The sequence below is a fragment of the Wyeomyia smithii genome, chromosome 3, assembly GCF_029784165.1.
Source record: "Wyeomyia smithii strain HCP4-BCI-WySm-NY-G18 chromosome 3, ASM2978416v1, whole genome shotgun sequence".
In the NCBI taxonomy this organism is placed as follows: Eukaryota; Metazoa; Arthropoda; class Insecta; order Diptera; family Culicidae; genus Wyeomyia; species Wyeomyia smithii.
This window is the reverse complement of record NC_073696.1, coordinates 99639006-99744069: the sequence shown is the minus strand read 5'-3', so window position 1 is coordinate 99744069 and position 105064 is coordinate 99639006. Positions and strand designations below refer to the sequence as shown.

General features: G+C 38.6%; 2 protein-coding genes and 1 non-coding gene across 8 annotated transcripts; 1 reads left to right on the top strand and 2 right to left on the bottom strand.

Moving 5' to 3' along the window:
- Nucleotides 1–17295: 17295 nt before the first annotated feature.
- On the bottom strand, nt 17296–17369 carry Trnai-aau (transfer RNA isoleucine (anticodon AAU)). Its single transcript has one exon. It is a non-coding gene; the product is annotated as a tRNA-Ile (tRNA).
- A 23533-nt stretch (nt 17370–40902) lies between these two features.
- LOC129728439 (uncharacterized) lies at nt 40903–43993 on the top strand. The gene is made up of 3 exons (XM_055686881.1): nt 40903–41944; nt 42127–42872; nt 42950–43993. Exons 1-3 carry the CDS (start codon nt 40903–40905, stop codon nt 43991–43993), a joined length of 2832 nt encoding a protein of 943 aa, XP_055542856.1.
- Nucleotides 43994–46333: 2340 nt separating this feature from the next.
- LOC129729539 (actin-binding protein WASF3) lies at nt 46334–104545 on the bottom strand. 6 transcript variants are annotated; one of them, XM_055688173.1, is made up of 7 exons: nt 104334–104545; nt 102247–102405; nt 101692–102161; nt 52231–52813; nt 51085–52167; nt 49508–49742; nt 46334–49439 (listed from the first exon to the last, which is right to left on the bottom strand). In XM_055688173.1, exons 4-7 carry the CDS (start codon nt 52609–52611, stop codon nt 49258–49260), a joined length of 1881 nt encoding a protein of 626 aa, XP_055544148.1. In that variant the 5' UTR covers nt 52612–52813; nt 101692–102161; nt 102247–102405; nt 104334–104545; the 3' UTR covers nt 46334–49257. The 6 variants fall into 6 exon arrangements, with proteins under 6 accessions (XP_055544148.1, XP_055544146.1, XP_055544147.1 ...); XM_055688171.1 differs by having other exon boundaries at nt 101692–102405; XM_055688172.1 differs by lacking the exon at nt 102247–102405 and having other exon boundaries at nt 101692–102225.
- Nucleotides 104546–105064: the final 519 nt, after the last annotated feature.

Here is a 105064-nt window from a genome sequence, read left to right as displayed (position 1 = left end):
GACAATTAAATTTGAAAAAATCTGTTGTTTGCCAATTCTCCCGAAAATAAACCCAAGAGAATTTTCTCGATTTGCTTGAATATCTTTTACTTCATGAAGTCATAACTATGTAATAACCGAACATCGTAAAATCACGATGCGTAATTGCAGCTAAATTGGTATATTCTGAGTTTCCGAAAAACGATTACCGATGCATGAAAATCCGAATTTATAATCGTTTTGTGATAAATTTTCAAGATGTACTTTTTGTGTTCTCTAATAACACCCACAATTAGCGACAGGTCACATTTATTTGTATAAGAACAACAAAAATTGCCTTTTGCTTGTACGTTATATTATTTAAAATAAACTAGAAATCGGGACATATTAAAAATACAAATACAAATTTTGAATAGTTTTTTTTGTCCACGGTTATCCAAGTTAGTCAAGGGGAGGGCAAAAAATAAATAACACTGAGGAGAAGGAATAGCTTTCATAAAAAAAATTGCGTGCAAGTTACGACGTTTGTAACTTGCATGCAAAAGTGTGTTGAAAAATATCACATTTTTATCATTATTAATCATTTGGCTTACCTTTTGATGACAATATCACTGTCACTGGACTTGTTTGTTGCTAAATTAAGCATATACGCTGTCGAAGAGTTAATAATATTAACAAAACGGCTTGAACTTTTTTTTCTTCCTCCTCCAATTTTCAACAGTTTTGAAGGGGGGGGGGGGGGGGGGGGTGATATTATATCGACCTAATTTGATAAAAAATGGTTCAAATTTCAATCTTTATAGATAGTTTTTCACTTTCACTGTCCGAGTAAATATCATTTAATGGCTTGGAAATGAAATCGCTTCTGTTGCATGGAGAGTAAAAGTACTCATCAATTGTTGTGCGAATGCCCGCACTATTCACCAAACGGCACAAATGCCTTGATAAGGGACTTCTAGAATTTTGGGAAATATGGGCTAGCTCTCCGAACAATGTTATTTTAGGGGCTGCATAATACCACATTGGGGCAATTCCATCACGAATGATTCAAGCACGTAATGTGTTGTTGGTTGTATAGAAAAAGGCTTAAGGCAAAAGTTGATACATTATAATTATGTCGCAGTGGAAAAGCTGCGTTTTTTTTTTTCATTTCGAATCGATATCTGACAACACATTTATGTAATAACTATAATTATACAATATATTGGTTAAGAGTTACAAATAGAAAAAAAAAAAACAAAAAAACAGCAACATGCGAGATGTTTGACGTTATAAATCTGGTCTTCGAAACACTAATCGTTTATTCGCCAAATTTGTAGGAGACCGCCAAACATCAAATTCCTGTTGAATAACTAAAAGTTAATTGCTTGTTTAGAAAAAAAAGTTTGACTTTAGATTTCTATTTTAGTTTTTGATGATAATTTAAAAAAAAAACAATGAAAAATATTAATTAGAACTCTCAATTGCTGTTGAAAATTTGAATTGTGAATTTCTTGTTTGACAAGAAAAGCCTGATTTTAGATTTCTATAATAAAATTTAAATACCTCACCAAACGATGGCTGCTGTTCGTCAGCTCCGCAGTCTGCGTACTGCGTAGGGTTTGTAGGTCGCCTTATCTTCTCGTCCCTGACGAATTGGTTTTAGGAACTATCTTTACCGGGCTGTCGTCCGACATTCTTACTACAGGTCCAGCTCACCACAATCTGCCAATTTTAGCGGTTTCTAAAGTTAGATCCACTTAATATTGGTCGCAAATTTCTATTTGCTGTGACGCATTTAGTGGCGGTTACAGGAAACCAATGATAGCGCAGTGATGAGGAAGGTTTGTTTACATAGTGGTTAAAATTTCATCGCGCACTCACGTTGAAAATCCGACGTGATCAGGTGCAAAAATTGCGAAGTGCCTCAAATTCCCTAAATCAACCGTAAGCAGTGTGCTGAAACGATTCAATAAAACTCTAACGCTAGATCGGGCTGATTATAGCAACCGCATAAGTGGAACGATTGACAAGCAGCTACGATTGAAAGTCTGCAGAGCAGTTCGGACGAACTCTAGGATGACCGAGCGAGATTTGGCTAAGAAGTTCTCGGCACCGTTCAGCACTGTTCGACGAATCTGTCGGCGTGAAGGCCTGCGGTTGCAAAACGCCGCGCTAGGATGCTGTATGAAAAAGTGTTGAAAAAATTCGACGGCTGCGTCTAAATTGATGATGCGAATGAGATATGGTCGGCGTGCGACCAGACCGAACCAAGCGCCAAAAACATTATTTCTAGTAATCGGCGATCAAAGTTTAACCACCCCGTATGTTTCCTGCAAGCTGCTGCAGAGAGTTTATGTTATAATACCATTATAAACTGTTCAAACGAATTCATTTTTTTCATGAAAGATAGATTATCAATTTTGACATCCACTGGCGTTAAAAACTCAATTTTCAAAAAAGTGGCGCTTGGTTCGATCTGGTCGCACGCCTACCATATGTAAAAATGGATTTCGCGCAGCTTCCAGGACAAAAATTCTACATGTCCAAGCGATATAAATTCGTGTTTACCTACGCGGAAGCTGGTGGAGTGGCAGGGGATCTGCAGCTGTGGCAAAAAACCAAGGTTTTCATCACCGGATCAACCATGAATGGCCAAGTGTACAAAGGAAAGTGCCACTACAAGCGAATTTCCGCCGTTCATTCAATCACATAACGGTCCGGTGAAGTTCTTGCCTGACTTGGCCAGCTGCCACTACAGCCGGGAAGTCGTGGATTGGTACAAGGAGAATGGAATTGATATCATCGAAATTATTTTTCCTTCAAAGATCTCAAGATTTTTTCTACGTGTTTTTTGACGAAGATATATGTCCCATTTTGAGCGAGCAAATATTATATTGGGTCAAGCTTTGCGTTAGATGGCTCTCAAAGCAGCTCCTGCAGTTCGTGGTTCATTCAACTTCTTCTTGATCCGTACTTCATCTACAGTCCACCGATGGTACGCAACACCTTTCGTTCGAAGACCGCTAACGCGTCGGTCCTTTACAAGCATAGTTTATGTCATAGTAAACCAGTAAAAAATTGTGGAATATGATTCCACGTTACTGGCATTAGCGTCACTAAGTTGTGTGGGGGAACATAGATCGCTGAAGGTTGTGTTGGCTGCAGAGTATTATTAGGGATGAGCAAGTCGTTCGGCGCACGAAAATGAATTGGGGCAAAATCGACATGTTGCTGACATTTTACGTAGAACAGGCATCTACCAATCGATTTCTGAGACTTTTCTACTCAATATGAGATATAGTTTGACTACCACTTTTAGATATTAGCGCATTACCATTAATGCTCTACATACTCGATATTATTTTGCTTTGTGAAAAATACTAAAACCATGCCAAAACTGGTTTCGTAGAATCACCGTTTTAAGCTCAGTTTTTGTCTGATTGAAGATCTGTTTTTTTAAAGAAGGGTAAGAAGATGCTAATATGTGGACAAACTCTTAGAATTTTGATATTTGGCCTTAAAACGAAATAGCGTCGAAAAAACATCGAAAATTTCCGATTTCTCAAAAATTCAAAATGGCGTCATTACTGCCCCTTAAGTTGAAATATCCTCGAACTCAAGCTTATGGAAAAGACTGCATGTCCATGACAGCAAGTTTTCAACTGATTCGGTTGTCATTGCATTGCACAGCTCTCCTTGCTCCCCGTACATTTGGTACATAACCCGACAGTAACTGCTGACAGCACACACATGCAATGCCAGACGGGCTGTTATTTTTCATCTTCCTATGTCTGTTGGCTCTTCCAAGCTGTCGCATATGACAGCCTATAATCTTCGACATCCTTCGTCACGAATCCAAGCGGCATGTCAGGTGATTATGATTTCCGACATAAGGCCGATGAAAGAATGAAAGAGAGATGTTTTTTTCTTACGTGGGGAATAATATCAACAATGGAAACACATATGAAACCGAGGGAATGTGCTATGAGTTATAACATCGAGTACAACATAGAAACGTCAAATCTGATGTTTTTGCTCTTTTCTGTTTTCTTACTTGTGTTTGCAAGAGTTTTTCACTTAGATTACATCACTTTTTTGGATAATAACCAGATCCACTGTGTCTACTTAAGAAGCGCAAGGGCTAAGCCCCAACCGAAACAGCAAAATAATGAAAATAATCCGACCAACATTGACGTTTTTGTATCAGGTTTGACGTTTTCGTATCAGGTTTGACGTTTTCGTATCTTCGATGTTATACTCTGTCAAATGTACAGCGAGGGATAGGAAATGGCATTCCCTCGTATGAAACAGTTTGCCACCGGCCTATGAAAAAGGAGTAACGAAAAAGTGCGATTAGATGGCAGGTGGCGTTCAACACAGTGATTGCTCGACACTGAAAACACTTCGTTGCTCTTTGTGTAGATGGGGCACCCGATATCTTCCCTCCACTTCTCCGGTAATTGTTCTACACTGGATTCTTTTTTTACGCGATTGATGCCTCCTCGTCGGTGTTTCTTCATCGTATTTCAAGTTTCCTGGGAAGTTGGTCCATTCCAGCAGCGTTTTTGTTTTTCAGTCGGGTAATCTCCTCCACCACCTCTGGAAGATCATGGGCTGGAATCCTGATGCCTGCTGCTTGTGCACCGGTTGAGGTGTGCTTGTGTTTCGGTTTCCTCACACTCGTCCATTAGGAGGTTGCCGTCTAAGCTCCTGCACATATCGGCATGCGATACGTACCCAATCAGTCAAAAATATCAGGATTATTACAAATCTTGATATTTTGTCACGAACTTTTTGTATCAAGTTGTGTTCTAAACTTGGTCTCGTTAATAGTTAAAATATCAAAACTACTAACTGATTATTACGAATTATAGCATGTTTTGTAAGGGGTTTGGCAGAAAAAGATCAGAAAACTAATAAAGAATGTTATTGTTATGTTATGTTATTTTGAATGTTATGTTATTTTGTTATAAATATGCTCAAAAATGGAACAAATTTTGTTATAAATATGCTTAAAAAATACAATTTTCAACATTCAAGTGTATGATAACGATATTTGATATAATACTGTACTTTTTATTATTCTAGCGTATCAAGAATATTACAGGCTATGTTATTTCTATCAAGTTCAGATATATTTTGATCGGGTAGCCTTTGCAGGAGCTTTTCAGCTTGTCGTAGAACTTCCGAGTGTGGTTAGTTTCTTACAGTTCTTTACTCGCTATGGGATCTCAGTCCTATCGTTCCATGTTCGGTCTCGTACGGTGTTATAGCATTTTGCTTGTGCTGCGTTCTTTTCCTCGACTACCTGTTTGCATGGGAGCTCTGCAGCTATCCAAAATTAGAAAAAGTGAAATATTCACTTCAGGGAATTCTGGGCTGATTCGGGTTAACATGGGTTCCATGGAAAGCGCTGTCTTCAGTTTCTACGCATGTTCAAAGCTATATTTATATTTTATTATTTTATAGTTTTATTTTTAAATAGTGAAAACAGAATGACTTGCGTTTTTTTCGCGAATATGAATGTCGTTACATCCCCAAACTGTGATTTTTAAAATGTGTACCTAGTTGAACAGGTAGATTTAAAAGTCACGAGTCGCCCCTGAGTTGAAGAACTTACACATCCTCGTGTTGATCAGCTGCCGTTAATCAGGCGTAGGCGTATCTTACCTGGTACTATGAAACCGGTTCCCAGCTGCCCCGATTCTGGTAGTAGGTAGCCGTCTAGAACCCGCTTTTACTTCTGTTCTATACAACAAAGTTTCGTGCTACTAGGACGTTAATCAGCCGCTTCTAACATACAGATCAGACGCTGGATGAAGCCGCCCCATCTTGATGAACGACGCACAGAGAAGTAACTCGAGTGAAAACCTGGGCAAAATTATTTTCGCTGCTATTTAGCAATATTTTGGGAAATATTTAAGTGAGAAGTGGAAGTGGCTGGTTGGAGTATTATATCAAAAAGTAACTCTAAATATCACACAACTTTTTTTTCATAGGGGGGGAGTTTGTAATGATTTATTTATGTACTAAAATATCTATTCAGAATTAGTATTGTGTGTTCTGCCACAAATGGTGACATTTCAACACTATTATATATATATTTGTACGCTTTTTAGTATTATTGAATGTTATTAGCTTTCGCAGTTAAGATAATGTTATTGTAGGAAAATTATTAAACCTACTTGTCAAGAAAAAAAAAGAAATAAAAGGAATAAAACGAAACTTAAAATAAACTTAAAACTATCTTACTGACTATAAAGTGAGCTTATCGTTGCAATTGAGGATTGCAACGATTTTTGTCGGAATTTGTTGATAATTTGGCTTGACATATTTTCTAATGTTTCTACATTAGTGAGTCTATGTAGCTCGTTCGTGCTAAACCAGGGAGGACGCTTCAAAATCATTTTCAAAAGTTTATTCTGAATCCTTTGAAGTGTCTTCTTCCTGGTTGCACAACAACTTGTCCAGATGGGAACTGCATATAACATTGCTGGTCTAAATATTTGTTTGTAAATTAACAGTTTATTCTTGAGACAAAGTCTAGAATTCCTGTTGATAAGAGGATATAAACATTTGATATACTTATTGCACTTTGACTGGATATTTTCAATGTGCTCCTTGAAAGTAAGATTTTTATCATAAATTAGCCCTAAGTATTTAACTTGATCAGACCAATTTAAGACCACACCGTTCATCTTAATAACGTGGTTATGGGTGGGTTTGAGAAATGAAACTCTTGGCTTATGAGGAAAAATAATTAACTGTGTTTTTGAAGCATTAGGGGAAATCTACCATTTTTGTAAGTATGAAGAAAATATATCTAAACTTTTTTGAAGCCGACTGCATATAACACGAAGGCTTTTTCCTTTTGCGGAAATGCTTGTATTGTCACAAAACAGAGATTTCTCACAACCTGGTGGCAAATCAGGAAGATCAGAAGTAAAAATGTTATATAAGATTGGGCCCAAGATACTCCCCTGAGGCACACCAGCTCTAACAGGCAATCTATTAGATTTACCATTTAGATAGTTAACCTGGAGAGTGCGGTCAGTTAAATCACTTTGTATCATTTTTGTGAGGTAAAGCGGAAAACTGAAATTTGACATTTTAGCTATTAAACCTTTATGCCAAACACTGTCGAATGCCTTTTCTATATCTAGAAGAGCAGCTCCAGTCGAATAGCCTTCAGATTTATTAGTTCGAATCATATTTGTTACTCTAAGTAACTGATGAGTAGTGGAATGCCCATGGCGAAAACCAAACTGCTCATTTGCAAAAATTGAGTTCTCATTAATATGTGTTATCATTCTATTAAGAATTATTCTTTCAAAAAGTTTGCTAATAGAGGAAAGTAAACTAATTGGTCGATAACTTGATGCCTCAGCTGGATTTTTTTTTAAAATTGGAGTGACTTTGGCATTTTTCCATTTCGTAGGAAAATGTGCTAGTGCAAAGCATCTGTTAAAAATTTTTACCAAGAAATTTAAAGAGTTTTCGGGAAGTCTTTTGATGAGGATATAGAAAATCCCATCATCTCCTGGTGCTTTCATGTTTTTGAATTTTTTGAGAATGGTTCGCACCTCATTCAAGTTTGTCTCCAATACCTCTTCGGAAAGAAATTCTTGGGTGGTGATCTGAACATACTTTTGGTTTACTTCATTTTCAATAGGACTTACTACGTTCAAATTGAAGTTATGAACACTCTCAAACTGCTGAGCAAGTTTTTGAGATTTTTGTTCATTCGTTAGAAAAATGCAATCACCATCTTTAAGGACTGGAATGGGCTTCGAGGGTTTCTTAAGAACCTTCGAAAGCTTCCATAAAGGTTTTGAATAAGGTTTTAGTTGTTCAACTTCTCTCATGAAATTCTCATTTCGCAAGAGAGTGAATCTATGTTTAATTTCCTTTTGTAATTCTTGAAAAACAATTTTCAAAGCGGGATCACGAGATCTTTGGTATTGACGTCTCCGTATGTTCTTCAAACGTATAAGAAGTTGAAGTTCACTGTCAATAATTGGTGCATTAAATTTCACGCTTGTCTTAGGAACTGATAAATTCCGGGCATTGAGTATTAAGCTGCTAAAATTTTCTAATGCTCTGTCAATGTCAGCACTATTTTGTAAAATAATATCATCATTCAAATTTTCCTCGATCGTAGAACGATATCTATCCCAATTAGTCTTGTGATAATTTAACACAGATCTAGTGGGATTTAAAATAGTTTCATGAGAAAAAGAAAATGTTATGGGAAGATGATCAGAATCAAAGTCAGCATGAGTTAATAAATCACTGCATGAATGGCTTTGATTTGTTAGTACCAAATCAATTGTAGATGGGTTCCTAATAGAAGAATAAAATGTAGGACCATTAGGAAATAAAACTGAATAAAATCCAGCCGAGCAATCATTAAACAATATTTTTCCATTGGAATTGCTTTGAGCATTATTCCAAGATCGATGTTTCGCATTAAAATCACCGATGATTAAAAATTTAGATTTATTCCTTGTGAGTATTTGCAAATCTCCCTTGAAATAATTTTTTCGCTCACCAGTGCATTGAAAAGGCAAATACACTGCGGCTATAAATAAAATGCCAATACTTGTTTCAATTTCAATTCCCAAACTCTCGATAACTTTGGTTTCAAGATGGGGTAAAACACGATGTTTTATTTGAACTATTTCTATTTATTTCTTTATTTCTATTTGCAACTCCACCACCGGCAACATCAATTCTATCAAACCTATGAACTATAAAATTTGGGTTCTTTTTTAGTTTAATATTTGGCTTTAAAAGCGTTTCAGTCACAACTGCAATATGCACATCGTGGACTGTTAAAAAATTGAAAAATTCATCTTCTTTCGCTTTTAAAGAGCGAGCATTCCAATTTAGAAAATTTACAGCATTATTTAAAATCATTGCTGAATTTCAATTTCTTAACAATATTAGTTGTAAATTTTATACCTTCTTGTACAGCCTCGTACATCGAGTTACAGTTCAACAAAACGGACATTAGCTGCAGCATGGATTGTTGTAGGTATTCAATCTTTTCGGGAGTTGGATTACCTAAATCAATACTGGCTGACTTTTCAGCACCAAACACGAATGGTTTGTTACTGTTTGAATTTGAAATATTACCTGAAAGGACACTGGCATATGAACAGCCTGGTGTTGCCTGAACAGGATTATTTTTCTGAAATTTGTTATCTGAATTTAAATTATTACCTACAGACACACCTGCTAATGAAAGTGCTGGTGATGCCTGAACAGTACTGAAAGTCTTTTGATTACCCACATTGACAACAGGTTGTTTAGAATTCCTACGTTGTCTAGAAGCAATAATTTTTGACCTTACAGGACAATTAAAGAAATTAGATGTGTGATTTCCCCCACAATTTACACATTTGAAACTATTAGTGATCTCTTTCACGGGGCAGATATCTTTCGTGTGACTAGTGTCACCACAAATCATACATTTTGCAGCCATATGGCAGTTTCGAGTTCCATGACCATAGGCTTGACAATTCCGACATTGCGTAAGATTATGGATTCCTCCATGTCTCTTGAAATTTTCCCACTTTATTCGCATGTTGAATAAAACACGTGCTTTTCCTAAACATTTTAAATTATGTACTTTGGCACGATCAAAATGTACTAAGTAATTTTCCTGGTGTATTCCAGTTTGAGAAATTTTGGCATTTGCCTTTCGTTTCATCAAAATTACTTGGTTGGGGGCAAAACCAAGTGATTCTGACAAACAATCTTTGATTTCATCAATACTTTGATCATTTGAGAGACCTTTCAACACAGCCTTAAACGGTCTCTCGTTTTTGGCATCAAAAGAGTAAAATTTATACATCTTTTCAGTCAAATACTGTAAAAGATGTTTATGGCCATCAAAAGATTCGGCCAAAATACGAATTTCGCCTTGGCGACCAATTTGAAAATTAACTTTCACATTCGATAGAAATGATGAAAGTTCTGATCGAAATGCTAACACACACAACTCAATGTTAACATTTACATAGCCTACGTGTCTTCATTAATGTTAGTGAGCAGATGAAGTAATTCGCTCGAATGGTTTGTTACCGCAAAACGGGCAGCGAAACAAATTGAAGAATTTACTAGAAAAATTATGTAGCAAAATATCTTCATTAAGACCTATCAATTTGATGCCCACAAATTATATGATGCCTCGTGGAACCTACGTAGGTTGGAAAAAGCCTTTTGTACGGAGTGTTATTTACCTGGATTATTGATTCTGTGCATCAAGTTATTTTTAAGTTAACTTAAATTAGTTGAAATTCATTCACTAAACTAATCTCATTTCATCTTTGTTGAGCTGAAACACTGTTTTAAGCGTGAGGCAGGCACCCATCAGGGTACCAATCAGTTTTTTTTAATTTCCCGTGTACGCGTGAACACTTAACGTCAAAATTCGTCATAAACAACATTTTTCAAACGAGTCGCAAATGCCAATCCGGACGTTACCGGATGAGATGTTTGCGAGGATGTGTTCGTGATGTTATGAACTTCCATTTCTCCGATGATTATATGATCGGATTCCGCGAGATTTGATAACTTTTTTAATATTGAAAATGCTCGAAAATACGTAAAAATCACTAATTTCTAAAACTTCTTAAGAGTAACTATAATTTTGAAATTTCGGAATTTCTGTCAACCGGTTTATTAGCATCGATCATAAAGAACTCATTTGCTGCAAAATATTGATCAATTGTCATTTTTTTGATGCCTGGCACAACTTGTTACTATAAATGGTTCGATTCCCAAAAAAAATGCTTGAAAATTTGTCAATGTTTACAGCGCTCCCAGCATATGATAAAACCGTTTAACGTTCATCGAGTGATGGCATTTTGTGGAGCATTTATTTAAGCTGCAGGAAAAAATATAGCGGTACCAAAAAGCGACAAAAAATTTTTTTCTTATTTTGGCCAGCTTTTTGTTCTAGGTACTCCTCTGTGCGACGCTTCTCCACTGCACCTAAAAGATTGCCATACAAGCAAGCGGACAAAAATATGTTCATCTTTTTTCCAGCAGCTATGGTCTTTTTTCTACTTGGTCTAATCGAAACAAGTTCTTTAAGATTATTTGATCGGTGTGCGACCAGACCGAACCAAGCGCCATTTTATTGAAAATTGAGTTTTTAACACTAGTGGTTTTTGGCGCTTGGTTCGGTCTGGTCGCACGCCGACCATTTCTGACTATATTACGGTCAAATTTTTATAGAAGTGTGTATTATTTTTTCTTATAAATAGAGAAAATTATGCATGAATTTGTTCGGAACTCAGGCTCTCCTCGTTCAGTTGCTGCACTCCCAGTTCTAATACGCTTTTTGAATATGTGTAAGGAACATCTAAGTCAAGTTTGGTAAATATTGATCAAGGCGTTCCAGAGATATGGTGGAATATATTTAAACATACAGGGTGTTAGCGACTTAAAACCCTTTAAGGGGTGATAGAAGACCCTATTTGATGAAAAAAAATCCTTCTACGCATATGGCCAAAATTTAACTACTGCAGAGTTATTCACTTTTTTCAGTTTTCGGTTATGTTTGCCTTTAACGAGGCCTAGCACAAGTAGTATGATAGCTAGCTGAAACCTTAACTGAAATTTTCTCTATGAAATGTGTGATAAACATGGATTTTGTTCTTAACTAAATTAAACATTGAAGTCTACTCTACAAGTTGTTCCTTGACACCAAACATCCAACTCTTTTAGTTTAGCTGCTATTTCACTTTAAAAGCAATAAGCTGCGCCTAAGTCGTTCAAAGACAGTTTTGAGATGAAACTTGAAATAAAAAAGTTAGAGCGCAAAATGTGTTTTTTCAATATAAATCGGTTGTTTTCAAAGATAGAGAAAAACTTTTTTTTACAAAGTTACTTAAAATTAATGGAGCTATAACATTGTAGAACAAATTTTTCTTCTATCTGCAAAGTTAAAAAAGTTAGATACTTGATTGCATCGAAAATGTTGGTCACCCTAATTTTTGATAATTTTTCAATAAACGATTTATCATATATAACAACTTTGTAGAAGAAAGTTTTTCTCTAAAATGTTGCTATGGAGCTCTAGACCCAAATTTCCCCCTAAATTCGGTTTCTGGACCATTGTGCATTGTGCATTGGTTTCTCGTTACCGTCACTATAGGTGCCACAGTAAATAGAGAACTGCGACTAAATATTAAGTGATCTAACCTTAGGGTGACAAAAAAGTGAAGATTTGACCTTTTTTATTTTGAAACATTTTAGGTAGCAAGTAAGAAAAAGAATTTAAAATTGGAAGGGGTCGTTAGAGTAGGGGGAAAGGAGAGGGTGGTGCAGCCTTCGAATCAAAGTCTGGCAAATTCAGTTAGTACTATAAAAAAGATAAACCCTCTACTAATATCAGTTAGTCGTGAAATAACCAAGCTTCAACCATATCAAAAAGAAAAACTTGAAAACTTTTTTGTTATGTATAACCGTTGAGAATATTTTTGATTTTGCAAATTTCCTATAGGGAATATCTTCTTTTTCTTATGCTTTCTTCTTTCATCTTCACCTTTAAAGTAACTTAACCGTTTTTCGAGAAGCCCAACCAATAACATTTATGAAAATATTATGTACTCTAAAGTTATTCTGTTATAGTGATTGAAATTTTTTTCCAGGAATTACTTTTCCACAAAACAGAATGCTTTTTTTGCCATTTTTCATCTTCGTTTCTCGATATCTTAAGTATAGTATCTGCTACAGTTCTAAAATGTTGAGCTTTTTTCAGTTAATGTGTCTACTTTATATAGAAAATATAGGAAAACAGATTGGCGATAATCACATTGCTGTTTTTGTCCGCCAGAAATCCTTTAGTGCACTGTGGTCCCAAAATGCAAAAGATGGAACTTAATTTCGTAGCAGCTATTGCAAAGACACCATTAAGCTAGAATAAATACGAAGTCGCTAGGAATTGAATTTCAATTTTTTGCCTTTTTCGACCACAGTGCGCTCGGGCTGGCGAAACATTCCTCCTACTGCCGAAAGATAGTCAACGCGTCAATAATCTACACTAAATTTTAACTGCATAGATTTTTTTTTTCCAAATACGAAACGGTAAGTTGCATTGACAGCTGTTTTCTATCTATCTAGTTAAAACGTGAATTGCAGGGCTAATGCGATTTTTTTAAGTGAAACAATGATTAGTCATTCAGCTAAAATGCTTTCAAATATTTCTACATATTCGTGCTGTCGATTTCAACCAATCACGATAAACCGATGTAAATGTTGTGAAACCGAGAAGTATTTACTCAAACATTCATATCTCGCTGTTTACCAAATGATTTCTCTGGAATGAGTTATCAAATTATCCAGTTATCAATTTAATGTCATAATAATACAATGTTCCCAGGCAGAAATTTATGGCCATTCAACTGTACCGTCTGTTATCGTTATCGACGATGACGCTTACAGTACTGGACAAAAAAAGTACGCACCTGTGATATGTTCAAACTTTCTTGATTTAGGTAGAATCTAAGGCAGATGGATAATCAAAGTGTTCTAACAAAAGACAGTACTGGAGGTGTACTTTCGAAAAATGTTAGATAAAGCGACATGAGAACAACATATAAACATAAAAAAAGCTTATATTTGGAAATTGTCATTTTTCTTGTGGACAAAATAAAGTACGCATTACAGTGATTCAACGTTCAAACTGATTTTTCTTTATTTTAGTATTTAGTTTGGCCACCTTTAGCTTCAATCACGGATTGCAGGCGTCGAGGCATACTTTCAACGAGGTTTTTAATATGTTGGGAGTCGATATTTGTCCAAGCTTTTTCCAAAGCTTCAAACAGTTTGTCGCGGTTGGTGACATCTCCCTTGTCGACATTTTGATCCAAAATCAACCACAAATTTTCTATCGGATTTAAGTCCGGGCTTTGTGATGGCCATTCCAATAGCTTGATACGTGAAGCACGGAAATACGCAGTGGTTTTGTGGGCGGTATGCTTAGGATCATTGTCTTGTTGAAAAGTGAACTTCTTCTCTAAGCCAACCTTTCGCGCCTACTCTGTAAGATTTCTCTTTAAAATGCTGCTGTAATAGTCTGTCGTCATTATGCCATCAATTTTCTCAATATTACCAACACCCGATCAAGCAAAGCACCCCCACACCATGATACTGCCACCTCCGTGCTTGACCGTCTTCTGAATATTTTTATCGGCAAGTTTCTCACCAGGTTTCGTCCGAACTCGTGCTCGTTGTTTGTGGCCAAAGAGTTCAAATTTACTTTCATTGCTCCAGATAACCTGTTTCCAGAACTCTATCGGCTTTTCGATGTATTTTTGAGCGAATTTGAGGCGTTTGATCCTGCAGAAATAAACCTCAGCCAAAAATGTATGCTGAATACGAAGTAAACAAACCTGTTACCCTTTCGAATCAAAGGTCGTCGTTGGGCAAATCCACTCTTATAACCCATTTCCTGTAGTTTTCTGCGCACAGTTCGTTCAGAGATATTCAAATCAGCATTTTCACGAATCACTCGGCTGGTAGCGAAAGGATTTTTTGCCACTTCTCGAGAAATTCGGCGATCATCGCTAGTTGTAGTTTTCCGCTTCCTTCCTCTACCGGTCCGATCGGCTACGCTTCCCAGTTCTTCATGATTTTTGCATATATTTCGTGCTCCTGCTTCACTTAAATCGTATTTTCGAGCAATTTCTCTATAAGAAAGACCTTCCTGACGGTTGTTAACTATAAGTTTACGAATATCTACGGAAATTTGCTTTTTCCCCATCTTATCCGATTGTACCGCGCACTAATAATGATAAACAAATAATCAAACACATTGTTTCGACGTTTCTCTGCAGCAATAGGAATCTTATTGGACTTACGAGGAGTAGGACACAATGAAAAATAAATTATCTGAGCTGAGAAATAGTAAACTGATGATGATATAAAGAATGCGTACTTTATTTTGACCAAGCGAAAATAGAGCTTAATTACAATTATGCTGAAGTGTGAATTTATTATGCAATTCTTTGACAAAATTATTATACCAATCGTTAGTATATTACAAATACTACAACTTATCCGAATTCGTCGAGTTCAAAGATACAGGGAGTTCAACATTAGGATAGTGGGTGCGTACTTATTTTTGTCCAGTACTGTACGTCTTCAGACATTATCGTCACTGTCAATGACGATAGCTACTGGACGGTATCGAATCAATAACGTTTGTTTATTACCAACCACTGCAATACCATCTTTTGCTTTATTAAATATATCATTCAGATGCATTTTAAATGCAAATATGACAATGCTACATACTTTACTATTCAAATTTGTGCTTCAAAAAGCGCCTCATAAGTTAAAACAATCAAAACTGAGAAATTTATTTTCCTGGTGAGAAGCGAAACATAAACAAATGAGGAAAAGTTTCTTCCTGTTGCCTAGTGATGTTTCGTCTCCAACCCTCCGAAGTGAAAAAACGTTTCCTCACCCCGTGCCTGCTTTTTGTCAAAACTGGCATAAGGCGTTAGTGAGCTGATAACGTCTAGTGACTATCGTTATCGCCGATGTCGTTAATGTTTGAAGACGCTATCGTCATCGTCAATAACGATACCATACGTTATCGGTAACGGCGATGACGATTATCGACGATAATCTATCGTATTAACAACCTTGAAACAAACCGTAAACCATTTCCTATTCTATCGGCAGGCGACATGACCTGTTGGCAAACAATAATTAAGTTATTATCATTCCCTGCAGAGGAAATTTCCTCGATTCGATTCTCGAAAACAACCATTCCGCAGTCGGTAACAATAAGTGAGATAAAATTTTCTGATGCAACAGTTGCAGCATAAACTATCATACAAGTATTAATACGTACGAACTTATGTTACCAACCTCTCTCAAGGGTTTAGTTTCTTTTCTGTCGCGTCACCCGAGCATGCAATCCAGCCCACTCTAGTGCAGTTGCACCGTACAGAGTAATTATGATGAACCTAAACTGATTGATGATGCAATCTCGACTGGAGTTAATATCACCTCGCACCATTGCAATGCGATCACGCATGGCCTGTGCAGAGTTAACATGCTAAAATGCCTGGCGAGAGGATAGTTGTATGCAATTTATCTATGGTAGGTCTACTTCTCGCCTTCTATTTACCGGTTCATGGTGCCGAACTATCTATCAGCCAGTGGACATTGGACACCTGATCGATGTTCGCACGGCAGGGCGGCATTTTTTTCTTTATTTACCTTTCAGTTTCCGCTTGTCGTTCAACTTGGTGTTGTCGTTGTCGATTGGTGCCATAATGGTTGGTTACTCGTGCAGCCGATACCAATGGACTGGCCGGATTCCCCAGCTGATGCGTAACAGACAAAGGTGTCGATGTGCGCCACACCGGGGTACCCTGCTTAATTCATATGCATCACAATCACAAAGTGCATTAACATCAGGCGCGCAAGCGTGTTTTTGATGCGACCAAGGGATCGCATCGTGCCGCAGAACAAAAGAGCAATAGGGAAAAGGTGAGAATGATAATCTAACGCCATCAATCAGGTGTAATGGGTATGCCGTGCTGGGGAAACATTACCGAGGGAACCGTTTGTGGTAATTTTCCTACTGTTTGCGTACGATTTGCGCAGATAGAAATCAATCGGCATTACTAACTGGGAAGTTAAATTTTTCTAGATAATTTTCATTGATTGGATGAAAAATTATGAAAACTACTTCTCACAGCATACCAAATAACGATCACATTTTCAATATGAATTCCTTGTGGTAGGATACGAAAATATAATGTCGGTTTTGATCTGTGAAAAAAAACTTGCCTCTCAAATGTGAACGAACGTTTCGAAGTTCCGAAGTTTTCCTACTCTCGTTATAGTTCAACAGAAACCAAAACACACTCCTAGATTGTGCTACTTGTTCCGCATTTTGGTGCTAAGTCATCGCATAGTATGAGCTAGTGAATATTGCACTTGTAACCCGCGCCTTGTTTTCCAAACAGTGTAGGTCAAGGTTTCACATCAAACGTTGCGCATGCTGTGCAAAATCCAAACAAAATAAATTGCGCGATCGTTCCAGTGAGCAATAATATTTACTCTCTATTTTTACCGTAATCTTCTGTTCTAGAAATTTTACTACAGATACTACAGATCACGTTTAAGGCAGAAGTGATTTATTCTAAAGCGCCATAGCTTTATCATGCTGATAAGGCGGTGCGAGTGAAGGACGACAGCACGCGTCTACAATTTGCGATAACCCAGATCCATGCTTCTAGTTCAGTGTTTCTCATCACAACGCATTTCTCAGCAAATAATAATATTGCAAAAAAAAACTGGCTCCAGAGAGGATCGAACTCACGACCTTCGCGTTATTAGCACGACGCTCTAACCAACTGAGCTATGGAGCCACCTGAAGACATACGTCGCGAAGTGCAGACCCACTCACTGTGCACTTTCCACCTTAAGCTGGAAACGGTTTGACTTATCAACCGCTTCGTAGATTAAACTGCATTTCCTGAATGACAATTATCTTCGATGTGATTATGTTTAGCGGGACTAAGCGACAGGCATCCATTCTAGTCACAATCACCAAAGGAAAGGCGAGCAACAAAACAACACTAAAAATAAACATCCCATCACGTGTGACGAGTATGAAATCAGCAAAGTCGCTTTTACTGGTGGTGGCTGCCCTTCGGAGATGGGGAAAAAGGTGCGCATAAGGCAACAATGTGGAAAGTAGTAGTCGGACTGTTATTATTTTTAATTTTCCTTTGCTTCGAACCTGATCAATCCGAACTAGATATAGACACTTCTTGGACGCGGGTAATTATGGCTTTAAGCGGTCATCGGCCGATCGTCGGCCTTCTGACTTAAATAGATTGGAAAGTACCGTACAGGGTGTACCGAGCGTTAATTCTGATCGATCTCAACCGGGGTGGCTTTTCTTGTAAAGGGTCTGCCTTCGCTGTATCGGTTGGTCTGGCCGCAAAAGAAACCTGGTAAAACTGAGGCGCATGGTTATCACTTGTTGTAAGTAGTAGAAACGGTCTGTTTTTAGATGTTACCAGGAAGTTTTATGGTTCTGTCATTCGATGCAGCACAAAACATGGTCAAAATTTCAAATTTTTCAAATTAAGTCACTAATAGTTTGAAATGCATGAAAATTCTTTGGTTCAAACCTGTTTTCTGATCGTTTGTAGAGAACAAACAACACCAGGATTCGTTCAGAAATCAAAGAAGCGTTCTGGTTCGAAGTCCTACCAAGTCAAGAAAGTCCCTAACCGCGACGATAAGCAGAATTCGACGGCAGAAACACGTGCTCGAAAATTGTATTGCGAATTTTTGGCAAAATTTGCATGCGTCGCAATGAACGATGAAACATACGTCGTGAAAGACTTCGAAAAACTTCCAGGATTGACTTAGTATACCGCAATAGTCAGAAATGATACAGAAGAGTATATCAGGAAAAAAGATAGCTAATTCCCCAAGAAATAGCTTGTTTGGCAAGCAGCTTGCACCTGGGTCATTCCATACGAAGTGTACATGCCACTTGTACACGACTATCACGGATTTGGTTCAAAGCTGGGGGAATTATTCATCTAGGTTCACTATGAAAAAATCCCAATTTTGGTGTCGATTGGAATACCCCCGCTCTGTGGGACTCCCTCTTTTTGACAAAGTCAGGCAATTTTTGTTCAAAATTCCGTTTTTTTTTCTTACAATTCATAGATGTAGGACGTCCGCAAAATACTGATAGATGATTTTTTAAGAAAATAAACCAAGGAATCCAAAAAATATATAATTTTTGACTGGAAGTGTTGCCAGATAGATTATTTTTGTATTTAAAAACTAAATATATACTTTTCGGCAAATGCAGCCATTTTTATTTTAAATTTGATAATTTCATCGTGTTCCTTGGAAAATTTCACGTAAGAAACAACTATCATCCCGAGGTAATATGAGCCAATCTCGAGATATAACATTTTTACGAAAATAGTTGTAAATTTCGTAATTTATTTATTTTATAGTTTATAGCCGTAAGACACCCGAAAAATAGTGATGAGTGAATTTTGAAGATAATAAACCAAGGAATCCAGAAAAAAATATTATTTTTGACCGGAAGTGTTGCCAGATAGATTATCTCGAAATATAGCATTTTTACAAAAATGGTTTTGAATTTCGTAATTGGTTTTTCGTAAAAATGCTATATCTCGAGATTGGCTCATATTACCACGGGGTGATAAGTGTTTCTTATGTAAAATTTTCCGCATTCCAGAAAGAAGCAGGATGTCAAAGATGACAAACATTTTCTTTAAATTTGGACTAGAGCTGTCATTAGGATCACCGAGGAGACTGTACAAAACCTAGCAGATGGAGTAAAGCGCAAAGTACGATCAATGGAGAATAATGATGCTTTGATTTCCCCATCTCATCCATCACTTCTTGCTTTTTCTACCCACTTCATCAACTCCACCCATCTGCTTAGTGTACTCCACAATTGCTTTTGAGTATGTAATAGTTTTCCTGGTTCCGTCAAGCAGTTTTCTTTCACATGTAGTTTTTTTTCATTTCCATGATGAAATGCTGTTGTTAAAAATGTTATCGGTTGTGGAACTTGACATATAATAAAAACAACGTTTTTTTTGAACGCCACTTATATTGTCCTTTCAAAAGGCAATTAAGTTCCTTCGGCTTAGCCTTACTTTTATAGTTCTTCAATAATATTGGTAGATCTGATTTAATACTATTTACGGTAACTGTATCATAAATTCCGTGATCAAATAAATATTGCATCATACTAAACGATGTGAAGAAACTGTCAAAAGTCACTCTTCACTTCACTCTTAACTTTCGGGTAAGGTTCTTAACAACACTGGCCCCTAAGCTATTGTTGGTAGTATAAATATCGCATTCGAATACGTATCCCGTTTCACTATCGGCTCTTGTCCACGCCCTTTGAAAAGAAACATGGATTTATCAATAGATTGTGATGATGTGGACTTAGCTCCTTTTTGACACACAGAACTTAACATATCAAGAAGTGGTCGGACGTTGAACAGCTTGTTCTAGTTCTTAGAATTCCCCGGAGGCATCATTCAGTTGTCGGTCAGATGCACGTTTTCTAGATTTTTTTTTTTTTTTTGAATCTCTTACATGTCATAATTGACGCAATCTCATCAGTATGAAAGAATGGTTCGGTTGACCAGTGCAAATCAAAACTTGGCTGTGGTTTAAGTCCCATCAGAATCATAATCCCCAGAAGTTCTAGGACATTATCGTCAAAAAAATTCGTGAAATAATCAATAGTACGTGCGTTGCTTGGAAAACACCCTGAGGCTTTTAAATGAACATCATCAAATTTGGATGCAATGGGTTCTTGTGACCAATCGGCCTTTTTCCAGTCAACTTCATCGTTGCCCCATTGGTCTATTTCGGAATCATCTTCATCAGATCGACTCTCATCTGATGTATACAAATCTGAACAAGATTTCTCGGATGTTGTCACTATTTGGGTACTAATCGGTATGCATATCAATCGGTATGCATACCGGACTAGGCGATTAGATACATACCGATATTTGTAGGTATTAGAAGATACTTGTATGTATACTTGTTGGACCTGAGGAAAATGGTTATGAATCAGTGCAAAATGTGTTGCTTGCCGTTTCATTCCCATCGTCCTTATAAGCATCATTTGAATCGTCACTTCCAGCAAGGATGTCGATTAAAAAACAAGTTCGTTTCCGGTGGAAAAATCCGAATCAGTTTCCATATCATCTTCAGACACATCCAGATCTTCAGGTAGTCCACAAAGTTTCTCCAGCTCCCTTTCAATCTCGTCATCTGATTTCGTATAGGGGATTTTCAACATTGCTTTAGCTAAAACGTAGATCAGAATCACGAGCATTCTTCAGAAAAAAAATTAAAATTTTTCGTCCAATACAACATGTATTTAGACGAAAAAACTGCATAATTTAGCACATTAGGTCCTAAATAGGAGGTTTCTTGAAAAAATCACAGGAAGGTTGTATGCAAAGCCACGACCGCAAGGTTGAAGTAGAATACTTTTACAAGAAAGATAACCCGGCTGCTTGCGTGTCAGTCATTTTTTCTAGTAAATAAACGTTGACCGTTCATTGGCAGTATTGTAATTTCTTTTTGTTTGATATTTTGAATGAAGTTCATTGAATATTTTTAAATTTTGTGCAAATGAGAAGTTGAAGTGCTGCCGAATTGTAATATGCACATTTAATACGACATCATTAAACAGGAACGGAAAAAAGGCTACGGTTGTGCAGAACGCGAATGCCGGCGCGATGCGATTCGCCTTACCGTGGTGAAATGTACAGCTCTTTCTAAGGCGAAGTAGAGCTATACATTTCAACACATTTCGTCTTGCCGAATCGCATCGCGCCGTTGTTTGCGTTCTGCATGACCGTAGCCAAACACTAAGCGACGCAAACACGTAATAATAGTCAGAGTAAGTATGTAGATGAAGATAATTAACTTTGGATTATAGGGCAAAACGAGAAAATATTAACTCTTCAAATATTCATTTGTGTTCTTCAAATTTCAGTTGTTCGATTTAATATCCGATGAAATGTCTGTTTATTATCTGATGAAGCTCTTATATAGGCCAAATGATGCATTCCCAATTTACTAGGACCGTAACTCTGCCGACCGTGCTTGGGAAAGCGCGGTATAACGACCAATCAGAGGTCGAATTTTGTGTTTTGACAAGGCTTAAGAATTTTCAATAGTACAATAGTTCGAATGATAAAATTGCAATTTCATGCATTTGGTAGGAATCTTAGAAGATTTTCTAATCGATTGCTGCAAAAACGAAGGAAATCCATCGAAAACTAACCGATTTATTAGCATTTGAAATTGGACATATTTCTCACTTTTTTCAGTTTTAGATTTTCATTTCACATCCCTATGTAGCCGAACTTCCTGAGAGAAGTATTCTACTTCAAAACTTACCAATTTGAGGTATTTTAAACAAACTAAAACAGATTTTTCTAGAGACGTTCAAAATGGGCGGTTTGTTTACATGAAATGAGTTTCAAATGGATATTGTTCACATTTTACAGCCCTCGTTACAGCTTAAGTCGCCATTTTGATGTCCAATAATATGACCAATATTTTTTTCATCAGGCTGGTAAATGGCTGGATAATGCGTACCATCGGTGCCAAGTGCACTTACAGAAATAAAATAGACCACACTTGGTATTTAGCCTCTTATCCAGCCAACTCTATACCGACCTCCACGTGGTGCCAGCTGGAATACGAGCAACCAAGGGAAGCCCGGGTAACCAACCTAGGTAGGAACTTGGTCGTATGCTATGGTTGAGAGCGGTTAAAAACGGCATTTTTCCACCATGTGATCGGCCGATTAGCGTACTCGTGCCAACGTGGGACTCTGAATTACTCACAGGTAATGAACGAGGAACAAGGAAATTCGAAATGGAACAATCGGCACAGCCCTCACCTTGGAAGCACCGAAGACGACATGGATGAATTCTGCGTGCAGTTGGAGCGTGAGTACGACCACTGACCAAAACATGATATGAAGATCGTCATCGGGGATTTCAACGCTCAGTTCGGCCAGAAGGAGGAATACAGACCGGTGATTGGAAGGTTCAGTACGCACCAGCTTGCCGCCTTCAAAAACATGGCAGGGCGTATTACTTGCTTCCAGTGCAGCCTTCTACACAAGTACACCTGAAGGTCACCAAATCAAACAGAAACACAGATCGACCACGTTCTGATTGATTGTCGGCACTGCTGAGACATCATCGACGTCAGATCCTATAGAAGCGCTAACGTTGACTCGGAACACTACCTAGTGATGGTTAGGAAGCGCCCAAATTTCTCCGTTGTTAACAACATTCGTGCGGTTAAAGGAGCCTAACGTCGCCGAAAACTACGTGCATTCGCTCGAAGCTGCGCTACCGGTAGAGGACCTGCTAGAGGAAGCTCCTTTTAAGGACTGTTGAAACACCATCAAAACAATCATCAACAGCGTAGCGGAGAACGTCATCGCGCATGTGGGACGAACCCAACGAAACGAGTAGTTCGACGACGAAAGTAGGAGGGTGATGGATGAGTAGAACGTTGCGCGGGCGATAAGATGTGCAGTGCTACTCGTCAGAACGTAGGAAAACACAGACAGAAGAAAATGCAGCGAACCCAAATCATTCGGGAGAAAAAGCGCCGCCTGGAGGAGGAGGAGTATGCAGAGCATTATTCTCAGGAAACGCGAAAGTTCTACTAGAAACTCAACGCATCCCGCAGAGGTTTTGTGCCGCGAGCCGAAATGTGCAGGTATAAACTTGGACGAAGGTGACCAAATGGTGGAAGAAGCACTTCGTTCAACTCCTGAATGACGCCCAGGTAGAGGACCATGGCGGCGCAGAAAGCGATCCCGTCGGTGCTACAAACATAGAAGACGTGCCAGCCTCAACGATAGGCTAAGTTAGGGACGCCATCAAGCAACTGAAAAACAATAAATCGGCTGGAAAGGATGGCCTCGGAGCGGAGCTTATAAAGATGGGCCCGGAAAAGCTGGCCACCTATTTGCACCAGCCAATTGCAAAAAATGTGATACAGAACAGCTACCGGAGGAGCGAAAAGATGGAGTTATCTATAAGAAAGGCGACAAATTGGGCTGTGAGAACTATCGTGTGATCACCAGTGCTCTGATCAATCCTTTTTTCTCTCATTGCTTATTCGGCAGCCGAAGAGGAAAGTTCATTTTCTTGTGCGCTCCGCAGTTCGCTTAAATTAATTTACCGTTTTTTCTAGCGCTCGCTGGTGAAGAACAGTGTGTGGTAGTGGTGAAGTGCTTGCTTTTGGCGCGTGTGCTGGAAGGTGCGGCGCTTGTTTTTTGGTTTGCTTCTTGTCCCAGAAGAACAGGGCGATTCGATCGAAGCTCCGGCGAGGTAAAGGAGGCGGTGACGCCGTTTCTCAGACGGTGCAACATCGCAACTGTGCTGGAAGGTGTCGTGCTAGTTTTTGGCGCGTACGCTGACAGAGGAAAAAATCGGCGGCGCCGTTTTGCAGTCGATGCAACTCGAACCGCTAGTGCTGATTACAACTACATACAAAGATAAGTGACACTTTTTATTTATTCTCTCTCCCACTTGTGTATATACATAACTGATCCATCTTTCATTCTTTTTATACATACATATATTCACTTTTTTTTACCTTGTTAGCATTAGTATATTACATATTCTTATATTTGATACATTGCGCAGCCGTTGAATGGCGGTTGGGGGTCTGGCTACCCCACCGGACCTTTCATCCTCCTCAGAGGCTGAAGAGTCCGGCATGGACTTTGCCGGAATTCCCATAAATGACAACAACGCTTTCTTTGACGTAGTAAAGAAGCGTAAAAGGCTCCGTAAAACTGCCCCGATTGTCCCATCCACTGATGATGTGCCAATACGGGTCAAAAAGTACCAGGTGAACCAACCCGGTCTTCGTTGGGTCGTGTTTTTCCGACCCAAAAATAAACCTCTCAGAGTTATGCAGATATGCAAAACTCTGAAGAAAGATTACACCAGCTTGACTGAGATTTTTAAAGTCAAAACGGACAAGCTGAAGGCAACTTTTTCCGATCCTCGACAAGCAAATGCTGTCGTCCAGGATCCAAATTTCAACATCGAGTACCGCGTTTATATACCGGCACGCGTTGTTGAAATAGAAGGGGTTATTACCGAGGCTGACCTCACTGAAGAAGATGTCATGAAAGGTGTTGGATGTTTTAAAAATCCATCCCTTCCTGAAATAAAGATCCTTGAATGCAGGAGAATGTATTCCAAGGATAATACGGGCAAATATTCCCCAAATGACTCGTTTAGAGTCACTTTTGAGGGAAAAGTACTCCCGGATTTTGTCGAGCTCCACAAGCTTCGACTACCCGTAAGACTTTTTTTTCCGAAAGTCATGACGTGTACGAACTGTTTGCAGTTAGGGCACACGAAAACCCCCCCCCCTCTTATTGCAGTCAATAAGAAATCTAAATGCTCCAAGTGTGGTGAAATCTCCGAGATTAACCACACTTGTAGCGAACGGGACGTAAAATGCTGTCTATGCGGAGGTGAACCACATGAAACAGAAGCGTGCCCAACATATAAATCACGCTCAGAAGCGTTGAAAAAGGCAACCAAGCAACGCTGTAAGCAGTCATTTGCACAGATGCTAAAGACTGCCTTACAGCAACAGGAAAATCCATACTCCAGCTTGGAAAATGACGAATCCAATGATGATGAAGAGACATATCAACCGCTTCCGTCAAGCGGAGCAGTGTGAAAACGGCCCAACGCGTCCTCTCCTAAACTTCCTAGAAAGGAGCAGAAAAAGACGCTTACAGACACTCCAAGAGGAACCCCTCCTAAGCAAAACAACGCAAAATCGTCACCTCCAGGATTCAAACTTAATGCTGAGGCTAACAATTTCGATAAAGAGTTTCCCAAATTACCAGGAAAACAATCTGCTTCCGCCAAAACACAGTCATCGGAACCTGAAATACAGACCACTGATGGACGTATCTCATTCAAAATGATCGTTGAATGGATATTTACCACTTTTGGTCTATCTGATTCCCTCAAGAGTATGATTTCGGCTTGGCTTCCAACAATTTGCATGTTGGGTAAGCAACTAAGCACCAAATGGCCCCTCCTCGCGTTCGTATCCTTCGATGTCTGATTCAGACAGCCGAAGTGACGAATCGACAACAAGGATCATACAATGGAACTGTAGAAGTTTGATCCCCAAATTAGATAAATTTAAACTCCTACTTCACGATAGCAAATGCGATATTTTCGCGCTATCTGAAACATGGTTGTCAACTGATACGACCATAGCCGTTCAAGACTTCAATATAATCCGTTTAGACCGAGGAAACTCTTATGGCGGAGTGCTCCTTGGTATCAAAAAATGCTACCCATTCTTCCGTATTCCTCTCCCAGCAATTGATGCAATAGAAATTGTTGCTTGCCATATAACAATTGCTGGGAAGGGCCTCACTGTCGCATCAGTCTACATTCCGCCTAGAGCGGTTATTAACCGGTTGCAGCTGTCGCGAATAACGGAACTTCTTCCGACTCCACGCCTCATCCTGGGAGATTTCAATTCTCACGGTACGGCGTGGGGCGCATCCAGGGATGATAGCCGCGCTGTTCTTATTGAAAGCTTTCTCGATGACTTCGATATGACCTTATTGAACATACCTGGATTAGCTTCGACTGCAAATGGGAGATTATTATGCTTTGGACTGCAAATGGGAGATTATTCATGATCCCCACGGTAGCGACCATTTGCCAATCAGTATTTCGATTATGAGCAGGCTCCATTCTGCTACCACAGTCGAAGTAGAGTATGATCTTACCCGGAATATTGATTGGGAAAAATTCTCGTACACAATATCCCAGGGTCTCGAAACAACGGATGAGCTTTCTCCATCCGACGAATACAACTTCCTTGCAACATTAGTGCTAGATAGCGCGTTGCAATCTCAGAAGAGACCTGCCCCTGAGAACAAGTTGAAAATTCGTCCCAACAAGCAATGGTGGGACAAAGAATGCACCGAGATGAAAAAAGCTCTAAAAGCATCATACATAGCATTCAGGGATGGTGGTTCAATTTAGCTTCATGATCAGTTTAGGGAGCTGGAAATAAAACAGTCTAAGCTGCACAAACTGAAAAAAAGATCATACTGGCAAAGTTTCATAAGCACGTTACCCAGAGATGCTTCTATGAGCTATCTCTGGAATACGGCTCGAAAAATGCGCAATAGGTTCGACAGTAATGAGGCAAATGAATACTCTGAACGTTGGATCTATGATTTCGCAAAAAAGGTATGCCCAGACGCTGTCCCATCACAGCAAAAATTCAGCGATACAACGGCTTTTGAAGAACCAGAATTTACCATGTTGGAGTTTTCAATTGCCCTCGCGTCTTGCAAGAACAAGGCTCCAGGACCGGACAGGATCAAATTTAATTTGATGAAAAACCTGCCGGACTCGGCCAAGATACGATTTCTTAAACTGTTTAATAAGCTTATCAGGAACAATATGATCCCGAAAGCTTGGAGACAGGTTAAGATTATCGCAATCAAAAAGCCAGATAAACCTGCCGCAGATCACCGCTCGTATAGGCCGATTGCGATGCTCTCATGCATACGCAAATTGCTTGAAAAAATGATCCTTCGTAGACTTGACAACTGGGCAGAGTCAACTAACCAACTATCAGAGACCCAGTTCGGCTTTCGTAGGGGCAAGGGCCCTAACGATTGCCTGGCAATGCTAGCCACAGAAGCGGAAATGGCTCTTGGTAGCAAACAACAAATGACCTCGGTTTTCCTGGATATCACAGGCGCATTTGATTCAGTTTCAATCGAAATTCTCTCCGAGAAACTGCGTCAAAGAGGATTCTCCCCTATATTGAGAAATTTTTTGATCAACCTGCTGTCTGAAAAGCATTCACTTTTCAACCACGGTTCTTCAACAATAACACGAACAAGCTACATGGGTCTCCCCCAAGGCTCTTGTCTGAGTCCACTGTTGTACAACTTCTACATCAGTGACATCGACACATGCTTGACGGACGGCTGCACGATGCGCCAGTTATCTGACGACTGTGTAGTTTCAGTCACGGCGTCTCTAGCCGCAGACATGAAGAACAGCCTGCAAAACACGCTCGACAATCTGACCGTTTGGGCCAGTTGTCTTGGAATCGAGTTCTCGCTTGAAAAAACGGAGATGGTAGTCTTTTCAAAAAAGCGACCACCACCTCGTTTTGAGCTAGTTCTGTCCGGAAGACCCATCACTCAGTCACCTAGCTTCAAATATCTCGGAGTATGGTAGAACTCTAAGTGCACATGGGAAAAACATGTCAATTACCTGAAGCAAAGATGCCAACCAAGGATCAATTTCCTTCGAATGGTAACAGGAACATCATGGGGAGCCCATCCAGAGGATTTGATACGACTCTATCAAACCACGATTCTGCCCGTAATAGAATACGGCAGCATATGCTTCAGAGGTGTCGCAGCTTCACACATGCTGAAACTCGAGAGGATACAATACCGTTGTTTGCGTATCGCTCTAGGCTGCATGCAGTCGACACATACCATGTCCCTAGAGGTCATAGCTGGAATACTACCACTCAAAGAGAGGCTGTTTGAGTTGGCTTTTCGTTTTCTCATTAGATCGGAAATAGCAAATCCAATGCTTATTGCGAACTATGAGAAATGTTTGGAAGTTGTTCAGAAACCCTGTATGTCAGTATACCAGCGGTTCATGTCCATGGAGATAAACCCTTCGGTTGTTGCTCCATCCCATGAGATTTCAACATCGCTCAACAATTCTTCTGTTGTATTTGATTTGACGATGAAACAAGAAATCCATGGAATTCCCGATCACCTCAAACCAACAGTTGTGCCATCAATATTTTCGGCAAAATTTGGCCACCTCCCAAAACAGAATTCCTTTCTCACGGACGGATCTGTGATGGATGGACAATCCGGATATGGCGTTTTCAACACAGATCATCGCATATCTCGCAAACTGGCACAGCCCTGCTCCATATACGTAGCTGAATTAGCTGCCATACACAATTCGCTGCGAATTATCGAGCTCAAGACACCAGACAATTACTTCATCTTCTCGGACAGCCTCAGTTCTATCGAAGCTCTCCGATCGATTAAACCGGTCAAGCACCCGTCCTATTTCCTTCCGGAAATTAGACGGATATTAGAAGTGCTGGCTGATCGGTCTTTCATTATCTGCTTTGTGTGGGTCCCCTCTCATTGCTCAATCCCAGGGAATGAAGAAGCTGATTTATTAGCAAAAAGGGGTGCCATAGAAGGAGAGATATTTGATAGACCGATCACCTATACCGAGTATTTTCATCTGCCCCGACAACTGGCTCTGGAAAACTGGCAGGAAAAGTGGGATAAAGACGACCTTGGGCGATGGATGCACTCGATCTCGCCCAAAGTGTCTACAAAAGCTTGGTTCAAAGGGTCAGATTTAACTCGTGATTTCATTCGAGTTATTTCGCGCCTAATGTCCAATCACTATGTTGCAAACGCACACCTCTATCGAATAAACTTAGTCGATAGTAATCTGTGCGAATGTGGAGGGTACGAACATATTGACCACATAGTCTTCGTATGCCCTAAGTACCACAGAGCAAGGGCCAAGCTTATAGATTCTCTCCGGAAACAGAAAGTGACGTTTACAATGCAAGTACGGGATGTGCTTGCTAGCCGCAACCCCGCGCTTGTAATACCCATTTACGACTTTTTAAGAGATATCAAGTATCGAATTTGATTATCTCTATGCTTTCTCTCCTAATTTCTCCAAACACAACAATCTTAAAAAGTTTCACACTAATTCTGTTTTTTTTTCTTCTTTCTTTCGTTCATCTTTTTTATAGAAACATGAATCATCGCTTCTTTTTGAGAGACATGATCCACCGAACTTAGATATAAGTTTTGATTTCAAAGAGATAAGGAACCATCACACCTCAACGAATAGTAGTAAGGATTAGTATTTAGTTATAAAGAGAAAAACTTTGATGTTAAGGTTAGTCGTAGGCTTAAATGACATGTATTTTTAAATTGTATTTTTGAAAGAGAAAAGATGAGAGGGTTTTTATGCCTGTTTGAGGAGGAGCAGTCGGGATACAGGCTCTACTCAAGCTGGCTTTTCCCTACTACAAAAGATATTCGGCCCCGTTATGCTTCGCGGTTGGGCCTAAATAAATATTAGTGATGGGAAACTTATCGATACTTATCGATAATATCGATAAATGCTCGTCATTGATATTATCGTTAATTTTTTGACGTTAACGATAATTATCGATGTTATAAGGGTGAGCACAAGTCAGTGCGGCTGGTTACTGGAGGAGACCCAAAAGAAGGAGACCTCACTTACCCTACCCCAGGAGTTGCTTTTGCCGCTAGGTATTTGTTGGGCGCTGCTATTCGACAAGACTTAGCATTGTTGGGGGTGGTGTAACGGTTCGCCCCGGGTGTCACTGAGTTTCTGAGAAATAATGGTAACTAAAAAGGTATTTATAGTTTTTCGTTTCCTAAGAACAGATGAATTCGACAACTTAGTACTGGTGAACTTTATAACAATATCCAAACTTTTTGCACCATCTCATAAAAAGCAATGATACTAAATTGTAATAAAATGCATTTTCTTTGGCTTGCCAACTCTTATAATATGATGGACATGCATAGCGGCAGTCTATTGGTAATTCTTTGGTAATTGTTTAGTTTAACTTGGAACTGTTTAAGTTTAAAGTATCTGTTACCCAACAAACAATTTTTAGTTCCACTAAAAATCCAAATCAACGAAATTGTTGCGCCAAAAAAGTATCCTGATTTATTCAGGGGTAAGACAAAATAATTGAGATAAATAAAATTCTCTCGAATTTTAAATGGCCAGAACTTTACGAAAAATGAATCAATTTTGAAAACCGGTTTCATTTCACTAGAAAACAGTATTATATTATAAGTTTAGTAAAGCGGGCAATGTATGCAGTTTGCGAGGATGCGAAAATGAACGGGAATAGAAGGTGTGACTTTTAGGCTTAGAAAAAAATTCCCTCGTCCAGACGTCTGGGTCTCGGAGCTGCAGGCAACGACGCAGCGACAGCGGTTGAACAAGACGGTCAAGTCGATTTTCCCTGCGAATCGCGACGCGGCAGTGGTATTGGACGACTAGACCTATCTCACCCTGGATGGCAACGACTAGCAGGGCTCTTCGAATTTTACCTCCCCCACGAAGGAAGCGAGCACCGAGCAGTAGCGTAGCGTGACCGGGTGACACCCGGGCGGAAAATTTAGGTTTCACCCCTTTCCCTCTGGGTGTCACCCCCACCAGATTGCAGTTAAATCATCTTGTTACTAAAAATGGCGAGTTAGTCCGCTCGTTTTCAAATGCACTAAATCTACCTGTTTTCGAAAAATTTATAAATTTTCGAGAATTTCAGCTCGACCTCCACTTAAATGGTAATTAATCTCACCCTTTCGAAGGCGACACGCATAAAAAATTTTCTCCTAAGGGGTGACACCCGGGGCGGAACGCCCCCCTCACGCTACGCCAGTGGCACCGAGGTAAAGTTTATTTCACAGACCAAGTTTCCCAAGAAGGTGCGGCTGTGGATGACAATCAGCGAGAAAGGGATGTCAAAGTTGCTCTCCTTTCGCTCCGGGCTGGCCGTGAACGGGGAAATTTATAGTACGAAATGCCTGACAGAAGTTGCGTCGTTCATCAGGAAATACCATAAGAGCGAAGACACGGTGTTTTGGCCAGATTTGACGTCGGACAACTACTCGAAGCGATCGTTGGAGGAGATGGAGCGGCTCAATATCGATGTGGTACCGAAGTCAGCGAATCCGCCCAATGTCCCCCACCTGCTTCTCATCGAGAATTTCTGGGCAAACTTGAAGCGCAAGATCTATTCCAACAATTTTATCGTGAAAACGGAGGAGGAATTAATAAAAAAAACGAAGAAAGAGCTTAAAAACATAGCTACACGCATGTTTTCGTCCGCCATAGCGAATGTTCCGGTAACGCAAGGACGTAATATTTTTTTGTGAGGAAGCTAACATGATAACCTTCCATGGGAAATTTATCCAACTCAATTATATGTCATAGTATTTTTTCATCGCCATCTGAAATAGTTTTTTTTTCATCACCATCTGAAAAATTTTTTTTACTCCAAACGTTGGCTGTCAAATTATCGATTCTTATCGATAATATCGATAAAAGCCCCGGAATTATCGATTGTTATCGATGTCCGTTTTGGGCGATATTTCCCACCACTAATAAATATTAGAGTTTAAAAGAAAAAATCCTTTTTTCTACCGAACACAAGAATATCAGTCATTCAATTTCATCTTATCCGTTTTGTGCGAGACTTCGTACACCGTTCGTCTCTCCGAACAGTCGCGTTCAATTTCGTTTTCCGATTGCAAAATAAAACGAACGGGCATTACGATCATCTCTTTTCCTCTCTAGTGTAGAATCCTCGCAATCCTGTTCGCACTAATTTATGACGATTTTTTTCGCATTTTCCTTTTGTTCAATATCCATTGATTTTTAGTGGCAATGAACGACCGGAAAAAAATCATTTGACCGGCAGTCGCTGTATGCTTCTGATGCGTATATTCTGTTACAGCGTTTTGGTGGCTGGAGGCGCTTGTTTTTGTTGTTGTTGTTGTTAATGTTTAGCGATTATGGAAAAGTAGGGTGTTGAAGCTGTTTGATTAATTCTTCATACATCTCTCAAAGCATCCATGGAAATCAAAGCATCGCGTTTGGACATGAATGAGTAGTGTAGTTACATCTGCCAACGCGGCTAGCACTTTATGTTGCGCAGCTCGCGTCGCGGCGGTGCACATTGGGGCGGCTCCATACAAATGCTGGCCAAGCGAAAAATTATCTTCAAATCATGGAAAATACATGGTTTTTATATAATTTTGGGACACTGAGTACGAATTTGATATTATTTTTGCATGAAAATGCGTATTTTTGACGCCAGGGAAAATTTCATGTTTTTTATATATATTATATGAGGAAAATTTTACGTCGGCTTCAGTCTTTTGGAAAATAAAATGCATGATGCTTGAAAGACTTTCATATGCCATAAAAAACATTAAATATTAATCAGTTATCAAGAAAAAGAAAAAAAAATTGAAAAATATGCTACGTGTTGAAAATTACTTATGACTTGTTTTTTTTTCAAAGTGACTTGATTCTTTTTATCGCATTCGCATTTTTTTCCATTTGCATTTTTTTTCATTCACTTTCACCTTCATCTTTATTTTTGTGTTCATTTTCAATACAGTTTTAATATCTTCAAGAAGGGTTTTCGAAATGCAGTTTCTAACGTCAAAATAACTATTCACTATTTGCTCTGTAGAAATTAGCAGGTGATGTATTATGTCATGGTTTATGTTTACACGATTGTTTTTACATGTGACTGGTATGATATAAACTTAAAACATGATTTTGGTAGTCAGTGCTGGTGATCCAAAACATAAACAATGACTAGTTTTCGATACTTCGTAAATTATCGAAATATAGATCAGTTAAACTTGTAAATATGCGAATAGTGTGATCAATTATACTGAAACTTGTTCGAAAACGTTGTTATTATCAGACTAATATGAGCCATTTGTTATTATGTAGACGGTTTGCAGTGTACAATTCAAATTTACATTTTTGAAATCCGACATGTGCCGAACACTCGTTGTTTCTCTTCGAAAGAAAGGTACTCTGTGCAACTCTGCGCAAGATCGGACTAGATGCATTTTAAGGCAGTTTTTCCAAGCTATCTTTTAAAACTAGTGCCAATAGTGCCAAACCCTGCCGTTTAAACTTTAAACGCTGTTTTATGCAAAAAATACGTAATTTTTTGATTCCGTCAATTTATGCATATATACATTATCCAATGATGAGGATTATACATTATCCAATGATTAGAATTTATTCTCCACTATTTTATAGACAACTTTTACTTAGACGTCATGGAGATTCAAGTTACTCTTGGGGCTCCAGCAAATTTCGCAACATTGCATTTTTTTTTCAAGAAAAACGCTAAAAAACGCTGACTCAGTACACTTTGAAAAATCATAGAAAATTCAAATTTTGTCGTAATGCTCTAAAAAATTGGATCCTGTCACTTCAATAGTATACAACTATAGGATGAATATAATTGAAATGAAATTCACATTTTCAATTTTGGGTCGATGGCCAGCGATTCCCCACTGTGCGGTGGTGTACTTTGTCCGAAGCTAATGTAGATTTTCGCATCGCTAAGTACAGGTCACACTCGATTATATATAGTCTCTGATTTTTTTCCACTATACATAATCGAATTTTATATATAATCTAATCAGAGAAAAAATGTATTTTATTCATTTTACATGAATGTTGTATTATTTTCGAATAAATAGGAAGAATTTTATTTTTGACTCATCCCCCTAAAAGTCAGCAAACACAGTTATTATGAAAATTATACATATATCTTGTAGTTATTCTTGTAGTTATTCCTGGTGTCAAATGGAAAGAAAAAGTTAGATCAGTATATATTGATTTGTCAACTCGTTTGTTTTTAATTTCTCAAATTTTTGAAAATTTTCAAATTATTCGTTTGTTTCTAAATTTTTTTAATTTCTTTTTTTTTATTTTTGAATTTTTTTTTTATTAAGGTATTTCAATTTCTTTTAATTTTTAAATTCTTTAAAAAAACCAAAATTTTGCATTGTTTTTAATTATTTTTTTATTTTTTTCCCTTTCTATCAAGCGTAACGTATTTTCTGGATGTTCTCTTACGAAATGTTCGCTCTAGATCACATTTGAAATTTAAAAAAAATTTTTTGCTACTATATATACTGCCGTTCTTATGCACGCTGGGACAACTATGCTTGGAACGGCAGTATAATCGAGTTTGAAATTATATATAATAGAATCATATACATATAATCGAGTCAATATAAAATCGAGTCTCTATATAATCGAATCCGACCTTTATATCATCGGCCTAACAGATAGATACTTTTGAATTCGATAGTTATCAGGAGGCTAATTTTTCAAGTCAATTTGTATGTGGGAAATTCTTTTTCGTTATACATTAATAGTGTTCTCCATACATTGTTGATGATCCTATTCATGCATCAAACATCAATTTTGAAGTCCGCCTGCTTCGCCTTCGCCTTAATCCGCTCCTGGGTACCAGAAACAACTAACAACTCACAACTAAAATTGAGCTAGTTTCAACAATTCAATTTAGGTGGCCTCTAATGTTTCTGCTGATTTGCAATCTACCTTTAATTTTTTGCATCTAAAAAAACACAGTTTGTAAGACGGTTATCAACCAATACATCACAAAACTATCAACTCAATTGTAGAACATGATTTGTCAGGGCATAAGGATTGTCTTTTTCCACTATTTATGCATAACGAATCAGAAAAAAAAATGACTGAAAAATTAGCCTACTGATAACGATGGATATAAAAAGAATAGAGTATATATCGGCTTATCTGTTGGGCCAATGATATAAGCGAAGCAAGAATCTGAATAAGCTTCGGAAAAATATAAATTACAGCCGCGCGCAACGCAACATATGGTATAATGCTAGCCGCGTAGGCAGAAGTAAAAACACTACTTGTGCCTGTCGGTGCTTTGCGACGCATAACAACGACGGACTTCAGCATTTCGCATGAAGAAATATTCAAACTATATCTCCACCTCATTTGTCCTCGAGCAATTATCGCTAAACATCAACAACAACAAACTTCTCCACCAAAAAATAACGTGCATCTGTAAGCAGTGCCCCAATCCCATCCGATGCAGCGAAAAAGCATTCATCGACCGTTTTTTGACCGTTCAGACAGCCAGTCAAGAACCAGTCGAGAACGAGAGAAACGAAAATAAAACACGCCACATGCTGCCGATCATACTCTAGTTTGCTCCGTTCAACATACATTGTAAATGATCGAGCGAGAGAGTTTTAAAATCGACTTCTCCGAAACTGCGGTCGCTATCGTTAGAAAAAAAATCGTCACACGAGAGAAAGAGAAAAACTTTTTTTCGTTCGCCCGATCGTTTTTGCCGTTCAATTCAAACGAAAAAAGCATGTGCATTCATCGCAGTCACAATCAAATTTCGATCCCTTCTCAAGCACTGGTGATCACCGTCCTGAATGCCGCCTACAAAACGCTTTTCCAAATCATTTTCCGTCGACTCTCTCCACTAGCCAACAGATTCGTGGAAAGCTATCAGGCCGGCTTCGTGGAAAGACGGTCCACGACGTACCAAATCTTTACCATATAAAGATCCTCCGGAAATGTCGTGAATACAGACCCTCCACGCACCACCTATTCATCGACTTCAAAGCCGCGTATGACACTGTCGAGCTATGAATGGTCATGATGGGAAAAGCTGATTAGACTGTTTTAAAGCTACGGCGGATGGAACGCAGTGCTGTGTGGGAATTTCGGGTATATTATCGAGTCCATTTTTTAGTGGTCCCCGTGGTCGACAGGGAGATGGTTTTTCCTGCCTGCTGTTAAACATTTCGCTACAGTGTGTAATGAATCGAGCGGACATCAACACGCGCTGGGTATGATTTTCAACAAATCCAGTCAACTCGTTTGCTTTGCTTTGATGATATGGACATTGTCGGCAGAATAACTGAGGCGGTTGTAGAATAGTACACCAAACTAAAACGGGAAGCAGGGAAGATTGAGTTGCAGATAAATATGTCTAAGACCAAGTATATGCTAGCCGACGGAACCAAAGCCGGCCGACAAGGCGTAGGGAGTAGCCTTACGATACGATCGACGGCGATGTGTTCAAGGTAGTCGACGGGTTTGTCTTTCTTGGCTCACTGGTAACTGAGGACTATGATACTAGTCGTGAGATCGGAAAGCGTATTATCAGCAGGAGCCTACTGTGGGCTCCACAAACAGTTGTGGTAGAACAATCTAAGCCCCCCTTCGAAGTGTAACCTGTACAAAACGCTCATAAGACCGGCTGTTCTCTAGGATCATGAAACGTGGACAATGCTTCGAACGACGGGTACTAAGGACGATCTTTGACGACGTGCAGAAGAACGGAATATGAAGGCAGAGGATGAACCATGAGAAGCCCACGCAACTTTACGGCAAACCCAGTATTTAAAAGGTGACTAAAGCTGGACGGATTCGCTGGGTACGGCATGTCGCAAGAATGTCAGACAACTACCCTGCGAATATGGTGTTTGCCTTGAATCCGGTAGGAAGAAGACAACCAGGGGCGTAACGGGCAAGATGGGTAGACCAAGTGGAGCGAGATCTGGCGGAGAGCACACGGTGTCCCAGGGATTGGAGAGCGGCACCCAATAACCGAGTGAATTGGAGAAACTTTGTTAATCATGTTATGAAGGAATACCAAATTTTCTATCACGGAGGGGTAATATTTATTACAACTATCTGAATAAATCCAGATTCACGGAATCCTTTAATAATATTCAAAGCGAACAGCTCAAATTATTAAGAGAGAATATTAGAGTTTACTTTGGCTTCGTTAAATCCGTAAAAATCTTCTTCCGAACTTCCATTTGAATCATTATTATTTAAAAGCGAATCGAATGATACAAATTGATTATTATTATATAAATTGTTGCTGTCGACCGTTTTGAATGCTGTTTAAGGGTTCGAACCAAGTTCAAAATTATTTATTTAGGTTATGAGATTTCAGAATTACGTTAAACTGTGTTACACTTTTCTGTGCTGAATTTTGTCAGGAAAATTAATGCTATATTTCAGGCAAAAAACTGCTTATCGAACTAACTAACAAATTTACTAACTAATCACAAATTTGATTGAGGAGTAAGGATCATGGATTTGCTCAAAAACAGTGAAATGAACGTAGAGGCATAACAAATTGTCATGCCGGAAACATTAGGAACTATTCAGAAAATGAGCTTAGTTTAAAATCATTTGGTTGTAACGAAATTGCTTGTAATATCGTCACCCCCTAATACTGACAAATAATCTACACATTTGATAGAGAAAGAGTGAAAAATGCAGTCACGTTCTATAAAGTGTATGGTTCTGCGGAAGTTTGGTAATCTAAGTCTCTGAGTATCTTGCTCATACACGCGTATTCAATTATTACGCGATATTAAATAAAACCTAATTTATTACTTATTGAGAACTATCAAACTGGTCCACATCGTTTTAACTAATTGTTTTATTGTTTGAATTTCCATTTTCTCTTTAAACCATTCTGTGTCAATTTGCCCTTCACAATCGATTCTTAGCAGATCAACTTCATGCTGCTCGAGGAACTCCTTTTGATGAATTTCCTAGTCCACTGACCCAGGAGTTTCAAAAGTCATCTCTTTAAGCCCGCAATTATAGATTAGATGCGAAAGAAGGAGCTTTTTTGGGGACTAATTCGCCTTTCACTGTGTTCCATCCGTCACGACAGCAACAATAAGAACGCGAATACATAGACAAGGCAAATTGAGTACATACATCCCTCTCTACCTAGCAGCTCGATGGAGTGAGCACCGATTCATCGATGCTATTCCCATTCATTCTATGTACGACCATTGAAGTGTTCAGTTCGTAGTTCGCACGATCAAATTTAAATTTAAAGTTAATAAAGATAGTTTGCTAAGTGTTAATCACGTGTATTCCATCGATCGATCAACCGTATACAGTCCACTCTAAACTAATCCGGCCAGGGAATCGTGAACAACTGTTTAGTGTCACGGGTTTCACGTTTTTAACCCACGTCTTATGGTCCATTGATGTGGAACATAAATTGGTCCTTCGAGCCGAATCATAGCACAGTGAATGAAAAGTGACCCAAAGGATCGGTATCCAGTTCATAAAAGGTTTCCTTCCAAGAAGGAATCATTCCAAGAACACGTGATAAAACAGCAGATCGAAAAGTACAGCCGTCGCGAAGTACAGTCGTCGTGAAGTACAGTCGTCGCGTGCGCGTCGCGAGGTAAAATTGCGAGTCGATACAAGCGAGAACGTGTTCAAGGACGTTTTGCTGCGCGTGTGCTACGTTGCCGTTTTTGTGTGAAAGAGAGTCTCGATACGAACACTGTGTGAGAAAGGATCATCAAACAAAAAAGAAGTGAAGTGAGAAGTTTCGAAATGCCGCTAGAACATTCATCAGTAAGAAATATGCTAGAAAATCAAATCCAAGTGGACCAACTGCAAGAAGGTCAGAATGTTCCACTTCTGAGTCGAAGCCGAGACAGTAATACTCCAACCGGACAACATTCAAGGTCCAATTCGTCCGCTTAATTTCACGGATTCAATTGGGAGGAGGGAATGGAGCTGGAGTCGATGCGAAAATTGAAGGGCTTGTTCCGGCAGAGAGGACAGATCGAACAGAAGCTAGTGAGGATTCAGTAGACTTTGCGAACGCAGAGTAGTATGACGTTAGCCCAGTTGCAGTGCGCGGAGAAGAAACTAGTTGTAATCAACAGCGAGTTCAGCCACTTCCATAGTGAAATCGTGGCCTTGGTTCCTGATGAAGCATCGGATGAGCAAGATGAAATTTACTGCACTTTTGAGGATCGTCATACCGAGTTGTCGAATCACATCCAGGAAATAATCAATGCTGCTACTCAAATGCAAACCGTGAGTTCATCTGTTTCCCCACAGGTTATTATTCAGCAGCAGCCGTTGAAAGCACCTATCCCTACATTTGACGGTAATTATGCTAATTGGCCAAAATTCAAGGCGATTTTCCAAGACCTGATGGCACAGTCCGGGGACTCAGAGGCAATAAAACTGTACCACCTAGACAAAGCATTGATTGGATCCGCAGCAGGTATATTAGATGCAAAAATAATCACACGTGTAATCGTTGAGTCACACATTCAAGGATTGCTTACCCTAAGAAAAATGTCTAAAGCAACATTCAAAGAATTGGATGGCCTGCTAACTGAAGCAACCGGTCATGTTGAAGGCCTACGGTACCAAAAACAACAGTTGACGGGTATCTCCGAGCACATCGTGGTGCATCTTATCGTCAGTGCCTTGGATGATTCGACCCGCATGGCTTGGGAACGTACCCAGCAAAGAGGTGTGCTCCCGAAATACGAACAAACAATTTCCTTTCTCAAAACCAGTTGTCAAGTGCTGGAGCAGTGTGAATCGTCGCAAGCTTTCTCCCAAGAACCGCCGTGAAATCAAAGGTTTCATCAGTCAACAACAAAATGCCATCGCTAAAGACTAACGCAGTTACTTCAAGTTCCAGCAAGTCTTCAGGTTCCTGCCACTTTTGTGGAGGTTCACATCTTAACTTCCAATGTGAGGAATTCAAGCAGCTGACAGCAACTCAAAGGGCAGAAAAGGTTCGAGCAAAAGGTTTGTGCTTTAACTGCCTCCGGAAGGGACATCAGTCCAAACAGTGCACGTCTAACAACACGTGTCGAAAATGTAGCCGCAAACATCACACCATTCTCAACGATGATGCTGAAAGGAACAGCAGTCAGGATTCAAAGGCCGACATTGCCGCGCCAAAGCAACCTGTCGCGAATAATCAACCAACTGTTGTTCAACCTTCTGTTTCGGTGGTGGATAAACCAGTATCCACTACATGCTCAAGCAATCACGTTTCAACATCAAAGACCGTCTTGCTATTGACTGCTGTCGTTCAAGCCATTGATGAACATAACCAGTCCCACCCTTGTCGAGTCCTACTTGACAGTGGGTCTCAAGTTAACTTCGTCACCGAGAAAATGGCAACCCGCCTCGGTTGTTCTAGAATGCCAGCAAATGTATCAATCAATCAATCACTGGAATCAATGCCCTGAGAAGTCTGGCTCGTGATAAGGTGTTCGTTAAATTCCAATCGAGCTACGGAGACTTTCAAGCCAACATCGAGTGTCTGGTTACAACCAAGGTAACTGGAACTATTCCTAACCGAACGATTGATTTCAGCTCCTGGGAACTTCCTGAAGGCATTCAACTCGCCGATCCACATTTCTTCCAGCCAGAAAAGGTTGACATGTTAATCGGGGGAGAATTGTTCTTTGATCTTCTGAAGCCCGATCAAATAAGTCTTGGTGACAATTTACCACAACTTCGAGACACTCATCTTGGATGGCTGGTAGCTGGAGTAATCAACGAGCCGTACATTTCGAATGCGGCTATTCAACACGTCAACCATGCTTCGATCGATTCCATCGAGGATATGATGCATCAATTTTGAAAGGTGGAGGAAGTACCAAACGCATCTCCATTTTCATCCGAACAGCTGTCCTGTGAAGCCCATTTCCTGTCGACATACAAGCGCGATGCAACGGGTAGGTTTGTCGTAAAACTACCGTTTAAAGAAAACCTCAACCGGTTGAATAATTGCCGTTCTTTAGCACTCAAACGATTCCTTATGTTAGAAAAACAATTGGAGCGTAATCCCGAGCTGAGGCAGCAATACAATGATTTCATAAGGGAGTATGAGGACCTCGGCCACTGCAGAGAAGTTAAGGAAGCTGAGGATCCCGGTAATATGGATACGTACTATCTGCCGCATCATGCAGTTTTACGACCGTCAAGCTCAACCACGAAGTGCCGTGTCGTATTCGATGCTAAAATGGACCCATCAAAACTATCGCTCAATGAGGTTCTTCAAGCAGGACCAGTTGTACAGAATGGAATATTCTCTATTACGCTGCGATTCCGTAAGTACGCTTATGCATTTTCAAGCGATATAGAAAAAATGTACCGGCAAGTGTTCGTTGCGCCGGAAGAACGCCGATTCCTCCGATGCTTTTGGAGGTCCGGCCCGTCACATCTATTAAGGGTTCTCGAGCTTAATACCGTTACTTACGGAACAGCTTGTGCGCCATACCAAGCAACAAGGTGTTTGGTACAACTTGTCAAGGAAGAAGGTTCCGAGTTTCCCATCGGCTCTCGAATCTTGACTGAGGACTTTTACGTTGACGATGCGCTTTCTGGCGCTAACACGTTGGAAGAAGCTCTCGAAAGCCAACGTCAATTAAAAGAACTGCTAACCAGAGGTGGTTTCCATATTCACAAATGGTGCTCCAATTCGGCAGAGTTTCTAAAGCACATTCCACCAGCCGACCGAGAAAGGAAGGTTCCTTTTCATGAGTACGGAGCAAATGAAGTAATGAAGGTGCTTGGATTGTTGCGGGATCCTGACGGCGACGTCCTCATGATAGCCAATCCGCCGAAATGTTCTTTTCCGGATGTTAAGCTAGCCACGAAACGAATGATTTATTCCGAGGTGGCAAAATTGTTCGATCCACTCGGACTATTTGCGCCAGTAATTGTCATGGCCAAACTGTTGGTGCAGCAGCTTTGGAAAATATCAGCTGGATGGGACGATCCCATCGACGAAACCATCCGCGAAAACTGGGCTACTCTGCGCGCATCCCTTCCAGACCTTGGACGCATTCACGTTCCAAGTGTGTTATGTTCCCGAATGCGATTGCATATGAGTTGCATGGTTTTTCCGATGCATCGAACGTGGCGTACGGTGCATGCGTCTACTTGAGAAGTATTTTCACCAATGGATCCGCCAACCTACGTCTTCTATGCAGCAAGTCAAAGGTTGCCCCATTAGACGATGTCTCCATTCCTCGTAAAGAGCTCTGTGCCGCTCATCTGCTTTCGAAATTGATCAGCCAGGTCGTTCCCGCGCTTCAAATGAACTTTCGAGAAGTTGTTCTCTGGTCGGACAGCACCATTGTTCTGGCATGGCTGAAGAAACCGTTAGATCAACTTCAGACGTTCGTAAGGAATCGGATTGCTTTGGTACGAAAGGATACCAATGAGTATCGATGGAGTTATGTTTGCTCGGCCAATAATCCCGCCGCTATCGTTTCTCGAGGAAAGCTGCCAGAAGATTTAAAACAAAATATTCTCTGGTGGAGCGGTCCAAGGTTCCTGTGTGAAGTAGAATATGACGTTGAAGACACCGAAGAGATTTTGGAGAATAATCTTCCCGAGCTAAAAGTCCTCGTCATATCCGTGTCAGCTCACGATTCGTTTCCATTCTTCGAAAAATTCAGTTCTTCTCGGAAAATCCAGCGCACCATGTGCTACGTTCTACGGTTTATTCGAAATTGCAAACGGCCAAAGTCTAATCGTGTGAAGCAAGTACATCTTTCCATCGAAGAACTACGTCAAGCATCCGAAGCAATCGTCAAGGCGATTCAACAAGCACATCTTGGGGACGAAATTAAGCGAGTGATTTCCAACCAAACATGCAAGCGTCTTGGTAACCTGCGTCCAGTGTATGAAAACGGTTTACTACGAGTTGGAGGGCGATTAGATCGCTCAGTACTGCCGTTTGCTGCAAAACATCAGTTAATACTTCCCGATAAAGATCCTGTAACGAAAAAACTCATTAGAACTTCGCACGATCGTGCGTTACATGTTTCCGAACAAAACCCGTTGTAACCAAACAGCTAATGGGAAATCTCCCTACCTCGAGAATTGTGCCATCACCACCGTTCGCAGTTACTGGCGTCGATTATGCCGGTCCATTCATGGTGAGGCAAGGTTCTTATCGTCCGAAGCTTGTTAAGTCCTACGTCGCAGTTTACGTATGTATGGCGACAAAGGCTGTACATTTAGAGATCGTGTCCGACTCAACGACGGATGCCTTCTTGGCGTCTTTGAAACGGTTCATTAGTCGGAGAGGAATGGTGCAGCAAATTCACTCTGACAATGCGACCAACTTTCATGGAGCATGCAATCAACTGCACGAGTTGTATCGACAGTTTCAGAATCAACAAGAGGTGAAGAAAATCCAGCAGTTTTGTGAAGTACGCGAGATACAGTGGCATTTCATCCCACCAGACGCACCAGAGTTCGGTGGTCTCTGGGAAGCGGCGGTCAAGGCGACGAAAACTCACCTGAAGCAAGTCGTAGGGAATGCAAATCTCACTTACGAAGAAATGGCAACCATTCTAGCCGAAATAGAAGCCATTTTAAATTCTCGTCCGTTGTTCAGTTTGTCCAACGATCCTGACGATCCACAGGTAATAACATCAGCTCATTACCTCATAGGTCGACCGTTGTCTGCACCAGCTGAGCCATCTTTAGAAGACACCAAGGTGAGCCGACTCGATAGATGGCAACATCTCCAGCTCATGCGTGAGCATTTTTGGCGAGCGTGGTCAAGGGACTACCTTAATTCTCTCCAACCACGTAAGAAGAATACCAGAGCAACGTCGAACGTTCGACCTGGCATGGTCGTTCTTCTCCACGATAAGACGCAACCTCCGCTCAGTTGGAAACTGGGCAGAATCACCGGAGTGTATCCTGGTGACGACGGCTTAGTGCGAGCCATTGACGTGTTTTTCAACGGAGCAACATACCGTCGTCCAATCAACAAGGTCTCGATAATTCCAATCGAGGACAATGTCTGCTCTGCCCCGGTCCTTTCTGTTGATACGAAGTTTCAACCCGGGGGGAGAATGTTCCATCCGTCACGACAGCAACAATAAGAACGCGAATACATAGACAAGGCAAATTGAGTACATACATCCCTCTCTACCTAGCAGCTCGATGGAGTGAGCACCGATTCATCGATGCTATTCCCATTCATTCTATGTACGACCATTGAAGTGTTCAGTTCGTAGTTCTCACGATCAAATTTAAATTTAAAGTTAATAAAGATAGTTTGCTAAGTGTTAATCACGTGTATTCCATCGATCGATCAACCGTATACAGTCCACTCAAACTAATCCGGCCAGGGAATCGTGAACAACTGTTTAGTGTCACGGGTTTCGCGTTTCTAACCCACGTCTTATGGTCCATTGATGTGGAACACACTGGACTGGCTGTACCTTTCTTGTGATATACCGATACGACACGAGAAGTCACCAACAGCATTTGTCTTTAAATTTTCCAGGTCGCGTTGAATATCTTCTTTTCATCGTGTTGCCAAAACCCGTTGGCATGAGGCGAGCATGTGTTGAAAAAAGGAGAAGCAGAACAAAGAAAGAATTATAACATTGCAACATACATTTAGAAAGAGAATCAAAATAATAAAAAATATAAAAGCCTAGAGGTCGTGAGAAAAAAAACAATCTATTTTTTTTCTTCATCTATTAAAAAAAACAATATTAATGAACATATATTTAATTTTATTTTTTAAATATATTTGTAAAAAAATCAGTTAAAATAGAAAAATCTAATAATCAATACTGCAATAATCACGCTGTCAAGAAAACGTCTCCGAGTTAAATATGAATAATGGAACTAATCATGATTTTTGAAGCAGTAAAAAAATCGTTCACTCCTCGTAATCATGTACAAATTTTTTCATACGGTTTTACTTTTGATTGAAGTAAAACACCTTCCGAACAACGCAAGAATCACATTCCATAGAACTGTTCCTAGTTTACCCACATGAAATTTTTAACAATCATGCATATATTTTATAAACCCGCTTTTAGAAGAGAGTGTGACCGGTGTTTGTTTACTGATTTGTTTATGAGACCATGTTTTATTTAGTTGGTTTAATTTTCCATTACGATCCTGTCTTAGAACTTCACAAAATTTCTGTCTTTTTTATTGCTTCCTGGGCAAGAGAATGTTAAACTCCTGCCTTTTACACTCTGCATCATTCGATGGCAACTTCAGGATCCATTTGATAAAGGCCGAATGAGGTTTAGGAAACTTTGCCTTTCTGCTATTCCTGGTTTTCTGTTGACGGTCGGACGGTCTTCAAATTGTTTCAAGACTTCACACTGATAGCTAACTAGCGGATGACCCAGGCTTTCGTTACGAGCGTGCAGGAATAATTAGCGATGTACTTGGCCTGGTGACACCCGTCCTGATAACGAATTTCCACTATGTTCACATCATTATTCACAAATCATCATTGAGTATTTACCAACTTAAAGACTACAAATAAATTGAAAACGAATAATTTTTTAAGTTTTTTAGATTAAATACTGTTGAGCGAATCAGTGAATTATATTTGGATTTTTCTGGGGAAATTGAGAACCATGATTTTTTTTAGTTTGATTTTTAACCCTTAAATGCGCAATGTTGTTTTAAAACAACACTACTAAAAACGTTTTAAAATATAAGTATTTTTGTATTTTTTAAGAAATATAAATCATTAGAACAGTTCTCTAGACTCTAACGAAGAAAACATAACAGCTGGAAGTACTGTATTTGAATGTTTTGTTTTTATTTTTGCTGTCAAAATCTCGGAAACGAAAAAAAACATGGCGAGATTCCCAACTGGTGCTGACTGTCTTTGAAAACAAATTTTAAAATAAGGTTAGTGGTTAGTGAAAATGTCTGAATTATCAGTAATTATACTAACAAAAGGTCAATTTTAAAGTTACTGTTAACAAAAGTAATTTTTTCGACTTTATTTTGCGATAAAGTCACAGTGTTGTTTAAAAACAACATCGTAATATTTGCACATTAAAAAGTAAATCTTCCAATTTTTTATGCATATTGGTTAGTTTTAGAGCAGTAAACCTGATAAACAAAGATTTTATGTTTTAAGAAGATTTTTTAACGTCGTGCGCATTAAAGGGTTAAAGATGAAATAGAGGGGGCGGGGAAGAACAGCCAATATATATCTGGTGGTCCGAAGTCATTTTATAGAATCATTTTCGCAGTGAATGGCAACTCGACACATGCACAAAATAAATTCATAGCCACATGTGAGCTGAACAAAAATCAAACGGCAAGAAAGAGTTATCGTTTTATCGAATTCACTGTGTTTTCAACTAAAATGATTCGTTTCAAAAGGATTAAGAAAACCTACCAATTTCCTCGAACATTTGGAAAATTTCACATTTCAATCAACCTACAATATGTTAAGTTTTTCTTTATTTTAATAAACTTTTAATATTATACTCATTGTTTACTATTCGCAAAGCTTCATATTTCAAGTTACAGTAGTCGAATAGTTTGTTGTTGTTGTTGTTGTTCTATCATACAGCAAAATAAGATCAAGTTCATTAGTAGTTTAAAAAATATAAAACAATTTTCAAGAACGACTGGAATAGTACAGAAAAAAAAAAACCGATATACACTAACCTATATAAACAAAATGTGAATCTCTCTTTACGCTTAAGACTGCGAAACGGAATCTATTTGCATAGTATTTTCAGATACATACTTACTAAACTAGAAACGAACCTAATATTTCACAAAGTGATTTGCATACATCGTTAGTGTTGTTTGACCTTCCACTAGTTACAGCTTAGTATATGACGTTTTTCCTATAAACAATTATCGCCTCAAAGGTTAATGAATATTATGCTTATGCTTTGCTTGGCTCTATACTATATTCCGACAATTTTCGTTTCCCATAATGTTTGTCACAGCATATCGCATACGCGAAAGGCTTATTCTGGATCATTCGTCATAAGCTACACATAACATGTATTTTGTGTGTCGGTTTGTGTCATTTGTCGTACCGTTCTCGCAAAACAGAGCAGACTGAAGTCTGCATCGGATGTAATTTCGAGACGGTTGAGTGAATGGGTTTCTTCTATGGTATCTTTATCTTACTGCATCCCACATCAATAGTTTCAGTTAATGTCTGTTGGTGTGGACTTGGAAGAATGTTTATGTTTTCATTACTGTTGATTAACATATTTATCGTCTAACTATGAATAGCGCCGGAGCGCTAATATACCCTCAAATGTGGTTGCCTGTGTGTGTTGGTTTCTTTCATTTGATTATAATTTTCCCTTTTGTTAGTACTGCACAACTATAGGTGTGTTAATAAGACAGTTCAAAGTTTTCACTATAAATAATTTTGGTATTAAATTGGCTATGGTGTTGCTGAGTACACTATCTGCTTGCTAATGCATCCTTGGATGCCAGTGTCCCAAACATTGTATTGTGTAGTATGAAATCTATGCTGTAGCTAAACGGTTCCAATTTCAGTTTTCGTTTCCTAGTAAGTCTTTTCGAGTGTAAAATGTTAGATAGACTTGCTCTCCGATCCCGGGATTTTCCTATCAAGCATTTGATGCATTTCAACACATATTACCTTTTGACAAGCGTTTTTTTCTATAATTCTGAGTAGGTAAAAGAAGCGAAGCGGCAAACGACTACTTATATTTTACGATGAAGGGGAAAATCGAGTATGAGATTGTGGTTGTTTTGCTTTCCTGGAGTATCAAGAGCATAACTGCACAAAGTAGAATAGATTTTGCATACATGGACATAGCAACAGACAAATAAGAAGGACAATTTTAGATGATTGTGAAGAATAGTTACCGAAAAAGTGCTTGGATATTTCAGTACATATCTTAAAGATTTCTACGACACTAATTAGCAAAGTTTTCGCTATATTTGAGCTTCTGAGTCCATTCCAAATGGCGTAAAATAGTCACTTTTGCTGGCGCAATATCGATTTTATCTGAGTCTTTGACTGATCTAATTTGCTGCTAAATTTTACCTTTATATCCTAGTATTTACTCGCTAGACTGGGCTATTGTTGCTTTCCAAAAAAAAGAGAAATCTTCGTGGTGTTTTATTTGCATTTGCATGTTCTCTAGATTTATAAAGGGGCATGTGGAATGAGAGTAGTTTGCTTCTAATGGTTTGTTTCTTTTTTCAACAGTCTCGTGATTATCGAATGTACGTTGTGGCACATGATCTGTTGCTTTTTGGAAAAGTGGGCATTTCAAAATTTTCAGTTGAATAAATCGCTAGAGGAGGTATCCGGTGTGAAAAAAATTATGAGTAACCGCTCCTATATTCATCTCAGTACCTGTATCATCTGATCACGCCTTTTTGATCAATTTATCGTCAAATTTTACCATATTTTCAACGTAAAATTTTCAGCCGCTTGAGAAAACCGAGAAGCAAATAGATTTACTTTCAAAAATTTGTAGAAATTAGACGGTAAATTGGACAAATGAGAGAAATATGATGAATATAGGTGCACCAAGCTGTTGAGATGAATAATGGAGCGATTACCCTATATCGTTCTTTTAAAAACGAGAATTTTCCTTAACTGAAAAAAATCTAAATGTTATCATAGGCGGCGCTGCAAATAAATACTGGAAAATTGTGCCACACTTTACCATTTTTCTTTTGCTTCAGGGACTCACTTTACTCTGCCGATTTGATTTCTACGAATTTTCGAAAGCCACTACAAATAAGTATAGCAATACGAATTGGTACAGGCTGCAAAAATAATTTTGCGAATATGTGCTTAAGATCTAACCGCTTAAATATTATCAACTTTCATCGTTTTTGATTATTACCCTTTTTCGCGCAATTTCGTTTAAATTAGCATGGGTAAAAATTAAAAAAAGAAACGCTACAGTTGAAACGAAAAAATAAACTCTGCCTAATTAAATCTTTCATCCCATAGTAATAAATAACTTAGTATATTTACAGTAAAATATACATCTTTTGCAATATCACTGATCTCTACTCTCTGCGTGGGCCGAAATAGGCGGTTACTTATGAATTCGTATAATCTCCTTTGACGCCTACAAAAATATTTCACGCCAAAGAAAAATAAGAAAAATAAACCCACTTCCGCATAGTTGGAATCCCTACCAGTTACCACATCCTGACAAAATGGCTCGCTCTGAGGGCAACAGTAATCTGCTGTGTTTCGCTTACTTCCTTTCGTCGATACGACACGCTGACCTTTGCCACCAGACTGTTGTAATCCAGGGCCCAGTAGGTAGTGCACTGTCATTTACTTCTTCTTGCCACCGCCCCCGGCCGCAATGGTAACGGCCGCAGCGGCAGCGTTCTCGTGATGTCATGCGGACGTTTCATTCTCCATCCACCCCTCGCTATCGTCGTCGCTCTCCGAGTCGGACGATTCGCTTAGTTCTATTGCGACGCGCCGTGCCAGAATCGAGGCCACATCATGCAGCCGCTCGATGGTACGATCATTCTCCTTGGCATCGTTCCGCTGTTCTACCTTACGCAGTTTGATTCCTGTAACAATTCAATAAGAGGAATGTTAGCGCATGGAGTTCTCAATTTAAAAAATACAAGTGATTTACCGTCTCGAATGGCTTTCATTAGATCGGACCGAGGATCTTCGTAGGCAATTTTCTCCTGCGGGGGAATCTTCTTCAGTTGGTGCATTTGGCCCATAATCAGATTGCCGTTGGGCATGGGCATAATGTCGCCGTTCGTCATCGGGGGCTTCGAGGGACTTAGCGGGCCGTCCAGTATTGGCGGAGGCGGTGGCGGCGGCGGCGGTGCTACATTCGGTGGCGATTGCTTGGGCGAAAGCTAGAAGAATAAAGTACAATGTTGTAAAATACAATTTTGTAGTGTATATTCATTTAACTGGGAAGTGCTGGTAAAGTATGTAATGATTAATCATAAAGTGAGCACGTTCAACGGCTGAAATGGTTTGTTATTTTCAATCGAAAACTAACTTATTTGGAGCTGATAGATAATTGATTGTCACAGAACTATTGTTGTTTCGAAGCGATCTCCTAACGAAAATTTTGCAAACTTTTTAAAAACGATTGGACTCAATTAGAGAAACATGTGTAGAGAATGTTTACGTTGTAAAGACTGCGTAATGTGCTCTGAGAGGACCTGGGAGTAAGAATCAAGTAATCTACTATCGTATGTCGAACACTGGTGGTTTTCTAAATTTTCATTTTAATTAAGCATAAATAAATATAGTTATAGTAACTTTGGGCAAATATTCTATTTAGTATATTCCCAATTCTCGTATTCAGTTTAATTTCTACGGCATTCCAAACTGTTTCCAATGAAATAAGTTATGTTACATACTCTCTAGAGAAACTTGTCGAGTAAATAGTTTAATTTTACAGTACTAACAAGTGAAAAGAATAATTCATATAAAAAAATCACAAAAAAAAACATTTGTTCATCTGTTGATTGAAGTGCACATTTTCATTTTTTTTTCTTGTTCAGTATTGCTTTGCTAGTCATAACTGTGTCCATACGGCTCATGGAAACTACATTGTGCCCTTCTACAATGAGAGCAAATAATTATAATAGCATTTTTATCATATTATGAGAGCTATTTATCTAAAATATCGTACTTAAGATGCTACATATTACATTATAATTACAAGAAAATTTAACTCGGTCATTTTTTGACTTTATTTTTATCTGTTCGTTGTCTTTTTCGATTATTCGGTTACTAAAGTCATTTTTTTTCAAGTGTACTAAACCTGGAATTTGTTTTCTTTCTGCTAGTGTGACTCAAAAAGGCAGTTCTATTTTCATGTGGTGTTTCCGCTCATTATCAAAAAGATTATTCGTTATCGATAGCTGGCAGAATGGTTGGGAACGAACAAAAACTGCGAGATGGTCTCAAAGGCTGCCACATCACTATCCACACTTAAAAATGCGACAATATCTTCTAAGGACCAACACGATCGACACACAAACACTCGACATTCGTTAGTGACCCACGGTAGGACAAAACAAGCACCACAAGTAACCTGCTTACCGCTTAACTAATAACATACGCAAGCGACGGCAACTCAGCCGAACTAAACTCAGCAAAAAGGAAAATGAAACCTCCGAAGAGCGTTTGCGTTATTGCGGTAATCTCTGGTATCATGAATGGGGAAAGTGCACAACTCACCTGTTCCGGAATCGGTGGCGGCGGTGGAAGATCATTCATGGACAGCTGGTTCAACTGCATGTTGAGGTTGTTCAGATTGTTAATCTGCTGATTCAACTGTGCCAACGCGATCTGGTTCTGGTCGATGATTGCCTGTGGTTGTGGAGCTCCACCGTGCATGCCCATCATTTGATGCTGCGGTTGCGTGGGCTGACCATTGGCCCCGAGCTGAGGAGAGCCCGCTCTCGAGTTGGCTCGGTTCAGAAGCTTCGCGGCTACATTGGCTCCACCATTGGGAATATTTGGCGGTGATTGAAGACCTTCCGGAATCGGTGGTGGAGGCGGCAGATTGTCTCGACCCGTAGACATACTTCGACCACGTGTAGGTGTATTGGCGTTCGATACATTAGGAGTTCCTTGGCCGCTTCCTGTCGATGGTGGCGCTGGTGGTGGCTGGGAGGGTCGCGATTTTGATCGCGAAGGAGTACCAGGGGCATATAAGCTTTCCTGCGATATTTGACTCGAGTTGGTTCCGTACATTGATTGGTTATGGAACTCGTCGTACATTGACTGCTGTTGTTGATAGCTGTTCTGCTGTGCCATTTGCTGTTGTTGCTGCTGGTAGTGTGGCGATGGAGGTGCATAACCACCATCCACAGTTTCCGGCTGGTAACTTCGTCGCAGTTCAATCGAATTTGGTCTTGCCGGTCCCGAGTTCCTGGAATCATAAATAATATTGCCACCCATGGTGCTGTTGTACAGTGCTTCCTCATTGGCTGCTGCAATCGCATTCGGTGTTCGGTAGATCACATTGTTAGGCATTAGGGTTTCACCATGACCAATCGCCCGCTGGCGTTGCTTCTCGCGTGTATTGTGCGGTGCTCTGGGTCGTTTCTTCTGTCGACCACCCTCGACTCCACCGTCAGTTCCACGCGGTTTGTGAACCTTTTTACCGCGATCGTGCATTACTCGTTCTGTGTCCTTTAGCATTTCCTGTCGCCATAGTTCGAAGAAGTAGTTAGGATCTGTGTAGAATTTGAGACCGTCTTTGCCATCGTCTCGATAACAATTTAATTTATCCAGTGGTGGCGGTTTATCGCAAGCCTAGAAATAGAAAATAAATATTTACATTCCATCTGTTTAGTTTTTTCATATAGACAAACTTACCTGATAGACCTCCAACATAGCGGTCGGCATTGTCTGTCGGGAAAAAATCTGCTGATCGAAAACGGTCGCACTTTTGAATGCCTTCTTGAGTTGGATGTCTTGAAGTGAAACTTCCTCCACCGTACTATCCAGTTGGGTTACTTTGATAGCTAACCTATCGATCCGTGCCTGAAGCGAATTGGCCCGCTCGGCTAGATTGCCTGCGTCCCGTGTCAGCTCTCCGAATAGATCCTCTCCATGTTTGGATAGCGACGACAGTTGCCGGACGATGTTGGTGAGGGTGGTATTAGTTACCGTTTCAAGTTCAGCCGGAAGTTCTTCTCTCACATACACTGACCGGGCCACGTACACCGGCTGGATGAGTCGCTTCGGCAGTGGCATTTTGCTGCCGGGTTGCTACTGCTACTATGCTCCTACTGATATTGCTGCTACTGCTGTTGGGTAAATGCTATCCACCAGTTCTGTCGCACGATGCCTAATCACAGCAGGTACGCCCCGTGGCTGGTGGGTTTTGCTCTTCCCTGCTGCCAGCCACTTGCTTAGTTTGCCTGCCGAGGAAGACACATTTTCACGACCTGTGGATCTGCAAAAGCGAAACAGAGAAAGGGAGAAGGGAAATTTAATTATTTTGCCCTGGGAAATAGAACAGTGAAATTTTCAGCTCGGGCAGTTGACATGCTCTCTGCTGGTTTAATAGAGTGGAATGTACAATTGAATTACGAACCGCATCGGGTTTGGCCTTCCTGCTTCCTTCCCACTAACCCAAAAGGTGCTGACAATTAGACAATTGAGAGTGTATTAAGTAGACTGCAAAAAACATTTTGCATACTTATTTTCGAAATGAAAATTAGGACTTTCATCGTGAGTTTAATCTAGTTTTCCACTAAACAGCTTCATTCGAGATTCGGTTACACACACGCTCTAGTAGAGATCTCCGGTACATGTGTGAGGAAGTAGGTGATTATGTTAATTGAAAATTTCCCTCCGGCTAAATCGCTGCGCTCTGAACAAGTTGTGACTGCTGTGAGTTTTATTAGAGCTATCAAACGAGGAACTACTTCGCATATGAATGTCGATGATTTAGTTGCTGGCTGTATCCTGTATATTTGCTTCTAATGTTGCTAATGACGACAGCCGCTTTAATCGATACCAGATAGCATCACACATATGTGGTTCCGAGAAATTTTTTCAGCCAGTTCGTGTTGACCGAGCAGAAGCGATATAACACTATGATACAATCGTTTGCAAAAATTTGGTGTTTAATCAACAGCTGCCTAAAAAAAGCCAGACGGTTCCGAGAAAACTGGATTGGATTATTTATTAGTTGCGGGATGTAATGCAAATATGTTCGCACCAACTTTTGATTTATTTTTTGCCTTTTTTCGAGAATTTTTGAATTGAGAGGTTCAATTATTATTACATTACTATAATCGTATAGTCACAATCATTTAATGCACCTATGCAGAAAATGAGGAATGAGAGTTAGGATGACTTTTTTTTTTATTCTCGCTTATTTTCCGTCGGTCTAGTTCCGCCACTGTTGTGGCCAATCACCGACGCCCAGGGAGGCGACTCCACACCCAGGACCCTAACTCACGACCCGTTTATTAACGGACCGGCGCCAACGGCTTTACTTCCTCATGCGATGGAAGGCGTGATCCCAGAGATTTTTCGCCTCAGAAAATCTCCCGGTGTCGGCTAGGATTGAACCTAGACCAGTTGGGTTGGTTGTGAGTGGATCACGCCACCTCACAACAACCATCGACACCTATGTCGGCGGTGGGATTCGAACCCAGGCGTCGAGCGTGGTTGGCGGAGACGTTACCAACCACACTAGGCCCCCGCTCTAGTTAGGATGACTTGATTCCATAACAATAATTAACTGGCTGCAACAGGCGATAACTCACGGCTGCAATCTAGAGTCACTTACTAAATTTTAGATTTATTTATTTTTTAGTTCCGCAAGTCAAGCATAATAATTCAAACTTTATAAATGACTATGCGGAAATCCTTTTATTAAGATTTTTCTGCAAGTATTTTGCTTGACTCCGGACAGTTTTTGTGAAACTGCTAAGATGGGTAATCAATCTTAAAATCGAAACTGCTTTCATTTACCCTCTCTTTACCATGGTTACTCTAGAGCACCATAGTTTTGGACGCAAAAAACCTTTAGAAATATTTACCAATCTCTCTCAAAATACATTAATATGTACTTGAACAATCAGTATATTGTTCAAGAATATATTTATGCATTTTGAGTAGCATTGGTAAATATTTCGAAAGACTTTTTGCATCCAAACCTGTGGTGCTCTAGAGTAACCATGGTAAAGAGAGGGTTAATATAATTTGAATTCGAATAAAATTATAAGCCTTAAGGCCCGAATACACACACGGCGTGACAACGCCTTCCTGACGAAAATTGTCAGTACCTTCTCGAAACCTTCTAATGTGCCTTCATGCATCTACCAACCAATGTGCCTTCTTGCATCTACCAATCAATCACGCCGTCTCGAACTCTGCCGTGTGCTAACCTTCTTGTCGTCATGCCACCCAATTTATGTTTATTTATGTTTGTTGGAAGAAAAAATAAAGCAACACACTCCTAGAATCTGGAAAATGATACAACACGGCGCTGCCAGCGCCTTCGCCCAAAGAAGGCGACACAAGACCGCGTGGAAGGCACGATGTGTTTACACGGAAGGCAGTCAAGTACGCAGCCGAAGGCGGCGAACGACTACCTTTTTCACTAGAAGGCAAAGCTAGAAGGTTCTGGTTAAAAGGCGTCCCAACGAAAGGCGCGATTACGCCTCCTAATTTGTATGGAGAAGGCGTCATTACGCCGCGTGTGTATTTGAGCCTTTAAGGCCCGAATACACACACGGTGTGACGACGCCTTCCTAACGAAAATTGTCAGTACCTTCTTAAAACCTTCTAATGTGCTTTCTAGCATCTACCACCTTCCACTCGTCTACACGGAAGACGCAATCACGCCGTCTCGAACCTCGCCGTGTGCTAACCTTCTTGTCGTTATGCCACCCAATTGATGTTTGTTTATGTTTGTTGAAAGAAAGGTTCTGGCTGAAAGGCGTCCCAACGGAAGGCGCGATTACGCATTTTAATTTGTATGGAGAAGGCATCATTACGCCGTGTGTGTATTCGGGCCTTTAGTGTGAACAGCAGCTTAGTAGGCACTACGGTAGATTTTAGATTCAAATGTAACAAGTGTGCTCAAAACTACGCTTCTGAACATTTTTCTGGAAAAAAATTTTAGCACTTCAAATTATACCTAATAAAATTTTATGTTTCAAAGTTTCCAACGAATTCTTTAGGATTTCATACTATAAGCAGATGTTTTTCAGAGCAGTTCAGGGTCCCAAGCATGAATCACAATTTTTTAAATTACCGAAAAAGTTTATTTTTTAACATTTCGGCATCCAATCGGTTGAAGTGGGTACCGTACATTGAGCCATATTAGGTTAAATACCAAGAGGATGGGAAATTTCATGGGGAACAACTGTGCTGCAGACAAAATAGTGCTAATTTAATCCCAATGATGTTATTCGTTAATTACGCCGATAAAAAAATGCATTTTTTCTATTTTAATACTTATCAAATCAATTTTAATCATAAATTATTAATTAAGGTAATCAATAACTAACTTTTTCGATGAATTGTTTTACTTTTTACGTTTTTTTCTGCAACTGTCAGTAGTGCATTTTCCTTTTCTTCATCAGACTTTGGACCAAAGCCCTTGCAGTCACCTGCTACTCCGAGTTCCAACTAACAGGATCTTCGTTCAGAAAACCGCACTTTAGCCGCAAATATTTAAAAAAAAAAATCCATTGATTTTTCTGTAACGTAATCGGCCAGACCTTTTTAGGCCGAATACTTTTTAGTTCTGTTTAGAAAACTTTTACTACTTCGGTTTACAAGTTTTCCACCATCTATCGATTTGTTCGATCATCTTATCGATCTGTACATAATGAGAGACTTACATTGATAAATACCAATGGTTCATTTCGAACTTTCTGGACCTGTTTTGGTCAAGCTCTTTATTGTAAATGTTTAGCAAGGACTGTTAAAAAGCGAAATAATATGGATATTCTCTAACCAAGGTTAAGAAAATTCAAGAGTTTTTTCAAATTTTGCGGTTAGAGTACGGTTTTTTTGAAAAAAGATCCTGCGGAATTCACGTAGGGATAAAAACAAAGCGAAGAAATGTAGTTCTTTGAAGGTGATAAACGATTTACCGGAACGAGCACTCGGGACAGCAGGATAATACAATGGTTTTGGATGAAGAAAAGAAAAGTACACTACTAATGGTTGCAAAAAACCGTAAAAAGCAAAATAACACTAGTAAACACACTAGAGCTCAAACTGGAAAAAAATTATAGATTATAGATTTTACCCATTCCTGTGAATTAAGGAGCCTCTAGCGGAGATAACTTTTTCAGAGACCTAAATAAGTTTTCCCGTAAGCAAACGTAGTAGCGACGAACTCGGTGAGTAATTACTCTGCGGTCTTTTGACGTGCTTCTGCATATACTACGGGAACCAAAATTCACAGAAATGGTTAAAAGGCTATAACCTTTTTTTCAGTTTGAGTTTAAGGGCAACTTTTTTCCGTTAATCGGACCTTCCAGTTGGTCTAGACCACTGCACTGTTAGCTTCAGTAGAATCGTAGCGCTAGCCCGTAAGTGTCCTGTACACACAGAAGGTCAAGTTCCGAATCGGAATGTAGCACTAAGGCTTTGCTTTGCCCACTTAAATTTAAATTCAGGTATACGGTTTTTTTTTGGATGAATTTATATACACTTCGATGATCTTTTGAAAAACCGGCGGGTAAGCACTTCCAAGTTATGGTTGGGATTATTATTCAAATATTTAAAGTTAATTCAAGTCATAACTTTTATGTTTTTTAGCCTTACTTTCGAGAATTTTTGTTACTATTGTTCAGTCAGTTCGGAGGAATGATGCGAGCTGGATCAAACCCTTCCACTTTTAATATCTATGTTAAAAATTGTTTTATCTTTGGTTCTCGCCGGAGAAGTAATTGTGCAATATTAATTATATTCTGGTTATTTTTCATTCTGGAAAGCTATACCGTTGCTAATAAAAAATATTCCGAATTCGAAAAGTCAAATTTGTTATGTTTAGTGGATTGTCAACTAGAATCAAAACGTGAGACTAAAGCAGGTATTGGACGAAGCAAATATTTGCTATTTTTTAATACAGATTTTATTTTGTGCAAAAAAAAAATCGTACCAAAAATAGCAAATATTTGCGTCGTCTAATACCTGCTTAAGGAATACTGTGAACATTTTGCCTTCGGAGTTAGTTTGGGTCCAGAAAACGACCAAGAACCAAGAGGATTTTGTTAAGGAGAATCATTTACCTCCAACGTAATTTGTGACAGTACGACGTTTTCCAGGTCAGCTAGTTATTTATAAATACTGAATTGGTTCTATTTCATCGGAAGATCACAGAACTTTCTGTTGTACAAAGGAATTCATGCTGCCCTGAAGTGTATGAGCATACGTTCTTAGCATTATCTGAAAAATGGGGTGAATGTGATGGTATAAGAAAACTACATTGTACCGCTAGGTTGATAAATTCTGGTTTATTTTATTCCTGCTTTTATGTCACACAGTAGAATTATATTGAGCAGCACTTTTTCTACACGTCGCCGTGCTTTATGATCACTTGATTTGACGCGTTAAGAATGTCAGCCGTCAGATACTAGCTTTTCCAATTTACGTTCGATTGTCAAAAACGGTTTAAATTAGGATAGTGAATTGCTTTACACTAAAAGTACACTTGATCATTTATTGCGGTTACAACAGATTATGAAAATTCCAATTACTGAAGTAGCACGAGAATAGTACCAGCTCTCCTCTTTTGACTAATGAAGCAACAAAACTTGAAATGGGATCGGATTTTCAACCGATAAAAATGATCCCACGCGCACCCCAGAAAACCGACACTCGTCGGATAAAATTGTCATAGCCTTTTATAGGGTTAGTTGTATCTGAAAAGTCGCTTATTTTAATAGTTTCTTTATGTCAGGTGTGAATTGGTGAACTTAATTTCGTCCATGGTTATGAATCGACGGCAAAATTTGGAAACCCTAATTTTCATCTGTTGAGAGTGATCCTGATCGTTCTAAGGTTGATAATTCAGAAAAAAAGTTGTTTCAAACAACCAGGGTCATCTATAAGTCAGGCAAATACTTCTGGAAGTATTCTCGTACTGCAATAGGACTTCGGGGTCTAAGTAGATTCAACTTGGTATATATTACTTTAAATAAGAAAACATTATTAGTTTTTGAAAATGCTTAAAGTATCGTTGAGTCTGCAGAACACCGTGATACGAAATACAGGTCCCACACAAAAAAAAACATTCTTTGACCCCCCCCCCCTTTATGTAACAAAACGCAACGCATACACCTACCACCAACCCCCCCCCCCCTCAAATCGGTGAAATTCGGATTGCTGTGAAACTTATGTTTATGAGTTTATTTCTTTACTAAAAAGTTATTTTGTTGTTATTGTTGCTTTAGAATTGCTTGAGATAAAATAAATGGTAAGATTTGTTAAGTTGAAAAGTACAATGTTCGTTAGTCCTATTTTACCGTGCATGTTTGTTTGAAGCGCATTTTCATTCATTTTTTAGTTCCTCTTAGTCCTTCGAAAACCGTGACAAAACGTGAATAAGAATGCTTGCTACAATAACAAAATGTAGAGAAGATTTGGATAGTGGATAGCGAGGAGCTAGATATGGATAATCTTTCAGAAATCGGCACTGATGCTGCGTTTACTGTCTCGGTTTTCTCTGTCGTCGATATGCGACGCCATCAGCAGAATCCTTGGTCTAGAGATTAAAATTTTTTTCCATGTATCTTTTATAACATTTTTTTTCTTTCAGTTAAATTGTGATGTAATTGAGGGGGGGGGATCAAGGACGTTGTGACAGTTTGTGACAAGGGAAGGGGGAAGTCATTCTGAAAAAGATAGTCGATCTGTACGTTTACCTCTGCTCTGCAATGCTTGATAAAAATGCTCGTTTTTTGAGTAAAATTATGGCCTCCCCGGAGAGGTTTTGTTTCGTAACGTAACCTCGTATTATTACGTACCGTAACGCTCGAGGGTATCGTTTGATATTATTGGGTTTGTGGGAATTGAACATCCTCGCTTTTTGGCTATACGTACATCATTTCGATCCTGATAATACTCATATTGGGTGGAATCCAGTCATTTTGAGCTGTTTTCCAGAAACAGCAAGCTGTCATCTTGGATTTTAAAATAGCATGTGGAGTCAATTTCTTGCCTCTGAGCATCAATCTGATTCCGGAAACAACTTTATTGGGAGCTATTCAGTCGTCTTCGGTTGTTTTCCAGAAACCGAAAGTCGCCATTTTAGAATTCGAAATGGCATCTTAGGTCGACTTTTGGCTTCTGTGAATCAATACGATTCTGGAAATACCGGAGATTGGATGGTATTTCGTCTATTTTGGCTGCCGGGAGTCGCCAAATATTTCATTTTTATGAGAGCCTTCCCCTTTCCCATTATAGAAACATTACTAGCTAAAACCCTCCACATACCAAATTTGGGTTTGTTTGCTTGATTAGTTCCCGAATCATACAAAAATTTGTGTTTTAAAGGGTATCGAACCACCATGAAAATGTTTCTTGCTCCCAAAAACCTTTACATGTCAAATTTGGTTCCATTTACTTGATAAGTTCTTGAGTTGTGCTGAAATTCGTGTTTCATTTGTATGAGAACCTCCTTCTAGAAGAGGGAAGGATGTCGAACAGCCATGGACATATTTTTTGCCTCTAAACACTTCCACATGCAAAATTTGGTTCTATTTCCCTGATGAGTTCTGAATTTATGCAGAAATTCGTGTTTCTTTTGCATAGAAGCCTCCCCTTTTGAAAAAGGAGGGGGGAAGGGGTGTCGAACCACCATAAAAACATTCCTTGATCCCAAAAAACTCTACATGTCAAATTTGGTTCCATTTGTTTGATTAGTTCTCGACCTAAGCAAAAATTGTGTTTTATTTGTATAGAAACCCTCCCTTACAGAGAAGGGAGGTGCTTGATTAGTTCGCGAGTTATACATATATCTGTGTTCCGTTTGTATGGGAGCTCTCGCTTCCAGAATATGGAGGGGTGTTAATCTATTACAGAAATATTTATTGCTCCTAGAAACCTGCACATGCACAAGGGAGGGGCTCAAACTATTACAGGAACCTTTCCCGGACCTAAAAACCACGAATTTTCACGTCGATCGGTTCAGTAGTTTCCAAGACTATATGAATCAGACAGACAGACAGGACTGCATTGTTATATTTTCGATTTGTAATTGTGTGATTATTTATCTTTTGAAATATATATATTCAGTGTTATCAGTATGACTTTTTCCAACGGTTGTGGTCGTATGGTCTACAATCTTCGGAAGCTGTTTGTTTGAACCGTTCATTTTGATGATGATATTTCGTCCAACTTTACTTTAGACCGATGAAAGATGAGCTCTAATCGGCGTCCAATTGTAGTCCTGATTCTACATCGGGCATTTTTAGAATTAGTAAAAAATTGTACATTTCTGAAATTTTTGACGATTGTCGATCATAAAATCACTACCGTGTACGGGAGGAGAGCCAGCAGCTCGACACCGCTAACCGCGAAAGTATTCATTTATACTGACTCCATTTTGCAGCAATTAAAAATTACTGTACTGTAATTATGCTGAAATGAATAATTACTTCAGGAAGCGAGCAAACTGTTCTACAAATCTCTTCATACATACGGGCTCGCGGTATTAATTACATTACGTAAATATAGCTCTCCGATCCCAACCACACTTGCTTACCCTTCCGTTCCTTTAGCCAGCGATTGACTAGGGCAACCGATCAAGCCAGGAGCTCCTCAATCCAAGTTTTGATGATGGTCAGTTTACCCCCCATCCCATACACCGGTCGGTATCCAGTTGACTGAACAGCGCCGTTCGTTCCGCTTTGATTGCATGTGCATCGTTCTGCATCGGGAAATTACCTACTGCCGTTCAACAAGGTATTGCCGCTATTTTTGGTTCGTGTGGAAAGACGCAGTATTGCCAAATAAACTCTTATTGATAACAAAAATTATCAGAAAATGTGATGAAATAGAAACTGTCGATTTTCGTTACTATGTTTCTACCTATTGTTCAATCTGCTTTTATTTTATTAACCAACTGTTAGAAAGTATTTCAGCTATACCTGTTGAGTGGATTGAATCGAATGGGGTTTACGTCGGTGTGTCCACACAAGCGTTTGTGACCTTGGTTTTCCCCTCCGTCGAGTGTAGCAGCTCCTGTGTCTGCTCGGGCGGCGAAAGCATGCAAACCTTGCGGAAGCCCTGGTCTGCCCCTAATAGGTTTTCCGAAAGTGTTTTGGCGAAAGCATATCCGATTTGTCGGGAGCACACCTGTTGGATATCTGTCGGCTTGCTGGTTCCGTAAGCAGCAGTCGTTCAACTTACAGATTAGTACTTCTCGGTACGGGCGTTACAGCTTCTTTTTTTCCACGCTGACGCTTTCTCCGAACGTTTTAGTTCGTTTGCGGGTCCAAGTGATTATTGCCTAGCAGCGGAGGCCCGAGAGATCGTTTCTCTCCTCCGCCGTTTAGTCGTTGGGGGGCGCTGTTCATTATGTTCAATTTTTTTCGCATTTTTTTCCTCCTCAAGATAAGGTTTGATGAAGAAGCCTTCACATTACTTGCTACCGCTGAGATTTGTTTTTCATTGTTGTTGTTGTTGTTGCACCGTTGAGATCTTCATCTCAGCACCACCCGCTCGAGTGCACTTTCATAATTCCACTCGTTTCGAAACGGGAAAAAAGCTGGATACCGTATTAAGATGACGCAGTGCCGCCGTGGTGAAGTAATTTTTTGCTTCATTTTTACGCGAATAAGAGATGATTGAACAAGAAGTTCTTGCCATATGGTAATACAAAACCGCTGCCGCTATGACAAAGCCAACAATGACGGCGGTGCTAGCAGTTAGGAGAATGTTACAAAAAGATGGTGCACATATGAATGCACAGGGTGATACGTATCTAAAACATTGTTACATGGAATACTCACAATTTTTATGCATAATAAAAGAGCGTTTCCAGCCTTAATGACCTGAAAGTACGCGAAATTTTACTCGAACTTTTTTGATTCGTATAACATTTTGAAAATGTGGTTTGGTTTCAAAACAGCGTATGTATTTTAACATACACTTTATTCAAAGCATTGTAACTCACATTTTCGGACAGGAAAACTTTTTAAGAACGAATGCGGAAGCAATATTGCCTATAAAAGTTATGATTTGTTTTAACAAACGATGTTTCATTGATTTTTTCCTTCAATTTTTAGATGCGGAAGCTTAAACCTCATATTTAAATTTTCTCAAAGGTACAAAGATTTTTCCAAGAATAAGTGTATTCAGATGATGTTTGACAATTGCAGTGGTCATTCAAACCATAAAGCATTGGTTTTCGAGATATTTAGAATTCGTATGGTATGAAATTGTAACAAGGTGAAAGGAACTTGAGTTTGATATCGATGAGTATCATCATTACATCATCGGAATACGTGTCTCTTGCAACTGAAGAAGTTCAGCAATTTCTTTTTAGGTTAAGTTTTTTTTTAGTTTTAAGCCAAATACGTGCACAAAGTTTAATCTAAGTCGGAACCAGTCGAAATTGGTTGATCGGTCATTTGGCGTACATTTACTCCACTGTCTAGGTACATATGGATGTGTGAACTGATTTCATGCACGTTTTTGTGTTCAATATAGGCACACAAATTTGGTCCGACACCTCTTGGGGAAGCGCTTAGCAAACTATTTATTCAGTAAATATTTGAAAAGATGACGCGTTTGTCATTTCAATTATGTTTATTTTCCACTACAGCGCGCGCGGGAAACACCCTTTGCCTGAAGAAGAACGTTTGCAAGTAAGTGGAATTTCAGTACACAGTTTCATCATTAACCTTACACGGCGCACTCATAATCGGGATGCATTACGTCGAGCTTATGAGTTCGTTGCCTAGTTGGAGCCCGAAAATAGTTCAATCGTGCCTGGGAGAAAAGTTATATCCTAATGCATTAGTAATGACTCGCAAAATAATCTTCTATCAAGTGAGTAAGCGAACAAAAGTATTTATAGTTAGTGAAATAAGATACTGTTCAAATTCAGTTTTGCTCTGTGCACATACATTTTCCGCCTTGCATTTGAAATGAATAAATTACTGTGTCCGCTGTAAGTGGCGTGCCCCAGCCTAGCAAAGTTATGTTTGGCGATCAGCTTACGTGTTGTTTGTTATTTCATCGGATAAATGAAAACGCAAAGAAATGATCCACAGTAACAGTCAGTTATTACTTGTATTCTGCAGAAGCTGGGGATGTTATTCGAAAACATTGGTAGACAACCTGGATTCGATAGCGGCTAATGGTGTTTACGCATCTGTTTCGCCAATTATCATCTTAGTATTGTCAGAAGACTAAGCTCAGATGACCCAATTTAGGTGACTTCTTACGTTGTAAGATCACACTGCCTGGACACGCATATATGTCGGATTAACTATCCAAATAAAAAAAAAACTATAAGAAAAACCACTTGTAACGTGAATTTTTTGACATTTGATCGGAGTTTGGAGTATTTCTTATACATAGGTAGTTTTCGAACAATTATGCTCAAGTCTTATGAGTCAACGTTACACAACGACAGACATTCTCCGTAGATTGTGTTTGTGTTAATTAACTCTCATTGTGATTGGTTCACCAGATATCTTCGCCAGTAAGCCTCGAGTGCATAAGTCATCATTTCGTTGAAAAAAAGAATATTGATTCAATTTACGTTGTTATTTTTAGGTAAATTGGTACCTAAATAAAAATTTCAACAAATTGCTCTTGAATGGATAAATGTCACAAGTTTGAAGACGCGTATCAATTTAACAACAAAATCATGTTCAGACGATCAAAGATAGAAATGTTTCTGAAGTTACAATAACCTTGCAGTGGCGTTTGCTCTAGTCTTTTTCTACCTGATGTCACAGTAATTCGGTTACGCTTGGCAGAGCTATCTGGGAACTGCTCGGTAATGATTAGTTTTCCTTTCTAAACTGTTTTTCTCTCTTCGTTACGGCGAAGAAGAAAGTATGCTTGCCAACCAGTCCGAAACATTCTTGCTTGCTTCGGGCGGTAAGTGGATTCCGGTTTTTTCAATATTTATCTGCATCAATGGGTTATCAACATCGTAGTGATACTTTTGCAAACGTCATTTTTTTTCTCCTGATTTTTACTAAAAAAGGTCACCGTTTTAAATTTTTGCGTCTTAAAGCTTAGAATTCTGGTTATTGCGAGTACAATATAAAGTGTAACGTTGTTTATTTTATTTTGTCTTTATGCAACAAGTCGAAGATAATAAATAATCTTACTGTAAAAATGTTTTGGAATTGAAAAATACACAGCAACAAAACTTTATGTAGAATCGCGTGTAAAGAATTGCCTCCATCGCTTATGATTGAAAATTTCATAATATTTCACGTAAAATTGATTGATATTGCACATAAATTTCAAACAAAATCGTATATTACACCAGAAGTAACTGAAATTTAAATGATGTTGCACATAAATTTCATACAAAACCGTGGTTTACGTCAAGAGCAACTGAAATTTAAATAAGAAAATAGTTTAGGTGACGTGTAATATTCAGAATTTTTTACTGTGTAGGTATAAAAATTTGGAAAACTTGTAAAACAAATTTTATCATATTTAAATCGGATTTTTTATGCTCCTGCCCGAGTACCTACGCGTTTTCAACGCAGATTCCGGAATTTACGCGTTTTTTACGCGATTTCCGCAATTTACGTGGCACGTATCCCCCGCGTAGAAAGCGACTTTAGTGTATACACAAAAAAAAAACACACAGAAATAGATAGAGAAACAGATAGATATGGTTTTTGGATGCTCATTCGATTTGTTTGTTTTGTCGGATAGGGAGCCACTTGACTTGACAGTTGAATGAGGAATTTATTTACATATCAAAACTTATGGCACGCAAGCGTGTGTTCGAGAAGATCAATTAAAAAAAAAACAGGGATTTGAACCCTCAACATTTTGAATTGTAGACGATGTGAAAAATAATTTTTGTTATTGCAATACTTTTCGAACATAACATTACATAACTTGTAGCTACCGAAAACTGATTAATCTAGTAATCCTCAGGTTGCGACATGTTTATCTTCGTCAGTCTTGTAATTCAATGCCAACTTTTGTTATATTACGAGAAGAAATAAAAATAGCGATTTGGGGGTTTGAGTGAACCGATAACAGATTTGAGGTTCAGTAGATTCTTTCTACTTACAAATTATTTTTACTTTATCTCAATGAACGTGCAACATATGTGTCATGAGATGGGTTTTCACCCCTGCTTATTCGAAGTGTACAGTTAAGTATTGCGAGTTTTAGTGGCGTTATCAGAGGATGAATCACGAACATCTTTTTGAGGCGTTGTAATGTTCTTCTAGGGTGAAAAAAAAAACAACTAAAAATATGTAAAAACTATCGAGAATTCGCTGAGCCTTACAAAGAAAATGATAATCGCTCACTTGTGTGTCAGTAATAGAAAACAGCGAAAGAAGCTTTGTAATCTCAAAAAGGGAATGTTCTGCCAACCCGTCAAAAGTGCTTTTTGATAAATGAGCCGTTGAGAGCAAAAGTGGTACAGATGCCATTAAGTTAACTTTTCAGAAGACGCAATAAACAAAATAGAGTGTTTCCATTAGTAAATAATTTCCAACATTGTTCCCAACATAACTGCACTAAATCATTGCTGGAAAAATTTCAAAACACGTTGCATGGTTTAGAGACTTGTGTTCCACATGTACCACTTTTGTTCTATGGGAAAATAATCACAAACATAAAACGTCAGTTTTTGTACCCAGTAGGTTTTCAGTTTAATCATTTGACAGGTAAGAGGTCTTCCATAATGATCCAATTAAACGCGTCTTCGGCCCGGTTGAGTTTTGCTCAACTGCGGATTTTCGGAGTGTAGTGATTTTGTGAGATATATCAAGATATTTATTCATGTCTCAAGATGACAATTTAGCTGGAGACTGCTCAGTCGTTGGTTCTGTCTTGCAAACCGAAGTAGGTTTCATTTGTTCGATAAATGTCGAGATTAATCTAATGGCTACGCGATGTATACATTTCGAAACTTAAGTGCGTTTTCTTCCTCGAAGGTGTTCGGGATTGCCAATAGAAATTGATAGGGGCCATCCACATTCCACATGGACAGATTTCTAACGATTTTGCGAAATGATGATTATGTCAATAACCGAGAATTGTTTTGACAATAACTCTGGTATAAGTTATCAGATCTCGTTTTTTTGGATATTGTGGCACACTATTGCATTCTGCATTAATTTATACAAAAAAAAAAAACAAATAAATGTAGAAATAGCACATGCACGACTTTTGCTCTCAACGGCTCAAATCCAAGTCCACAACTAAATCTGATGCATGAGGAAGTTTGCCTCGATTTGCATCGAATTTTGCTTCCGAGCCTGTTAGTACACAAACTTTGAAAAGGCTGTACACACGATGTCCCGCTTAATTGCGTTAATTTAGACATACTCCCGAAATAATTATCACTGTTGCTAAGAAATTCGAGTCGACTTATTCCGTTGAAACTAATTGGATTCCGATACGCCAAGTCGCTTGCAGAGTTATAAAATATAAAAAATATAAAAAAATATATGAAAAAAATGTATTTGAGATCCTCTACTGAATAAAAAGTTTATATTAACAACAAAAAGTCATTCGTTGTTTTGCTTTCGTCTCGATTAGACGCAAATTGTTTATCTCCGTTTGAGTTCGCAAAATAACAATACACGAGTTATCGTACGGGTGTTTTTTGTCGATTAGTTCTTGTGTTGCGCGATAACAATAGCCTGTTGTATATCGGCAGAAACATCTGCACACTGGTAGGGGCAGGCTACCCCGCCAGTGATTCGATACGCAGCTGATATATCAGCAAGAATAATTCTCCCGCACCGCTGTTACCCCGCTAGCAGCACGGACCACCGAACGATCGAGCGAGTGGAAGTCAACTACAAGTGGCATCTACAAGGTCGCGTGTAAGATACGGTCACTGTGTCACAACACGAAGCTGGATCGTCATTGTTTGTTCTGCGGAGACACTCGATTAATCCAACTATCAGCCGTGAGGTCGTGACTTATTACTATTGTTATTAGTGACTTATTACTATTGTTATTAGTATTAGTATTACTGTTTTTTTTTATTTGATCCATTGTAGATTGAAAAAATGTTTTTAAAATTTAATATCAACTACTTGAACCCCCCCCCCCCATATTCGAATATTTATCGTTTGTGTGCGGTAGAGCGTAACGCTCCCGCAAAATGGACGACATGCAGGTGCAACTTCTCCTGGATGTGAAAACAAACGGGGAAGAAATTGAAATTTCTCCCATCAGCTCACCCCTACCTTCCCCTGTGCCCTCCCTTTTGCCAAGTCCTGTACCAAGAGTAGCGGAAGTACGGGTAAAAGCTTACCCAGATGCCGCTGGCGGTCCCTACGTTGTTTTTTTCCGGCCCATAAAGAAGCCATTGAATATTATTCAAATTGGCAAAGACCTGGCAAAACATTTTTCGGCCGTAACCGAGATTACGAAGGTGAGGCCGAACAAACTGCGAGTTGTCGTGAGTAGCTTGAAGCAAGCAAACGAAATTGCTGGCTACGAGCTCTTCACGAGAGAGTATCGCGTGTACATCCCTGCCAAGGATGTAGAAATCGGCGGTGTGGTTACCGAGGGGAATCTCACTGTCGATGACATTTTGCGTCATGGAGTTGGCTGTTTTAAAAACCCCTTGATGCAAAGTGTAAAGATACTGGATTGCAAGCAATTGCATTCAGTATCCATCGAAGAAGAAAAGAAGAAATTCCTCCCTTCGGATTCCTTCCGAGTAACATTCGCCGGATCCGCGCTGCCGAACTACGTCCGCTTGGACAGGGTTCGTCTACCTGTACGCCTGTTCGTACCGCGGGTCATGCATTGCCAAAACTGTAAGCAGTTAGGTCACACAGCCACCTACTGCTGCAACAAGGCACGCTGTAGCAAGTGCGGAGGCAATCATGCTGAGAACGCTTGCAGTCTTTATTGCGAGGGAACTCGGCATGACCTTCCGGCATGTCCCGCGTACAAACAGCGCGAGGAAAAAAATAAGCGTTCCCTTAAGGAACGATAAAAGCGCTCTTTTGCAGAAATGCTTAAGAGGGCTGAGCCACCCTCGACAGGAAACATCTTTTCCTTCTTGCCAACTGATGAGAGTACATCTGACGATCCCGTCAAAGGGTGTTCCTATGCCTTGCCAGAGGGATCTAGGGAGAGGAGAATGCTCAACTCTCCTAATCTTTCTCGCAAAGGTCGTAAGATAACCCCGAGCGGAATGACCAATAAGACAACACAAAAAGGAAGCGGTGAAGAAAAACCGAAGCAAGTACCCCCCGGTTTTAATTTCAAATCAAACCAGGAGTACCCACCGCTTTCTGGGGCACCAAAAACCCCTCGTGCACCCATTTCTCGATCAGAAGACATAAAAGAAACAGGGTTCATAAAATTCTCTGATATTGTGGACTGGATATTTAAAACATTCAACATACCAGATCCCCTTCAAAACATTCTTCTTGCCCTTCTCCCTACAGTTAAAACCTTTTTGAAGCAACTCACAGCAACTTGGCCCCTCATTTCAGCTATCGTATCTTTCGATGACTAATACGTCGAAAGAGGTTAGGAATTTTGTCACTGTGTTACAGTGGAACTGCAGAAGTATCATCCCCAAATTTGATTTATTTTCACATTTGATAAACACATACAATTGTGATGCGTTCGCGCTCTGTGAAACTTTTCTCAATTCAAATGATCAACTTAATTTCCACGATTTTAACATCATTCGTCGAGATCGAGCCTCACACGGTGGAGGGGTACTTTTAGGGATCAAAAAGTGCTATTCTTTTTTCAGAATCGACCTACCCTCGATCTCGAATATTGAAGTTGTTGCCATTCAAACGAATATGAATGGAAAAGACCTTTGCCTTGTTTCGTTATATATTCCCCCATCCGCGCGGATTGAACAGAAGCAACTCCTTGATATAGCAGAATTGCTTCCCGCACCTTTTTTGATTTTGGGAGATTTTAACTCTCACTGTTCGCTATGGGGGTCGCTGTACGACGACAACCGATCTTCTTTAATTTGTAATTTGATCGACGACTTCAATATGACACTTTTGAATACTGGGGAAGCGACACGTGTACCTAATCCTCCAGCACGTGAAAGCGTGCTTGATCTATCCCTCTGCTCGACATCACTAGCGTTAGATTGCCAGTGGAAAGTAATCAACGATCCCCACGGTAGTGATCATCTTCCAATCGTTATATCAATTGCTAATGGTTCAACTCCCCCGAACCCAATCAATATTTCCTACGACCTTACACGTAATATTGATCGGAAGCGTTATGAGTCTATTATAGCGGAATCTATCGAGACTCACGAGGAACTTCCTCCGGAGGAAGAATACGCGTTCTTAGCTGGCTTGATAATCGACGCCGCGACTCAAGCTCAGACGAAACCGATACCCGGGGTAACGATTAGACAGCGCCCTCCCAACAAATGGTGGGACAAAGAGTGCTCTAAGCTGTACGCGCGAAGGTCCGCGGCGTATAAGGACTACCGGGAGTACGGCACTGTCAACCTACATCGAAAGTAAACGCGGGTACTGGCGGTGGTTCGTAAACGCGTTGTCGAGGGAAACAGCGATGAGCACTCTTTGGGATACCGCCAGGCGCATGCGGAACCGTGACGTTTCGAATGAGAGTGAGGAGTATTCAGATCGCTGGATACTCGATTTTGCCAAAAAGGTCTGTCCGGACTCTGTACCAGAACAGAAAACCTTTCGCGACGCGTTTATAGTAACTACGGAAGAGCCTCCATTTTCGAAGTTGGAATTTTCAATGACTCTCCTGTCGTGCAATAATAAGGCTCCAGGGTTAGATAGAATAAAATTCAACCTGTTGAAGAATCTACCCGACTCTGCAAAAAGACGCTTGTTGAATTTGTTCAACAAGTTTCTTGAGCTAAATATTGTTCCGCATGACTGGAGGGAGGTAAAAGTCATTGCTATTCGGAAACCCGGGAAACCTGCCTCTGATTACAATTCATAGGGGCCGATTGCGATGCTCTCTTGCCTCCGGAAATTAATGGAGAAAATGATCCTCTTACGGTTAGACAAATGGGTCGAAACAAACGGTTTACTTTCAGATACTCAATTTGGCTTTCACCGGGGCAAAGGGACGAACGATTGCCTAGCGTTGCTTTCTACTGAAATTCAACTCGCATTTGCTCGAAAAGAGCAAATGGCTTCTGCGTTCTTGGATATTAAGGGGGCTTTTGACTCTGTCTCTGTAGAAGTTTTAAGCGCGAAACTTCATTCGCAGGGACTTTCACCAAATTTGAATAACTTTTTGCTCAATTTGTTGTCAGAAAAGCATATGTATTTCTCACATGGCGATTCGACAACTTCCCGAATTAGTTACATGGGCCTTCCCCAGGGCTCATGTTTAAGTCCCCTTTTATATAATTTTTATGTCAATGACATCGATGAATGTCTTGCAAATTCATGCACGCTAAGGCAACTTGCAGACGATAGCGTTGTATCCATTACTGGTAGCGAGGCTAGCGATCTGCAAGGACCATTGCAAGATACCTTAGACAATTTGTCTGAATGGGCTCTTAAGCTGGGTATCGAATTCTTTCCGGAGAAAACTGAGTTGGTCGTTTTTTCTAGAAAGCATAACCCAGCTCAGCTGCAGCTCCTACTAACGGGTAAAACGATCTCTCAAGTTTTAGTCGCTAAATATCTCGGGGTCTGGTTCGACTCTAAATGCACCTGGGCTTGTCATATTAGGTATCTGACACAAAAATGCCAACAGAGGATTAATGACTTTATATTTTGACTATATGGCTCAAGATATTAATCCTGCTTCATACGATTCCTCCAATGTCGCACTTTTAGATACTTCTAATAATGCTATATTCTTCGACACCACCATGAAACAAGACATTTCTTGTATCCCGGATCAATTGCGACCCCAAGAGATCCCTAAAATTTTTTCCAATAAGTTTAAACATGTTAGTTATAATAAAAGGTTTTACACTGACGGATCTAATCTAGATGAGTCCACTGGCTTCGGTGTTTTCCACGAAAATTTTACCGCCTCCTACAAACTCGATGCTCCTGCTTCCGTGTACGTCGCAGAACTTGCTGCCATTCAGTACTCTCTTGGGATCATCGAAATCCTGCCCATAGACCACTACTTCATCTTCACAGACAGTCTCAGTGCCATTGAGGCTCTGCGATCGATGAAGACTGTGAAGCACACCCCGTATTTCCTGGGGAAAATACGGCGGTTTTTAAGTGCTTTAACAGATAAAAATTACCGGGTTACCTTAGCGTGGGTCCCTTCTCATTGCTCGATTCCGGGTAATGAAAAGGCTGACTCTTTAGCTAAGGAGGGTGCTATTGATGGCGATATTTATGAAAGACCAATTGCTTATGATGAATTTTATAGCATTTTGCGTCAGAGAACACTCAACAGTTGGCAATCATCATGGAACTCAGATGAACTGGGACGGTGGCTACATTCCATTTTTCCTAAGGTGTCGACGAAAGCATGGTTCAAGGGGTTGGATGATGTCCCTTAAGCTGGAAGTACAAAGTCAGCAGAACAAAGAGTTAATAGCATGAAAATTTAGTGCTCATTCTATGCTCATTTAATGCCATATCGCCGAATTTAATGCTCCATCATTTCTTTGAAAAATGCATTTGTTTGCTAGCTTAAGAAAATAGCTAGCAGACAATATATGAAATTAGCATTTTCAGTCACAAAACAGTTCTATAACGATCAAAAACATTTAATGCTCATTAAATGCTCTTGAAAAAACCTGATTTTCATGATAATTTTATTGATGTTGTATAAATTTTTCAATAATATTATAAAAATATGATAATATATGAACAGCTTCAATTTTTTCGAACATGTTCCTCTGAAAACAATCAGAATCTTTTTGATACGATTAGATACCAAATCAATGCTCCCATCTGCGAGCAGTTCCAATAACTTAGGTGCATTTTTCATTAAATATATTTTTTTCAAAAATATTGTTCTGCTAGCTTAAGAAAAAAGTTAGCAGAACATTGGCCAGAAACAGCATTTTTAAGCAATAAACTGTTGTAGAAAGGTCATAATAATTTGATGCTCATTTAATGCTCTTGAAAAAACCTGATTTTCATGATAATTTCATTGATTTTGTATAAATTTTTCAAAAATATGATATTATTTGTATAGCTTTAATTTTTGACAAACATTTTCCTCTTAAAACAATCAGAATCTTTTCGATACGATTAGATACTAATTAAATGCTTCCATATACGAGCAGTTTCAATAACTTAGGTGCATTTTTCATTAAATGATTTTTTTTTTCAAAAATATTGTTCTGCTAGCTTAAGAAAAAAGTTAGCAGAACATTGGCCAAAAACAGCATTTTCAAGCAATAAACTGTTGTAGAATGGTCATAATAATTTAATGCTCATTAAATGTTCTTGAAAAAACCTGATTTTCATGATAATTTCATTGATTTTGTATAAATTTTCCAAAATTATGATATTATTTGTATAGCATTAATTTTTACAAACATTTTCCTCTGAAAACAATCAGAATCCTTTTGATACGATTAGATACCAATTAAATGATTCCATATACAAGCAGTTTTAATAACTTAAAAAATTTAATTGAATTAAAATTAAAATTAAATTAAAAAAATGTAATTTAATTTATTGAGATTTGTTTGCTGTCTCAATTAGGATTTATCATTCGTAGGGAGTTAAACCTACTTATCAAAAAAGAATATATACTTACAACTAACTTAATTCTAAACTTATTGACTAAAAAGAGTGCTCATCGTAGCAATTTAGAATTGCAACGATTTTTGTCGAAAATTGTTAATAATTTTATTTGACATAGCTTCATGTTTCAACACCAGTAAGTCTATGTTATTCGAGTGTACCAAACCAAGACGCTTCAAAATCATTTTCAGAATTTTATTCCGAACCTGTTATCTGTGCAAAAGAGTAAAAAAAATGGACGGTACAGCGGTACAGCTTGGACAATTTTGTTTTGATTGGGAAATTGAATTTTGTTTAATTTGCCTTGCCTTAACAATTGCTAGACGGACAGGGCATTAATAAAATTTTGACATATGGTTGCCGTTACATTTCGCACAGCGAAAATTTTTACTCTCTTTCACAGGACATATGGCCTTTTTGTGAGAAGAGTCTTCCCAAATGAGGCATTTTTGGTCCAAGTTACAGATTTTTGAACCATGGCCATAACGTTGGCAAATTCGCAATTGGGCTTTTCTCCTCCCCCAAACTTTCTATATAACTCCCACTTTACCTGAACATTAAGGATAGCATGTGGTTTGTCAAAAAATTTCAAATTGTTAACCTCAGTGCGGTTAGCAAAGTAAAGCCTGGGTGCTACATTCCGATTCGGAAATTGACATTCTGCTTACTATACGAAGACTTCGCAGCCGACTGTTTTAGTGTTGCGTGGCTAGCGCTACGATCCTACAGACACTAACAGTCTCTCCCAAACCGAGACTCGAACTTACGACGACTGTCTTGTTAGGCCAGCATCGTACGACGAGACCATCTGGGAGATAAGTCCGGTTAGAATGAATTAAATAATTAACAAGGGAAATTCTAGCTCTCTGACTTTTCTCGCCCGATTTTCGTTTCATTAGATATGCCAATTAATTCTGTTGGGGTAAGTTTGATGATCGGTGGTTGAGCGGTGTTGATGATCTTATCAACGGTTTGATCGTTGGTGAGACCTTTCAAGACAACCTCGACCGGCTTGGCGTTCTTGATGTCATAGGTTAAAAATTTGTATATCTTATCAGTTTAATACTGAACAAGACGATTATGGCCTTCAATTGACTCAGCTAATAAGCATTCGCCGCTAATAAGCATAAGCAGTTGATAAAACAAGTGACCAAATAGTACCCAACAAATCGAAAAAAGGGACCAACAGTTGTTAAAAAATTTTTTTTTCTTCACCTATGCAGTTGTTAGAAAATAGCCAGAGAAGTTATTGTTATTGAAAAGAATACGGAATAAGGCATTGGGCGATCTACAGGGAAAGATCAATCTTCAGGATCGATTCAGCTGAGCGGTCCCAGGATCGATCCATCTGAAAAATCGGAACTGCAGGATCTATCTCTGTTGAATCGATCTTTCTAAGCACTTTTTTTGAGGCGCTGTGAAATTCACTGAACCAAGCGCCATTTTTACCTTTGTTATACTAAACAAAGGTTATAAAATCGGTCGAAAAACGCAAAATAGATCCAAGGTCCGGAGGGCCGAACCGTATATACCATTCGACTCAGCTCGACGAACTGAGCAATGTCTGTTCGTGTGTATGTGTGTGTATGTGTGTGTGTGTGTGTGTGTGTGTGTGTATGTATGTTGTCTGTATGTATGTGCCGCAAAAAACTAACGCACCTTTCTTACAGAACGCAATATCTGATTTTGATGATCTTATACGCAAACGAAAGCTGCTGTGCTCCCCCAGAATGCTACCGAGTGGATTTTTGATTAACGGCTTAGATTTTAAAATATTGATCAAAGAGTACTTTTTATATGCGACATTTAACTTTTAAGGCAAAATGAATGGCACGGAGAGCCATGTGTTATACACCAATCGACTTAGATCGACGAACTGAACAATTTCTGTATGTATGTGTATCTGTGCCTATATGTATGTATGTGTAAATATGTTGTTTATATGTGTAGTGAATCAAAATCGAATCGAAAAAAAAAAACACTTTATTTACAAAACGCATATTCCGATTTCGATGTTAGCAGGCTTATAAGAGAACCCCAGAGCTCTTTGGAAATCATACTGAGCAAGATTTTTTATATTGGTAGCTTGAACTAGAATATTGAACTTTCAGATATGGGATATTTTACTTTTAGGATAACTGCTCTCTCTTCCTCTCTCTCTATTTTTTTATTCGTATCGCTATTCATTTCTCAAAGAAAAATAACGACCGTCGACAACCTTGCGGCTTAACTGTTGTAAATAAATGAACCTTTTGTTTTAAATAGCTTTTTCTGAACAATTTTAAATAGATTTTTGAGGAAACTGCAATGCCTACTTAGCTTCTGTTCTCGCATGCGAAGCTTCCGGTCTTACTTCCTTGAAAATATATATAAAATTGTACGTAGAACCTAGATTTGCGAAGAACAAGAAGTATATACAGCTTTCTGGAATCAAGCATTGTAGCAAAATCGAACTCCGCAGCATGCAAATGTAAAACAATTAGCGATCCAGATATTTCGGAAAGCTTTACCAAAGATTTATGATATGATACACTATGCTTATGTAACATATAAAAATTGCTTTCTTATTTAAGATTCAATGCAAACAGAGTATCCATCCATATTATCTTACTTCTTGTTATCGTAGCCAGTTTTATGAAGTCCTTGTTTCGGATTTCACCATTCTGCTTAGGCCATCAAAAAGATTAATGTTCTCGACTACTCTCTTGAAAGCCAAAATTTTTAAATGTTGCAAAAATCTTCATTATCAGATAAAACAATTAAAATAAAATTGAATTGACAACTTTCATCAGTAGTTATATAAATTTCAATAAAACATGATTCAATTAACGTTTATATAATTGAGCGATTCTCGCTGAAACCAGACCACTAGGTGCACAAGGTCTTTCGAATTTAGTATAAATTCACATAGTTGTTAGAAATAGAGAAAAAGTGATAATGTCATTTTCGTTTGATCGAATTTTATGACCCCTCGGTCGCCAAGAGGAATGGTAGGGCTTTCATTTGGAGCGATCAGCCGCCATCTTGGATTATATCAGAAAATACAATTTTGACCCCTACCGATTTTCAATCTAAGACAAGCATTGCAAAGCTGAGAAAAAAAATTTAAGATGATCGAAAAAATAATACTCTTATACATACTCCAGTGATTCTATAATCGTATTTTGTTCACCCTCTGGAATACTATCTTTTAATCTCTCTATCGGTATTCTTAAATCGATATACGTTTGGGGTAATAAGCGTATAGTAATAGATAGTATAACAAAGGTTTCTGCACCACTAGGTGGATTAATTTAGGTTTTTTTAATTGAGTTAGGTATTAACACCAGTGTACGTGAGAATGAATAATCTATCATTCATGAAGAATAGAAATCATTTAAATAGTTCATAATGATATGGCCTATTACAGAAGACGAGGCGAGCAGCTCGCCTAACCTCCAGTCACTGACTGAGAGAATGCGAGTGAAACATGTTTGGTGACAGCTGAGTCGAACAGTTTCGCAGACCAGCTACTTGTCCAAAATCCAGCCATCTGCAATATCAAAATTGGTCAGGCGAGTAACTCGCCGCTCGCCTCGTTTTCTGTCATAAGCCCCAATTACAAAAAATCCCTAGAACATTGAACATCGATGACTGGAAATCATGTTTTTGGAGATTGGTTCGATCTGGTTGTACTCCGATCATTTCATTACTGCTAGTGCATCACCAGTTGCCTTATGGGCAGGAATGGACTATATGGAGGTATGATGATGTCATAATCGCACGCAACCATTCAAAAGCCGATAAGACATCATTAGAAATGGTACACGATACCTGACAATCACTCAAAATTGCATAAAAAAAGTTCTGCACGCTGAAAAATATTTTTTTAAAAGATCAAAATAAACAAATCAAAAAATAAACGATCTTTCCGACTTTATCAGGACAAAAGAATTTATCTGAAAATCAATAAAAAAGGATGGAAATCATATCTTTATCATATTTCGAAAATTTAGAAAAAATCAATAGAATTATAATTTAATGAAAAAAGCACCAAAAAAAAGGATTCTGCTTGTTTTCAGAGGGAAATGTTCAAAAAAATTAAAGCTTTTCATATATTATCATATTTTTGAAAATTTTTTACAAAATCAATAAAATTATCATGAGAATCAGATTTTTTTCAAAAGCATTTGATGAGCATTAAATTATTATGACCATTCTACAACAGTTTTTTGCTTAAAAATGCTGTTTCTGGCCAATGTTCTGCTAACTTTTTTCTTAAGCTAGCAGAACAATATTTTTGAAAAAAATATATTTAATGAAAAATGCACCTAAGTTATTGGAACTGCTCGCATATGGGAGCATATAATTGGTATCTAATCGTATCAAAAGGATTCTGATTGTATTCAGAGGAAAATGTTTGAAAAAACTGAAGCTATTTATGTATTATCATATTATTATCATATTATTGAAAAAATTATACAAAATCAATAAAATTATCATGAAAATCAGGTTTTTTCAAGAGCATTTAATGTGCATTAAATGTTTTTAACCGTTACAGAACTGTTTTGTGACTAAAAATGCTATTTTCGAATATTGTCTGCTAGCTATTTTCTTAAGCTAGCAAACAAGAGCATTTTTCAAAGAAATGATGGAGCATTAAATTCGGCGATATGGCATTAAATGAGCATCGAATGAGCACTAAATTTTCATGCTATTAACTCTTTGTTCTGCTGACTTTGTACTTCCAGCTTAAGGGACATGGTTGGATGTCGGTCGGGACTTCATTCGTATAGGGCTTGTAGACAGTAATCACTGCGTTTGTGGCGATGGCTACCATGACATCGAGCATGTTGTTTGGTCGTGTGCCGAATTCTGTGATGTTAGGTCCGAGCTTATAGATCCGGGCCCGAGGAAAACAACCGAACGTTCCCGTTAGAGACATTCTGGGAAGCGGTGATCTTCAGTACATGACACAACTGTTCAGTTATTTGAAAAAGACTGACATTAAAATTAAATATTCTTTTGTCTATTTGTCAGAATACCCGTATACGACGCTGGAGACACGAACACGAAGAGCCTAAATCTATGTTTAAAAAACAAAAAAGAACACCAGTCGAAACACAAATAGATCGTATATCTCAATTAGTTTTAAGCAAGAAGTGTATCTCCCCTCCTCTCACCTTAAATCCCCACTAGCTCGTAGTCGGCCGCGAGGATAAAAAAAAGGCCTCTTTCTTTTCCCTGCTAACGTAGAATTAATACGAATTGTACTTGGCTCAGTAAAACAGAAAATGTATCGTGCCGTGTCAAATAAACTAATTTTAAACCTAACAAAAAGTCATTATAAAGAAATCGGTTATTTCAATTTTGTTTAAACATTATTCAGATAGATAATTTGTTTGCCTTAAGCTCTTCTGAACAAACTAAAGTGGGCACTCTTAAGGGGTTATATACCTTCTTGGTCGAGAAAAATGAGGGAAGTTTGAATTTATTTTTAAGTGCATAGCACCATTTTCATTGTATCAAAGTGGTATTTTTCTGAAAGTACAGTTTATCAACAACAAAAAATAGGTTTGATTTTGAGATATACCAATTATTACTGGAGTAATGGCCGTTTCCCCGAAACACTATTTTTTGCAGAGGCTTGCGGTGATCCTGATAAAGACTCAGCGGGTCAACCGAAATAAAAAAACTCATATTATTTCATTAGTTTAGAAGTGTGCCGGGTCCTTGAACGATCGCTTTGATGAGTATTTTGTTTTCAGTGCAATCGGGAACGTTTTTCCCAAAAAATTCACCTTTTGGGCGCTAAAAATTGCATTAAAAATTTTTTTGCGGCAAAATGTAACTGTATGTTTCAAAAAGCGATCGTTCAAGGACCGGTGAATTTAATAACGAGAATTTAAAAAAAAAGATGAATAAAGTCGGTTTAGTAGTTTTCCCGCAATCAGGATCCCGGCAAAGTCATTTGTCGAAAAACACTATTCCGAGATAATCGCGTGTAAAGTTTCAAGTTTAGCTAATGCGGCCGTGGCGAGGCACGCTGCAAATCGCTCTAACTTTTTTCCTATTGCTCAGATCTTTATGAAAATTTGTGAAAATGTTCTCAAGATGTTGTATTTGAAGATAAGGCAATAAATTTTTTTTCGGTTTTTTGAAAACCAAAAAGGTATATAACCCCTTAAGGAAAAAAGTTTCTTTGACAAAAGCTTTTTCATGTTTGACGCGGTCTCATGTTTTTTTTGCCCCCGAGACTATAACCGTTCGGTTATGACAAGTTTTAGAGAGAAGCTGTCAAGGAGTGGTTTTTAGGAAATTGTCTGAATTTTTATTTTAAAATATTGAAAAAGTTAATTTTGAATTCCTACGCAGATTGTTTTTTCAAAAACGAAAAGTGGTATGGAAAATCGATCATCTTAGATTTCTCATATAAGGAATCGCTTGAAATTTGTTGTTCTTCAAGGCAGCAATTTAGGTCCACTACTGTTTATTCCATTTTTCAATGCCGCTTCTATTGTACTTGAAGCTATTTTAATGATGACGATAATAAAAAACTTTCAACATTTCGTTGTATCAAAGATTATTGACAAGATATATTAAATTTGTTTGTGTATTGGTATAAAATAAATTGTCCAACAATCAGCATTCCTAAATGCAACCTTATTACTTTTCTACCGCTTGAAAGTGCCTATAGTATTAAACTACCAAATAGATGATCTTGTATAAGAGTTGTACACATAAATAATCCCCGATTACCGCCGATTACCATCCTCGTGCTAACGTGGGACGCTACGAAATGGGCCTAAGACTCATCGACTTTGCCGCCTCCAAGAACATGGCCGTGCGTAGTACCTGCTTCCAGCACAATCTCCTACACAAGTACACCTGGAGGTCACCAAATCAGACAGAAACACAGATCGACCACGTTCTGATTGACTGTCGGCACTTTTCAGACATCATCGACGTCAGAGCCTATGGGAGCGACTTCAAAGCCGCGTATGGCACTATCGACCGAAAAGAGCTATGGAGGGTCATGGACGAAAACGGCTGAAGCTGATCCGGGGAAGCTGATTAGACTGATGAAGGCTACGGTGGATGGGACGCAGTGCTGTGTGCGGGTTTCGGGTGGATTGTCGGGTCCATTTGAATCCCGCAGGGGGCTTCGACAGGGTGACGGTCTCTCCTGCCTGCTATTCAATATTGCGCTACAGGGTGTAATGAATCGAGCGGACATCAACACGCGGAGTACGATTCTCAACAAATCCAGTCAATTCGCTTGCTTTGCTGATGACATGGACATTGTCGGGCATGAAACGTGGACAATGTTCGAGGAGGACCTGCGAGTGCTCGGAGTTTTCGAACGACGGTTACTAAGGACGATCTTTGGCGGCGTGCAGGAGAACGGAATATGGAGGCGAAGGATGAACCATGAGCTCGCGCAACTCTACGGCGAACCCAGTATTCAAAAGGTGGCCAAAGCTGGACGGATACGCTTGGCAGGGCACGTTGCAAGAATGCCGGACAACTACCCTGCGAAGATGGTGTTTGCCTCGAATCCGGCAGAAAGAAGGCGACCAGGGACGCAGCGAGCAAGATGGGTAGACCAGGTGGAGCAAGATATCGCGGAGAGTACACGGTGTCCCAGGGATTGAAGAGCAGCAGCCAATACCCGAGTGAATTGGAGAAACTTTGTTTATCAAGTGGTCAGGATGGAATGCCAAATAAATAAAATAAATAATCTTGGCGTATCTCTCGATCCAAAACTTTTATCGTCACCGCGCGGTATTGAAATTTTGCGATTAAAACGTGTGCGGGTAACATTCATACGTATAAGTCTTTGAGAACTACCTTGGCCACAACCTTGTGCCGTGTCAAATAAATGTTGATAATCTGCCCTCATATTCTGCTGTCGTTTTATAGATCTGGATACCACGGAAGACCGCTGCCGTTTTATACATAGATCTGGATACCACGGAACGCCGTCGCAAGATACAACAGATATTGTTTGTGGTAAAGTTGAGAATAGTGAGGTTGATTCTCCAAACACCCTGTCGTTGTTGAATTTTCATGCATCACTAATTCATGAATTGGGACTATAGGATGTATTTTAGAGAACAAATGGAGGTTTTCTCAAAATATACAAATAAAATATATATCATTCGATAACAAAGCCATGTTTTTCCATAAAGTTGGATGAAGTATTATTATTCATTAACTCTCTCAGCTGGTCTCGAGGTACGATGCTGGCCTAACAAGCCAGTCGTCGTATGTTCGAGTCCCGGCTCGGGAAAGACTGTTAGTGTCAGTAGGATCGTAGCACTAGCCCTGCAATTTTGTCACTTAACAGTCGGCTGCGAAGTCTGTGTATAGTAAAACAGAAGGTCGAGTTCTGATACGGAATGTAGCACCAAGGCTTTGCTTTTTTATTATTGTTCATAAAATTACACTCAGTTTGCGATACAAAAAAAAAAAAACGAAACGGAATCGATTGATTTATACTAAAATAAGCTATTTCAAATAAGAAGTCTTATCAGATAAAATAATTTAACATATTATTAGTTCGCTAAAACTTATTGTAAGACAGATATTCTATATGTTGTGATATTCTATTGTTTTTTATTGATTTATTCATGATAGGCTTTTGATCTAATAATACCCAGAGTACGATCAAAGTATCTGTAGGATAACAGATTGAACTCAATTAGCAACTACCGAAATCAGTCGCAAAAAATCCTAGTACCAGTCTACGACTACCACCGAACACCACTTAACTCTCGCGGCTGATTTAACCTAGCCGAAGTGAATCGACGCACGAACAAGTTTTCACCACTCACTATTCGCAACGGGCTCCCAACAACATCAACAACATCTCGCTCGAACGCGTGTTTTATGGCCTAATGGCTACTATAAATCCGCTTTGGTGGTTGTGCGACACCATTTGGACGTCGTTTTGGTGTGTTGTTGTTGTGGCCGAGTGAATGGGAATCAAGGCGCAACGTGGTGCGCAACGAGATCAACAAACCAGATCGCAATCGGGCTCCGATTCGCGGCAGGCAGGCAGGCAGGCAGGCAGGCCCACACGGCTCTTGTTTTTTTTTCTCCTGGCTATCTTCATTGCTTCTCTTACGCTCTGCGTGGCTTCATAAGCTTACTAATGTTGCCGTTACGTGGGATGCGCGCTTGTATGTGAAGTAATGCAATGCAGGCGCAGTGATAGGAAACTGTTCCGATGAAGCAAGGTGGCTTGGAATAATTATTATCAATGTTGTGCAACTTAATAATTACGGGCACTTTTTGTTTTTGGGTTTCTAATAGTTTAATGATTGCCCCAATTAATGTATTCGGTTGACGTTAAATCATATTCAATTGTAGAGGCGAAAGTAAATGTATTGTATAATTTAAAAAAAAGGTAGGTACGTAGAGATTCCGACCGGTTTAAGTGCAATTCTTGATTCATGAGATTACATATCTCTGCTTATGTATCATCTCACGTTACAAAAGAAATTTTTGTAGCGTTTATTGGCAATTCGAAAATGAGATGATACTGATTGCCTCTTATCAACTGAAATCAGAAAGCACAATTGTAGGGACAAGCAAACGTCCGTTCACAAAAAGGTCATGTACGACATTCGCATTCATCTGCCATTCCACGCCTTATCGGTATCGTTTTTAAAATAGACATACATTTTACAGCTTGTACTCGTTATCAGTAGCAGAAAATCCATGCTTACCCTCCTCTAAAAAGAAATGGAGACCAGGACGCTCGCTCAGCTCCCTTTCCGAAGCATAATGAACCGTTTCCCCTAGCCATGCCTGGTTGCAAAGAAATGAGTCATGATTTAGTCAAACAGAGCACCACCAATCGAGCGCGTTTGCGATAGCAGTCGAACCCGTATCCGACTGATAAAATCTGACAATTGTGGTGTGGCTGTTTACTTTGCAGTCCCTTCTCTCGGGTAACCGCCCGTCAAATGATGATGTGTTTATTGGAGCTAACGAGCAGAGATAGATGGAAAAATAGATCACAAGCAAGCAATGGATCTGATCGTTCGGACTGGCACTCCCATGACAACATTGATTATACACTATACGATAATTTGTTGCAATGGTTTTCGACTTCCTGAGATTGACGCACGAAAAGTCCGGTCCGATGTTTGATACGGAATACCCGCATAGACAAACCGTCTTCAATGAAATAAATCCTCATAATTTCTCTCAGGTAAATTTTCCTTTAATTTTTTTTAGAGCTGTATTTGGTTTACCATTGATATGTTTTAAATTTTTGCTTCCTAAAAGAAACAATACGAATCTGGTATGAGAAATGAAAACTTGAAATGAGACTCCCAAACGCTTACTTTTCGTCATGACGAAAAAAGTGAGAGTATAACGGTCTTATAAATTTTTTTATAAATCGTTTTGATTTAGGTTCGAGATGCAATTAATGCTTTTGATGCTTCTTAAATTTATTACTCTAAAGTAAAAGCAAGCTCAAAATAATATTCTTGAAAAACAGTGGAAAATTACATTTAGATTTTAGAGTCCAGTAATATATACTATAAAACACCTGGTTTCGAGGTACGAGACTGTTAGTATCAATAGTATCAGAAAGAATAGGAACAGAAAGGTCAAGTTTCCACAGCAAAATGTCAGTAGGTACCTAAGCTTCACTAAAACTGGGACATTTTTGGTAAAATTGCTCCACTGAAATAAGAACAAAAAAAAAAATTAGAAAATGTTAACACTTTTTTTTATTATTCCAACTTCAATTAACTATTAATGACATGTTTAGCCCATAGAAATATTTGTGGAAAGTTTCAGCCGAATAAAATAATATAAAAATTGGGACATTTTTTATGGAATTGCTCTGCAGTATCTGAACCAAGAATGATATGGGTCTTTCAGAAATGACAACCGTATGAAAACAATTTTAACGGTTAGTATAATTTTAATGACGATTGATGTGACATCTAAAAACAAACACGTCCAAGACCACGTGCTGGTAACAATAAACCTCAAACCAGAGAAGAACTCCCGCCGTGATTCCGATACTACTGTATGGCTTCGCTAGCTAAATCTGAGCAACTAACAAATCCATTCCTCCGCCGGCTGATGAAAAGGGCATACAATATAACACGCATGCCGGTGCACAATGAAAGCGCAGCGAAACCGCAGTGAAAAATAGTTTATAGTAGCAGAACATTCACAGAGCATTAGGCGCTGTTCGAATGCATTTATCATGGTTTCGCTGATGGAAGGTACGTGCATAGTGTGTCCCAGCGGGAATGTTTTGGTTGTTGTTTTATTTTACCATTCAAAGTCAGCTGATCACCTGACTGAAAACAACGCAATTAACGTCTTGCTGCAGTTCGGGGTGTCGATTCATCAGAGAACTTCGCTTTCGAAGATCTCTCAGTCACTTGTGTAAATACTACATTGATTTCGGAGCATCCCAACCGTTGCATTACGGTGCAGCGGCGCGGCAAGTCGCCAAAGGGAAGTTGCTGAAAATCCATAAACAAACATCCACTTGAGACGGACCGGGCGGCACCGAAAATCATCAGGGCATTCACTCTCGTGAATCACTTTCCGCTATGAATGCCATTACCGCTTGTTATATGGATATGCTCTACAGACACATTTTCCCTCCGGATGCACATGGAATGAATTTTATTTATGCACACTAGCGTTTTGGCCTTCTATACCTTCACTATATGTAGATCTGCGAACTCTCTGCATTCAGCACAAGTGACGATGTATGCTTACACAACCGACTAGGACTGGAAACTATTAGCACATGAATCAGAAACAGATCTTCTCTCGTGCATTCCAACAGTAGAGTGCGGAATGAAGATTGGTTTCCTCCTGCAGGGTTTCGGTACGTGATTGGCATCCCCGATGGTGGATGATTTGGTTTGCGACTGCCAACCATAAAGGTCAAAAGTTACTTTAGACTAATTTAAATTTGTTGAGTCAGCGTACGAACGTACAAAGTAGGTTGCCGTTGAACTCTTAAGAATACTCCCGAGTAGTTTGCTTCTCCACTACGATCTTCAGAACCACTTGGGAAGATGGATGACACATCAACAGTTTGTTGTTAGAATTCCAGAGCATCGCGAAAAACGGGTTCAAGAGTCTTCACCAGAAAAATGTAGGAACAATGTTGTGTATCATCTGTGCACCAACAACAATGAACGGTTATGTTCTTACACTTTTTCGTTTGCGAAATAGCGTATGGCAGGCAGATTTGTGTGAAGTCTTTGTCTCTATAATTTGGCTTTGTTTTGAAATATATAAAAAATACTTTTTCTATTACAGAAATGCGAATGAAAGCAAAAGGATCCTTGATCAAAGATTCCTTCAAGATGTAAGTTTTAGGTTGAACCTAACTGCAAATCATTAAATTGGTTGAGAAACGAGATGGTCATAAATATTTCAAACAAGCTTGAGTTGCTTGAGGTCTTGCAACCTTGTAGTCTAGACTATGTCACTAAAGCTGGAAGTACAAAGTCAGCGGAACAAATAGTTTATAGCATGAAAATTTAGTGCATATTCAAAGTTCATTAAATGGCATAACGGCGAGTTTAATGCTCCGTCATTTTTTAGAAAAATGTTTTGTTCTGTTAGTTTCAGGAAATAGCTGGCAGAACAATATACTACAATAGCTTTTTCAGTCAACAAACAGTTCTATAACGGGCAAAATAATTTATTGCTCGTTAAATGCTATCCTAAAAACTTGGTTTCAATGATAATTTTATTGATTTTTCAACAAATTTTCGGGAAATATTGACTTCGACTTTTTTTTTAAATATTTTCCCTCAAAACAATCTGAATCCTTCAAATATTATCGGATGCCAACTAAATACTTCTAATAAGTTTCGTAAGAATTTTAATTTCATTGTTGTTATTTTATTTTAAAACTGGAAAAGGACCGAATTAGTTCGGCCAACATCATTTTGCTGTTGATGATTTTTCGACTTCTTCCTAAACCAGACACATAGGGCACACTTGAGGCATTTCGGGACCACTGAAGATCCCGGAAAATGTTCCATGTATTTTCTCAAAATTTCCATCAATTCGTGCAATCAAGCTCAAGATATAATTTAGAGTCAATGTGTGCTTTATGTTTTCAGAACACTTTTCAGAATTTCAGAATTTCAAAAATTTATTACTGGTTCAACTAAACTGTTTAACTAAAGCGCTATGATATTTTTGCATTTGTGATCTTTCTGGTTAAGGATTTCGGCTTTTAGTATAGTCAGTTTCTGCTTTTCCAAACGGTAACAATATTTTTTCATTAATGTTGAATTTAATTCAGAATCATTTTGGCAGCTTCTGAGCTTCAGAAGGACAATTTTTTCAAACTATTTTCTATCATTTCAAACCTTGAGAAATTTTATTAATTGTTTTTAAGTCTTATTGCGGATTTTACTCGTTATTTAATATGATAATTGAGAAATAATATATAAAATAACAGTACTAAAGAACAAATTTAAACCAAATTTGTATGTTTTCCATTTTTGACTTCATTTTCCTGTCCCCAATTTCAAACTGTGTTTCAAATTGATTTGACCTTAGCAACAACCTTAACAAATTCGAATTTTCCTTTTCCCCGCCAACAGTAAAAATCTTTTTTGGTTGAATAGAGAACACATTCTAGTTATTTTTTGAAGTTTCAAAGATAATTCATGTCAATTTTTTGACCATGAAAAGAGATAATTTTCCGCCTTTCCTGGATCTTTAATGATGTCTGTTTCTGGCAATGTTGAATTCATTCAGGAATCCCTTTTTTGCATTTCTTAGCCTCATTATTACCTATTTTCTGGCACTCAAATGCGTATTTGGATGAATATCGCGTTTCCTTCTCTAGTCTCAGTTTAGGAATTCATTTCATTTTGAGGTTGTTAATCTTTTACAGGCTTTATTACAATTTTATTACTATTTTAAAACAATTTTTGCCTCTCCGGTCTCAGTATGAAACTTGTTTAGATTTTATAGTAAAATTAGATTTTTATTAAAGTTATTTGTCTCCTTTGAAATATTTTTATTTAATATATTTATATATTTATAGTTGTGCATATTTTTGATTTTTCCAATCTCTAGTTCATGAGCTGCATTATGAACAATTGTGTGATTTTCTATCATCCAAAGTTTGGTTTTGTTTCGGTTTCTAGTTGAATTTTGTGGTTTTTAAAAGGATGTGTTTGTAGCATTTTTCTTTTCAAAGTTTTTTTTTTCTGTTATAAATTTGTATAGCCTCTAAATGTTTAACCCTCTAGTGTCCAAATTAGTTTTTAGACGGATTCCGAAAAAACACTTTGAATCTTTATAAACATTTTTCAAGTATTTATTGAAGCTTTTGGAGGTTTAACTGAAGACCGTGCAAAGGCGGTACTGGGCACAGAGGGTTAAGAGGGTTAATGATTTTTCTAATCTCAGTTTCAGATTGACCTGGTAATATCAGGAGAACTAATTTGATATCCTTTCTCATCCTTACGTTTCAGGTTTCCAGGTTTATTTACAAAAATTTCTTTTTGGTTTTGAAGGAAAATTTAAGCAATTCAAGATATCATTTAGAGTCAGGTTCTGCATTCTCAAGCCTCAAGAATATTATTTCAAGAATTTTGCATTGATTTCAAATTATTTATTCAAAAAATCTCCCGGTGTTAGCTAGGATTGAATCTAGACTAATTTGGGTTGGTTGTGAGTTGATCACGCTACCACACGTCAATCGACACTTATGTCGGCGTTGGTAGTCGAATCCAGTTTACCAGCGTGGTTAGCGAAGACGTTTCCAACTACGCCAGGCCGACGCACAGTGCGTTGAATGTATGGAAACGCGGGACAAAAATCAAAACAGCCATTCTAGTATTTTTTTTAATTGGTGTGAAACGCAAAATGTTTGGTACCGATGAGAGCTACTATCTGCATAATTGATGAATGTCAAATACGTAATTGCAAATATGTTTCAAACGCCATTTTTTCTTACAGAAGCATGAAAAGATAATTTTTCAAGAATATTATCTATTCAGAGAAAAAAGCTTTAAAAAGTATATTCAAATAACTTCCAGGCGATGAAAAAGAGACCTAACGGCATAACAATAAGTTTCTATTGTAACTTTCATTTAATTCCCTTTTAATTATGTTTATATACGGTTTACTGTTGCAAAACATTTCGACATCATTAATCCAGGCATCTTTTATGTATTTTACACATAAATTACGTGTTATACATAGAAATAAGGGACAGATGTGCGATAAATTGTTCACTCTCGGTTCCAGAGGTATCATTCAAAAACGCGAATTCCAGTTGAAAGAGTAAACCTGAGCAATGGCAATCGCTTCCGAAGGTTGAAGGATATTCCAAGTAAGGGGAAAAAGTGAAATTCAGAGAGGTACTTTTGGGTACTTTTTTTGACGAACGATTTTAATTTGAATTTATCTTTTTTCTCTAAGCATAAAGAAGCATGACCAAAAAGCATTTAACTTCCACAGGCGCTACGTTATGTCTCAATAGTAATATTTGAAATGTTGTAGTTACATACCTCTACCGTTGCCATTTTGGTTTTAACTTAAAAAGATATAGAGTATATTAAAAAATTAATTTGAAAACTAAGAATTTTTTTAAAAATAACGTGTCACTTGAATAGTTGAAACCACTTCACAGTAGATGCGTTTCATATAGACTGTTCCGAAAATTATAAATACAGCTTCTTTCTTGAATAAAAAAAAAAAAATACAGGATTTTTTGGGTCACTTTATTCTGAAATATAGATAATAAGTGTTTTCTTTCCAGTTTCAATTCTAGTTGGGATTATTTTTCGTAGGATACGCGAGTTCTCTAACTTTTCTCTTAACACTACTCATAAGCTTTTGCACAGTGTGTTCTCCGACCATTTTACCACTTTAAGCCAATCTTTTTTAAACTTTTCAACATTGTCCGCTGGTTTGACATATTTCCTCAACTTTGCCTTGGTCAAAGCCCAAAAAGTTTCAATAGGGCGAATTTCAGGGCAGTTTGGAGGATTCATCTCCTTTGGGACACATGTGACATTATTTGTTTTATACCACCCTAGTGCATCCTTAGAGTAATGGCAGGAAGCAAGATCGGGCCAAAAGATTGGAGGATTGTTATGCTGCTTAACCATGGGTAACAACCTTTTCTGCAAACACTCTTTCACGTAAATTTTACCATTCATTGTGTCATTCGTAATAAATGGACGAAATATTTTCCCACATTCACAAATGGCCTGCCAAACCATTACCTTCTTGCCGAATTTTTCCGGTGTAAATGGCTTTCACTGGTCCAGGGACATCCTTTCCCTTCGGTGATGTATAAAATTGCGGTCCTGGCAGAGTCTTATAGTCCAGTTTTATGTAGGTTCCGTCATCCATGATAACACACCCCATTTTTTTGGTCAGAAGTTTGTCATAAAGCTTCCGAGCTCTCGGTTTCACAGATTCAGCTTGTTTTGGATTTCGTTTTGGCTGCTTCTGCTTCCGACGGGTCTGCAGACCCATTCTTCCCTTGGCACGCATAACGTTACTCGCCGAGGTTCCAAGCTTTCTCGCCACATCTCGTACTGATACTGAAGGATGCCTCTTGTAGTATTCCTTAACCTTTTTGTCCATTGTGGGATCAACAGGCCCGGGTTTTCTACTACGTCTTGGGGCATCAGTAAATGTGCACTCTTCACAATACTTCCGCAATGCGGTTTGAACTGCTCCGACACTTAGGGAACATCCATAAATGACGTAGCTTTTTTTTTTGGTTTTTTTGACCCCCTCCTCCCCCATCGTAGCATTTCGTCACAAAGTCAGGACCCCCTCTAGATAATTACGTAACTTTATAACAACCAATATAAAATACCAATACCAATATAAAATTGGTTCAATAAGAAATCCACTTTTTGGATTTTTGTCTATGGAACGTTGCAATGTGCGACACCTTCGTTACAATTATATGTTTTAGATATTTATTTCTTAATTCAGTTTTCATCCATTTTAAGTTCAATATATAAAGCCTGCTTATAATCATTCTTGGCTTTTCTGACTTTCAGAATATATTTTAGCAATTTGAAGTCATAGACTTTCCTGGCCCATACTAGTTTCTGTTAGTGATTTGGAACCTAAGATTTTAATCTTGTTTTTAAAAGAATATTTTTCACGAATTTTGAATAATTCGGTACATACAAACACACACCGACAAGAATGTCATCAGACGTTGGCCCTGTAAAGTTCTAATTGTTTTGACGTTTGATCGGCACTCACTATATGCCGAATGAGCAGAAAGACAAATTGGAGAAAAACCATTCACATTCAGTGCGTCTTGAGCTGCCCGACAGATCAGACGTATTTTCGGTTGCTTGTGGACTGGTCTTTGACTGCCTATAGCTTCAAAGTTTGTGTTTTGTCAGTGTGTCTTTTAAAGATTACCTGGAAGTTAACTTACATCAGTCTTTCTCAAGACTACCTATTTCTTTCTTTCTCAATACTTGCAATTTGATATTATTTTTGAACTTTTTTCGTATCACCTGAAATGGCAGGACGAAAAAAGAAACCACGCATCGCTACGGGGAGGAAAAAAGAGGCATCTCTTTCGAAACTAGCTTATGTAGTGAAAATTTATATGATATTCTGCCTGAGCAAGAAGCCGGCGAAATTGAAATGGTAGAAAGTAAAACTATTCAAAGTGAAATTTCTGTAAAAAAGGAGAAAGTTCCACCTATTGTGGTAACTATTGCTTCTGAATTTAATATTTTTAAAAGAGAACTTTCTACGTTTCTCTCCGACGTCAAAGTTACTTATCAAATTGGCCGAAGAGGCGAATGCCGTTTACTGGCCCGAACATAGAAAGATTGGAATTGGAATAATTTTTTTACATATGATACGAAGAGCGCCAAGCCGTTCAAGGTCGTATTGAAAGGTCTCACCAACGATCAAACCGTTGATGAGATCAAAATTACTTTGACAGAATTACTTGGTATAGCCCCTACCCAAGTAATTCTGATAAAACAAAAATCACGAGGCGAAAACAGTCAGCGAACTGGAATTTCCCTTGTAAATTATTTAATTCATTTTAACCGCAGTGAGGTTAATAACTTAAATTTTTTTGAAAAAGCACATGCTTTATATAACGTGCGTGTAAAATGGGAATTATATCGAAAGTTTGGCGGAGGTGAAAAGCGTATCACCCAATGCCGTGTTTGCCAACGTTATGGCTATGGTTCAAAGTTCCGTAACATGGACCAAAAATGCCTCATTAGTGGAGACTCTTCTCACAAAAAGAACACATGTCCTGTGAAAGAGAGTAAAAATTTTCGCTGTGCGAATTGTAACGGCAACCATATGTCGAATTTTTATCAATGCCCAGCCCGTTTAGCAATTGTTAAGGCAAGGCAAGGTAAACAAAATTCAAAACAAAATTCTCCAAGCGTACCAGTGACGCATAGTTTACCTACTCCTTTGCATACCCGTTTAACTTATGCACAGGTTACAGGTAGTTCGAACATTATACCGCCTAGTGTTGGTAGTTCGAAAATGACCGTTAATATGGGTAAGCAAAACACGCTAGAAAATAATTGTACACCTATTACTCCAGCTAATATTGCTGCCGAAAATATTTTTTCTAATGTCAACTGCCTGAGGCCTATTACGGGAGGTAAACTTTCTTTTTCGCAACAGGCAATGTTCGATCTTATGAACGCCATGTTGCAGGCAAAATCAATGTTTGAAGCCATTCAAATAGGCACAAATTTTACTATTAAAATTGTTTCTAATTTAAAATTTGGCAATGATTTTAAATAAAACAATTAAAATATCAAATTGGAATGCTCGCTCATTGAAGGCCAATGAGAATGAGCTTTTTAATTTTTTTACAGTAAATAATGTGCATATTGCAATTATTACTGAAACATTTTTGAAACCTAACATAAAATTAAAATATGATCCCAATTACGTGGTTCATAGATATGATAGGATTCAGGGTTCCGGCGGTGGAGTTGCAATTGTTATTCATCGCCGAATCAAACATCGTGCTCTTCCCCATCTTGAGACGAAAGTTATTGAAACTTTGGGAATTGAAGTTCAAACTGAACTTGGGATTTTATTTATTGCCGCAGCATATTTACCATTTCAATGCACACCCGAGCACAAAAATTATTTTAAATGTGATTTACAAAAACTCACCAGAAATCGTTCGAAATTTTTTATAATCGGCGATTTTAACGCTAAACATCGTTCATGGAATAATTCTCAAAGTAATTCCAATGGCAGAATTTTATTCAATGATTGTTCTTCAGGATACTATTCTATTTTGTCTCCGAATAGTCCTACATGCTTTTCTTCTGTAAGAAACCCTTCAACAATTGATTTGGTGCTAACAGATCAAAGTCATGTATGTAGTCATTTGATCACACATGCTGACTTTGATTCTGATCATCTTCCAATAACTTTTTCTTTATCACATGAATCAGTTTCAAACCCTATGAGCTCTGTTTTTAATTAAAACAAGGCTAATTGGGAAAGATACAAAACTCATATTGAGAGAAATTTCAATAATGAGCTTGATTTGCAAAACGAAGTGAATATTGATTCCGCTTTGGAAGCATTAAAATGTGCAATTGTTGATGCCAGGAATTATTCTTTTCCAAAGGCTCAAGTGAAATTTGATTCACCAATAACTGACGAAAATCTTCAACTTCTAATTCGTTTGAAAAATGTCCGCAGACGTCAATATCAACGTTCTCGTGACCCTGTTTTTAAAACTATTTATAAAGATTTACAGAAAGAGATTAAACATAGATTTACTCTTCTGAGAAATCAAAATTTTGAGACTAAAGTTGAAAAATTTAAACCATATTCAAAACCATTTTGGAAGCTGTCGAAGATTCTTAAGAAACCTTCAAAGCCCAGTTTTTCCAGTTTTAAAAGATGGTGAACGTTTTGTTGTATCCAATGAACAAAAGGCTCAAAGACTTGCTCAGCAGTTTGAGAGTGTTCATAACTCAAATTTGAATTTTGTGAGTCCAATTGAAAATAAGTCACACGTCAATTTGATTTAATTTCTTCCCAGAATCTTTTACCTGCAGAAATAATTGAAACTAACTTGAATGAGATTAAATCAATTATTAAAAATTTCAAAAATATGAAAGCACCTGGTGACGATGGAATCTTTAATATACTAATCAAACATCTCCCTGAGAGCACAATGGATTTTTTAGTGAAAATTTTCAATTGCTGCTTCAAAATTGCATATTTTCCCAAATTATGGAAAAATGCAAAAATTACTCCCATTTTAAAACCGGATAAGAACCCAGCTGAAGTTTCAAGTTATCGACCAATCAGTTTGCTTTCTTCAATAAGTAAACTGTTTGAGAGAATTATTCTTAACAGAATGATGTCACACATCAACGAAAATTCAATTTTTGCAAATGAACAGTTTGGATTTCGCCATGGGCATTCCACAACTCATCAATTGCTCAGAGTTACTAATATGATACGAGCTAACAAATCTGAAGGTTATTCCACTGGAGCTGCTCTTTTAGACATAGAAAAAGCATTCGACAGTGTTTGGCATAAAGGTTTGATTGCGAAATTGCAAACTTTTAATTTTCCAATTTTCCTAATCAAAATTTTAAAAAATTATCTTACTGATCGAACTCTGCAGGTTGTCTATCAGAATTCAAAATCTGATAGATCTCCTGTCAGAGCAGGTGTGCCTCAAGGTTCAGTCTTGGGTCCAGTCCTGTACAACATATTCACTTCAGATCTTCCTGATTTGCCTCCAGGATGCACAAAGTCATTGTTCTGCGATGACACAAGCATTTCCGTAAAAGGAAAAAGTCTTCGTGTCATATGCAGTCGATTGCAGAAAAGTTTAGATATTTTTTCTTCCTACTTGCAAAAGTGGAAAATCTCTCCCAATGCTTCTAAAACTCAAATGATAATTTTTCCGCATAAGCCTAGGGCTTCTTTCCTCAAGCCAAACAATAATCACGTTGTCAAGATGAATGGGGTTATTTTAAGTTGGTCCGACAAGGTTAAGTACTTGGGACTAATTTATGATAAAAAACTTATTTTCAAAGAGCACATTGAGAGTATACAAGCCAAGTGCATCAAATATACGAGATGTTTATATCCTCTCATTAACAGGAATTCTAAACTTTGTTTAAAGAACAAACTTTTGATTTACAAACAAATTTTTAGACCAGCAATGCTTTATGCTGTACCGATCTGGTCAAGTTGCTGTTCAACAAGGAAGAAAACGCTCCAAAGGATTCAGAATAAAATTCTGAAAATGATTTTGAAGCGTCCTCCTTGGTTTGGTACACTCGAATTACATAGACTTACTGGTGTTGAACCATTAGAAGCTATGTCAAATAAAATTATTAACAATTTTCGACAAAAATCGTTGCAATCCTCAATTGCTACGATAAGCTCTCTTTATAGCCAATAAGTTAGCAATTAAGTTAGTTGTAAGTTTACTTCCCCTTTTCTGACAAGTAGGTTTAAATCCCTACGAATGATAAGTCCTAATTGCGAAAGCAAACAAATCCTAACAATTAAAATTACAAATTTCTAACAGTGTTGAGAAGTCACCATTTGTGATTGGACACACATACTCATTATTTACTAATATTTATCATAAATACTTAAGCTACTAACAAATCCCCCCTTAAAAAAAAAAAAAAAAAAAAAAAAAACTTAACGGTCGTCTCTCCCAGCCCAGATGCGAACACATGACGACTGACTTGTTATACCAGAATCTTATCTCGAGACCAACTATAAGGTTCCTGGAACCTTGAGTCATAAAATGTATAGTGCGTAAAACTTGATCCCAAGCATACAGTTACCGAAAATTAACGTTTAAATCCAACACATTAAACTACCCGGTTTTTCTCGGTTCATCTTCGGATTATCGGTTCTCTGACCACCCAGTATTTAATTAAACTAGTTGCGTATGGAAGCATTTGATTGGCATCTTTTTGTATCAAATATTTTCTGATAGTTTTCTGATGACAATATTTCAACAAAATTTCTAAATGAAAAAGAAATCCAGGTTTTTTATGAGCATTTTTTAAAATTTTTAATACTCACTTTTTCTTGCAATAAATGTACTGTATACTCACGAAACTTGCAATAAATGTTGCACAAACATCTGCCAACAATAATACGTGGAACTGTAAGGAAATCCCATAGAATTAAGATGTTGATGTTATTTATCATCGGGCGATGTGAAAATTTTGGCCAAATGTGATGCTATTTGACTGGTATTGCTAGCAAATTAAAATTTACTAGTTATCATTTTATTAGTCAGCCTTTCTGATGTCTGTGTCAGCGAAACGCAAATTACCTTTTTAGCTCAAGAGAAAGCAACACAACTTCAGAAGTGACACGAATAGAATCAGCACACACGTTTTTAAAACGAACATTGTTTGCGTTCCGTTAAATATGAGTGATATAAACCCTTGAAACTTTTCCGTGATTTTCATCATGTAATCAGGAAATGGTGGGGATAATTATCGTGGTATAAAAATTTTGTATATATTAGCTTTTTAACGACATATTAATTATTGATTTCGGGACTGTTATATGAGAGCTATTAGCAATTGTAAACTTCCATTCCGCTATCAAAAAACGTTACACGGTTTTTGCAGACTATATCCCAGTAAAGCGAAGAAAGACGTAGTCCCACATAAAAATTGAAGCTTTGCATGCAGAAATATATTTTGTTTTAAATTCAGAAAAATTAATTAAACTATCACGAAAACCAGTTTTTTTTTTCAAAGCATTTAATTATTTTGGTCGTTATATAATTGTTTGTTGGCTAAAAATGATATTATCGTATCTTGTTCTGCTAGCTATTGAGCTAACAGAACAGAGCATTTTATAAAAAAAAGGAAGGACATTAAATTCGGCGTTATGGTATTTAATGAACATCGAATGAGCACTAAATTTTCATTTTATTTCGCTAAAAAAAAACAAAAATAACCCCCGAAATATTCTCAACAAGTAACCGATCATCCTGTATAATTAGCGTATTACAAAATTATTCTACATTTCATCCATTTAACGCATCTAGATGATTGGGATACATATCCAGTGTAGAAAACAAAACAGTCAAAAAAGTTCAAATATGCATATCGTATTACAACATTGTGCCACCTTACGTTATATATGATTAGATATATAAAAAAATGCAATTTATTATGTGCTAAAAGAATGACTACCGTTTGATATCTGAGGTAACGTCGGAGGCTGTTCATTTTTTACAAAATGTGTCCCAGCATGAAAAATGAAGATGTTGTATGACCTAGTACAAAACTTACAGAAAAAAAAAAATTGAATTTGCTTTATGAATAATTTTTCTCGAACATATGCCGAGGTGCTGATACTTTATTAGAAAACTAATTACAGGAACAGCCTAGAAATCTTCAAATGCTCTAACAACCAGCAGCAGCGGTAATCTATAAAAAACCGCCACCATCAATCAACAAAAGTCACGTTGTACCTACTTACTAATCTCACTGGATGCAGTGAACGTGTAGTGTGAGACAGATTTGTAAAGGGCAAGCACCAAGAAATCGATATTTGACTTCCGCCGGTTAAAGGTACTCTCTGGTGCTGTCGGCTGCGCATGCAAACAAAAAATGGACTTGCGAAACACACCAACAGAACCACTCCTTAAACCTCGGTAGCTCGAGAAATAAAAAACCTTCACGGGGATAGGAAGACCGAAGCCAAAACGTATTTTAATTCGCGAAATGCAAGATGTCGCCCGAGGATCCGCGGAATTGTCTTGATATAACAACAATTGCCCTATGCCACCAAACAAACAAGATGTGAAACCTCCTCTGGTTTCAGATTTGCGTGTGTTTGTGTGAGTGTCAACATCTCAGTTCTTGTTTGCTGTGATGCACGGGGAGCCGGGATGGGCGTATAATTGTCTTCCCTATACCACCCACTGACCATCTCGCGTTCCCTCTGCAGAACGGAATCATCCCTTTGCGTTCGATTTTTTTGTTTCGTTTGTAACGTCATCGGTTTTATAACAACTTTCAGCAATTGGGGGAAGCAACAGAAGTCCAAAGTTTTTCATCGACGATGAATACGTTCATTGGGTGTAATTTCCCCCCGGTAGCGGAACGGTGTGAAATTCTTTTTGGCATGCTTAACGAATCAGCTGGTGGAATACGGGAGGGTTGCTCATGTCATGTGAAGGGAACAACTTTGTGAATTACGCTAATGCATTCCGAAGAGCGCAACATCCCAAGGGAAGGGAGCAGCCGGTTGGTTTGAATGAAATGCTACTTTGAGCAGGGCCGGATTTAGACGGTGGGGGCCCGGGGCAAATTTGTTTGTGAGGCCCTCTTTTCTAAAAACATTTAGAGGTAACGTTCTGAAAGGTGACGAGCAAAAAAAAAAAAAAGGTCGCCTAAGGGCTAGGGGGGCCCCTTGAATCGGGAGGCCCGGGGCATTTGCCCCCTTTGCCCCCCCCCTCAAATCCGGGCCTGACTTTGAGGCGGGGTTCGGATAAGGTTAGCTAATCTTATCGTTGTACAGTTTTTAAGTGGCTTTATCTAATGAGTGCAAAAATTTTTGAGACAGATATTTCTCTCACGTATCTCTCACGTATATACTTAAATACAACAGCAAGGCATCGTATAAACTGTATATCCTGCAATCGTATCCACAGAAAGATTAGTATTGAAGTAATTCATATTTTATTCGCAAGTTGAAAATAATCATCAAATTCGAAAATCAAATCTGAACATCTCGAATATTCCCAAATAAATGATAGTAAAGATAAAAATAAGATCAGTGATAGTTTTTGATTTATTTGTTTGGTTTCCTATACATTCGAATGGGCGAAATCAGATACAGTTAACCCACCACAAACAGTTTTCTATTTTGCTGCTGTGATTTTTAGGTTTTTACAGGAAAAATACAAATAAATTGCGTAATTGAGTAAGTTTTATTCTAAAAAAATCCGTGGCGATCAAGCGGATTGTAAAAATGACGAAGAATATTAAGCTGCTAGTGGTCCGACGAAGAATCCGACTCTGGGTATTAAGAATATGTACAAGATCAGGACGATTAAGATATTCAATAATGATAACATTCATTGTAACAATTACACATGGACTGAAAATTTTTTAGACTAAAAGGCAAGAAGCTGAATACTTTCGTTAATGTTCATCAACCAAGCTAGAAAGGTGTGACTTAAACTATAATCGAGGGTATGGAATTGATGCTACTCGAAGTCGTTGAGGTATCCGCAGGACGATTCAACTGCCAACCACACGGTGAAAGCGACGGCCTCTTGTAAGAAGACAGCATTTTCCAAACTGTTTTTTTTTTTACTTTTGATAACACAAGCATGTAGATTTTAGACGCTCAAAGGTGTGGTGCTACATTGTAGCAATTATTCACGTAGTATTGATTGTATAACAATTCCCCGAAAACCATTATCCCGAAACCCATTTTCCCGAAAGATATGTCTCCGAATGTACCGATTCCCCGAAGATCATTTCCCCGAAAGATTTTCTCCCGAATATACCAATTCCCCGAAAATTATTTTCCCGAATGCAACACTTTCCCGAAAAAATTTCCCCGAAAAACGATTCCCCGAATGTAACATTTCCCCGAAAAATAATGTATCATTTTCCGAATGTATTATTTTCCCAGAGAATGTTTCTGACGTCGTACACAAATTACGTAACGCATGAAGGGGGGGAGAGGGGTTGAGTCTGCATTACTTATTGTTACGTAGGGGGGAGGGGGTAGTAAAAACAGTTACGTCATTGTGATGTTTGCTCGAAATTCAAAATTTCAGAGGGGGGTCAGCCTGATCAGCGCTACGTAATTTTAGATGGGGGAGTCATGTCGAACGTTACCTGTCGTTACATAAGAGGAGAAGGGGGTCTGAAATCTAGATTTTTAGCGTTACGTAATTTGTGTACGACGCCTATGTACTATTTTTCCGGAAACTACAACAGAAACGTTTTACTGTAATTTGTTTTCCTTCTGTGAGGTTTGTAAACTGAGTTTGATGGAAATAATTTCAAGCCGCAGAACGGTCAAAATATGCTTAGTCTGTTACCCGATTTAACGACGAAAACAATAAACTTTATGGCCCAAACAACTCGCAAGTCTATCTACACACTTTACTAAAAAACAATGCAAAATTTAGTTAAAGGACTACCGTATAAAACGCACCAGCGGATTAAGAGCGCCCATACTATTGCTTTTGGTAAATATGCTGCATATTTTGATACGAAAACTGAAGAAAGGTGGGTTTAGGGGCGTTTCTCGCTTGAAAATGCGTGGCGGCACCAACTTTGAACTTTTGAACAAAAACTATCACCAACTCGAAAATTCCAGGACAGTTTCGAAATTTGGTCGAAAATACTTGGTTTTTTTTTTCAGATTTTTCAGTGCCCCAGAACATTGTTTTTTAACATATTTTTTCAAATAGTTACTATTAAAAAAATATTTTTTTTGTCCAAACAAACATATTTTTAGAAACTACAACTTAGGATGCATCTGCTGTGAAAATTTCATCAAAATCGATGCAATATTCTTAAAGATATGTTTATTTAAAAACATGTTGGCCTAAATTTCAGAGACAATAACAACTTTAAAACTGACTCAAATTCAGTAAAAGTTGAAAAATCAACTTCCCGGGCGGAACTCTTGAAGTTTCTGATATTTATTTGAATAAATGAGACATCGCGATTTTTAGTGATCCGTTTTCCCTATTTTTATCTTCCGGTCTATGAAAACTTTCAATAGCTCAATTTCTACATTTAAATAAGTTTACAGTAAAAACTACATATGATGCAACACACTCGTGGCCTTTGGCCAACTCGATTGTCCGGGGTGAATGCTGTCCTTACTCGCTACCGCTCGTTCGGACGTAAACTAGGGGATCACCTCTATGTTTGGAATAGACCTAGGAAATCCAACAGATCAGTTGTTCAAGTGCACGTGGCCGCCGCTTCCGACGGCGGGTCGGCGGCCGGCTCGGGCTGCGGGAGCAGTGCCGGCCTTGGGGGCCGCCACAGTCCCTTGCCCTCGATTATGCGGCAAAGCCGCATCAGGTATACACCTATGGGTACGAGCATACCTATGAGTAGGGAAATACGAATCTTTGGATAATTTTATAAAAAAACACAAGATTTAAACTTTCGTTATTTTTGTAGTTATAGAATTCAAATTCGTTTGAGCATACAAAACGCTAAGAAGTTTGAAGTAGATACATACATGAATTTTTGCTCTCATACCCATAAATTAACTCTGGGGACGCGCGACCTTCGCTGCGCGGTTTTGTCATGAATTAATTCGTTAACATTTGTTGTATGGTTTTGGTTGGGTAGATGGTCACGCGATGACCTCGCATCGATAGAATCGCGCAAATGTCTTATATACCAAAGTCGCTTTTTACGCGGGGAACACGTGCCGCGTGAAAAATACGTAAAAAACCGCGTAAAATCCGGAATACGCGTAAAAATAGCCGCGTAAAAAACCGCGTGAAAAGCGACCTTAGTGTATTACGAAAATTTTATGACCTATAAGAAAGCGTGATTAATTAGTTACTTATCATTTCGCACCTGCATCGTGAAACAATAAACCGAATTTCTTGGGGGAAAATCCTAGTATTGCTTAGAACGCGCTTTCGGGGAATAAATTTCGGAGAAAATTCACACTCGAAGAATCAAATTTCGGGGAAATGTTACATTCGGGGAATCGAAATTCGGGAAAACGGTACATTCGGGAAATCGAAACTCGGGGAAATGGTACATTCGGGAAACCAAAATTCGGGGAAATGAATTTCGGGGAAGTGGTACATTCGGGGAAACAGTACATTCGGGAAGTTGTGTTTCGGGAAAATGACTTTCGGGGAAATGTGACACAACCGCTAAATACATCTGATGATATACGGAGCATATCATGAGACTTTTGAAACACTGCAAATAACGCGGTTTCCTTTCACGTAGTTTAAAATCTGTTAAGCCAGTTCTTTTTTCAACAAAATTATTGATGAATGCGTTATTTTTTTGTTTATAGCTTTTCTGTAAGCTATTTGTGTTGAGATTCTACTTCAAAAATTCTTTTTTACACAAGAACTTTCACATTCCTTCTATTGAATTTCATCTTTCAGCCAACGTTTTTAACAGTACGTACAAGGCTGTACGAAGTCAATCAGTGGTGATATTCTCAATCATTTGCATTGCAATTGGCTCCAATGACCGCTGTTTCTATTGAGGCAAGCTTCTAAATTGAAACAGCTCATAAACATTGTCCGGCGGAATGGATTTTAAACACCCATAAGGACCGCTCTTGCTTCCAGAATGCTAAATTAGCCTCCACCGAGCATGAGCGTATGTTAAGTCTACCGTCTGGCACCACAACAACATAACCCACCTATCGAGACATCGATTGATACAAATGCTACATGATTATTACTCACTTGAATGTCACTCCTGGGCTGTGGAACGGCTATGGATGACGGAATATCACAAGGTTTTGCTTGTCGCTTGTCTTGAAGAATGATATCAGCAATGGTTCCGTCTCTCACCACGCCTATCCCCTTATCCGCTGCCGTATGAATGCGCTTCTCGTTCTTTAACTGAATTTATTTCCTTTCGATGGAAGTTTTCCTTGAACTATTACAGGTTTTCTTCACAATCGCAGATCACTCTATCACGCGCCGCTTGTTATTGGTCAAATGAACAACACTATTCCGCAGTAAAAATACACACTTTATTTTGATAACTTTAGTGAACTGCAAGACACAGCAATCTTCGCCCAACCTTTCACATCATCAAGTTGCTCCGGTTCTCGAATATTATCCTCGAGTGGCAAAAGTTACCTTCCGCAGTATCGCGTATGGTAAACTTTTGTTTGAATATTACACTAAATCCGTACAGGAAACTGCAACTAAATTTATCATCAAACTTTCACCACTTTTTTCACACAATTTCTAACTCTATGGCGAGCTAAACTGGAAAAAAATGTTGCTTACAACTTCACTCTCCTGGAGGTGCCAATCCGACGTCGTCCGCAGAGCTGTCACTTTTGCTTTGTCGACGTCTTCTTCTCCCTAAGCTGTATGCGTGCGTTCGAGTTTACGTGTGTGTATATGTGCACAAATTACGCTACCACCGCAACAGCGCGCTCGATTCTAATATGAAATTAAAAAAACTTCCTTCAATTTCGCTCTTCACCCTGCAGAAGTAGTAGTGCAGTAACGTTGAATGCCATCAACCAAAGCCGAACTAATACCACTGTCGTAAAGTGATGACAAATCAACAGTACCCTCCTGAGAATCGTAACGCAGTGTGCACAGTGGGCTGCGGGGATACTAATTCAACTTGTTTTATACTTTTTAAAATTGGGATCTCATTAACATTTATTGTACCTATATCAAATATTCTACCATTCATAAAGTAAGTATTATTGTACCACTGCAGTAGTAAATGAAGTTAGTATTTTTGTGCACTGGGTGGTAGGAGTTATGGAATTGCTTCATAGGGTCAGTGTTTTGAACATTTTGGGCAAACTAGAGGCATGATGTAAATTTTACAAACTAGTTGCCGTACCAGTGTCCTGTGTAACCTTGCAAATTCATGTAAATAATATTTGTACGTCAACATGGTTTGCAATTTTCTAAATAAGTTGTTGAAAAGCGTTTTGAACAGTACTGATTTATAGAAGAGAATAAAACATTACGTTGTATTTTTTGACGCTCTTTTCATGTGAATTAATTTCGATTTTTCCACATTACACCGGATTCTCTTTTTGCACGACCGTTTTTACACACCCGAAATAACCCAATTTTTTTTTTTTTCTTTACACAAGACGAATCCCCCGTTCAATGCAATTTAGGCAGCCGATTCTTTTTTTGCACGGTTTCTCGGAATAATATTTTTTTTATACGTAACGCATCCCTTATGGACGAAAATAAAAGTGCATATCGAGTGCATTTAAAATCCGTTAGTAAGATTGAAGCCGCACGTTTTTTTTTTTCTAAACCCTCGAAGTTGGTATAACAAATTTTGTTTTCAACTGTGCAGAAAATAGTTACACTTGAGCGGTGTTTTTCCTGAAAACATTAAGGTTGGATTTCTTTTCACTTGACGATTTTGAGCGTAAAAATCTCAGCTTCAAAGCTCGAATTGCTACTCTAAGGCCGTTGACATACTGATGCGGCCTGCGCTGTGAAGACGGCTTACCTTGCTGTGGGTTAATGTACAGCCATAAGTAGAACTAAATATTAACCTGCGGCAGAATGAGCCGCCTTCACAGTACAGGCCGCGCCAGTATGTCCACGGCTTAATTAGCGTCATTGGAGCAAACAATCTATCAAAGTTTCACACACGTAGTTTTAATGATTGAAAAAAAAAAAAATTGCAGAATGCTGATTTTTATATTGTTACCAATTTGCTTTTTATTTGTGACGTAATTCAATTTTAGACAATGTCATATCATATCTATTGAATAGGCAAAAGAAGAATGAAGACAAGGTCGTTCGTTATCAGCTTTTTATGTTTAGTCGTACTGGAAGTAGACAGAAGTCACACTATATTCCTTACGCGACTTACGACTTATTTCGTTCAAACTTGAACGTGGCAAAAAAAACCTGGACTATTTTTTGATGAATTTTCTGTTTCAAATAATACTGTTGATATTTCCGCAAATTTCACATATTAACATATTTCATTGCACATAATAATGAATTCATCTACGCAAATTGTTCTAACAAGTATTCTCTTCTATGATTTACGGCTTTATACTTGATGAAGAGAATATCATTTCAAGTACTTTTTGAGTGTACAAGTTAACGTTTCCGAAGATTTTTTCTAGATAAAATGATACTTAAAATAATTTACAAACATTTCAGTATACAGAAATTCAATGTAGATACTTTTTTGTTTACAAATTTCACAATTTATCGGTGCATACTAGACAAACGTTTGGCTCTAACTTTAACCTTTCGAAAATAACAATTCTTCGCAACAGTCCACTGTGCACAAGAATACCGTACGGCAGTTTTTCGCCTGCCTTTCAACACGTTCTTTTTCTTTGCATGTGGGTGCGGTGTTCACAAACCTAGTTTTACTGTTGTTTGAAGCACTATTTTGTTAGATATCTCAAATGAACAGCCAATGTTCTCCGAAAAATAGCCTCTATTTAGGTGTTAAGTTCCTTGCTGGCACATCAAACCCGAAAATAACATTTCTTGCCTAATGAAAACTGGGCGAACACTTCAATTTAAACACTCAACAACTCCTTCCAACTGGATCTCGAATCGGACTGCAGCACTGAAGCTGAAACCGAATGATGATAGCTTGCGGCAATTTCGCCCAAGTCGATTGAAAAGGAGAGGGCGAATTTCACCTATACACGAAGAAAGCATAACGACACGAGACAAGTCACCTGCAGCTCGACACCGCACGCACACAGTGACGAGAAGTGAATTGTTATTCATTTTGACTCCAAAGCGAAGTATATAGGAGTGACAGAGAAGAAGATACATCAACAAATGATTACTGTCGAAACAAAAAAATGCGCAGGATTACACCTTCGTTCGGATGATACGCAGCCAATACTGTGTTGCCTTTTTTACTAGATATGGATAGAATCGCAGACGGGCAGAGAGAAAGATAGTGAACATAAGTCTTAAGCCTGTAGTACACTCTTTGACCAAGCGTCAAATATTTGTCACTCTTTGACAGATAAAAATTTGGTCAAAGATAATTATTTGTCACTCTCCAATTTTTACATGGGGCAAACAACAACCATGATGTCAAATAAATTTAACCATTATGTCAGAATCAGAA

Coding starts and splice junctions, on each gene's coding strand:
- LOC129728439 (XM_055686881.1), top strand. CDS start 40,903: ATGTTAGAAAAACAATTGGAGCGTAATCCCGAGCTGAGGCAGCAATAC. Junction 41,945..42,126: donor TGGACGCATTCACGTTCCAA/GTGTGTTATGTT, acceptor TTCCTCGTAAAG/AGCTCTGTGCCGCTCATCTG. Junction 42,873..42,949: donor TACTTCCCGATAAAGATCCT/GTAACGAAAAAA, acceptor GTAACCAAACAG/CTAATGGGAAATCTCCCTAC.
- LOC129729539 (XM_055688171.1), bottom strand. CDS start 52,611: ATGCCACTGCCGAAGCGACTCATCCAGCCGGTGTACGTGGCCCGGTCA. Junction 52,168..52,230: donor CTATGTTGGAGGTCTATCAG/GTAAGTTTGTCT, acceptor TTCTATTTCTAG/GCTTGCGATAAACCGCCACC. Junction 49,743..51,084: donor CGCCACCGATTCCGGAACAG/GTGAGTTGTGCA, acceptor TTATTCTTCTAG/CTTTCGCCCAAGCAATCGCC.